Below are 144,179 nucleotides of genomic sequence, written 5' to 3' on the forward strand. Positions count from 1 at the left end.
CCAAGCAGCGGTCGAGGTGGAAACAACGGTGCAGCAATAACTCCGGGAGAAGCAGCTGCACCGGCAGTGACGCACAGCAGAAGCAGCAGAGGGCGAATCACCGAAGCACCGCAATACTGCAGCCTAGGTGTGAGCAGTGGCGCCGGGAGCGTAGGAACCAGCAGTGCTGCGAGAGCAACGGCGTGAGCGCAGTGCGAGTCACACTGACAGTCGCCTTTGTACGGAAGTATTTACATGAACAACTTCCGAAGAACTGGAGAAACCACTAGAAAAGTGTGTCACCATCACACCTTCATGAGTAAAGCTGCTCATTATGCTTGTTAAGCCCCTGAGGAGGCTTTACAAACAGCTGAGAAAGAAGAGAAGTGGAAGACAAGGGAGAAAGGGAAAGATACACGCAACTGAAAGCAGAGTTCCAGAGAAGGGCAAGGAGAGAAAAGAAAGCCTTTTTAAGTGAACAACACCAAGAAATAGAAGAAAATAATATCATGGGAAAGACTAGAGATCTCTTCAAGAAAGTCAGAGCTATCAAGGGAATGTTTCATGAAAAGATGACCATGATAAAGGACAAAAATGGCAAGGACCTAACAGAAGCAGAAGAGGTTAAGAAGAGGTGGTAAGAATACACAAAAGAACTGTACAAAAAGAAGTCCTAATGACCTGGATAGCCGCAATGGTGTGGTCACTCATCTAGAGCCAGACGTCCTGGAGTGTGAAGTCAAGTGGGCCTTAGGAAACATCACTATGAACAAAGCTAGTGGAGGTAATGGAATTCCAGTTGAGCTATTTCATATCCTAAAAGAAGATGCTGTTAAAGTGCTGCACTCAATGTGCCAGCAAATTTGGAAAAATCAGCAGTGGCCACAGGATTGGAAAAAGTCAATTTTCATTCCAATCCCATAGAAAGGAAATGACAAAGAATGTTCAAACTACCACACAATTGCGCTCATTTCACATGCTAGCAGAGTAATGCTCAAAATCCTTCAAGCTAGGCTTCAGCAGTACGTGAACTGAGAATTTCCAGCTGTACAAGCTGGATTTAGAAAATGCAGAGGAACCAGGAATCAAATGGCCAACATTTGTTGGATCATAGAGAAAGCAAGGCAATTTCAGAAAACATCTACTTCTGCTTCATTGACTACACTAAAGCCTTTTACTGTGTGGATCACAACAAACTGTGGAAAATTCTTAAAGAGATGGGAATATTCAGACCACCTTATCTGTCTCCTGAGAAACCTGTATGTGAGTTAAGAAGCAACAGTTAGAACGAGACATACAATAACAGACTAGTTCCAAACTGGGAAAGGAGTATGACAAGGCTACATATTGTCATCTTGTTTATTAACTTATATACAGAGTACATCGTGAGAAATCCCTGGCTGGATGACTCACAAACTGGAATTAAGATTGCTGGGAGAAATATCAACAACCTCAGATAAGCAGATGATACCACTCTAATGACAGAAAGTGAAGAGGAACTAAAGAGCCTCTTGATGGGGGTGAAAGAGGAAAGTGAAAATGCTGGCTTAAAGCTCAACATTCAAAGAACTAGGATTGTGGTAACTGGTCCCATCACTTTATGGCAAATAGATGGGGAAAAAGCAGAAACAGTGATATATTTTATTTTCTTGGGCTCCAAAGTCACTTTGGACAGTGACTGCAGCCAGGAAATTACAAGACTCTTGTTCCTTGGAAGGAAAGCTATGACAATCTTGACAGTGTATTGTCTGGATGCCAACAAAGGTCCGTAGAGTCAAAGCTAAGGTTTTCCCAGTAGTCATGTACAGATGTGAGAGTTGGACAATAAAGAATGTTGAGCAGAAAATAATTGATGCTTTTAATCTGTGGTGCTGAAGAAGACTCTTAAGATTCCCCCAGACCTCAAGATCAAGCCAGTCAATCCTAAAGGAAATCAACCTTGAATATTCATTGTAAAGACTGATGCTGAAATTCCAATACTTTGGCCACCTAATGCCAAGAGTCGACTCATTGGGAAAAACCCTGATGCTGGGAAAGTTTGAGGGTAGATGGGAAAGGGGTGACAGAGGATGAGATGGTTGGATGGCATCACCAACTCAATGGACATGAATTTGAGCAAACTCCGGGAGATAGTGAAGGACAGGGGAACCTGGCTTGCTGCAGTCCATGGGGTCACAAAGAGTCGGACACGACTGAGTGACTTAACAATAACAGCCACACAATCTTCCGTTTAAATAGACCAAAGGGAAAAAAATGCTTATTATCTTTTCTATAAGTTTAGAAGAGCTTTTGATAAAATTAAAATTCCATTCTTGACTTAAAATTCCTAATGAAATAAGACTGTGCAAGAGTGTAAAACTTTTTTCCACTTACAAGCTTAAGACCTTTCTGAGACTGGATGAGAGTTATGTTCTAGGACAAAATTCCCTCCCCTCTGCTGGATGTTGCAGGTGTGGATGTGGTGAGGTGCTCAGACTTGAAGCGCTTTAGAAATGTATAACAAACCTCACTGGGCTTCATAAATGCAAGAAAGGTGAGTTTCCAAGGTAGTGATACAAAAACAGTCATAATTATGATGCGGGGGGAAGAAAAGGTAACTCAAAATGAAATTGGGAGAAAAATTGGCAAATTTGTGCATACAGATAGAAGGAAAACATAAATCGGGGATGATTCTTAAAAATGAAGAAGGGACAATACCTGTATTAAAGATGTCTTGAGACTTCCCTGGCAGTACATTGGTTAAGAGTCTGGGCTTTCAATGCAGGAGGCATGGGTTCAATCCCTGGTGGGGGAACTTAGATCCCACATGTTTCATGGCATGGCAAAAGAGTAAAAACCAAACAAACAAACATGAAAGATGCCTAGTCAGTGGACAACAACTAGGAAACATTAATAGCACCGACTTTGTATATGTTCTAGCCTGCTGTGTGTCAGAAGAGGGCCAGGAATGTTCCCAAAGTTGAAAAACCACAAATAATTTCATGGGTTCAGCACTCTTTCAAATCAGTACAACACTGAGTTAAAAATAGGGAAAACACTCACTTCGTTAGCTAGAAAGAAGTTCACAGCAATACTCATTGAGATTTTCAAGGCAAATAAACCTACTTATTTAGAAAAACGAAGCCCAGAGAGAGTCATCAATACGCTTTTTTTTTTTTTTTTTTTTTTGAAGCTTTAAAATGAAATCACACTCCTGTTTGGTGGAATTACCTTTGGGAAACGGAACTTTAATCCTTGCCCAGTCATTGTTTTTTTTTTTTAATAAATAAATGGTCTTCAAATTTTTCAAGTTCAAGGGGCTCCACAGAAGTGGCTTGAGGGAGGAAAACACGTCTTGTCCACTCCTAAGGCTCCATCTTGGGCTGTTTCCTGCCAGGCGCCCTGGCACACGACCAAGATACAAAGGTTCTCAACAGGCTGGACATTAAATGGCCCACTCTTAGCAGCTCCAGCTACAGAGCTCGCTGTAGTTTTACAAGTATTCTCAAAATCCCCCATCTCTGTTTGGTCTTCTCAACAGCCTTCAGAGGTGTTTTACGAAGGGATAGCCTTGATTCCAAGTGAAGAAATGTTGGCGAAAGTCATGAAGTGAGGTCCCAGACACAGTGGGTCAATGGTTTCGACGCAGCAGCGGAACATAGGGTCTTCTGAATTTCTCCTGCTAATATCCCACTGGCAATAAGCCAACACACTGCATCTGCACCCAGAGGCTCGACAGAGCCGTTCAGAATGAGCGAGGGAGACCTGGAATCACTCTCCTGGCTATGCAAGGAGGTCTTTTTACTTGTGAAACAAAGAGCTTGTGTCACGACTCAAACATCTCATCCTTAAGACTGGTGAGCCAATGAGTCTGATGCCATATTAAGAGTAGGTTCTAGCAGTAGAATGAAAAATCTTAGGTCCCTTCATTAAAGTTTTAAATACATCTCCTTGTCGTCCAGGCAGGTGAGTAATCAGGCGAGATCCCAAGACACAAGGCTGATCACTGCAATAACTAAACCCGGTTAATATGTACATGTTTATTTCAATGAATGGAACCCTTAGGGGGTTTGTACTCTTGTTCACACTTGGCTGATGAAGAACAGAGGTGGAACCTGAAGTTCAGAGACAGAACATAGGGTATCCAAGGCATTAAGGGGCAGAGAAGATGGGCTGGCAAAGCCTACTTCGAAGGGTTAAATGTGGTTGAAAATCCTTTCAAAGGGAGACAGCAAAGCCTGTTGCATTTTGCTCTTATCCTCACGTCTTGGGGGAGAGGGCACACTGAGGATGAGGGGGGTTGAGTGACTTGCCCAAGACGACTCGCCGACCAGGAGTGAGACCCCGCTGAGTGGCTGTGTCTCTGGGGTCCCTCTCAGTCTCTTAAGGAAGAAGGGGGGTCTATGGGGAGAAGTCATTGTTGGGGTTAAGAACAAACCTCTTGCCTGAAGATCTCAGAGAGAAAGTGACTGCTGGAGAACTCCTCAGGAGAAGGTTGATTTTTATATCATCTTGAAAGGAGACCTCATCAAACAGGTGTGTCCACCTGGGATGTGGGATGAGGAAGGCCATGTGCATGGAGTAGGGGTACCTGTCCATCACCAGTCTCTGGACCCCGGGATTCCACCTACCTGAGGTCTCTCCTGCCAGCAGGATGACCCCCAGGGACCAGGCAGGGCAGTGGCCACAGACGCCAGGTCCCCATCAAGCATGGGTCTGATCAGCGGCTCCCAATACCACCCTGTCCTTCCTGAACCTAGCACTTGCTTACTCTTTCCTTGCAGCCCTTCTTATTTTGATTAATTTCAAAGGAAAAAAAGAAAAGTATCCTAAAATAAGCTGAAAAGAAGGTAGGTGGGTACAGGTTGTTCAAGAACAGAAAGTGAAAATGAAAGTCGCTCAGTCGTGTCCGTGACACTTTGCGACCCTTTGGACTAGACAGTCCATGGGATTCTCCAGGCAAGAATACTGGAGTGCACACACAAAATTCACACACACACACGGCAAACAAAACACCAAAATAAAACAACAGAAGACCTCAAAACACAGACCTCGGCGGAACCTGGATAAATGAAGCGCTGCACCGCCACCTCCTGGCTGTCCCTTGGCACTGCATGCTGGTGGGCTTGGAAATCAGTGACTCAAACCCCAGTTCTAGCAGCTGTGAGCTCCACGCTCTCTGCCACATTTTCTTTCCCCTTACAAATTTCTGTCGTCCTCGGTGGTTCACACTCTTCAGATTTATCTTGTGTTTCCCTCCATCCAGTCTAGACCCTGCACCAGGTAAGTCCCGCGAGTATGTATATGCGTGCACACATTTCACTTTCTGCAAACACTTTGTGAAGTTAATTAATAGCCCAGAAATGAGCACATCGAGGAGACGCCCTGGGACCACGTCCTTGCTTCTCTCTCCTCTTTCTGCTTCCACGTCTCTGGCAAGAACTAGCCACTCTTCTCCAGGCCTCTGGGGTTGGGGACAGCCAAGTCTGATCTTCAGCTTCTACCTTAAAAAGTTCATCACAGACAATTTTTCTAAAAAATTGTAGCAATGTTCCACAGAGGAGTCTCCTGAAAGCGTTTGATCCTTGTTATTCCACTTCATAACCAGAAAGGGCCTCAATGTCCCAGTGCAGGAAGCTCCCTAGGACCAGACTCCCCTGCAAATTTGGGTCTCATCCCTTCCATCTTCTCTATTTTCCATGGGTTGGTCCTTCTATCCCATCTCCCCAGCCCTCTCTCTGCTTCTCAAGTGGGGATATCCAAGTCTATCTGGCCATGTGAGCATTACTATGGCATGGGACTTCCTTGAGATTCTCAATGGCCTGCCATGGGTTCCTGCGCACTGCACGTATTTTTTAAGTGGACAGGAGGATGTGGAATGTCTTACTGATACAAGATGCTGGCCACGCTCTGCAGCCCTGGAGAGGCCCTTGGCCTTGCATAGATGCTTGGAAAGTCTACTGCGCTATATCCTCACAGGGGCTCCTGTGGTCAGTCCCTCTGCCTCCCTCCCACTCACCCCTGCACTCAGAGCCAGGGAATAAGTGACCAACAAGTAAAGACAAGTTCCTGCCACTCTCCCTAAATGCTCACACTGTTTGGAATCCAGTCTGAGAGCATGGACCACACACCTTCTAATCCAACTGGCCCTACTTGCTCTTTACAAACTCTGCAAACCAGAATAAAATACACTCATTCTAAGGCAGCTCTGCAAACCAGAATAAATACACTCATTTTAAGGCATGGTCGTGTAAGCAAACAAAATGTTCATACTCAGGGCTGGGGCTATGATTTGAGAATCAGTTCAGTTCAGTTCAGTTGCTCAGTTATGTCCAACTCTTTGAGACCCCATGGACTGCAGCATGCCAGGCCTCCCTGTCCATCACCAACTCCCAGAGTTTACTCAGACTCATGTCCACTGAGTCGGATTTGAGAATAGATCTGGGAATTGGAGACATAAAGCTTTCTCTTGAAAAATCTCCACCCATATCTGTTTCTAAATCTTTCAAAAGCTGTGCAAGAGCAAAACTCTAGGCAATAGTCATTAATATATATGTTGCTTTCTTCAAAAGGATTGCTTCTTTGCCTCACCCAACTTAATCATGAGGAGAAGTCTTTCTGTTAGGAGAAAGATGTGGTCAGTGTGTTTAATTTTAGCTTTTCTAATGGGTATGTGATCATATTCCCTTGTGGGTTTAGTTTGCAATTTCCTGATGACTAGAGATGCTGAACACATTTTCATGAGATTGTTAACTAACTAATCACATATTTTCTTTGGTGACATGGCTATAGAAGTCTGTGTCCAAATTTTAAAACTGAGTTTTAAAACTGAAAACTGAGTCTTTCATTATTTTCCCCTTTCATTATTGATTTAAAGGAGTTCTTTCTACAGTTTGGATTTAAGTTCTTTGTTAGATACTATATCATGATTATTTTCTCCCAACATGTGGCTTGTCTTTTCATTTTCTTCATAGCTTCCTCACTTGAGCTTTAATTGTGATAAAATCAATCTATCCATCTTATTCTCTTACAATAAAATTTTTGCATCCTCTCAAAAAAAGAAAATGTATTTGCTTACCCCAAAGCGACTAAGATATGTGCCTCTGTTTTCTTCCAATAACTGTAATGTTAAATCTGATAAACCTCACGTCATTTTTGTGCAGGTTGTAGGGTAGGTACTGAGGCTCAGGGCTTCCATGTGGAGTCGGTCGGGAAACTCACCATCAAATTGCCTGGGCACTCTTAGTAAAAGCCAGTGTATTAACCTAGTTAGGGCTTCCCTGGTGGCTCAGTGGTGAAGAATCCACCTGCAATGCAGGAGACGCAGGTTTGATCCCTGGGTCAGGAAGATCCCTCGGAGGAGGAAATGGCAACCCACTCCAGTATTCTCGTCTGGAGAATTCCATGGACAGAGTTGCCTGGCGGGTTACAGTCCATAGAGGTACCAAAGAGTTTTATGTGACTTAGCAACTAAACAACCGCAACAGTCTGGAGGCTCTCTATTGCATTCTTCTGATCTTTTTGTCCAAAGATGAATAAATTTATTCTGTAAAGGGCCAGCCAGGGAATATTTTAGGTTTTGCTGGCCACATGGTCTCGATTGCAAAGACTCACGTCCCTCCATGTGGTGTGGAGTATGGCTGTGTTCTGAAATTTCCGTAATGGACACAGAAAGGTGAATTTCATGTTGTTTCTGTGTGTCACAATATACCATTCTTCTTTTGATTTTGTCAAACTTTTGAAAATGTGAAAGTCTCTCTTGTAACTGTACAACAGCAGGCGGCAGGCTGTTTTTGGCTCACAGCTGTGGTTTGTCAGCCCATTTTGGTCCGGCCTTATTCCCAAACCACAGGGTCTTGATTACTGTAGTTTTATAAGAAATTTTGAAATCATGATGTGAGTAGTCCAACTTTGCTTTTTCTTTTTCAAGATTGTTTTGGCTATTCTAGGTTCTTTGCATTCCAGTATAAATTTTTGAACCAACTTTCAATTTCTATATAAAACATCTGATGGGACTTTGAGAACACACTGAATCTATGGAGCAATCTGGGGAGAATTGACATCATAGCGCTGCTGAGTTCCCTAATTCACAAACACTGCACATCCCCCTCTCATTCAAGTCTCCTTCCACTTCTCTTACCAATGAGTTAAGGTTTTCAGAGTCAAGTTCTTATATAGATTTTGAGAAATATATTTCTAAGTATTTTGTATTTTTGCTGCTGTTAAAATGGATTTCTAAATTAATGTCTCAAGTGTTTTCTGTGAGCTTAATGAAATACAATAAAAACCCAGGTTTGTGTTCTCAAGTCCCCTATGAGTATTCACTCCAGATAGAAATGCCCTTCCTAAACTACAAAGCTGATCAGGCCTCTCTCCTGCTTACAACTTAACCATAGAATAAACGTCAAACATTTTCAGCTTTTCTATCTGCTTAGCACTTGAACTACAAATAATTCCAACTGAATTTTTTTCATTGTTATGTTTTTTAATATTATTAGTATATTGGGTATCCGTGGTGACTCAGCTGGTAAAGAATCTGCCTGCAATGCCGAGACCTCGGTTCGATCCTTGGGTTGGGGAGATTCCCCTGGAGAAGGGAACTGCAACCCACTCCGGTATTCTGGCCTGGAAAATTCCATGGACTGTATAGTGTATAGGATGGCAGACAGTCGGACACGACTGAGGCAACTTTCACTTTCCTTAGTATATATTTTTGCCAGCCCCGAAAGAAGAATTTCTAGACAAAGGAGGGGATTTGTACACACACAGGGACTTACCAGAAACTATCCCATCCCTATCATGACCTCTTTGATAGGTGGCGGGATCAGAAACGCCATATCTGAGCTGATTTGGGATTGAGGAGGCTGTTGACAGGGCTTCACCATGATCAGTCCTTCGGCCAGAGGACAGGGTTCACCTCCAGGTTAGCAGAGATCCAGACCAAGAAAGTGGGTGTGCGCCTCTCCTCCCTCCTCCGGTCCATCTCACGGCACACCATGCAGGCTGACATCATGGTGAGTAAGATTTCGTCTTTCTTTGTTTATCTCACTCTTTGCCTGAGTTGTCTGTAATCAACTTGTTTGAACTTGAGATCATAATGTCCTTCCTACCACAGAGGCAATGCCTTTCGTGGCCTTTCTTCCTTGAAAATGAAAGCCCCTTGCTGATGTCCTTTTTCGTTGAGTTTCCCATGTCATCAACTAAGAACACATCTGTGGCTGATTACACAGGGGCTGCCCCCTGATCCCCCTCTGCAATGTGATTTTACAGCCACTGACATCAGGAAGCAGAAAGTATTTCCCTACTTCTTAACTCTGGAACATTTTTGAGATTTGCCCTGGCAAAAAAGAAAAAGAAAAAAAAAAATACCAAAAATATGTAGCAGAATTAAGGTGAAACTCTTTCAAGCCTAGACCTCCAGACACCCTGCCTGTTTCTTCTCTTTGTTCAACCTCTGTTCAGGTCGGCCTGAGGGCAAGACTTGCCGAACTTGCCAGAAATGGGAAGATGGCATGAGGCACAGCCAAGCTGGTCGTCGACCAGCAGAACCTTGTACCAGAGTGACCCAAGCCAATCATGGTGCTTGACTGAGCTCTGGGGAGACAGGCAGAAGAGCCTCCTGCATGACCACTAGACTCATGACAAAGATGAATGTTCCTTGTTTTAAACCTCTGGATTCAGGAATGATTATCAATAGCAAACAGATACAGTATCTCTTTTTTATGTTACACAGTCAAATGGAGAAAAAGCCTATTGTTTAATATGTATTTGATAGGCTGTTCTCATTGTTCAGCCACTCAGTCTTGTCTTTCTCTTTGTGACCCCATGGGCTGCAGCACACCAGGCTTCCCTGTCCTACACCATCTCCTGGAGCTTGCTCAGACTCATGTCCATTGAGTCTGTGATGGCATCCAACCATCTCATCCTCTGCCATCCCCTTTTCCTTTTGCCTTCAATCTTCCCCAGCATCAGTATAATGCCTGTCAAATGCTCAAAAGCCTCTTGATGAAAGTGAAAGAGGAGAGTGAAAAAGTTGGCTTAAAGCTCAACATTTAGAAAACGAAGATCATGGCATCTGGTCCCATCACTTCATGGGAAATAGATGGGGAAACAATGGAAACAGTGTCAGACTTTATCTTTGGGGGCTCCAAAATCACTGCAGATGGTGACTGCAGCCATGAAATTAAAAGACGCTTACTCCTTGGAAGGAAAGCTATGATCAACCTAGATAGCATACTCAAAAGCAGAGACATTATTTTGCCGACTAAGGTCCGTCTAGTCAAGGCTATGGTTTTTCCTGTGGTCATGTATGGATGTGAGAGTTGGACTGTGAAAAAGGCTGAGCACCGAAGAATTGATGCTTTTGAACTGTGGTGTTGGAGAAGACTCTTGAGAGTCCCTTGGACTGCAAGGAGATCCAACCAGTCCATTCTGAAGGAGATTAGCCCTGGGTTTCTTTGGAAGGAATGATGCTAAAGCTGAAACTCCAGTACTTTGGCCACCTCATGCGAAGAGTTGACTCATTTGAAAAGACTCTGATGCTGGGAGGGATTGGGGGCAGGAGGAGAAGGGGACGACGGAGGATGAGATGGCTGGATGGCATCACTGACTCGATGGATGTAAATCTGAGTGAACTCCGGGAGTTGGTGATGGACAGGGAGGCCTGGCGTGCTGCGATTCATGGGGTCGCAAAGTGTCAGACACGACTGAGCGACTGAACTGAACTGAACTGAATGCACAAAGTGGGAACTCCCCCATATCAACCTTTGAAACTCTATAAACGGTTCTCATTCTGGGGTTGGGTAATGTATGAAGAGCTATAACAGCCTTACCAGAAATAAGTGTGAGATACAAGTCTAGGCTCAGCATTTGGCCTAAATCATGAACTCCAAAGTGCTCAGTTTTATCTGACTCTTTGGGACCCCGGACTGTAGCCCACCAGGCTCCTCTGTCCATGGCATTCTCCAGCCAAGAATACTGGAGTGGGTTGCCATTTCCTCCTCCAGGGGATCTTCCTGACCCAGGGATCAAACCCAGGTCTCCTGCACTGCAGGCAGATTCTTTACCATCTGAGCCACCAGGGAAATCATAGGTGGCACTAGTGGTAAAGAATCCTCTTGCCAATGCAGGAAACATGAGACCCGGGTATGACCCCTGGGTTGAGAAGATCCCCTGGAGGAGGATATGGCAACCCACTCTAGTATTCTTGCCCGGAGAATCCCATGGACAGAGGAACCTGACGGGCTACAGTCCATGGGGTCAAAAAATGTCAGACACGACTGAAGTGACTTAGCACACACATGAACTCCAGAGAGCAGGCTCACAAAATCCACAGCAGAACACTCACACCTAAACTCCCTTCTGCAGCTGACTGAGTGGTCATGGATTCCCATCTTGGCCCACGGAAATGGGTGCAGATTCATACAGGAGATAAGCAGCTTGGAGAGAAAACTTTGGCTGAGGTTATTACTTTGCTCATCTGGGGAGGAAAAGCCATCATAAACCTTACCATGGAACTTGGCTCCTGCATTTTCCCTCAGAATATGATTAATTACTCTCTAAACAATAAAAGCCTTCCAGGAACAATAGAAGGCAGCTACTACAGAATAGTCATAAATATTCAACTAAAGCCTGGTGGGAATGTTATACTCCCACCAGGGCTCTGTGCTGACATTGGAAGTCAGACCCCCAACTCAGAGACATTAAACTGTGCAGAAAAATATTTACATAAGTGAACCTGGTATGACTTGTCAGAGTACCACGCTCTGCTTTTGCATGGACATTGGGAATTAATTTGGACCTGATGATGAAACTGAGGTCTGAAATGCTGGCAGCCTCTTTATTTCTGTGACCAGCTCACATGGATGTCAAGGGTGAATAGAACAGGGCTACTCAGGCTACTATGTTAGTAGAGCCCGGGTCAACAAAATATTGTTTTATTTGTCTTTGGGCTCTTTGTTTTGCAGCCACTCTTTTAAAAATCACTTGGTGCCCACATACTAGACATTAGGAAAACAAAGTGTAAACTCAGGCCCTGAGTTCTCCCCTGGAAACTACATCCCAGAAAGGAATCTTCATTCAGGCCAAATAGGCCATTGCAATGCATCTTAAGTGCCATCTTGATGAAATATAAGGGACGGGGACATGGAGGGGCTCCAGGTGCTGGTCAGGGGTGTGGGAATGGGCTGGTAGCTGGATTGACAGAAAGCCTTTATATAGCATGGGGCATCTGAGTACGGTCACCAGAGGAGGTCAACAGTTCTTCCAGGTGAGAAGACAGAGCAGGAGATTCCTGGCGTAGCCGGTGTGGCTTGGGAAACAGTGAAGGACAGTGAGGTTGTGGTTAGAGAACGAGAGCTGGAAAAATCAGAGCTAAATCTGTAGCACTCACTTGGAGTCCCAGAAAAACGCTGTGAGCTTTCTCCCTCTGTCTCACTGTTGGTTTATTCTGGCTGAAGTTTCTGCACAGGGAAAGGCTCTAGAGGGTCTTGGAGTATTTGTCTGGCCAAATCCTTTGTAATTTGTGGGGAACAAATGAGTCATCCAGCATCCTTGGTTACCATGGACTTTGAGAATGACTGAAAGTCCTATAAAGAAAGCTGAGCACTGAAGAATTGATGCTTTTGAACTGAGGTGTTGGAGAAGACACTTGAGAGTCCCTTGGACTGCAAGGAGATCCAACCAGTCCATCCTAAAGGAAATCAGTCCTGAATATTCATTGGAAGGACTGATGTTGAAGCAGAAACTCCAATACTTTGGCCACCTGATGCGAAGAACAGACTCATTTGAAAAGACCCTGATGCTGGGAAAGATTGACGGCAGGAGGAGAAGGGGACAACAGAGGATGAGATTTTTGGATGGCATCCCTGACTCAATGGACATGAGTTTGAGTTAACTCCAGAAATTGGTGATGGACAAGGAAGCTTGGCATGCTGCAGTCCATGGGGTTGCAAAAACTCAGACACGACTTAGCGACTGAACTGAAGGACCTACAGACCCTGCATCCACTGGGGACACCACCAAGCTTCCTTTGTGAAGCTCTTTCAGGGACAGACCTGTCTCTGGGAAAGCAGAATGGAGACTGCATGGACTGAATGGTCACTGGTGACTTCAGCAAGAGATGTTTGGATGGAGCAGTGGGTGTTGGAAAAAAGCAGAAAAAAAAATCAGGGACATTACTTTGCTGACAAAGGTCCATCTAGTCAAAGCTATGGTTTTTCCAGTAATCATGTATGGATATGAGAGTTGGACCATAAAGAAAGCTGAGTGCCAAAGAATTGATGCTTTTCAGCTGTGGTGTTGGAGAAGACTCTTGAGAGTCCCTTGGACATCAAGGAGATCAAACCAGTCAATCCTAAAGGAAATCAACCCTGAATATTCATTGGAAGGACTGATGCTGAAGCTGAAGCTTCAATACTTTGGCCATCTAATGTGAAGAGCCGACTCCTTGGAAAAGACCCTGATGCTGGGAAAGATTGAAGGCAGGAGGAGAAGAGGATAATAGAAGATGAGATGGTTGGATGACATCACTGATTCAATGGACATGAGTTTGAGCAAGCTCTGGGAGATGGTAATGGACAGGGAAGCCTGGCGTGCTGCGGTCTATGGGGTTGCAAAGAGTTGGATAGGACTAAGTGACTGAACAACAAGTGGGTGCAGAAGCTGGTGAGTGTGGTGTGAAAGCAGATGAGAGGATTGGAAACCCAGCTCTGTCAGATATGAAGCGCTTCAGGTGCCAAGCTTTAGGTCCTTGCATCTGTGAGAGTGTGGTCATAGATGAGATCTGATCATTGCTTCTCAAGTTTCTGTTTACATGGAAGAAAGACCCTAGGGTCGTATTCACGCTCACACCCTGTATAATTCAACACCTGGAACTTGCTTCTAACCAAGGCAAAGACGTCACTCCTATGATTAATCTACACACTCACACACAGTCACACACATACACGTATTTATACACATATGCTGCTGTTTAGTCACCCAGTCATGTCCCAGTCTTCGCAACCCCATGGACTGTAGTCCATTAGGCTCCTCTGTCCATGGGATTTCCCAGGCAAGAATGCTGGGTGGATTGCCATTCCCTTCTCCAGGGGATCTTCCCAACTCAGAGATGGAACCTGCATCTCCTGCATTGCAGGTGGATTATTTACCCGCCTAAAGAGTCACCTAGAAATTGCCCTGAAATCCAGATCCTAACTCAGTAGATCTGAGGTGAGGCCTGAGATTTTGTTTCTAGCAGTTCTCAAGCACCTTTCATGCCTCTGGTCTAAAAAACCACCTTTTCAGTGTAAAGGAGATAGACACCTAGTGAGATTCCTTCCAACTCCAGGAATATACCAGCTGGAGGGAATCACATGGGCATCAAAGAAAAGAAGTTATCACCGTTTGCAAATATCTAAACTGACTTTTGCAATTTCACTAAACATTGAAAAAGTATGTTAAACAAGTTTAAAGGCATATGGAATTATTTCACAGAAGTCATTTTCAAGAAATTCTTAAGGCCCTACAGGAGAAATGAAAAGACTAATGAAATAAATGTTGGAAAGAGAAGATTACAGAAAAGTGCTAGCTCTAACTAGATATTCCATACACAATGGTGTGCCTGGGTCCTTATGCAGGATGTAACCTGTTTCAGCAGAAGTCTGCTTCTGTGGCTCTGATCACCGTGGGGATGGGAGGAGGCTCTTCTCTTCCTGTCTGTGCTGACCCTCCCTGTCCCCCCACAATCCCATCTCTTCCAGGAGTTTGCTCAAGCAGAAAGCTGCTCCTCTCTGCTCTCACTGAGCTTCGGGGTAGGTGTAACCTTCACATCTCTGCACCCCGTGGCTGCAATCCCTGAGGAGAGAAACCTGCTCGTGTGCTCTGGTCTGTGTGCAGAATTCAGGTGCTGAGGAGAGAGAGAGATCTGCTAAGAAGATGCTGCAGGCTGGGAGTGTCTCCCCCGGCCACCCCCCACCCTAGGGATTCCCCCCATGAGGTTGGAGGAGTCAAGAAAGGCAAGTTCTTCTGTCTCTGCCTAAAGCTACACCAGAGAATCCACACTCCTGGGAGATAATAATGTCTTAGAATTTTAAAAGCATAAATAAGGAGCAGTGTGGGAGGGCTGGGGTCAAAATCTAACTCTTAAGAAATTAAAAATCCAAAAAAAAAAGTAGAAAGGATAGTATAATGAACACCCATGCACTTTTCAGCTATATTAAAAATAAAAATAAAACCTGAATGCTATAGAGCTCAGTTATATATCTAGTGTGTGAAATAAACATTACAGGTGGGGCTGAGGCATCTCCAAAGGGTGTCCCCTTCCTTCCCTCGCCCTGCCCCACACTTTCCTAGAAAGTAACTGACTTTCTTTCTAACACTTTTACCACATATATTATAACAGAATATGCAGTGTGATTTATGGTAATATATTTGCAGTATGTTACAATACACAATATATACATAATACTTTCGTTTAGAGTGGATCAAGAAAGGAAAGATACGAAAACGGTGTGATGGGCAACACATGAGTCCAGCAGGCAGACCCGTCCCCCACCGGCTGCCATGTCCTACGGGATGGCCACTTCTCCCAAAGCCCCTTTCTCACTGCACTGTGGGGATCACAGTCCTGGCAGACTTGGGAGCACTCGAATCAACACCTGCATGGAGAGAGCAAACTGCCTGGCCTATTCATCACCCAAGGGGCCTGATTCCTAACACATCTAGAATGAGACTTCCGCCTCTAGACGGTCTGTCCATCTCCAGTTCAAATTCAATGGCCGATTTCTTAACTGAGTGACCCAAGCAACTGACACTCCTCCAATAAACACACACACACACAGAGGGCAATTTATTCCTCCATTTGACAAGCTCCTAACAGTCTCTACTATGTCAGACTTGATGCAAACAAGAAAAAAACCTGTATTTACAATATTAATGTCCTAAATCCCTGCATAAAAGTAACAATTGAGTCTACTTTTCTGAAACTTTAAAAACTGATTTCTTTTGTATAAAAATTTTGAATAAATAAATGCTGAAAAAAGCAAGATAAAAATTCCTGGATAAAACAATTGAGTCTACTTTTCTGAAACTTCCCAAACTGATTTCTTTTGTATGAAAATCTTAAATTAAAGACATATTTTAAAAAGCAAGATAAAAAAGTCCTGTGAAGGATTTTAACCCTCCCTTTCAAATGAAGAAAAGGATGCCCTGGTAAGACACAGGCCTAAGAATTCACCCACCGGAGACCGGAGCCCAGGGTGCCCTACGGGCCGCGGCCACACTCCTGGCCATGATGCTCAGCCTCCCACTGGACGTCGGCCTCACCCCTAAACACGCAGCTGCGTAATGCCAGAAAGGGAGGAGTGGGTTGTGAAAGCTCCAGTAATGAGCGGGAATGGCCATTTTTAAATGACAGAGCATTTGACGCTGTCTGGGGTCTGGCCACATCAACAGCTATGCTCTCCCCCAGGACCCGGGCACAGCAACCTTCCACACACACACACACACACACAAGCCTGCGGTCAGTACCCACACCTGCCCACTCCCCGTAATTTGAGTCCCCTAAGAGTCTGTGATGTGCGCGAGTGCAGGCACAGAGAAGAGTATTCTTTGTGGGGAGAACAAGTCCATGCACCAGTGTGCACACACACAGACACACACACACACACCATGTACACACACACACAGAGAGATATATTTTGCTTAAAAGCAGTTGCTCCTCAGCAGAGTGTCCTCTGGGGCGATTCCCAACTTCCAGGTCAGCTTGAAGACCTGGGGTCCAGCTGGAGTGGGGCAGGGCTGTTTTGGGGTTGGGGAAGCTCGGCAACCCCCTGCCTTTGACTCTTGTCTGCCTTCTCGGGTTGGCCTCCACTTGGGCAGGGTCATCCCACCCATGGACCATGCTCCCTGTCACGGGCTGAGCAGTTGCCCCAAAACATGCTGGAATCCCCACCCCTAGTGCCCGTGACTGTGATCTGATCTGGAAATAGGGCCTTTGAAGATGGTCAGCTTGAGGTCACCCTGGACTTGGGGAGGGGGCTAATCCAATGGCTGGGGTCTTCACAGAAGCAAATGTGGACACAGAGATGGAGAGGCACACAGGGGAAAGAGCATGAGAAGATGAAACCAGGGGGTGGCCCGCACAAGCCCGGGGCTGCCCGAGATGCTGGCAAAGCCCAGCTGGGAGGGAGGCTGGCACGGGTCCACGCTCGGGGTTCTCAGGAGCCACCCTGCTTCCTGTGGACCATGGGCCCCTGGCCTCTAGAAGCAAGGGAGAAGACATTCCCGTTGTTTCAGCCCTGTTTGTGGGGCTCTGTCATGGTAGCCCTAGAAAGCTGACGCATCCCCCCATACACACACAGCTTTAGTATGAAGCCCTGGAGCTTTGCAGGCTGTGCCTCCCGAGCGGGGACCCCTGAGTGGCCATCCAGCCCCAGCGCGCCCATCAGTGTCCTTACACTTGCTGGACTGGGCCACTCCCTCATTTCTGCTTGGCCGATGCTTCCTCATCTGCTAGACCCAGTGCACACACCTCACCCTTCCCACAGCCCTCCCTGACCACCCATCCTGGCTGCAGTACCACGGGGCAGCCACCAGGGCCCTGACCACACCTTGCCCCGATCTCTGACCCACAGATCGGCCTCCCTCCAGATGAGGAGCCCCCGTGAACAGGGACACCGTGTCTTCAATGCCAGCAACGGGTCACCCGCTCACAGAATACTCCTTCCTGCACCCGCATCTCCAGAGTCTAAGGATGGCTAATATTTACTTTTTAATTACTTATTTTTGGTCATGCTGGGTCTTCGTTGCCGTGTGGGCTTTTATCTGGCAGCGGCAAGTAGGGAACACTGACTTGCTGCGGTGGAAGGGCTGCTCATCGTGGTGCCTTCTCTTGTTGTGGAACATGGGCTCCAGGGCACCTGGGTTCATCCGTTGTCTCTCCTCGGCTGAGTTCGGGCTCTGTAGTGGTGTCCCAGATGCTCCGCGACACATGGATCTACTCGGACCAGGGGTCGAACCCACATCTCCTGCATTGGCGGCGGATTCTTTATCACTGAGCCAACCAGGGAAGCCGAGATGGGTTTTAAACTGTAGCCACAGGACAGGTAACTAATTGCCTTTTCCTAGCCTTTCATTTTATGTTAATAAGTGAAGTATATATATTCTTCCAGGAAACTTAGATGAAGCAAATGAAAATCAAGGTGGAATACTCAAGAGTTGCTAATTTTTTCTCCTATGAAACACAGCACCCACGTTTACTCTTTTTTTTCTAGCAATGACAGGATGATCACTGATTCTTACGACACTCCCATAAACTTTGGTAGTTTTCTAAGTACTTGTCTCCATGGATGGAGGCCGAGAACTGAGGCTGAGGGGCTTTCTGATGTCATTTTCCTGGAGAAGGCACAAGTGTGGGGCTTACTTACCCAGCACCCCACATGATTTTGGCTTCGAGAGAGTTGAGGACCTTCTCAAGAGAGAAAACCTTGGCATATACAGATGTGCCTGAAGGGTATCACGCTAAGTGAAATGAGTCATAGACATTGAGACCCAAAGACTGTGTGATTTCACTTACTCGTGGAATCTACAAAACAAAAGCAATGGGCAAAGGAGACAAAGCAGAAATAGACTCATAGTTACAGACAACAATTGTGGTTGCCAGAGGGAGGGGGCTGGGGGGTAGATAAAACATGTGAAGGAGATGAAGAGGCACACACTTCCAGCTGTAAGGCAAGTTCTGGGATGTAATGTAACGTAGAGAATATAGTCAGTAAGACTGAAACACCTTTATACAGTCACAGGTACCATGTGACAAATGGTTGCTGGTGTTACTGTTGGTGATCATTTCATAATGTATAAAAATACTGAACCACAATGCAGTACACCCATAATATTATCCTACTGCATGTTAATTATAACTGAATTTTTTTTAAAGCTGTGTTCCCAGTGGCATAAGGACCCCCTCCCGTCCACCTCCAATCCTCACAATATTTTCAATCTTCAAGCCGGCAGTCAACTAAGAGTGTAAGAAAGATGGAGCCAGACAGGATTTACAAAAGTAACCTGTATTCCAGCCAAAATATCTTTAAAAAGAAATCCCTTCTAAAGGGGTGGGGGACAAACTACATAAGACACAATACACTTAAAATATGTATTGAAATTACAAATCAAACTTGTCTACACGATTCCGAAGTACAAAACACGACATTAAAAGGCGTTCAAACAGCTCTTTTATACATCACAGTGTGAGTGGCACAAAATGTACTGACATTTTGAAAACACAAACCAAACTTGTTTTGGTTTTTTTTGTTGTTTGTTTGTTTTTACCACCACTTGTCAAATACATAATGTATACATGTGCATGACCCATTCATGCATGTTTTTACACAAGAGTAGAATACACCCACGGCAAAAAGAGCGCGAGATGAGAGAAAGGTCGGGTACCTACCCCTCCCTGAAGGCTGCTGGAATCTCGGAAGACAGGATTGTGCAAACTAAAGAGGGGTGAGCATGGGCTTGGTGCCCCCAAACAGCAGGCTCTCCGGGTCGGGACGCATCAGTCATTCTGCTTTCATGCACCCCCTTCTTTCCAGCTGGCATTTTTGACAACACCAGTCACAACTCTTCATTTTGTTTACTTTCATAAGGGCTTGGGTTAATGATAAGGAATAAACAAGCTTTGGTATTTTTGAGAGACCTTCAGGAAGCTTTATACATGCAAAATGTTTTCCCTTGATGATTTCACTGTGATTTATATATACATAGACAGGTATTTATTAATCAATGAGAAGGTGAGAAATAGACCAAAAAAAAAACCCAAAAAACAAAAAAACCCACCCTGGTTCTTTCCAGAACTCTCATTTTTAAAGACAACCAAGGGAAAACACTCTCTTCTAATTTGCAAAACAACTTGTAACTTTTGGAACACAGGTGAGAAAGATAAAATCATCTTGGAGTAATTTCTGCATATCTGATAAGCCCCTTTCCCTGGGTCCTATGTGCTAATCAGGAATTGGTCTGGTTCTTAAACTGGTTTTAAGAAACAGTATGTTGTAAAGAGAATCTGTTCCCCTTTAAAAAGATGCCAGAGGGAGCAGACGTCGTTTCTTAGCTCCTCCCGGGGGTGGAGGAAACACTGATGGGCCAGCATTCGGGCCTTAAAAGGTTCTCTTTATGCTCAGGTCCTGGGTTGGTCTCTGCTGAGTGACCATCTACAACGATGCCGCTGAAGGCGCTGAAGGCGCTGGTCCCCGGTGATGATGGTGAAGCTGGGCTGGCCAGGCTACAGGACGCAGGGTGGGGCCTTGCTCAGAGCCCAGGCATGGCCAGTGAAACCTCACTGCGCCGTCCGTTCCCAAAGGACTCAGATCACCACACCCTCCGTCGCCCCCACCTGGCCAGGGGCACTCAGCCACGGTCCATCTCCATGTTCTTCTTCCCCACCCCACCCCCTCCAGAATTAAAGGCCTCTAAATGAATCAACGGATGTGTGCTTGCAGAGGGCCAGTGTGAACACCACCTGTCAAAGGTCATCTTCAATTAAAGCCACATCCACACTGTCAAACACCCAGGCTTTCCTGGGAGTGACGGCAAGGTCAGAACCCACAACGCGGGCCATCTTCCCACGTCCCGTGTACACCTGACGTCAGGCCCGGGCCATCCTGCGTCCCCACGAACAACAGGGACGGCATTCCTCGCTCAAAGGAGGGGAGTCGGATGGTGATGCTGCACATCTCCGAAAGGATCTCAAGGCGACCCTGCCAGTGTCTTTCTAGGGAACGGACAGCTTTATTTTTTCTTTTCCTAAATCACACCGAGCACTCTCAGGCAGGCTTGATGTAAAAACTCAGAACAAGCAGGTGTGACTCAGACCCCGGGTGACCCCAGAATCCCGGTGTGTCCTACCTGGGTCGCACCATGTGTGGCGAAGTGTCAGGGCTAAAGGCACAGGGCTGGCAGGGGCTCTGCGTGTGCAGGGTCTACCCATGGACTCCCCCAGGAGAGCAGGCGGCCCAGCCTGCTCGGAACAAAAGGACCTGAGCTCTGGCCCAGGGAAGGCAGTGTTTCCAACAGCTCTGGTCCCCACCTTGAAGGAAGGGGCACTACTGCCTGGACCCCTGGGCGCGACGGGCAGCAGCAAGTACAGACAGGATGATCTGGGATGGGAAGCTCTGCCCCGTGGACCACTGGACACAGGCCGCGAGCCTGCTGTCTTCCATGAGGACTTTAAAGGGCATTCGCAAATCGTAGTAAGCTCTCAAGCCTGGGCCACCCAGCTCATCTTCAGGCCCCAGGGCGCTGTCACTCTCTCCAGAAAAGCCATTTCCCACCCCCCGGCCTGACCCTGATGGCAGCACCTCCAGCTACAGAAACTCAGTGCCCAGGCTTCATCCAGGCAGATGGCCCTGGGCATGTTTTTATTGTTAGTGAGTTTTCAAACTGCAATTATATGGAGGCTGTTCTGCACATAATTTTGACACAGACTGGCTCCCTAAAATGGCTTCAGTTTTAAAAAGAAAATAAATCCTAGAGGGAAAGAGTGATCCTATTTCTCCTAAGCTGATTAAATGTTAAGAAATAAAAGTCATTTCTCTACGAGAAGGTAGTCGAGGACCTGAGATGGATACACAAACGCAGAAGTCAAGGATACAAACCACCACGCTGTACAAATGTGCCTGACATAAGCAAACAGCAGAGACAAAAGACTTCATTTTCATCTTACTCTTTCGTGGAATGCTTAATAAGTTTTAAAGCGTTCCACCGTGATAAATCCACAACAATCGCCCACTGTGTTTAGCAGTCCTAAGCTGGATGAAATCAGTGTGCTCCTTAAAAGCCACAGTAAAGTCAACGGTTTGTAAAGCGCACATAACCCAAAGTTAACTTGTGGAGCCCGGTATGTATTATTGATCCGGGCATCCGCCTGCCCTGGTCACGGTCACACGCAGCTGTAAAAGTCCAAGTGGGAACGCCGCCTCAATCAGAGCAACTAAGTGAAGCGGAAGATTTTTTTCAGCAGGGGCAAAAGGGTAAGCAGCGGGACTCGGAACTGTGTAAGAGAGATGATTTCTCCAGAATAACTCAGTCATTTCAAAAACTGAACATCCAGAAGCTTGTCCCCCCAGCCCCCTGCCAGGAAGCTCGTCCCCCAGAATTCAGGGTCACTATTTGATTGGTTTTGTCTGCTTGAGGGCACTGACGCTGCAGCCAAACCACAGGGATTCTCGACAAAACTATTACCAAGTAAAACATTTGGTTTCTGAAGACATGAAAAAATATTTGCTGATCCTTGGGTGAACAGAGAGGAGCCCTGTGAGCCGACCTGAATCACCAGAGAGAGGAAAACAAAAGGCGAATCTAGGGTGGAGATGTTCCTTTAAATGCATCAGTATGTTTAAAGAAACGCAACTGTTTAAAGATACAGGAAACGCGCTGATAACAGTACACAGCGTACAGCAATCCAAAAAGTCTCCACGAGCGTCAAGAAAAGACAAAAAGAGCACGCAAGGCTTCCTAAATCTCCTGCAAAGTGGCCGAGCCAGAAAGGCCATTTAACCATAAATTCTTAAAACTGCACATCTCAAGAGAAGGCATACAATGGTTTCGATGCACCGTGTTGATTTTTCACTACTCGGTTGGGGGTGGGGTGGGGGGGGGAAACGCCTTCTAAAAAGGATTTTACTAAATGTCATTAGTAATAAAAAGAGTTGTCATAAACAGAGTGCTTTTCTCAAGTCAGAACACTCGGATTCTGTCTGAAGTGGAGCACAATCCTCAAAGGACTTCTCTCAGCCACGAGGAGGCGCCAGCTCGAAGCCAGGGAGGAGACGGACTGCACTCTGCATGAGGAAGTCCCCTCGGCAACATGGAGGGTCCCGGTCCAGCGGGACAGGGAGAACGTCGCCGGGGTGGGGGGCGCTCTGCACAGCACCTCCCTCGGCGAGTCTGCAGAGACCCACCCTGTGCGACACGCCCCACCCACGCCGGCCTTGCCTCCCATGCCGGGGGTGACTGCACCTGGGGCCTCGGCCGACGACCTGACATCAGTCCCTGGAATCACGGCGTCCTGGCGTGACACTGTGAAGCTCAATGGGGCACATAAGGCAAGAGAGATGTTTAGTGAGAGGGGGACAGCAGGGTGGGGTGCGGGAACCACGCTTCCCGCAGGCGGGGGTCCTGCTCCAGCATCGCGCCGCTCTCTAGGTGGGCAGAGGGTCGTCGTCACCTTTACTGCACTTGCACTTGCAGCAAAGCACAAACGGAGTGGCCAGGAGCAGGAAAGGGGAGGCCACCAGGAGCAGGAGCCCGAAGCCAGCGAAGATGCCCACGACCTGCAAGGCGGAGACAGGAGCAGAGGGTGAGGGGGCTGGCCCGCAGGCTCCACAGGTATGAGCCACACAACCACCCACTCAGCCACCATCCACCCACCAAGCCCTCCATCCACCCGCCTCTATCCACCCATCCACCCATATCCATTCGTCTATCCGCCCATCCATCCACCTGCCTCTATCCACCCATATCCATTTATCTATCCATCCATCCATCCACCCACCTCTATCCACCCATCCACCTCTATCCACCTATATCCATTCGTCTATCCGTCCATCCATCCACCCGCCTCTATCCACCCATATCCATTCATCTATCCGTCCATCCATCCACCCATCCATCCATACATGCATACATTCACCCATACCCACCCATCTATCCATCATCCACCCACGTATATCCACCATCTATCCAGCCATCCATCCTCCTGCCTCTATCCACCCATCCACATATATCCACCCATATCCATTCGTCTATCCATCCATCCATCCACCCACCTCGATCCACCCTTCCACCTATATCCACCCATATCCATTCATCTATCCGTCCATCCATCCACCCATCCATCCATACATGCATACATTCACCCATACCCACCCATCTATCCATCATCCACCCACGTATATCCACCATCTATCCAGCCATTCATCCTCCTGCCTCTATCCACCCATCCACCTATATCCACCCATATCCATTCATCTATCTGTCCATCCATCCACCCACCTCTATCCATCCATCCACCTATATCCATCCATCTATCTGTCCTTCCATCCACCCATCCATCCATACATGCATACATTCACCTATACCCACCCATCTATCCATCATCCACCCACGTATATCCACCATCTATCCAGCCATCCATCCTTCTGCCTCTATCCACCCATCCACCTATATCCATTCACCTATCCGTCCATCCATCCACCCATCCATCCATACATGCATACATTCACCTATACCCACCCATCTATCCATCATCCACCCACGTATATCCACCATCTATCCAGCCATCCATCCTTCTGCCTCTATCCACCCATCCACCTATATCCATTCATCTATCCGTCCATCCATCCACCCATCCATCCATACATGCATACATTCACCTATACCCACCCATCTATCCATCATCCACCCACGTATATCCACCATCTATCCAGCCAGCCATCCATGCACCCACTCATCCGTCCATCCAACCATCCATCCATTATACACACAACATCCATCCATCTTTCCATACGTCCATCATCTCTCCTTCCACTTGTCCATCCATCTATCCATCTGTCTACAACCTGTATCATCCATCCATTCATCCATCAACCCATTTATTCACCCACTCATCATCCACCCACCATCCATCTATCCATCATTCACTCACCCATCCATCCATCTGCCCATAGTTCTTTCCCTTCACTTCCTTCCTTTCATTCTCCCTCTCTTTCCCCCCTTTCTTCTTCCTTTCCCTTTCCCTCCTTTCATCAAAGTAACCAAACATCCATTCAATTACAGATTCAATTAGCCATCAAGCATCCTCTGAGCCCAACACTGTATTAGATGCTGAAAACACAGAGGCACATAAGACCTTGGCTCTCGGCTACCACCCAGTCTGGTAGAAAGACAGCATGATTACAAGCTGATAATAATACAGTTTACAAAAACTGCTATCAGGTTCCAGGTGTAAAGGAAACCCACAGCCAGACACATACATGAGCCATGGGCAGAAGAGTGTGCAACGGGAAACGGCTGAGATCATAAGGCTTACGAGGAGACAGGTGGTAAACAGGAATGACTGGGAGAAGGCACGCCATGTGGGAGAGCAGAAAGGCATACCCCGGTGCATTAGGGAGTGACCAGAAATGATATGGCATGAGCTTGAGCAAACTCCAGGAGATAGTGAAGGACAGGGGAGCCTGGCACGCGGCAGTCCATGGGGTCACCAAGAGTCAAACATGACTGAGTGACTGAACAATAAGACCTGTGTTATTCCTGGAGTTTAAAGTCTAACATGTACTGTTACAAATGTTGATTTGGTTTAAAACATGCGTTTACCCCTAGGGATGAGTACATATCAAAGGAAATAAGCCTCAAGTGTACACAGGCTGTCATTCAAATCAGGGAGGGAAGCTGGACAAAGAAGCTGGGAGGTTGCCCTTTACCTGGCTCCCTCCATCAGCTGCTACAGCGGGAATCTGAACTGAAGGTGGAGTTCATCTGCCACCTAGTGTTCAGAGCGGTAAATACGCAAACCCAGGGGCTCGTGGTTCCAATTCTGACTCAGTGTGTTCACCTCTCTGGGCTTCGTGCTAAGTCACTTCAGTCATGTCGGACTCTTTGCGACCCCATGGACTGGAGCCCGCGAGACTCCCCTGTCCATGGAGATTCTCCAGGCAAGAATACTGGAGTGGGCTGCCATTTCCTTCTTCCGGGGGATCTTCCCTAGCCAGGAATTGAACCCGTGTCTCTTATGTCTCCGGCCTTGGCAGGCAGGTTCTATACCACTAGCGCCACCTAGGAAGCAGTTTCTCAATGATAAAATAAACAAATGAAGTAAAACATCTCTGAGGGTTAGTATTAGCTCTGAAATATGATAATATGCTACAGTGCTACAGCATCACAGCAGGGTGAGCAAAAGCGTCCCTTGACTTCTGATTTTACCTGAAAACTATCACAGGCACATGCACACACCTGCACACACACGTGCACGCACACACACACACACATCACATGGTGTTTATAAATTAGACTGTGCTCATGATAACGGTCCATGCTTTCTGAAGAGCTAAGTCCATTTGTCTGAATTTAACGTCAGTAGTACAATTGTGAGGTCTGTATTCAGATCACACTCTGATAAAATCACGCACATGGCTATTTCAGAATACGTAAAACCCACAGGAAGGCATTGCTGATCTGCAGGGCACTTTGAACCACCTCGGCCACTGGGAACACACTCTCATTCTCCAGGGAGCCAGGGACGCTTGCATCAAAAACAGACCAAAACCCTTGACCAGATGCTCACATTCTTGGTCAATAAGACACCCCCGCTTTCACTCTGTCTACCTTGCCTCTTTCTCGGTGTGCTGTCGAACCAGCTAGGTTACCCAGTCATCCCCAATTGGTGACAGTGAAACAAAGCAGGACCCTGAAGGTCCTCGCCCCAGCCCTACATCCTCTGTCTGCCTTTTGTTTGTGGAAATATGTTAGCCAAAGAACACGTTTGATCAGAGAAGTGAGACTACGCAGAAACAAAGGGAAACAATCAAAGGAGACCAAACAACAATTTAAGGCATTAAGCAAAGTCAAAGACCTTCAGTTCCTCCTCAAGGGCTAGAGATAATATTCGGAGCCGTGTCCTGTGAGCTGTCTTGTAGATACTGACCCCCCCACCTGGTGGAGGAGTTATTACATGATGACTGGACTGCAGTCATGACCTGAGCTGCCACAGTTCTGACAACTGTCCTCAAGGAGATGGGAACCAACCAACCTTGGAACTAAAGATTAACTGTACTTAGAACAATCAAGATGACGCTGGTCAGACCACCGATGACCAACGTGAAGGTGACAGAGAGAGCTGACTGTGCTGTTTCTGCTCCCTCCTTCTGTGTATAAAAGCTCGTGTCCCCTGATTGCTGAGGGTGGGGGGAAAGCCAGCTTTTGGACAGGTGTCCACCCTTCGCCCTCCCACCCCACCCTATTGCCAACTTCCAAAATAAAGCAAACTTTCTTTCCAACCAACCTGGCCTCTTTATTGGCTTTTGAGTGGCGAACAGCCAGGACCCACTTCCATTATAAAAGGAGGAAACAGGTATAGTCAGAAGGAAGTCAGCCAACAGAAAAGAATCGGACAGGAAGCAAATATCTCACAACAAAAATCATCACTTAGCATTTTATAAACATGTCAGACAGAAATGATATACCGTGGGGACAGAGGATAAAGAGGGAATCACATGAAACAAGGACCCTTCACCCCGGGCAAACCCTGATTTAAAGGAGTGGTTAACCACTCAGACTGTTTCTCAAGGCACCCACTCATCAGGGCAGAGCCTGATCTGTGTGACCATCACCAGCCCCCAAGCAGAGCCCAGAGTCTCTGCCTTCACAAATGTCCAATGTGTGAGTATGGGACAAACTGGCCCAGTGGAGTCCAGGAGGTTCTGAGTCCTCTCCCCTAGAGAGAGTTCTTCAACACAGCTCCAGGGCTTGGTAGCGGTAAGCCAAGTCAAAGCGAGGGTAGAACGACTGGAACACATTATGTTCATTGAAACTGGGCACTGAACGTGGCCTGAGTGTCGGCTGCACCATGGCCCGGATGCTTGGAGGTCAGGTCAGAGAGGTTGTGTCTGAGGATACAGGGGGCTGCTCCCACGCCTCTCCCCAGCTCTCCATGCAATGGCATCACCCTGGCAGCTTGAAACGGCTCTCCCAGGAGAGCTGACACCGCAGAAGAGACCAAAACTACAATGTAGCCTGCCCCCCGCCCCCGCCCCACGGCCCGCTGATAATTCTCAGAACACTGGCCGCGCGTGTGTGTGTTTCAAGGCAGGGGGTGGATGAGTTTAGAGGGCTTTTACACTGAAGGTGCCTCTGCTCAATTTCACCAGCCCTGAGAGGAGCCTGAGATCAGGGGCGTGCCCCTCATCCACGTGGCTCCAGGGGTTGCTCAGAGCTGGCGCTGAGCATTTGCCCCTAGAAGGTGCTGACCGATGAGGGCAAGAGGAGCTGGTGGGAGGTGTCCACAGGCTTCTTCCTCAACAATGATGGAGGCTGGGAAGCCCTGTCCATGTTTCTGCATTTCTTCAGGGCCTGTTCTCCAAGTGCCTGTTATCAGCTCCGCTCACAACCCCGGAAACACGAGACTCATTCCTGAGAATTAACAGGCATGAGGGCTGAGGTGTGACCACACAGCCCAGCCTTGTAATCAGACAGGGTGACAATCTCCACCGGCACTCAGGCACTCCTGGGAAGCTCGCTGTGGCTCCAGCCATTGGGAGAGACGGGAAGGAGAGAAAACAGCTCCTTGTTTGGAAACAGGGTCTTTACGGAGATTGCTGTTGTTCAGTCTGACTCTTTGTGACCCTGAACTGCAGCACACTAGGCTTTCCTGTCCATCACTAACTCCTGGAGCTTGCTCAAACTCATGTCTGTAGAGTCAGTGATGCCATCCAACCATCTCATCCTCTGTCATCCCCTTCTCCTCCTGCCTGCAATCTTTCCCAGCATCAGGGTCTTTTAAAATGAGTCAGCTCTTCACTTCAGGTGGCCAAAGTATTGGGGCTTCAGCATCAGTCCTTCCAATGAATATTCAGGGTTGATTTCCTTTAGGATTGACTGGCTGGATCTCCTTTCTGTCCAAGAGTCTCTAAAGTGATTTTGGAGCCCAAGAAAATAAAATCTATCACTGTTTCCACTTTCTCCCCATCTATTTGCCATGAAGGGAGGGTACCGGATGCCATGATCTTAGTTTTTTGACTGTTGAATTTTAAGCCAGCTTTTTCACTCCCCTCTTCCACTTGCATCAAGAGGCTCTTCAGTTCTTTACAGAGGGAATCAGGTTAAGATGACATTCCCAGGATGGACCCTAATCCATTACAACTGGTGTCTTCACCAAGAGGGACGTCTGGACACAGAGACAAGGTGAAGTGCCAGAGGGACACACCTGGGATCGCAGGGCCCCACCTGGAGCTGGAAGAGGCAGGGGGACCCTCCTACAGGTTCCAAGGGAGAGAGGCCCTGCCCACACCTCGACTTCAGCCTCCTAGCCTCTAGAACTGCGCAAGCGTCTGTTTCTGTTGTTCGGTGTCTTATTCCAGTGTAGAGAGGGCGGGGGAGCCCTGGCGCTGGCCGTGCTGGCCCGGAAGGCAAAATGCAGCTCAAATCCACTCTCACACCGAGGTCAACAGACTGGCCCTCGGGCCGGATGGAGTTCACAGTCCATTGTGCTTTGTTTTGTTCTTACAACTTTATGGAGCTATAACTTACATACCTCACAACTCAGCCACTTAATGCCCAATTTATGGGTTTTAGTGCACTCAGAACTGCCCAGCTTGCATCCCAGTCAATGCCACCCCCTGCTTTTTAAAAGCGATTTCCTGGAATGCAGCCATGGGCCTTTATTGACACACTGTCTGCAGCACCGGCCTCTCTACCAGGCGGAGAGGACAGGTGCAAAGCCGGACTATCTACCATCGGCCGGCCAAAGACCCGTTGGCCCTGCCAGGGGGTCTGCAGTGGAGATCACGGGAGAAGCACAGTTACAGGCAGCCCGTCTCTGTTTCTAGGAAACCGCCTGAGACTCGGTTCCTGCGACTCCCAGATGGCCTGCCTCGGGGCTGTGCTGAGACGTGCCGGGAACAAGGCTGGAGCCCACTGAAGCTCTTCCCTACCCCAGGAGCTGGCCTGCACTGACGCCTGCCTGCTCGTCCCCTCAGGGGCTTCCCTCCATGCCCGCAGCCTACCTGAACATCATACCGTGGCCTGCAATGCCCATGGGGTCCACCCTGATCATCTCTGACCATTGCTACCTCCTCCTGCTCTGTCCGCACGGACCTCCATGCCACACTTCTGCCCTTCAGCCCAATTCTATCCCCTCTGCCTAGACTGTCCCCCTGTATGAACTGTCCCTCCTCTGGCTGGACAGTTCCCTCTGCCCTGTCCCACCTACTCCCACCAACAGCTCCCCATCCCTCAGTCCTTGGCCATAGGCACCACCTCCAAGAAGCCTTCTGGGCCGCACCATCTAAAGACCCCTCCCAATCGCCCCTTCCCTACATCTGAATTCACACCATATGCTGCTCCTGGCTCACTGTCCCTACAGAAGATGTGCGGCCATAAGGGAAAGCTCCATTGATCTCCTTCACTAGAGTTTCCAACTCTTAGAACAGTGCCAGGCACACAGGAGGAAGTAAACATCTGCTGAAAGTATGAGTAACCCCACCGACCAGCTGCACAGACATCACGGTGCGGGGACCTTTCCATCCCTTCCTTCTCACCCTTCCCTGTGACTAACGCGCTCACCCGGGGCCTCTATGGGAAGCTCTACAATAAGAGCCAGAAAGGACGGACCATGCACAGTAGGTCACGAGCAAGGCCAGGAGTAGGCACAAGCAATCGGATGGCTGATGTTGAAGAGCCACCGCGTGCTAAGACATGGGGCGTATTCATGTTAGGTAAGGAATCTGCCTGCAATGCAGGAGACCTGGGTTCGATTCCTTGGTCAGCAACATCCCCTAGAGAAGGAAATGGCAACCCACTCCGGTATTCCTGCCTGGAGAATCCTATGAACAGAGGAGCCTGGAAGGCTATAGTCCATGGGATCGCAAGAGGTGGACATGACTTAGCGACTAAACCACCACCACCACCATTCATGTTAGAAAGGCCTAACAAAAGCATAATCTCGGTCCAGGAAAAACTCTGGCAGCTACCGCATTTACTAGCTGTTTTTCTATATGGGAGATCTTTCTCCAGCTGGCAAGTCTTCTGGAAATGACACACACAGGTCCTGTTTCTCTCTCTCTCTCTCTCTCTCTCTCTCTCTCTCTCTCTCTCTGTGTGTGTGTGTCTGTCCCCGAGATCAAAACCCCAGGCATGCCGCCTCCTACCTGTGTCCGATGCCAGATGACAGACGCCCTGGAGTGGCCCAGCTTGTTCCTGCAGGGCCCTTTATCATAATGGATCAGGAGGAAGTCATCCTGCAGAGGGAGAGAAAGAACAGAGGTGGATGGGATGGCACGTTCCACTCAGCGCATCCTGCCTGCTCCTGAAGTTTGCAGCAGGCTGTCATAGTCCTTCTCTTTCCTAATGTTTAGAACTAGAGTTCCTATCTCAAGTATCTGATTGAGAGGAAAGAAAACTGACTAACTGATTCTGGCTGGCCATTCCAGACTCCTCTCTGCTGAGTACTCCAGAGTCTGAGTTCAAGTGCGGTGAGAATTCTCTACAGGAAAGAAGCTGCTTATCTTTTTAAATTAATACAAAGACTAATTAATACAATAATGAATACAAAAAATTACTTAATACAAAAATGAATACAAAAAACTAATTAATACAAAAATACAAAAAATAATTAATACAAAGATTACACGTTTTCAATAAATGGTAAAGAACATTTTGTTTATACCTGTGCATTCCCCAGAATAAAAATATAGAATTATTAAAACAAAGAACTAATTAATACAAAAACTAATACAAAAAACTAATTAATACAAAAATTACTACAAAGCTACACCTTTTCAATAAATGGTGAAGACCGTGTTGTCTATACCTGTGCATTCCCCAGAATAAAAATGTAGAATTATTAAAGAAAGTTATTCCAAATAATGAAGGAGGAAATGGCAACCCACTCCAGTATTCTTGCCTGGAGAATCCCAGGGACAGAGTAGCCTGGTGGGCTGCGGTCTATGGGGTTGCACAGAGTCGGACATGACTGAAGTGACTTAGCAGCAGCAGCAGCATTCCAAATAAACCTTATTTTGAAATGAAAAAAGAAAAGAAAAGAAAAGAAAAAAACCACTGGAAACAAAGGAACACAGACAACAGCATAGGAAGCGAGTTCACGGGAAAGGGCTGCGGTCAACCCAGCATCCTGGGCCCCCTCCCTCCTCCAGGACCGAAGGCTCACAGGCCACGAGAGGGAGCCCTGCTCCCACTTCGGCCCCCGTCCAAGCCTGGCTCCGGCTTCAGGAATCCGCGCTGATGCAGGGCTTCTGAAGAAGTAGGTCAGAGGCTGGCCGCTCCGGGAGCCGTTAGCAGCCCTGGGGCTGAGCTTTCTTCCCCGGAGTCCCTGCCTTCCCGGCTTCCTGCCACCCTGTCAGAATTACTCCCAGATGAGATGACTTCCGGTGTGTGTACGGTCCATCCTCGGCCTCTAGCACCAGCCTTCTTGCCCGGAAAGTGCTTCTTCTCTGCTCAGACCAGAAAACGTTCTCACGGCTCAGGAGCTGGCTGGAGACCAGTCTTCCGTCCACAGTTCACCCGACTGTCTAGAACTGAGAGGCGACTCCCTTCCGATTTGGCGGAAACCTCCTGCCCACCCACCGCACCCACCCCCACCACACCCCCACCACACCTCCACCTCCACCTCCAATCACCTGGGAGTCTTCACCTGACCAGCAGGGGCTCCTGGAGTCGGGCCCCTGAAGCAATGTCAGCCTCGTTAACTACATCGCCAAGCGAGCAGGAACCGAGGTGCAGGAGGGCATCTTCTGTACAAACCGGTCTGCTCCATTAACAGGAGCACCAGCAAGGAGCACAGAAGGAAGGCCCATGCTGCTTCCTCATGTAACCGAGAGCGTGAGCAGAGCCTCTTTCTGAGAGAAGAGCAATAAGCCCGGTCCAGCGTGTCTGAGACAGGAGGCCATTCCAAGAGGAGCTGGGCAGAGCTGGTCACAGTGGTGTCCCTTAGCATCCCCGTGGGTGACACTGCCCGGGAGCCCTCCTCTGGTCCTGGGAACCGTCGGCCTCCAGTCTGATGACCTCACAGGTCAGCCTCCTGGAGCCTGAATGGGTCCTGGAGCAGCAGGAAATTCTGGTTTTGGGGGGGTGGTAGTGAGATGCCTTCCCGGGAGGTGGGCGGCCCAGCCTGCCACCTCCCACCTCACCCCCCGGTCCCAGCCCCTCAGCTGTCCAGGAGAACATAGGCAGAGATGAACACACAGCTCGGCCGGCTGGGGATGTCTTCTCAAAGCCGTTTCTGATGACTTGTGTCCACTGGGCACTCTCTCTTCCTTGAACTCTTCATTCTCTTTTCTTTCACTCACATACCATGGAGGTTAACTTTTCATCCGGGGTCTCATTTTGCCAGGCTGCTCTTCATAACGTCTTGCTCCGGAGGCTCTCGGATATTCTCTAGATTTGTCTTATGAAACACAAGGCGAACTGTGCTGTCTCGCCCAGCTGTGAAGTCTGCAGGGATCTCCTCTGGCAAAGCTGCACAAACCCTGTTGCTTGTTACAGTCACTGGAAGCCTTTGGGGACTGCAGCTCCTGACTCGGGGTCCAGACGCCCCGCGTGACCTTCATCAACCTGCCGTGGACCAGTGCTTGGGGGCCATGAGCCCCTGTGATGGAGGTCAACCTCTATCTCGGCCCAGAGACCCCGGTCACGGCCCCCACCTCGGCCAGGCCCAGGCCATGTACAGCTCACGTTCTTCCTCACCACATCCTGTTCTCTGGAGGCAGCCCGCCTCCCACACTCTGCCCTCTGCCTGGTAGGTGAACTCTCCATCAGCTATGCCCACACCCTTGACGCCCCTGGACCCAGGGACCAGCCCCCCACCCCTGGAGGGGCTGCCGGAGACCCTACACGCACCGGCTTGTGGCACCGCCCACAGGGACCTAGTGCTACTGGGGGCTTCTCGATTGGGGGGTCACCAGCTCCTCGGGGTCACAGACTCTGCCAGCCTCAATTTGGCAGTCCCCCCCACCCCCTTCATGCAGAGCAGAGCTGTTGACACTCACGGCACGTTTCCTGAACAAAACGAAAGCTTTCCCCCTGACAAAAGCGCTGGAAGATGCTTTCACAATGTGACAGTGATTTCATTGTGACCTTAAGTTCCTGAACGAAGGCCTGGGGAATAACCACCGCAGGGCCTGCCAGGAACCCAGGTGGACGGTGAGCGTGAACATTTCCTTCACATTGTTCAGAGGAACCACATCAAGCTCCTGGGTGGATGCAGAAACAATGGAGCTGGCCACAGAGCTCAGGCAGCCAGATGCTCAGAGATGGATGAATGAACTCTGAGCAGCCCCACCACAGAAGGCCTGAGACTTCCTGTCCCACTCTGAGTTGGGTCTGCCTGACGGAGGCTAGTCTAACCCACGTGGTGGGGTTTGGAGTCTGAAAGACCCGAGAATGGATGCTGGGTCTGTTCCTCACTCCTTTGGGGCTTTGGGAAAAGATCCCTAACCTTCGTGGGCTTCTTAAAAACAGGAAATAATCATTCTACCTGTCATGCCAGAATCTGATGCCTGATGATCTAAGGGGGAGCTGATGCAATAATCATAAAATGCACGATAAATGTAATGCCCTTGAATCATCCCCAAACCATCCACCCTCCCACCACAGTGCACGGAAAAACTATCTTCTACGAAACTGGTCCCTAGAGCCAAAAAGGTTGGGGATGGCTGGATGAAGTAACAGGTATGCAGAGCAAAGCACAGAGGCTGCATATGACCATCACTTCATACACAGTAACTATTCACTCACCCCAAAAGAAAGAGAGTGAGTGGGCCCCCCCGCCCCCGACTGTAAGCAGTGACTGTGGGGCCAGCGGTGCAGCAGATGAGCGGGTGTGGTCCAGGGCCTCCCCTGTGAGGACTGGGGGCCGGGCCCAGCTGGGTGGGTGGTTGAGGACCAAGATGGAAGGCAGCGCCAGAAGATGAGGGGTAACTCCGTGAGGCACAGGGGTGCTCAGGAGCTGGTTCAGGGAAGGAAAACTCCCCAGGAGAGATGGGAGACCTACCAGCTCCGCCTCCGCTCCGGACATGCTGTTGCTTCCAGACCTGGTTCACACACTTTCATGGCTACAGTAGTCACGGCTACTGTCCTTGACTGACCTTCCCAGAGCAGATTCCCTGTCCTTCAGGGTCTGCTTTCTGTGGCCACAGGGTCACTAGGCAGCAAATGCTCATCTACAGAGAAAAACAGGACGCTCCTGGCCCCAAGGATGCCGGCTTTCAAGGAGGAAATTGCTGCCTTGGTCCCTGGGAGCCTGGAAACAATGGGGTCTCTTGCTGGCAGGAAGTGTGCTTTAGAACTGAGTCAGACGGACACACGGAGGGACAGACAGGGTGTCTCTCCAGAGACCAGAGCAGACAGCGAACAGCCTTGGGCTCAAAGAAGACAGGTCAATGGGATGTCAAGGTCGCAGGAGAGGTCACAGCAAAGCTATGGTCTCTCTGCAGGTCAGGCTCTGTGTCTGTCCACATCTAATACTTCCCCCCAGAATCCACTGGGAGGTTTGATAACGTGTAGTCAAAACTGGTGTTTCACTTCCTTTCCCTTTTAGGAAAAGTTGACAAGGAATGGGAAATAGCAGGATAGACAGTAGATAATATAATATAAATTAATGATCAGTTTTCAAAAAAAAATACAGTGAAGTGTAAAATTATATATCATATATTTATATAATAGAGAGACTATGTATGATATATAGAATTATATAATATAGAAGACTATGTGCTAAGTCACTTCAGTCGTGTCTGACTCTTTGCAACGCTGCTGATTGTAGCCTGCCTGGCTCCTTTGTCCATAAGATTCTCCAGGCCAGAATACTGGAGTCGGTTGCCATGTCTTCCTCCAGAGGACCTTCCCGATATACAGAGAGACTATGTCTAGACTGGAAAGTGTTAGTCGCTAAGTGATGTCTGGCTCTTTGCAGCCCCATGGACTGTAAGCCTTTCAGGCTCCTCTGTCCATGGAATTCTCCAGGGAAGAACACTGGAGTGTGTATCCATTTCCTTCTCCAGGGGATCTTCCTGACCCAGGGATCGAACCCAGTTCTGCATTGCAGGCAGATTCCACACCACTGAGCCATTAGGGAAGCCCCATATACGTATACATATACATACATATATGTATACATATACATATACATACATATATGTATACATATACATATACATACATATATGTATACATATACATATACATACATATATACATATATATATACATATACATATACATATAGACTTTGAAGACCATAAGGACTTGGTAATGCTTCAGATATCATTTTAAATATCCCCTTCCCATTGCACAAAGTCAGTGAACAAACCTATTATTGGTTTTAAGTTAAAGAAAATTAACCTTCCCAAGTGATTTATTAAACTTGCTTAGGAAAGGAAAAGGAAACCTCCAGGACAGAAAGACGGCAATATACTCTCCAGATTTGTTCCGTTACACAATGATCTCCTATACATTTAGTGATTTTAAGTTAACAAAGGGACAACAGGCTTTTCGAAAGAAAAAACCAGAAAGAAGCAATCTGTCTAATATTTTTATAGGTGGCCTTTGAATTACAGACCTGTTAGCTTATTCAAGCGTCCATCTCAAACAGATATTAATTTTCTTCTTGACAGTCTCTAGACCTGTGCATCTTGGGACAGGCAAACTTTCAAAGTTCTGCCACTTTGCACACTGTTAAGAATTCTTTCTCCTTCAACTGTGCGGCCTGAGTTGACCCTTCTCTGCAAGGATGTAAAAAGCTGAATCACCTGCAATAACCTCTCAATAGGAGACTCACCCAGACATGGTGCTCTGACTGCAGATGGTCAAGATGAGAAGGAGCAGTTGTCAGACAAGTGAGCTCCCATTAAGGTAAACATGGGGCCGTTCTGGCCTCCTTTTATTCTAATTAAATCTTAATACTATTATGGGGTGGGCTGGATCCATCCAGGACACACCTTTGCTGTAAAGGACTGCTGCTGTAAGTCGCGTCAGACATGTCCAACTCTGTGTGACCCCATAGAGGGCACAGCCCAACAGGCTCCTCTGTCCCTGGGATTCTCCAGGCAAGAATATTGGAGTGGGTTGCCATTTCCTTCTCCAATGCATGAAAGTTAAAAGTGAAAGTGAAGTCGCTCAGTCGTGTCCGACTCTTAGTGACCCCATGGACTGTAGCCTACCAGGCTCCTCCATCCATGGGATTCTCCAGGCAAGAGTACTGGAGTGGGGTGCCATTGCCTTCTCTGGCTGTAAAGGACAGATAAATATAAAGCCATCCCTTTATGATATATGATTCAATAGGCTTTGACTGTCACCAGCTACAATTATTTTAATAGATGATTAGTTCTATTTGATCATGGGTGGCTCAGATGGTAAAGGATCTGCCTGCAGTGCAGGAGCCCCGGGTTCGATCCCTGGGTCAGGAAGATCCCCTGGAGAAGGCAATGGAAACCCACTCCAGTATTCTGGCGTGGAGAATCCCATTCTCCAGAAGCCATAGTCCATGCGGTCACAAAGAGTCGGACATGACTAAGCCACTAACACTGTAGGAACAGATGTACAAACAAACTCTTATAAAATTGGAGTCATAATGTCATCATGTTGGCAAGATGCCCTCTCCTGATACAGATGAGAAAGTGAACAGGAAGCTGGAAAAAAGTATGGTCTGCCTTAGGCCTGGGAGCTCCAGAAAAGGCAGGGACTTGAGATGCAGCAAGCCTAGCACACCTGGCAGGATCTCCCTGTGAAACAGACACCGCAAGGTACATCTGGGAGAAGGTGGCCACATGAGGCCAGACGGCAGAGGGTCCTGTGTTCCTCGGCCCTGCAGGCGACACAACTGTCACTGAAGCAACTGCTCTGTCCCTGGCATCCACGGCCCTCTCATCCTTGCTCTTCCAGGAATGGTCCCTGCAATGGACTGCTTGTGTTTCCCCCTACCCAAAACTCCTATGGGGAAGCCCTAATGCCCAGTGTGATGGGATTTGGAAGCGGGGCCTTTGGGAGGTAACCAGGTTCAGATGAGGTCACGAGGCTGCAGCCCCCACGATGGAATTCGTATCCTTGGAGGAACAGGAAAGGGTCCAGAGGGTCCTCTCTCTGCAAGGTGAGGCCGCGGCAAGAAGGCGGCCACCTGCACACCAGGAAGACGGTCCCAAACCCAAGCCCGCCGGCACTCAGACATCCAGCCCCCACATCCAAGAGATCAGCAGCCAGTTTCAGCTCCCTGGTGGCGGGGATGATTCTGGTTCAAGCCTGAGGTAAGACAGCCCCACAGTCAGAAACCTAAGATGCTGAGATCTACCCACTCCTTGAAAACCGAGGCTGAAGCCCGCCCTGCGCTCTCGGAGCTCCTGCACCAATTCCCGTCTTCTGACACCACTGCATCTCAGGAACTCGTATTTTCACAGGCACAGAGTAAGCACCTGACGGCGTGACTTCCATGGCCCAGGAGCGCCCCCTGGCGGCACGACTTCCGTGGCCCAGGAGCGCCCCCTGACGGCGTGACTTCCATGGCCCAGCAGCGCCCCTTTAGTTGCTGTGCAGCGGCTGGGCCACACCTCCTGCTCAGCCTGCCCCGTGAAGCGCCCCACCACCCAACTGGTACTCACATCCAGGGACTCGAGGCAGTACCAGCAGAAGGCATGTTTGCAGTTCTTACACATCATCTGGGCACAGCCTTCGTCCCGCTCGATGTAGACCTTGCACTTGGGGCAGCGTTTGATGGGCGCGTCGTCCTCGTCCAGCTTGAAAGCAGAGCTGAAGCAGGAGAGACCCTGTCAGGCTGTGCTCGGAGGCTGCGGGGTGACCTGCCAGCAGGGGCCACCCCAGAATCACGAGCTCAACTAGCTAGGGGCTGAGGTTGGGTGTGCTCAGTCGTGTCCGACCCTCTAAGACCTCAGGGACTGTCAACCACCAGGCCCCTCTGTCCACGGGATTTCCCAAACAAGAATACTGCAGTGGGCTGTTATGAGGTCACTTGCTATTAAGTGAAATAAGTCAAAACCAAAGAATCTCAAACTCTGGAAAATAATCACCAAAAAAAAAAAAAAAAAGAGAGAGAGAGAAAAAACTGAATCAGCAACTATGGGGGAAAAAATGAGCAATGTCAGCACAGATCTAAATTTAGATGTGTACAGACAAACCAAAGAAACAGGGCAGAGGCTTAGAAGGGAGGTCTAATTTTATGTCCTTATTCATATATTCATATACTTTCCAAAAGGTTAATAATACATAGTATGCTCTTTGTTATTATCAAGGAAAAAAAATGTTTAAAACACACACATGCTAATCATTTACTTAGATCTACTTGGTGTCTGTACAAAATCGTTTTCCTGAAAGGTCTGGGCAGGCCACAGAGGTGAGCATGGACGGACTGAAGCCTGAGTTCAAGTGTAGCTCTTCTGCACACAGGCAGGGTGGCAACCTCTCTGAGCCCCAGCTTCTGGCTGGTGTGAGTTTGGCAGACGGGATTATGCATGAAGGGCACTGGGCAGGGCAAGCCTGTGTGAAGTGCCCAGTAAGTGGCAGCGAGGGTTCTATGCTGCTCACAAAATGACAACCTAGGTATGCTTCTAGGTTTAACTGTAGAAGGATACCCAGCCCATGCTGTTAAATTTTATGTCAGCTGAAAATGCAGAGTCATCTGAAGAAGTGGTTCAGATTCACTGATTATGGGGTGAATTTGCTATATTGTTATGAACTCATGGCATTTACCAAGGGGAATGTGATTCTCCACAGAACTGAGCAGATTGTGCAGAACCTAAAGCATTTATGAGTAGAGATTCACTGAAATTGAGAGCAAATTCTGGCATTTTGAATGCATTCTGAGTGTCATAGTCACTGTAAGGGTTAAATACATCATCACTTTACACGGTTATCTGAGGACCAGTGAGCTTCCAAACAATTACCCAGCTTTCCCTGGTGGCGTAGCAGTAAAGCATCCGCCTGCAACACAGGAGACCACCTGCAATGCAGGAGACGCAGGTTTGATCCCTAGATCGGGAAGATCCCCTGAAAAAGGAAATGGCAACCCACTCTGGGTTTCTTGCCTGGTAAACCCCATGGACAGAGGAGCCTGGCAGAATACAGTCACGGGGTCACAAGAGTCAGACACAGTGACTAAACCACCACCAACAACAAACGATTATACCCTTGGGGTCTTCCTAAGCTTGAGACTCTTGCACTGCGAGGCGTGCACCAGTTTAACAGGTTCTGTTTCATTCATTAGTACAAGGTGACCAGGTAAGACACGCTGGAAGGTACCTGGTCTCCCCGGGAAGGAAGGTGATGGGCATGGTCTCCGGGCAACCCTGGCCGGGGTGCCAGCTGGCTTTGCAGGCAGAGCAGAACTCCGTGTCACAGGCTTTGCACTGGACCAGCTGGGGGGTGTGCAGCCCCATCTCCTGGAGCTGGCACACCGCCTGGCATGTAGACGCTGGGCACCAAGTCCGACAGGGGTCCAGGAGCACCTCTGACACAAAGAGAAAAAATGGGCGAATCAGAGTCTGCAGGACCAGGGAACTGGCGAGGCTTAGGACAGATGGACAAGTCAGCACACAGCTTCTCGTATTTAAGGGAGAAAAGAAAATCAAGGTCAGACATAACATGAACTTTAGGATCTGGGACCCACCTGGGGGCCCCTCGGCCCCTCCTCCCTCCAGCCACTCCCCACTCCCCAGCCCACTCACATGGGGGAAGAGCAAACCCCCAAGTACCCCCAGAGTCCTCAAGGCTCCAGAGCCCCATCCTGGGAACCCCACGGTCCAGCCAGTGCCTCCTGCCCCCACCTGCCTGCCCTGAGACATGGTGTTGCCACAGCAACCCATCTGAAGTCTCACAGCCTTGGACGGGATATGCTGTGGGCACCCCAAAATGTTGGGTAAGGATGGAAGGATAAGATGAATAGGAGATGGCTGGCTCTTCTCATCAAAGGGCCCATCCGCCTACAACGGTTTCCATCCCAAATTCACATCAAAGCCCTGAGCTAAGGACTGTGTGAAATTCATTCTTCGACAGCCAGTTTTCCCTCTGAAGTGGAGCCTGATTTAATGAAATTAGTGAGAAAGCTGATTTTGAAAAACAAGACCCTGTGACACTCACATGCCTTCACATCTGTGTCCACATCTCACATTTCTTTAAATAAAGGGTCCTGAGCTGCCCACACCACCACAGTGAGCCTGATGATGGGTCCCCTGGGCCCTCTGTCCAGTGTGACTGGACTCTCAGTGCTGGGCGGCGGGAGGGAGCACCCAACCGGAACCCACACGGATGCTGATGCCAGGCCAAAAGGCGAGGAGGCCAAAGAATTACAGGGTGTTTGCAAAGGCCTCCAAGTCGGCCACTGATTTGCAAGCTGTTCCCAGGGTCACTCTTGAGAAGGAACGGACTGTATTTCGCTGTGAACCTAAAAGCAATGAAGGGCTCTTCTCGGCCATGTGACTGGCCAGTGCCAGAGTGGGCCAGTTCACCCACATCAGAGATGGAATGTGTAGACATTGGGACCCCCAGCAGGCTGCGGCTGTCATGGGCTGCAGGTGGGCTGGGCTGCCCCTCAACAGGCGTGTGTTTGCCACGTTCCCTGAACTGGAAGCCAGATTCAGCCCTCAAGTTCCTGTCGGGTACCAACAGACTGAAAAACACCTTATCATCTAATTCTGACGGTGAGTATTTCAGTCTTTAAAGGCCACGAGGTCTCCATCCAGCTACTCAGCTCTACTTAGGAAGTACAAAAGCAGCTGTGTTGATCTATAAAGGAGTGTTTCAATAAAACTTTATTTACAATGCCAAGCCAGGGGCCAGGCAGATTTGGTTCACCAGCCATGGTTGGCTGACTCCTACCCTATTTTAAAAAGGTGAATTAATCAATAGCACCTAGGGGCTTCCCAGGTGGCTTAGTGGGTAAAGAATCTGCCTGCAATGCAGGAGATACAGGCAGATGCAAGTTTGATCCCTGAGTCAGGAAGAGCTCCCAGAGAAGGGCATGGCAGCCCACTCCAATGTTCTTGACTGAAGAATCCCATGGATAGAGGAGCCTGATGGAGTATGGTCCCTAGGGTCGCAAAGAGTTGGATACGACTAAAGCAACTGAACACAATCAATAGTACAAAAACTATCAAACCAGTAGGTCCAGCAGAAGGTTTAGAAGACTTGCTGATACAAAGGAACTCTGGCATCCAGGAAAATGTGGTACTTTCTCATCGATGTTCATGTTAATAAGGTAAAATCCTCCTGAGGCCTCAGTGGTGAGTGAATGTGTAAAACGAAGCCTTGTCATGAGCTGAGAGTGTTTGCTTTTGTAAGACTGTTCCTGGCTGCCAGATCCGAGGAGGTGGTTTTGTGGGGTAAATGCACGCGTGTGGGGACAGCGGTCTGCGGGTTCCTGGGCTGAGAGGGCAGGAGAAAGAAGGATGGAGGGATGAACGGTGCCCTGGGGCACAGGGGGTAGGGGGAAGTAAATGCTAAAGGCTGCTCCCCCAGAGCGCTGTGCCTTTTATCTGGCGGCCCTCCCCTGCCCCTATCTGGATTTCTCTACCACCAGTTCTGGCTCTGGGCTGGGTGAACCCGGACCTGCCTCACCTACATCACAGGGCCCCCACAGGCACGGCCCCCGCAAGGACGGCATTGCAGGATGTGGGTGTTCAGTCTGCAAAGATGGCAGGATGCGTGCAGATAAGCTACATCCTCCGCTGGGTCGGCTTCCTGGCTGACTTGACAGAGGGTTCAATGCGGGTCCACCTGAGCCCCTAAAGGGACTGCCCAGTTCAGGTCCTTCCAGTCTCCATGGTGCCCCCTTCCTGCTCTCAGCAGCCTGTGCCAAGAGGAGGCAACCAGCTTTTCCAAGGTCTCTTCCTGCCTGTCACTGTTGGGCAGCATCTCTCGGTCACTCCTCTCAGCGCCACACATGTAGCCCTGATTATAGGATGCGGTGCGCAGCAGAGGAGACCTAGTTAGTGTTTCCATGGTAACTACTTGCATCGTGTGACTTGTGTCCTCTTGGAGCTGTGAGAGGACACTGCCCATCCCCACGGGAGAGACTCCCTGCGGCAGGCGGAGGGCAAACACCCTGCCCCACTGAGCTGCTAGCTCAGAGCCCCCCTCTCTCAGTGCTGCTGGCACCCCCCACCCCAAAAGCACAGCCCAGCTCTGCTCTCGGACGTCTATTAAAATTCTACAAGATCCCTCTGCTGCTGGAGTCTGCCCGCTGGGTGTGCAAGATGGGACACAACCAATAGGAAGATCCACACTGGCCACCAGCACAGCTTTTCTTTCCAGGATGTGTTTATGCATACATATCGATGTCTGTCTGCCTATCTACCTATTTATCCATCACATCTATATATTTATATATACTATATATACAATATATATACTATCACATCGATATACTATACATTAGATACATTATAGCCAATATGTTATAAATATTATACACATTGTATCTAGTATGTATACATGCACATATTTGTACCTAATATATTTTCAAACAAAGCAAGAAGTATATTTTCTGGCACAAGATGAAGAAACAAATCTTAGCTCCCCTCTCCCCAAGACAGATACATCAATAAAAATAAAGTAAGTCCCTAACAGTCATACTCATCAAAAAGCCCAAGACTCTTGTAAAAGGTGTTCTTTCTTAAACACGCTGTGCAGGGCAGTGGGTCCTCCGTTCCTTCTCATGCTGCTCCAGCTCCCACTGACCCGGAAATGTAAGCAAACAGTGCACCATGGCCCGGCCAGTGTCCAAAAAGGAACTCGTGTGTAACGCCATGGGGCATGACCTTCCCGGGGAGCCTGTAGCTCCCAGCTTTGGAGATCTTACAGCTGGCAGACAGAGTGTACACAACAGACCTCCTCCCAGAACCTCCCTCTCAGCGTCCTGCTCCCCAAGGACCCTGGCTGGAAGAGTGGGGACACTCAGGTTAAAATAAGGCTCTGACATGAGACGTACAAATGGAGGGAGTATTGGAACCGTGACCATAGCACTTTTTAGTAACTAAACATTGTCGGAAGATGATATAGACTGTCACTTCTCCACCAGTCACCATCCTCATTTGAAGGTGACTTCAAAGGGCTTCCCCGGTGGCTCAGAGGTTAAAGCGTCTGCCTGGAATGTGGGAAACCCGAGTTTGATCCCTGGGTCGGGAAGATCCCCTGGAGAAGGAAATGGCAACCCACTCCAGTACTCTTGCCTGGAGAATCCCATGGAGGGAGGAGCCTGGTAGGCTACAGTCCATAGGATCCCAAAGAGTTGGACATGACTGAGCGACTTCACTTTCACTTTTCGAAGGGAGAGAGCAAATTGAAAACTGCTTCACTGATCCTATCTAGAATTTGCTCAGTTCAGTTCAATTTAGTCACTCAGTCCAGTCCAACTCTTTGTGACCTCATGGACTGTGGCATGCCAGGCCTCCCTGTCCATCACTAACTCCCAGAGTTTACTCAAACTCATGTCCGATGAGTTGCTGATGCCATCCAACCATCTCATCCTCTGTCATCCCCTTCTCCTGCCTTCAATCTTTTCCAGTATCAGGCTCTTTTCAAATGAGTCAGTTCTTTGCATCAGGTGGACAAAGTATTGCAGTTTCAGCTTCAGCATCAGTCCTTCCAATGAATATTCAGGATTGATCTCCTTTAAAATGGACTGGTTGGACCTCCTTGCAGTCCAAGGGACTCTCAAGAATCTTCTCCAACACCACAGTTCAAAAGCATCAATTCTTCTGCCCTTAGCTTTCTCTATAGTCCAACTCTCACATCCATACATGACTACTGGAAAAACCATAGCTTTGACTAAAAGGACCTTTGTTGGCAAAGTGATATCTCTGCTTTTTAATATGCTGTATAGTTTGGTCATAACTTTTCTTCCAAGGATCAAGCATCTTTTAATTTCATGGCTGCAGTCACCATCTGCAGTGATTTGGGGGCCCCCCAAAATAAAGTCTCTCACTGTTTCCCCATCTACTTCCCCTGAAGTGATGGGACCAGATGCCATGATTGTAGTTTTCTGAATATTGAGTTTTAAGCTGACTTTTTCACTCTCTTCTTTCACTTTCATCAAAAGGCTCTTTAGTTCTTCTTTGCTTTCTACCATAACTGTGGTGTCATCTTCATATCTGAGGTTATTGATATTTCTCCCAGCAATCCTGATTCCAGTTTGTGCTTCATCCAGTCCAGCATTTCACATGATGGACTCTGCATATAAGTTAAATAAGCACGGTGACAATATGCAGCCTCGATGTACTCCTTTTCCTATTTGGAACCAGTTTGTTGTTCCATGTCCAGTTCTAACTGTTGCTTCCTGAGCTGCATACAGATTTCTCAAGAGGTAGGTCAGGTGGTCTGGTATTTCCATATCTTTCAGAATTTTCCACAGTTTGTTGTGATCCACACAGTCAAAGGCTCTGGCATAGTCAATAAAGCAGAAATAGATGCTTTTCTGGAACTCTCTCACTTTTTCGATGACCCAACGGATGTTGGCAATTTGATCTCTGCATCTTTTGCCTTTTCTAAATCCAGCATGAACATCTGGAATTTCATGGTTCACACAGTGCTGAAGCCTAGCTTGTATATTTATGAGCATTACGTTGCTAGTGTGTGAGATGAGTGCAATTGTGCGGTAGTTTGAGCATTCCTTGGCATTGCCTTTCTTTGGGATTGGAACAGAAAGTGATCTTTTCCAGTCCTGTGGCCACTGCTGAGTTTTCCAAATTTGCTGGCATATTGAGTGCAGCACTTTCACAGCAGCATCTTTTAGGATCTGAAATAGCTCAATAGACCACTAGCTTTGTTCATAGTGATGCTTTCTAAGGCCCACTTGACTTCGCATTCCAAGATGTCTGGCTCTAGGTGAGTGATCACACCATCATGATTATCTGGGTCATGAAGATCTTTTTTGTATAGTTCTGTGTATTCTTGCCACCTCTTCTTAATATCTTCTGCTTCTGTTAGGTCCATACCATTTCTGTCCTTTATTGTGCCCATCTTTGTATGAAATTTTCCCTTGCTATCTCTAATTTTCTTGAAGAGATCTCTAGTCTTTCCCATTCTATTACTTTCCTCTATTTCTTTGCGTTGATCACTGAGGAAGGCTTTCTTATCTCTCCTTGCTATTCTTTGGAACTCTGCATTCAAATGGGTATCTCTTTCCTTTTCTCCTATGTCTTTCGCTTCTCTTCTTTTCACGACTATTTGTAAGGCCTCCTCAGACAACCATTTTGCCTTTTTGCATTTCTTTTTCTTGGGGATGGTCTTGATCACAGCCTCCTGTACAATGTCACAAGCCTCCGTCCATAGATCTTCAGGCACTCTATCAGAGCTAATCCCCTGAATCTATTTCTCACTTCCACTGTATAATCATAAGGGATTTGATTTAGGTCATACCTGAATGGTCTAGCAGTTTTCCCTACTTTCTTCAATTTAAGTTGAATTTGGCAATAAGGAGTTCATGATCTGAGCCACAGTTAGCTCCCGGTCTTGTTTTTGCTGACTGTATAGAGCTTCTCCATCTTTGGCTGCACAAGTATAATCAGTCTGATTTCAGTGTCGACCATCTGGTGATGTCCATGTGTAGAGTCTTCTCTTGTGTTGTTGGAAAAGGGTGTTTGCTGTGACCAGTCCATTTGCTCAGTGACTGGCTATAATTAATAGCCATGTTTCAGGTCTAACATTTTCATATTCCATTCAGACAGCTCTCTGGTCCTATTAAGTCTGAGTCCTTTTTTTATTTTTTTGGTGCTTTGAACACAACGCTAGCAAAATATTCTAAAGTGATCGTTTTGAGAGATATTTTTTTAACCTAAGTTAAGTTGGGTTCATTACTATGCAAAAGAAAAAAAAAAAATCTTCTTTGACTAAGCCAAAGTACAGAAGAAATAACAACAGTTAAAATTATTAGGTAGGAACATTTACCCAGCTGCATTTTAAAATTCAATGTCATAGAAAGTTCATTTTCTTCTAACCCAAATAACTGCCAGTTTCTGTCAAGATTCCCTCTGGAAAATGTTTTCAGAAGAGGCTCACAGCCTCAGAAATCAAAATTAATCAAATTTATAGCTCTACATACCAACTTTTGTGTCATATGGCCATATATTTAAGCTATAAACTGCCCCAAACCAAAGAATATATGGCATTTCAATAAATAAGCTCTTGAAAACAAGTTTCAACGTTATCAGAACTCCTGTATGATATTTTTAGGTTGGCCACACATTACGTTTTTTTTTCTTTTTGCCTTGAAAAGTGAGTCTCAAGAGGAAATGCAGCTATCTTTAGCATTTCTTAAAAAAAAAAAAGGAGAAAAAAACTTTCCACATTCAGCTAAACAAGCGTCTCTGGACACACTGCTCTGGTCTATTCCGCATTCCATTCCCATCCTGACAGTGTTTTCCTGTAAACATGAAGCCCGGGGGTGTGCTCATCTCTCATGAACGCCCGATTCAGGAGATCACTAAGAACCCATCCAGGAAGAGTGGGGAGCAGACAGCAGTTGCTCAATAACCCATCCGGAAATTACAGAATCCAGATACAGCATCTCCACGATAAAGTCTTACATACAGAACATTGTCTACAGATGTCTGTTATTCTGCTTCTTTTCAGACGAGCCCAAGATCCAGAAGAGATATGAAAACAAGATCAAACAAAATCCACAGAATAATACCATCTTATGAATCCGGCATGGGGCTTCCCTGGTGGCTCAGACAAGTAAAGAATCTGCCTGCAATGTGGAAGATCTGGGTTCAATGCCTAGGCCGGGAAGATCCCCTGGAGAAGGGAATGGCGACCCACTCCAGTGTTCTTGCCTGGAGAATCCCATGGACAGAGGAGCCTGGAGGGCTACAGTCCATGGGGTCGTAAAGAGTCGGACATAACTGAGCGACTAACACACACACACACGGACATGGCGCATTTCAGACAGCAATGACAAAGATCCACCAGGCAATCAATGTGTCTTAACACTGAAGCAGCCTGGCTGCAGCCAGGAGGAGAGGGTGGGACCCTGCAGGGGCGAGGCGGGGGGGACCTGATCCATGCCTTTCCACCCACCAGAGACGGAAACCAGGGCACATTAGTTAGCCTCTGCGGGTGTCAGCTAACAGGCAACTCTGTTGGACAGCTGTAAGGCTTAGTGAGACAAGACCCCAGCACCTACTGGCCCCATCGGCGTGCAGTAGACAGTGTGGGCAACAGACCTGTGGTCAGGGTGGTGACCATCACCATTCCACCCTGTCTGACCTCGGGACTTCCTTCCAAGGATTCCTATCTTTTAAATTCTGTGACGGCCAAAGAATTACTCCTCAGACTGTTAGGCCTTAACCTGGCTGGAGAATAACACTCCATGAGGGTTTCTTTAAACCACCCCCATAATCCCAGATCCCTAGAAGCAAGCTGTTCCATGGATCTTTCCTGCTACCAACTAGAGCCCCCCCAATAGAGGCCATTCAACTGTGAGCTCTGCAGAAAACTCAAATGACAGCCAAGCTTCAGAAGGCTAATTTACATCAATGTTTTCACGTGTACTGCATCCAATGATGCAGAGTGGCACCCCCCCGAAGCACTCCCCCCAGTTTATACACTGGATTCAGTCACAGGAGTTGTAAGCGTCTGCGACACCGAGGCACCTACCTCTTTCGAACTGTAGCTTTTTGTATCTTTGCATAATTTCAGCCGCCACCATGCACTCAATCTAAGGGAAGAAACAGAAGAAAAAGGAGTCTAACCATTTGAGGGCTAGCACACAATGCCAGGTCATCCTGGACAGAGCCTGGGACCCCCGACTCACTGGGGAGCCCCCGCACGTGCACCCCGATTTCCCCAGCCATACGTGCCTCGTTCTCCTGCAGGTGGCCCTGTTTGGGGCAGGCAGCATCTGGACAGCTAATCGCAGTTTCTAATCCTTCTTTGATCAAGAGCTCCACATACTGTTTCAGGCACTGAAAAAACAAAACACAGAAGTATCTGTAAACATCTTCCTTAAGGCTGAAGGAGCAGTGATGCATTTAAAAAAAAAAAAGAAAGAAAAATCAAGCACATTGTTCCAGTATAGTTTTTTTGTATTTTTGCCCTGTAGTCCATGGCAACGACCAAATTAGAGGTTATATTCACTCGACAAATATTTGTGGGGTACCTCTGCTGCACCAGGGCTGAGGATGCGGTTGGGTCCCTGTGCCCGACCTCGGCAAACACCACGCCAGTATGCTCGGTGGGAGGAGCGGGGAGGCAAGGGAGGCTGGGGACCCATACTCCTCAAACACACACCAGACATCAGGGTTCTGCTCAGTCCCCTGTATGCCACTGTTTCACGTGACACTTAGAATGTTATCTAAGGAAAGATATGACCACGCCGTCAATCGGGTGTGAAAACTGAGACTCAAACAAGGAACTGCCAGCTTCCCCAGACAGCAAGGGCAGAGCCCAGACTCCAGCACAGCCTCACCTGCCTCTTGGCTGCCCCTGCGCCCCCACCGAGAACCCAGGTCGAGCTGCCCACCCTCCTTCAGTGACCTCTCACGCAACGGGCAATGACTGGCTGCCACTCCCCACCCCTCGACTTGGCCATCTGGCTGAACATCTGAAGTAAGTCAGAAAAGTAAGTAGGAGACACAACCCAGAGTTCATGCCAAAGTGAAGCGGCCTTTCCCAGGCCACTCCTGCATTACTGTCTGCTGGTCTTGAAAATCCAATGCTCCCTGAAAAGCACTTTTTAAACAAAAAGTAGAAGAAAAGCGATGGTCTTCTCTAGGCAAGGTCACTGCCCGATGTGACTGAGACAGACATTAAAGCACTTACATCAGATGACATCAGAACTCAAAGAGGATAAGAAACCAGACCTCTCAGTGATGGGAACACAAAGTGAAATGTCTCAGCAGCATCTCCAAGTCCACTTCCTGTCATAGCCCAGGCTGCAGAGCTGCAGAGACACCTGGAACCCGGGTCCCTCCAGGCAGAGCTGAGGATCGGTCTCACGATGGGCTCGGGCCACAGCTCTCTGGACAAGAGACCAGAGATGCCCATCCTGCTGGGCTTCTGAGACGGTAAGAAAGAAAGTGTGGAAAGTCACCTGGCATGATTCCTGATACACAGACCAGCTAAGTAAGAGTGGTGGCTGTTATCTGATGCATGTGTATCTTGGTAATTGGTGTCTTACAGTCATAGGTGTAAAATATCACAACCTTAGCAGCAAGATCATTCTTTTACTTTTTTATAATTAAGTCTGTCTAAATCGAGTCTCTGGGGGACACTAGAATGCCATAAAGTGATAAAAGCTGAAAACTCTCACAATATTGTGCAAAGAAGTACAATGTGCAGAGAAGGCGATGGCATCCCACTCCGGTACTCTTGCCTGAAAAATCCCATGGACAGAGGTGCCTGGTGGGCTGCAGTCCATGAGGTTGCTAGAGTCGGACACGACTGAGCGACTTCCCTTTCACTTTTCCCTTTCATGCAGTGGAGAAGGAAATGGCAACCCACTCCAGTGTTCTTGCCTGGAGAATCCCAGGGACGGGGGAGCCTGGTGGGCTGCCGTCTACGGGGTCACACAGAGTCGGACACGACTGAAGCGACTTAGCAGTAGCAGCAAAGCGAGTCTCTGGGGGACACTAGAATGCCATAAAGTGATAAAACTCTCACAATATTGTGCAGAGAAGTACACAGTGAGAGGAAGCTGACAAAATGCAACAGTTAAAGCAGGTGTGATAGGTACACTCAGGGGACATTTCTGTGCAAGGACATCGCTGTGCAAGGACTTGCATGTATCAACAAGCAGTGCGTCACACCTGCGGAGGGCTGCCTGGTGGGTGAACATTCTATGCCACCAGCAGGCTCTGCACAATCTGCAAAATAACTGTTTCTGGAAGCATCTATTTGCATACTATATAAAAGGGATGGCGACTTCCCTGGCAGCTCAGTAGAGAAGAACCCAACGACCTATGGAGGAGACACCAGTCCGATTCCTGATCCGGGAAGACCCCACACGCCACGGAGCAGCTAAGCCAGCAAGCCACACTCCTGAGCTTGTGCTCTAGAGGCCAAAGCCCACGCGCCCTATGGCCGTGCTCCACGACAACAGAAGTGACCACAACAAGAAGCTGGGACACCACAACTAGAGAAAAGCTTGCGCAGCAACAAAGACTCAGCACAGCTAAAAATCAATTAATTAGTTAAGTTGAAAAAAATACACAAAGACTAGCAGAGCATGAAAGCCCCTTTAAAGGAGAGAGCAATGAGGATCTGTATCTGACCAAGCATCCATGGAAAACAAGACCAGTCTTCTTCCAGATAGAAACCGGGCCATGACTCACAAGCTGTGTTTTTCAATCTAATAGCAAAAAGATGTCTTGAAATGAGCACCCGAAAATGCCACAGAAACCTCAGTGAAAATAAATATACAGAACAGAGGCAGACACTGATGTATTCCCAACTATTGTATTAATTACAGCTCTTCTTAACCGAAGGCCTCAAGACTCCAAGTTAATCACCACCTGTGTTAGCCAACTAAACAAACAAGACTCTTAGGAGGTGTTAATCGCTCCCCTTAGACAGAGGAGAGAACAAAGCTCAGGGAAGTCAGAAACAGGACAAAGTTGGGGTCTGTAAGTGGAGGAGCTTGGCTCAAAGCCATGTGTGCCTGACTCCGAAGGGGTGGTGGTTTTGTTTTTTAAATTCTGGCCTCCTTCCTCCCCAGTTAAGAATTCTTCCATAAGCAATCATTTCTTATTTATTTTCTGTTACCTCATGTAAGTTTTCTAATGAGTACAAAGAATCGTATGCATTTCAGACCCGCAAAGTCTGAGTCACCCCAGAGTGTGTCTCTATGTGTCCCTGATGCTTGGATGCTGGGACCCTCCAGGACATCAAGACCCCCAGTTTAGTTGAGTCGCTCAGTCATGTCGAACTCTGCAACCCCATGAACTGCAGCATGCCAGGCTTCCCGTCCATCAAGAACTCCAAGCCTCCTGGCAAAGACGCACCATACTGAGGTTTCAGGGTGTGTTGGGGGTCACCCACCCTGGGGAGGGGGGTCAGGAAGGTAGCAGAGATGGAAAGCTGGCCAGAGGGACAAGGCCTCTCAGGAAAGGGCCGTCCACTGCACAAAGCACAGGAGGGTCCAGGAGCGGTGAGGCAGAGTATGGAGAGCTGCAGAAAGTTCCAGACTGTTCATTCTCCACTTTCTCAGCCAACCCTTTGAAACCCGGGTCCAAAGATGCAGAGCGGGGGCTACCGATCTGCTGGGACCCCCGTTGCTTCGGAATCCTTCGCAAACAGAAGGGGCCGCAGAGAGACGGCTGCCTGGTGCGAAGTCTGCAACAAGCCTGAACTTGGTCCGCTTTCTCCCTGGGAGGCCTGTCGGCTACTGATGATGCTAACAGCAGGGAGAAACCCCCAGAAGCAGTGCTCAAAGGTGCCTGAGTGGCTTCTGCTTATCAGGGATCCGTGTTTACAAATGGCCCACACAGGCAGATCTGAACGGCAGCCGTGGGACTCCCGTGGACCGGGTTCAGGCAAGACCCTGGGACCACTGCCCTGGTGGGAATGCCAGTGAACCGTCGTGCCAGATGTGAGCCTGCACCCCTCTGAGGCCCCTGGCCCCCATAGTGTGGAAGGAAACAAACCCCGAGGACAAAAAAGGATGCTTCAGCGGCTAGGTGCCTGCACGTGTACCACGAGTTCTGCCCAGCCCCCACAGCCTCACTCAGGGAGGGTCTGCTTACCCCCTCCTCTGCTAGGAGGCAGGCTCTTTGAAACCCAGGCTGTTTATCCTCCCAGGCCCTGGGCCTGATGGAGTGCTGCTGAAAAGCAGGGCCTTAACAACTCGGCAGGAGAGACAGAGGCCGACAGTGAGGGGAGTGAGTGGTCCGCACACAGACCAAGCCAACACCTGCACAGATGTGAACACGGACACGCATCCCTGCAGAGGAGGGGAGACCTGGGGTACGGACCTCAGGTCACTGTCAGAGAGCTAGCTGGACGGGCACCCTGGGCCCCTTGGCGGGCGAGGAGGGCAGACACTTCCTACAGGGCTGTCCTCAGGCGGCTGGAGCCACCACCCAGCACGGCGGGCAAGACGAGGATGCTTCATGCAAACCCCTCGTCCAACTGCTGCCAGGGGCTGGAAACTGGAGCAGACCACCCAGCAAGCCCCGCTGTGTATGTTCTGGCAGCAACGCCACTCCAGGCTGCAGGGATTGACTTCACCTAAACCAGGGACTCCAAGAGATGAAGGCTGCTTTTGTATTAACAAAATTTTTAGAGGGAAAAAAAAATCACATTTACTTTCTACTGCAAAAAAAAAAAAAAAAAAAAAACCAAAAACCTCTCATCTACGTGTACTCTCGGTCCAGTGGTCTTGCCAAACCACCAGCAAGCTGTCTCCTGGACTCACCTCCTCTGAGTTCTCTGACCCCTTGGGTGCTGAAGCCCAGGTAGGCCCCACAGTTGGGTGGCACTGGGTAATGTCAATGCTCAGCCCGCCGTATGTCCCCTGGGCCTTTCCCTCAGGGTCCTTCAGGGTTTCTAAGAGTCAAAACCCAGTCAACCACTGGACCAGGAAAATGGCTTTCCATGTAGGCAGTGTCCATGGTGGAAGGACACACAGAGAAGGTCTCAGTAATACCAGTTCCTGCCACTCTGACCCTGTAAGCCTGCACCCACCAGCCTCTCTCTGTCCACATGGACGTCTTCCCACTAAAACCCTGCCAGTCTACCAGTCCAGACTGGGGTGCCCATCCTTTCCATGGGCCCCCCAACCTGCAGCCTGGTGTCCATGCACAGCTGACCCCACAGGCAGCTGGGGCAGACGTGACCCCTTCTGAGGCCCTGTCACCCCACAATGCCCCCACCCTTGTGGGAGAGCGTGTGACCACAGGTGCAGAGAAAGACACAGGCTGAGCCCGTCTGATGGGCAATGCTCTCCTTCAAGAGCAAGGAGTCGACAGTTCTTAGCTGCGAGTCTGTCACTTGCTGGGATTTTCCAGGTCAATTAAACCAGCAGGCACTGAGCACCCGCTTCTCCAGAGGGTGGAATGGGGAGCTGTGATGGTGGCCGTCCCCGCCTCACCACAACAAGCGCAAAGAGGCAGACCGGCCGGCCCGAGGTGTGGATGCTGCTCACTCAATATCGCCACCCAGAGAGGAAGTTGTCCATCCCAGGGCTGGGTCCGCCCTCGGCACAGAAGCTCCAGGAGACGGTGCACAGGTGTGACAGCACGTGGAGTCGAGAAACAGGGCAGGTGGTCCGGGGGGACTACGAAGCCTGGGGGCGGGGGAGACGCGAAAGCGCCCCAGAGCTGAGCCGAGTGGCAGGTGTCCTCTATGGAGGCCGTGGGCTCCAGGGTGCCCAGAGTCGATCCATATCACCAAAAGATGTATAAGAACCTGGTCTCCAAGTGTGAAGATGAACCTGACGGGGCAGGATGACCAGTCCCAATCAGGGCACCGGGACGGCCCTGGCCGTGGGTAGGGAACCGGACCCAGCCTCCGCCCAGCCTGCAGCTACACGAGGATCTGAAAAGCCAGCCATCAAATGTGGACCTGCCTTGGGAAGCCCTGCCGGTGCGGTCACACGCCTGCTGATAAAAACGCAGGAGGATGCCCTTTGTTCTGGAAAGAACTGCCCTGTTCTGAGAACTGGGCCATGGCCACAAGGACCCAGAGGACGGGTGATGCCTGACCCCGGGGGCCGGTCTCAGGGTGACACTGGGAGGTGACCAGGAGGCAATAGTGGGGATGTTCTATGGATGACTCAGGCCAGCTCTGATGACCCGGGAGCACTCTGGGACCGAGCCAGGCCTTCCCCTTGCTCCCCCAGCCTCACAGAAGAACATGAAGCTGAAGCTACTCCTTCTGCTCATCCGCAGAGACCAAAGCCCGTTCAACGCTGCCCGTCCCCAGTGTGCTGGCCCGAGAGGTGGAGATCCTAGAGGGTAGGCGCCATCCGCCCCTCTGCCTCCGCAAGGAGGGTACTCTCCTCAGGCTTCTGACAAAGCTGCAGGAGAAGCCCTACATGCAGGACATGGTCTGTCTGCTCCAGAGTCGTGCAGGATCAAGAATGAGCATGTTATCCGACTACATCTTCATCATGAAGACCTCCCGGGGGAAGGGAAGACAGGAGGGGTTGTGAGGAAGTGAAGCTGCTCGGTCGGGTCCGACTCTTTGAGATCCTTTGGACTGTAGCCCACCAGGCTCCTCTGCCCATGAAATTTCCCAGGCAAGAGTATTGGAGTGGGTTGCCATTTCCTCCTCCAGGAGATCTTCCTGACCCAGGGATCAAACCCAGATCTCCCACATGGCAGACAGATGCTTTGCCATCTGAGCCACAAGTAGGAGGGGTTAACATACAATAATTCAGGGAGCTGTAAGTTAAATCGACAGTCATCCCTCCTGTGGATTTCTGGGGCTTCCTCTCTGTTCTAGGGTACCCAGAGTGTCCCAGGGTAGGTACAGAGAGGGACCCGGGCACATGGTGCTCAGCAAATCCACCAAACCGTGATGGTCATCTGAGTGCATCTTTTAGGACAGATGTTCCCCGGGACGCATGGCTGGGGAAAGCTGCTCTTTTGGATTCCTGCAGTTCTAACCCCGAACTCAGAAATGAGCTGAAGGGGTTAAGGGCCTGTAGACAGCCTGCCACGGAGCAGCTCCTCCACACATGTGCCCTGAGCCTCGGGGAGAACTCTGTTCATCTCCATTACACGGGTGAGGCCCACAAGGACGGCGGAGTCGGAAACAGCCTGCATTTTAGGGCGCTGATGCCCGAGCGCAGCTCCAGGCTTTCTCTGGGCCCTCTTCCTCCTTGAGGTCAATCTTCTTCTAACCCAAAGCCTGTAATTTTCTGATCATTTTTTTTATCTTAAGAGAGCCTTCTCTTCATTCTTCTCTTCTCAGGTCTGTCCCCAAGAAAAAGACATAGGCACTTCTGCTGGTGGGGGCCCTGGGGCCTCCACGAGGGGATGGGGCCTTCACCCGCCCCCCAGGCTGTGGGCACACAGGTGTTTCCTGTGCTTCAAGCCACACGGAGCTGCAAACCCAAGCAGGCCTGGTTTCAACATCTTAATTTCTAATAAACGGTTGTGAAAAAAAAAATCACAACCATCCCCTGTTTCTTAGTGCTCCCAGCAAGCCCTCTGTGAGAAAACAGTGCTCTTTTCCTCTGTTCACAAGCTCTGACTTAAATTAAGTGTCTGATCTGAATTAGAGGTGCTATCCGGTAGAAATAGGAAACTAAAACGACAAGGACAACAAATGAAAGGCGGGGTGAAACCACGGCCGGGTGAACGAGCGACCTTACAGAGGAGAGCTGTGGTCTCGGGAGGCCCTCCCTGCGATGGCATACTGGGGGCGACAGGGAGGGGCTGGGAGCTTGCTCCCAGGCACAGCTGCACAGGGAAGCCAGCCAGTTAGCTGAGGCTGGAAAACTTCCCTTCAGGCAAGAAAAGAGGCGATTTTGCATAAAGGGGATTCTTTAATCCAGCCAGACAGGGCTGGACCATTCCAGTTCACCCTTCAGAAATGACAACGCTCTGTGTTCTTCTTGGGCTGGAGGTCTGTCTGTCCATCCATCTCCCCCCGGGCCCTCTGCCTCCCATCCTTCCCCAGCTCAGAAAATGCCCCAAAACAGCTTCCTGTGCTCCAGGTTGAATTTCCTTTCCTGGGGCGTCAGTGAGGCAACATTGCTTGGCCACCAAGCACGTATCTGAGGCCAACTCTCTGCGGTTCAATTCATCTATCAGGATGATTAGATAGCATCATCGACTCAATGGACATGAATCTGAGCAAACTCTGGGAGATGCTAAAAGGACAGAAGAGCCTGGCATGCTGAGGTCTGTGAGGTTGCAGAGAGTGGGACACGACTGGGCGCCTGAACAACAGCAGTCACGGGTCCTGCTGTAAACCAGGTATTTGGGGGCAGAATTGTGCCCTCAAGAAGCCAGGGTCTAGCATAAAAGGAAGTTGGACACACAGACTTAAATGACTGCAACCTCCATCTCCTTATCCGTCAAATGTAGATGATGCTACCAAATGAGCCTACATTTCAAGAGATCTTGATCTTGACCTTGATCTTGTCTTTCAAGATCAAGAGACAAACAGAGCAAGGGGCAGGAAGGGAGAAGCCTTTGGGGAGGCGGCTGTGAGGGGACAGAAACTAACCAGGACATCTGAGCAACACACAGGCAGGCCGTCTGGAGAGTTTACTTGTAACAGTAACTTTTTTAGTTGTTCACAGTTTAAAGAAAAATATTTTTTCTGGACTTTTTTAAATTTTGGAATTTCTTGAATGGGAAAAAAATAAAATGCAGTGAGACAAACTGAAAATAAATCCTACACCCGCACTTTCCTTTTCTGATGACTAAAATGCTGGGTCTGAGTGAGGCCTGATGGGAACAGAAGGCCTGCAGCCCTTAAGTCCCGTACAGCCTTTGGCTCAAAATGATGCTGGCGGCATCTTCAGGAGATCCAGGTGTGATTTCAACGCTCTCACGGGAGGGGAGTTTGGGGGAGAATGGATGCACGCGCATGTATGGATGGGCTGCTTTGCGGTGCACTGAAACTTCACAGAGGCTCCCCTGATGGCTCAGCGGGGAAAGAATCCACCGACAATGCAGGAGACATGGATTCGATCTCTGGGTCAGGAAGATACCCTGGAGAAGAAAACGGCAACCCACTCCAGGGTTCCTGTCTGAAAAATCCCATGCACAGAGGGGCTACTGTCCAGAGTCGCAAAGAGTCAGACACGAGTGAGTGACTAAGCATATTGACATGTCTAACTATCACAACATTGTTAAGACTATACATCAATATAAAACCAATTAAAAAAAAACATCCTCTTCAGTTTAGCGATAAGGCAGTGCCAGGGGACACACAGAGCCAACTCTGCTGTGGGCACAGTCGCCAGGATGGCACCCCGACCATCTCAGGCACACCATTGTTAGTTAAATTGGACGCAAGCTACGGTGAAGGTTTCTTTTCCAGAAAGAAGCGCGCACACCACGGCAGGGTTTCTCAGCTGCGTTCCCAGCTCCCAGGCCTCTGTGTAACTGGCCACTTCTGCACCACGGGCCCCTGCAAAGGAACCTGCCTGGGGAGCCCGATGGACTCAGAAGAGAACCCTTCCAATAAAACTGCGTAATGGTGAGTGACCCTGCATGCTGTCTCTAAAACAAAAGCAGAAGGCTTATCCCAAAATCCTTTTAAGCCGGCGTTCCCGGAGAGACCAACCAGGGTGCAGAAGACGCACTGGCACTGGGCGATGGTCGTCATCTGCTCCACGGGGTACTCCCCCAAGCACAGCTTGCAGGACACCAGTGGGTCCAGGGCCAAGTCCCAGGACGGCCGGCACGCGCGCGCGGCGCTCATGGCAGAGCAGTCTGAAACGAGAGAAGCACAGGCCGTCAGATCCGCGTGGCCTCCACGGAACCCGGGCAGGGCCACTCCTGGCTGAACCTGGGGCCCCGGGGCTGGCCGAGTGACCGCTGAGGGGCCAGTGTTTCATAGGCCTCATCGGGTCCTCCGAGAAGTTTTAGCCAGAGGCCCCTGACCTGGTCTGTGGGTGATGCTCCTCTCCTGTATTGATGGTAATATGCCTTTCCCATATCGATGGTAATATACCTTCCCCTATTGATAGTAATATTCCTTCCCCATATTGATGGTAATATTCCTTTTCCGTATTGATGGTAATATTCCTTTCCCGTATTGATGGTAATATTCCTTCCCCGTATTGATGGTAATATTCCTTTTCCGTATTGATGGTAATATACCTTCCCCGTATTGATAGTAATAATCCTTCCCTGTACTGATGGTAATATTCCTTTCCTGTATTGATGGTAATATACCTTCCCCGTATTGATAGTAATATTCCTTTGATGGTAGTATTCCTTTCCTGTATTAATGGTAATATACCTTCCCCTACTGATAGTAATATTCCTTCCCTGTATTGATAGTAATATTCCTTTCCCGTATTGATGGTAATATTCCTTTCCCGTATTGATGGTAATATACCTTCCCCGTATTGATAGTAATATTCCTTCCCCGTATTGATGGTAATATACCTTCCCCGTATTGATGGTAATATACCTTCCCCGTATTGATGGTAATATACCTTCCCCGTATTGATGGTAATATACCTTCCCCGTATTGATGGTAATATTCCTTCCCCGTATTGATGGTAATATTCCTTCCCCGTATTGATGGTAATATTCCTTTCCCGTATTGATGGTAATATACCTTCCCCATATTGATGGTAATATTCCTTCCCTGTATTGATGGTAGTATTCCTTTCTCGTACTGATAGTTAATATTCCTTTCCCATATTGATAGCAATATTTCTTCCCCGTATTGATGGGTAACGAGGGATCCACCCACCCCCATCCTTCCTTCCATCCCTCCGATGGGTCTTGAAGAAGACACAACCCCACCAATCAAGCACCCAGCCCAGGAGGGCAGGACCTCAGCAAGTCAGAGAGAGAAGCTTTTGTTGATCAGGTCAAGCTGTTGACCTGATCAGGTCAAAATAGCTGTTGATCAGGTCACGCTGTTTTCTGCTGTAGGAACACCACAGGGAAGCCAGTGTGTGAAGCTCTGGCCTCAGTGCTCTGTGTCCTCCAGGTGGAATGGTCTTCCCACACCATCTCTGTCCTCACTGCCCAGGTGTCAACTGACCTTCCAGAAACATGCACCACTGCCTCCTAAGAAAATCCTGGAAGATTGTCTAAACTGTGAGCTTCAGGGAGGCGGGACCTTGGGCAGGCTTGTTCACTTCTGTGGGTCAAGTGCATCCCGCAGTGTCTTGGGTGAAGTGGACATTACACAGAGCCATGGACGAACAGCCCTCACCTCCCCAGCCTCCCCGACATTCCCCGGCCATGTCTCCCCTGGTCTGTGCTCCCCTGACAGTATGCGTCTTCCTATTACTATGTTCACACACTGATCTCCACTGTCTGTGGCTCGAGGGGGCAGAGAAACGGTCAGCCTCCAGCTCTCAGCTCAGCTCTGACCCACGTGGCCTCTGTAACTGTCTGCTGATGGATCCGATGCTTGCATCCAGGGACGTGGCTTCTCCCATCCTGCCCCTGGCACTGGATTTAAGCCTTAAAGACATTTATTTTGCACCTGCGTTGGTAAGTATGTGCTTTATTCTACCAGCACCCCTTGCTCCCCAAATTCAGAACTGAGAAAGATTCATATAAAATTTCACATAAAATTCCTGGCCATCTGAACTCTGACCACTTGCTATCCTAATCTCAGGACCTAAATTGATTTAGACAGTGGGCATCCTTTCCTACGGAACCTCACTGCCTGAAGTGAGGAATGAAAAGGTTTGGAGAGCAAGCTATATCTGCAATGCCCCCAGTCTGTGAGGTCATGAAAAGAGGGTTTGTCTCATTCAACTCAACACATACAGCAGAAGACTGTTTACATTGTGTGCGTGCTAAGTTGCATCAGTCATGTCTGACTCTTTGCAACCCCATAGACTGTAGCCCACCAAGCTCCTCTGTTCATGGGATTCTCCAGGCAAGAATACTGGAGTGGGCTGTCATTTCCCTTCTGCAGAGGATCTTCCTGATCCAGGGATCGAACCCGCATCTTTTGTGTCTCCTGCATTGGCAGCTGAGTTCTTTACCACTAGGGCCACCTGGGAAGCCCAGAAGACTGTGTACATAGTGACAAAGATACAACACATCAAGGGGAAGAAAAGAAGACAGAACAGCACCAACCCATGACCAGAATGTACACAAGACGGCTCTCAGATCTTAGAAAGTCTCAAAGATACATGAGAGAGTTCTCCACCTTGGGGTATTCAGTTTCAACTCAAGAACATTCTCTGCCAAATAAAAAGCTAACTGATAACACAAGGGAGAGTTTAGGATTACGTGTGAAATCAGTGCTCAGGAACTTCGGAAAAACTAGCAACCAGCCTGGGTTAGAATTCTCAGAAGAGGAGAACTTTGTAGGGGAGAGGTTTGAGTTTTAAGGGGAAGTTGCATTTCCTATAGTTGTGAAAAGGGGGTGGATATCAAAATAGGAGAGAGAAGCGTCTGAGCATCTTTCACCAGACAACAGAGATGACCCCACAGGGACTCTATGCTTCCAGGGCCAACAGAACACCCATAGCTATAGGGTGCTGGGTTACCTGACCTCAGTCTGCCCATCTGTGTGATGGCGCCATAATCTCCATCTCCCAGGGCTGGTGCAGCATTAGGAGAGACCGTATGAAAGGCCTGGCACACCTGGCAAGGCTCAGTAAACCCCCTCTGCCTTTCCCTGTGATGCCTCATGTAGTCACAGCTCATCCGCCTGTGAGAAACACTGATGACACCGGTCCTTCCTACAGTCGGGGCCTGGGTGTGGCCACCACCCGTGTGAGTCATTCTCAAGGTCACGGTGTATGCACGTGTGTGTATATTCAGTCGCTCAGCCACGTCTGACTTTTGCAATCCGATAAACTGGGCCCGCCAGACTCCTCTGTCCATGGGAGTTTCAAGGGAGGAATACTGGAGTGGGTTGCCATTTACCCCTCCATGAGACTGACAGCTTATGGTGAACGAGGTCAGATTTGTGATCTCCGAAGAAGAAGATTTAGATTCAGGACCAGGGACCAGGCTTGATCACTCAAGGGCTTTTATGTAGCAGAGTTTTATTAAAGTGAAAGATGACAGAGAAAGCTTCTGACAGAGACATCAGAAGGGGGACAGAGAGAGCCCCACTAGCTAGTCTTTTCAAGGCCTTATATACTTTTACCAGACCCATTCCCACAACATGCATCTTAAAATAACCAGATTAGAACTAATAGTAGAAAGATCTCACCAGACTCACTCCACAACCTACATCTTAACAGGACTACAACTAACAATAGAAAGGTCTTACTAGACCCACTCCCATAATATACATTTTAAGACAACAGGATTAGTCAGAAGGTTCTTGTTAAGCAGAAACATGTCCTTGAGCAAGATACATTGTTATATTGACTAAGGCAAAGCAATGTAGGAAAAGAAAAACACACATACACACACATTTGTAGTTTTCTCCTCCTCTGGAGCTTCAGATAGCTTTCTCCTCCTTGGGGACCCTGGACTTCTTATCAACCTGCCTAGGAATTGACTCTCTCCGGATCCTCCTGACCCAGGGACCAAATCCACGTCTCTTGCATCTCCTGCATTGGCAGCTGGATTCTTTACCACTGCGCCACGTGGTAAGTACAAGGGTTATGATACTTCTCTTAAAAAAAAAAATCCTCTTCTTGTGTTTTGACAGTCATAGTTCACTGGGTATCACTAAGCAAATATTTAGTTAGGATGAAGCACTGTGGGTTCCAGGCAGGGCACCGGTGGAGTGAAGGCACTGGGACTCAGGGGAAGAGACCATAGGATGATCGTGGAAACTCAGAGGAGATAAGACACAAGGACACAAGACCCAGGGTGTGAGTGACGCCAGGCTGACGGAGCAGCAGAGGGGACCCTGACCTGTGGGAGCTGAGACAGCAAGGAGAATTACCGAATTCCAGCTGGAATGGGCTTTGGCGGGGAGGACAGAAATCAGAATCCAGAGCAGTGGCCTCTTCCCAGGTCAGTTAATATCCGAGAGCAACTTAGTCTGAAGTGTAACTTCCACTGTTAGCAGAGAACTCTGAGGTGGTCTGTGGCTAAGAATCTGCCTGCCAATCCAGGGGACATGGGTTTGGTCCCTGATCAGGGAAGATCCCACATGCCAAGGAGCCTAAGCCCGTGTACCACAGCTACTGAGCCGGTGCTCTAGAGCCCGGGAGCTGCAACTGCTGAGTCCACGTGCCATACAGCCCCTGCTGCGCAACAGGAGAAGCCACCGCAACTCCAGAGCAGTGCCCGTCCCGGGTAACGAGAGGAAATCCGCATGCAGCTGTGAAGACCCAGTGCAGCCAAATATAAGTAAATAAAATTGTAGAAGAAAACATCAAAAAGAAGAAGAAGAGAACTCTGATACAAATTCAAGTAGCTTTCAGAATGGTTGGAGTCTTCCAGATAATTAAAACAGACATGATAATTTGAACTTAAGTCAAAGGGGCCAGAGCAACTTAGTTGATTTGAAGGGTCATTCAGCAATCTGGAGGGTGCAGAGGGTACCAGAGCCAAGACTCCCCCACTCCCTGAGTCTATTTTCTTTGGTAACATTTCCCTGCACCTTGAATCTACGATTATTATTATTTTAAATGTCCACTGTTGTGCCAAGATGTTTTTGTTTATATTTCCCAGTACCTTCTTCTGTTTTAATCCTTAATGTCTCCTAAAGCTCACAGGACGGAGCACCAACTATATTTTGATTAAGTTGTTGTTCAGTAGCTCAGTCACTCAGTCGTGTCGATTCTTTGTGACCGTATGGACTGCAGCATGCCAGGCCTCCCTGTCCTTCACCATCTCCCGAGGCTTGCTCAGTGTCCATTGAATCAGTGATGCCATCAAACCATCTCATCCTCTGTTGTCCCCTTCTCCTCCTGTCTTCAATCTTTCTCAGCATCAGGGTCTTTTCTATGAGTCAGCTATTCGCATCAGGTGGCCAAAGTATTGGAGCTTCAGCTTCAGCATCAGTCCTTCCAATGAATATTCAGGATTACTTTCCTTTAGGATTGATGGGTTTGATCATCTTGCTGCCCAAGGGACTCTCAAGAGTCTTCTCCAACACCACAGTTCAAAGGCATCAATTATTTGGTGTAAGAATGTTAGCTAGGCCCTAACAGGGATCACCTAACTTTATTAGAAGCACTGAGAAATCACTTAAGACTGGAAGTGTCCCCATGGAGGCAGAGATTGCTCAATTGGCTTTTCTGTCCTGGAGAGCTGCAGACAGGCCGCAGTGGACACTGTCCCCAAGGTCTGGGGCCCAGATTCTGCAGAGATGTCACCTGCCAAGCATCGGATGACATGGTATGTCACCCTGAGACCTGGGTTCAAATTCCTGTCCTGACACTTGGTCATGTGATTTTGGAGAAATTACTCAACCTCCATGAACTTTAACTAAGTTGTTTTTTTTTTTTTTTTTTTCTCTCCGTTAAACCTATACATCATCACCTCCCATGTACAGTTGTGAAGAGTGAGTGAGAAATAATATATTTAAAATTCCTGGGACATAGTGCCTGCTTGGTAAGCAGAGGTCATCGTGCTAGACTGAAGAGCCTCAACATTAACCGATGAGAATGAGAGTGAGGAGAGAAGCTGAACCAAAAAATAAGATCGGCTCAGGGTCAGGAAGTTCACGCTGATGGGCCCAGATTACTTTGGAAGAAGGAAACCAACCCAAACCTCAGAAGCCTCCAGTTGCGCAGGCTGCGGTAAGGCTGGACATCACCCCAGCTGGCAGAAATCGGGAGCTTTACCCTTGTACACTGTCTTGAAGCCCACAGCCCCACCCCACACACTGCCTCTCACCCTGGGCCGCAGGTCATCCCTGGCTAGTCCCTTCCTAGACGCCTCATTCTCCTGCAGCTTGGTGCCTTTCCTGTTTACAGTCTGGCCAAAGACATGACTCTCAGTCCAGCGCAGAGGCCTTGACCTCTTGCTTCCTTTCTTCCTGGACCACGGTTTCCACTTCACCTGAGACAGTGCGGCCTTCCGCTGCCCTGGGCACAGGTCAGCCGCGGTCCCTCACCTCCGTGTCTTCCAATTTAGCCTTGGAGCAGGTCAGACATGATTTCCTGGCACCTGGTCAGTATTCTTTCCTCCAGAGTAGACGCTCTCTGAGGTGAGCTTATCATCACGATTAAGAGGGAACAACAATTGGGCATATTTTACCAAAAAAAAAAAAAAAAGAAGAAGAAGTTACATTGTCTAAGCCCATCAAGACCTTCCCGACACACAGGATGGGCTGAATATGACCTTGCAAACATTGAGCAGCTGCAAACTTGAAATAGGAGTTGGCAAAGAAACTCACAATGCACAATGCAAGAAAAAAACAGTCTTTGTTTTCCTAATGCGAATGTCGAGACGAATGAAACAACAAACTATTTTAAGAACATCTGGTCGATTATAAGTATTATTCAATCTAAGCAACTCAAAATGTTTATAAGGCAAGTCACTCATTAAGCACCGTGGGGTTATGCAAAGAGGGTGCATGGTGAAGAGAGGTCTACAAGGATGAGAAACAGCCAGGAGGGAAAAGAACAGTCATAAAGGTATGGTGTGGTTATTTGACCAGAACCATCCTAGCCCTGGGGCATTCCAGGTGACTCAGTGGTTAAGAATCTGCCTGCCAATGCAGGAGATGAAAGAGACTGGGGTTCGATCCCTGGGTTGGGAAGATCCCCTGGAGGAGCAAATGGCAACCCACTGCAGTATTCTTGCCTGGAGAATCCCATGGACAGAGGAGCCTGGGAGGCTACAGTCCAAGGGGTCCCAAAGAGTCTGACATGACTGAGCGACTAACACACATCCCAGCCTCGGGCTTTGGGGCTATGGATCCTGCACGTCCCTCTTTACCCTCAGTCACCCCTTCAAAGCACAGCAGTGAAAGGGAAACCAAACCAGGTGGCCAGCCAGTCACACCCACCCTTTACTCTCAGGACCCCCTCCAACAAGCCCTGCTGCCCTAAAGCCAACTGAGGTGTGTCCATGTTCTTCCCCGGCAGAGGGAGCAGGAGAAGACATAGCAACCTGAGTCTTCCAGGGAGTTCCCATCGCAGTATATCTGAGAAGCACTGGTCTGTGATTCCACTGGATTGCATTGCCCCAGGCACCTCCCAGCCAGAAGTCCATGGCGGTAGAAGCTCAACACACGATCAACTCTGAAAACCGTGGCACTGGGCAATCTGTGTCTGCCAGGCACTAGGTTAGACTCTGTACGGATCTTCCTTTATTCTTGGCCATCACTCTCTCTGGGGGAGCAAGAGAGGATCAGGGGGAGGCAGCCCCCTCTGCCAGCCCCAAAGATGATATGTCAGCGCGCAGGTGTAACACATGTGCCTCTGGTGGAGGCCGGAAGTCAGCACTGGTGGGGGCTGTGTGCTGGGGGAGGATGGGGAGCGAGAGGGCTATGCAGGAACTCTGTATCTTTATCTCGATTTTGCTGTGAACCTAAAACTCTTCTGTATGGTAAGTCCCTAGAGCTTTGCATCAGTTTTATAAATCTAAAAAGTCATATCTGTTCATCTAAATCTAAAAACCGAATCTGTTCATCTGAGCTGCCCTAAAATAAAACATTTATTTTAAAATTTTGTTTTTATTTAAACCCAAATAAGCCTATTAAAGGGTTTCCCTGGTGGTACAGTTGGTAAAGAATCTGCCTGCCAATGCCAGAGATGAGAGAGATGTAGGTTCGATCCCTGGTTTAGGAAGATCATCCCCTGGGGGAGGAAATGGCAACCCAGTCCAGTAAAATTCTTGCCTGGGAAATCCATGCACAGAAGAGACTGGAGGGCTACAGTCCATGGGGTTGCAAGAGTCAGACACGACAGCCCTGTTATTAATAAAATGCAGAGTCAACTGGGAATATTTTAAGAGTCTAAAATTTTAATCTGTTTTAAGATTGTATTTTCCCCAAGCAGCAATATTTTTGTTTTTAACTTTTTTTTTTTTTTTTTATTGGAATACAGTTGATCTACAATGTTGTGTAGGTTTTGGGTCTGCAGCAAAGTGATTCATATATATGTATATATATTCTTTTTTCAAATTCTTTTCCTTTACAGGTTATTATAAGATATTGAGTCTAGTAACCTGTGCTATGCAGTAGCTCCTTGCTGGTTATCTATTATGACATGTGTGTGTATGTTAATCCCAAACTCCTAACTTATCCTTCTCCACCCTCTTTCCTCTTTGGTAACCATAGTTTGTTTTCTGTCTGTGAGCCTATTTCTGTTTTCTAAATAAATTCATTTGTATCTTTTTTCTTTTAAGATTCTACCTCAAACAGTACTATTAATTGTGATACTAAAAATCAGAGGCCATGGGATTAACTTTAAGTGGGCAGATTAGTGTGTATATTTTTAACCATCCAACCCCATGTGGGTCTTGAGGTGCTAATGAACGCAGTAACACTCCAAGAAGCTGTACTACAGGCTGTCTCCACTGGACAACAAAAAAAAAATCATGTCTTGTTTTGTCCACACATCATCAACAACATAAGCACAACCACACAAGCACAACCACACAGCATCAAGGTTAAAAAGAAAATAAAAACAACTTTTAAATCATTTTACTGTCACAGGCTCCCCAGTATTCAGACAAAAGACAAGGGGCCCACGGAGCAGGGAGCGTGCTGGCCTGTCCAAGTGCACTCAGCACAGAACGAGGTCTTAGATTCATTGAAGAAACAGCTGCAGACTGTCCTGCGCAGGGAAGGGTGTCCAGGCTGCATGCTGCTGAGGGGATACTCCGTGGTCCACGGGTCCCACACTGCACTCAGGGTAAGGACACTTGCCTTCATCTACCCTGGGATCTTCTGTCTAGCTCCCTCCTGCCTCTGAGAGATTCTGACCATTTTACGAGCGCTATGAATTCACCTCTGTTAACAGTGGCTCAGAAGCTTCTTTGTGCTAAAGCGTGGATGGCTGAAGGGAGCCAGTCATTCCCCGGGAAGCAGAGCCCCTCCCACTTCATTTGCGGCCCCGACCCTGTCCTGAAGACTCCCCCGGCAGGGCTACTCCCTTGCCAGGCTGCTCCATCACCCATGTCCCTGCAAGACCCTGTGTTTGAGGAAGGTAAGGTTGGAGAAGACTCTTGAGAGTCCCTGGGACTGCAAGGAGATCCAACCAGTCCATCCTAAAGGAAATCAATCCTGAATATTCATTGGAAGAACTGATGCTGAAGCTGAAACTCCAATATTTTGGCCACCTGATGCGAAGAGCTGACTCACTGGAAAAGACCCTGATGCTGGGAAAGATTGAAGGCAGAAGAAGGGGACGACAGAGGATGAGATGGTTGGATGGCCTCACTGACGCGATGGAGATAAGTTTGAGTTGGTGATGGACAGGGAAGCCTGGTGTGCTGCAGTACATGGGGTCGCAAAGAGTCGGACAGGACTGAGCGACTGAACTGAACTATGTTTTTAAAATATCTGTATTACTTACAATTAGTCAATAAAAGTGACAAAAGTGGGTTTAAAAAGCCAACCCAGGAATGGGAGCTCTGTCCCTTTCAAAGGTCCCTGCATAGGTGATGGGGAGAGGAGTCCCTTCGTGGAGCATCTATTACTGGGCACCAAAGTTCACGGCGTGGGGTGGGGTCGGGCAGGGGAAGGGTAGAGGCTTGGGGGTGAGTGGAAGGGGGACTTGAAGGAGTTGCTTCCTTCCACAGAGCAGCCTGCCCCTCCTCCAGCCCCATCTCAGGGCCCTGAGTCTGCACTTCCCCTGCCAGAAAAAGTCTGGGCTGGTCCGAAGCCAACAGACCGCACCTTCCTGCCGCCTCCAGGGCTGACAGAGAGGGAGCCCCTCACGGGCACGACAGAAATCCGGCTGAAGAAGGCCTCAGGGACATTTCCAACACCGGCCAGGCTCGGGCCTGGACACCCTCCCTCCAGACCTGCGGACTTGCTGCCAGGAGCTGTATCTCTTTCACCGGAGGCTCCTCTTCAGAAATAAGTGGCCAGGAGCGCACTCTTTCCCTTCTAAGTCGGACAAACACTCTGCAGGAGAGCTCAAAGGGTCCCCGTGGCTTCCTGCTCACAGTCTGCTTCCCGCAGACACCCTGCCCTTCTGACCTCCGTCCCGGAACGGGGTGCAGCGGGACACCCAAAGAAACAATCACTCCCACTGTGGATGGCACACTCCGGCCAGCAGCAAGCAACCCTTTCAAAGCCAGACACAAAGTCACCATGTTTCAAGGCTGATGGGGGTCAGCATCCTTTTAGGGATGACTTCCTTACTCCCTGCTGCTTAGGGGCCTGCTCAGAGGTTGAGTGGCCATCCCACCCCATCCCACCCCACCCAGAACCTTCTACGTGGTCACATACCACCCCGAGTGCACCATCACCACATTTTGCCAGGGACACAGTGACCCCTGGTCTCCACTCCTGTTTTTCAGACAAGGACACACAGACAAGAGCAACAGCACATGTCAATACACGTATGATAGAGCATGACCAGCATGGGCCAGCCCCTGCTCTCATCCATCCCGATCACCCTCTGCCAATCAAAGGGCAGTCTTCAGGGCACAGGCGTGTCACCTGTGTCCTCCGGCCCCTTTAGTCAGTCCTGGGTGATGGCAGGTGGTCGGGGAGCAGCTCTGGCCAGTTCAGATGGAGCAGGATAGGCTCAGGGCTGTTTCCTTGCAGGCAACCAAGCGGAGTTCTTGTTGCTATGACAACGAGCCTGGGAAAGTCCTGGGTGTGGAGCTTGTCAATCCTTTGGGTTAACAGAGCAGGACATCACGGAGTAGGGACTGTGTGGGGGCATGGACACAGGCCTCTGTGAAGATTCTAGAAGCCAGGGTTCTGGTGTCAGCACCGCTGCCCACTGGACCCCCTCCACACATCGCCCCTGCCCTCCCAGGACCTGTTCTGGACCTTCCCGGGCCAGCAATCCTCATCTGAGCTCTGGCTGGGACCTGGCCCCAGGATTCCCGAAGCTTTCAGTCCTCCCTTCTCCACCCTCCCAGGAAGGTGTCACCCAGCTCTCAGTGAGAAGCCTGGTTTCCCTGTCTACAGCAGCAGAGAGGGGCTTCAGGGCAGTGAGGATACATCTCAGAGAGCGAGCTAGAGGATAAAATAATCTCTTGAAGGATCAGCCCAGAAGCCACAGATCCACCTGGGAGCTCAGGCATGCCTGCGGCTGGGAGCCCTGTCTGTCCATGAAACCATCTAAACACTCTCCGCCCTCCCTTTCTAAGAACTCCCCGAAATTCCATCTCCAGTCCTTCCCACGGCCACGCCTATGTTTACACTCGAATCCCTTCACCTACTCAGGAGCAGCAGTGAGCCAGCTGGCATTAGGTTTCCCTAAGGATCTAAACACAGCTCTAGACTCCGGATTACAAGAGTCAGAGGCACTACCCACACAGCACGTCGGAAAACAACCAGAGCCTTTTCTCTGGGCAAGCACCTGCCTTTGAGGATCTCATCATGAAGGGGAAAGGATCCAATAAAGGTGGTGCTAGTGGTGAAGAACCCACCTGTCAGTGCAGGAGACATAAGAGACATGGGTTCGATCCCTGGGTCGGGAAGATCCCCTGAAGGAGGGCATGGCCACCCACTCTAGTATTCCTGCCTGAAGAATCCCATGGACCGAGGAAGCTGGCGGGCTACACTCCATGGGGTTGCAAAGAGTTGGACACAACTGAAGCGACTTAGCACAGCATGCACGCAAAAGGTATAAAATGACAGGGAATCAGTTTAAAGGCAAGTGGATTCGCCCTTTTATCAATACTGAGTTGCAGATGGTTTTAGCTTCCCTGACATACTTTAGTCAGATAATTAAGCAAAATCTGGGACTTCCAAATACATAGAGCAGATTTCTTACTGCACCACTCCAAGATCTAAGTTTCTTCTAACAGGTTTATTTGCTTTTTAAGGTCTTTGCTTTTTAAGACCAGATGAGAGAAGGGAGTATTTCCAAAAACACAGAAGTGGATACAATAAACTCCACACAGGTGTTAAGAGTTGATGACGGTGAGGACAAATATCTGCCAGGTTCTCTGAAGACAAAACCAGGATGATTGGTGATATGCCAGCGAGGACTCCTGGGTGAGGCTCAGAAACAGGAAACCCCTGCCAGTATCATCCAGGAGAGAGGGTTCAAGGTCAGGACCAAGGCCAGGGCCTGACAACCACATCCTGGAAATGTCGCTTCAAACATGCGTATCCACAAGCAGCCCTCCAAAACCTCCTGAGATTTGAAGGCAGGAAGAGACAGGGAACTAGAGGTTTGGGCCCTGTCTCTGCCTTCACACATGACAGCAACATATAATGGCCAGAGGATGGGCGCTGCCTGGACAAGTCAGCTCTGAGTGCCCCGTCCTTGGTGCTCCAGCTCATGGACACCCACGGGCTTCTAAGGATTTCTTCTAGAAAGACGGTAGCAGGTGCAAATGAGGGGGCCCAGCAACACACCCTCAGCGTCCAGGAGACTTCTCGTGGGAAAGTAAACAGGAAGCTTTAAATTCCGCTTCTCCTGTTAGCAGCATGCCAAGGAAGTAGCTCACACAAGGACCAGACACACAAGTGCAATCAGCTCATGGTCTGAGCCTCTGTGTCCTTAGATCTGGAAGAAGTGACCTCTGACATCTAGCAGCACAGACAGGGGCGAGACACACACCTCCCATGGGAAGAGCTAGAGTGGTCCTCATTGCAGGGGACACTGTAACACCTTAATGACAAGTATCCTCCCTAGGCTGTCTCACACTCTCACTTATACCTTTGGGTATACTCAGGGTTCACTCTTAATCACCAGTAAATTATAACCCGCTGCGCCCCGAGACAGGCAGAATCCACGGGCTCAGCTATACTCTCAGTGTAATAATTGAGTAATGTAAAACTGATGTTTCAACCTAAGAATGTTGACAGTGTCATTTTTTGCACCCAAAAGCATCTTTTTTCATCACTGGGAGCTATTAAAGGTCTGGGAACTCTTAAAGGACCCCTGTGTTTTGAAAACAAGAACTTGTAACAAACCTAAAGAATCCCATGTCAATTCATCTGTAGGACAATTCTGACACTAATATCACAAATCTTTGTTTCCCAGAACCCATGACCTATATAGATCAATACATCGCTCACCATCTTTCAGTCATCTGATCACCTACATAAAACTGCCTGCATCCTATCCCCGCTGGTCCCCTGCCCCTCCTGATGTTACCCCAGGAATTGTCTACAAGCACTTCTTCATTTATTCATCATTTCCTTCCCCCTAGAACATAAGTTGCATGAGAACAGTGGGTACTATCAAGCTAGAGTTTAAAATACCTACCCAAAGAAATACATGGCTGCATTTTGTTCTTTCCTTTACTGCCAACTTAACTACGTAGGAAAAAAAAAAACAAAACAAAAATACTAGCTTCAGTGGGGCATTATCCATTTCATTGGGGTGAAGAGGACAGATCTATTTTCTGATAAAACAAGGCTGACTAGCATCTCCAGATAACCTTGCGATTAGCTGTGATGTTTCTGAATACCTGTTCAAAACCGCTTTCTATTGTGTAGCTGCTGCTGCTGCTGCTAAGTCACTTCAGTCGTGTCCGACTCTGTGCGACCCCATAGACGGCAGCCCACTAGGCTCCCCTGTCCCTGGGATTCTCCAGGCAAGAATATTGGAGTGGGTTGCCATTTCCTTCTCCAATGCATGAAAGTGAAACGTGAAAGTGAAGTCGCTCAGTCGTGCCTGACTCTTAGCGACCCCATGGACTGCAGCCTACCAGGCTCCTCTGTCCAGGGGATTTTCCAGGCAAGAGTACTGGAGTGGGTTGCCATTGCCTTCTCCGATTGTGTAGCTGGTAACCAACATATCAGAGACAGGAAGTCAGCTCAATTATCTTCACGTAACAGATGAAGAGAAGAGGCTCAAGAAGGGTAAGACCATTTGTTCAAAGTCTCAAATGGTAAATCCAGGCTTCACATCCAGTCTCCTGACTTCCCAAGCCATGTTCTCTTCCTGCACCAACATCCACACTGCCCTCGGGTCCACCAAAGGCTCTCACACACCCATGGCTTGTTGATGGGCTGGTGGGGGCTCCCAAGAGCCTGTAGAAACCCCTCTGCCTCTGTCTGCTGCACAGAAATGCCAAATGCCAGGGGCTTCCCCGGTGGTCCAGTGGTTAAGAGTCTACCTGCCAATGTAGGGGACACAGGTTCGCTCCCCGGTTCAGGAAGATCCCATGTGCTGTGGGCAACTAAGCCTGTGCTTCGCAACTACTGAAGCCCACAGTCTAGAGCCCTGCGGTCCGCAACAAGAGAAGCCTCCACAATGAGAAAGAAGCCCGCGCACCACAACAAAGTGTGTGTCCACTCACCACAACTGGAGAGTTTGTGTGCGCAGCAATGAAGACAAGTGCAGCCAAAAATGAATAAACAAAACAAAAATAAAGTGTTTTTTAAAAAGCCAGTTGCTAACCTGGCTCTTCCACCTTCTTATGACAAAAGAGGCCAGCCATCCTCTGGGGGCAGGAGGGAAGCCACTGACGTTTTAACCTAAGAATGTTAAAAATGTCATATTTTTTATCTAAAAACATGTTTTCATCAACGAGAGCCCTCTGGTTACAAGATGAGGTGTCTGGCCCCCACGAGGGGAAGGATAGTCTATTGAGTTGGCCGAGACACCGAAATCAATCCAGAGCTCAACTCCCTTGATGAGACAATGAGTCACAATCTCACAACCTTCTCTGTCCTCCCCGGGCTCAGTGCCGTGGCACTGTACTTTCTAATAATTGGGAAAAAAAAAAAAAATCTATCATCCTCCTGGTCTCTGTGAGGAAGGCTGGGTCGTCGGTGTGTCCTTGGACTTGGACAAGACTGAAAACTCGGGGTCCAGAGGGTCCAGGGGTGTGGCCAAGATTAGGAGGTCAGGAAGGGTCATGCTCCATCCCACCCAGCCCTGAGCCCCTCCTCACTCCCCCACGTCAAGCTGCCTTCTCAGCCCTCGCCCACCAGTCTAGAGCTCACATTCCAGCAGGGACTCAGAGCACACCACGACTGCTCTAGTCTCACTTTTCTGACTCTGGCTATAAGGAGACCCCAAGCACCGATGGGCTTACTTGATGAAGAGAGAGAAACCCAAGTCACAACAGAGAGATGGGATCAAGGCAATGCCACAAACCCTGTCTCGTCCCCTTGTGCCAACAGTTTGCCCATCCCCTCTCTCCATCCCATAGAGAGGCACCACTGGGGGCTCTGTTAGATAGAAAAGCCACAAAACTTACTCAATATTAGTTCTGACATGGCAACAAAGATCCCCCGCAGGTGCAGACACAGGAGTTTTCATTTAGAGAAGATGCACGCAGAGAGAAGGCCCCGGACCAACAGGGCCAGGGCTCCGCCTGCAGACCTAGCTCACTGTCTACTGAACACGCAGCTTTGTTGGAAGCCCACCCGTGAGGGAATAGGAGGTAATCGATAAACTGACGCAACCTCCCCTGCAGGGAAACAGAGATGCAAACTTCCAATTATTCCCAAGAAAACACCAGCTTCCAAGGTGGGGAGCATTCCTGCTGGGAATACCCATAACAGAGCAAGTCTAAACAGTGTATTTATTTCCAGCCCTGGGTGGAAGCTTGAGTTGGACTCCCAGGACCGGCTCCTGGTGTCCCTGTGCGTGGAGCCTTCCTTCACGGAGAACGGATGTGGAGGAGTCTGTTTCAGGGAAGGACCAAGTTGTTGACATGATAATGGGTCTAAAGGGACTACGTTCTCTCAAGGATGTAAAGCTCTGGCCACTTGAGAATCGTTAGTATAGAATTACAGCACCAACAATAACAAGACCCACCAGGTCCAGCCAATGTTTTCCTCCTTCTTAGGTTATCACAGGACTCCAGGGCCTGGCATTCAGGGCCATCTGCCAGCTTCCTGACAATCCAAGAATGAACAGGTCCAGGTGCCCCCGGGCCGTGGAAGACCACTGACACCCTCACCCGCAGGCGCCCAGGTCTCCTTTCCAGATCTGCTCGCCACTTATCCAGAGATGCTGAGGGATGAGGGGCTGGGGTGGGGGGCGCTGTTTCTCTGGGCTGCGCAGCAACCTTGTGTCTGCAAGATGCTGCTTCATCGGGTCTCGCTCTCCTGCTTATAAACTTCTGATCACCCCCCCAGCGGTACAGGAGACATACGAGACCCTCAAGCCCACGTGCACACACATGCTTCCATCTTCTCTTCCTGCCAGCGCCCATCAGTGTCTGCAGCGTAATTTGCTTATCTCGTTTATTCTGTCGCCCTGTCGGGAAGACACATTCCTCAAGGAAACTGATTTTCACTGGCTTTGCTCTCTCTCAGATCCCACAGCCCTGGCATAGAGGAGGTGCTCCATAAAACTGGGTAGGCACAATCTATCTAATGAACTCATACCTGGGAGAAAGCCAGGGAGGAGGGGGCCTGGTGGGGGGTGACATGTGGGAAGGATCACTGCTCTACCAGAGATGTCACCAGGACAGAAAGGATGCTATGTCCACGTTGTATCACCACCTGGTATTACAGGCTGTATGTGAAAAGGAAATACTTACTTAGTGGATGTCTCAGTAACTACTAAATTAGCAATTAGGTGTGATTTTCTCTTCTGGGAAATAAAATTTCTCATTTTGGCCCAACTCAATGTATGTGAAAACTGTCCAAAGAACCAATTCCAGTCACCTGTGCTTCGGTGTGAATTCATGTAGAAATGTGCCAGCTTTCTCTTTCTTCCTGGGGACCAGGACACTGGCTGTAGCCAGCTCTGCGACCCTGACACATCTGCTAAGCTCTCTGCAGCTTGAGTTACTTACATGGAAAATGATAACGGTGGATTTTCCACCTATGAAATCAGCTGCATTGTTTTTAACTATAATAATCTGATCACAGTCATGGTTGTTGTTGAGTTGCTCATTCGTGTCTGACTCTTTTGAGACCTCACGGACTGTAGCCCCCAAGGCTCCTCTGTCCATGGGATTTCCCAAGTTGGGAGTACTGGAGTGGGTTGCCATTTCCTCCAGAGGATCTTCCCAACCCGGGGATCGAACCCATGTCTCTTACATTGGCAGGTGTATTCTTTACCACTGAGCCACCTGGGAAGCCCAAACTCAGCAGTCGTGGAGCCAACAGGAAAACACACATGACTAACGGTAACACACAATGATAGTATGCTATTGAGAGGCAGCAGGCAATATTTATCAAGGACCTTAAAAACATTCAACTCCTCTGATCAAGTAATCCCATTTCTGGGAATCCATCCATAAAGCATGAAAAAAACTATGGGCATGAAAATATCTGTCACAGCATTTCCCATAATAGATAAAAGGCTTTCAGACCATACATGTAATTTTTAAAAAGAAATATCAAACCAGTAAAAGCAGAAGAGTGGAAAACCATGAGTCACAGGAGGATATTCTACAGTCTTAACCAATGCCTTAGTGCAATTTTGGTGAGTGGAAAAGGAGTATAAAAATCATAAGCTATGTTAGCCTCTAGAGACAAAGAAAGGATACACACTCACACACGTGGAGTCATTGCCTCCTTACAATGAGGAGACATTCTGCTCTTCCTGAAACGGTCCCACCAGGCTCCTCTGTCCATGTGATTCTCCAGGCAAGAACACTGTAGCGGGCTGCCATTTCCTTCTCCAGGGGATCTTCCTGACTCAAGGATCAAACCCCTTATCTCCTGCGTCTCGTGCACTGGCTGACTGATTCTTTACCACTGAGCCACCGAAGCGAAGATGAAGTGAAGTGTGAAGTGTTAGTCACTCAGTCATGTCTGACATTTTGTGACCCCATGGACCATAGCCCGCCAGGTTTCTCTGTCCATGGGATTCTCCAGGCAAGAATACTGGAGTGGGTTGCCATGCACGCCCTCCTCCAGGGGATCTTCCAGACACAGGGATCGATCCCACATCTCCTGAGGTTCCTGCATTGCAGGTGGATTCTTTACCAATGAGACTCTGAGGAAACCCTTACGACCCCACGGTCTGCAGCCCTCCAGGCTCCTCTGTCCGTGGGATTCTCCAGGCAAGCATACTGGAGTGGGCTGCCATTTCCTCCTCCAGGGGATCTTCCTGACCCAGGGATCTAATCCGTTTCTGCTGGCTTGTCAGGTAGATTCTTAAGTGTTGAGCCGCCCAGAAAGTCATACATATAATTATATGACCTCAAAAACTTCTACAAACCCAAGGCAAGTCAAAATAAATAGTTTCAGGGAACAGTTGCAAAACTTATCCCAAACAGTTAATCTCCTTTATACAGAGTTTTAGAAACAGAGAGATGAAAGAACAGTAATAGAAAATGATCAAAGAACAAGAGACAGTTCACAGGGAAGAAAGACAAGTATCCCCCAGAGGGACACAGTCCTAAAACATGCAAATTCACAACATAAAATGCCATTTCTCGATTTTCTACCCAGCAAACATTCAAACGTTTTGCAAAACACTCATCCACGAGGCTGTAGGTCAATAACTGCTCTCCTGACCCACTGGAGTTCAAAATGATACAACACATCAAAAGGTACTCTGTTTTGTTTTGTTTTTAAAATTTACCAACACTTTATCTATATTTGCCCATTGATCCAGAAATCCTACTTCTAGGGCACGCGACCAGAGTATGAAGTTTGTCGCTGTGGTGTTGTTTGAAATACCAAAAGATGGAAAAGAATCCAAATAGGAGACAGGTTAAATAAACCAAGGAAAACAACCCTGGAATGCAGTACTAGGTGATGGCAGAAAGGAGGAGAAACATCCTACAAGTTAAAAAGGGAAGATCTGCATGATGTAGTAAATTAAAAACGTGAAGTATAGAACATGTATATTATATGCTGAATTTTGTGTATATTTGCACTTATTTATATTTGCAAAAGAAACACTAGATGTACAGGTGTAGCCACCATGGAGAACAGTATAAAGGTCCCTTAAAAAAATTAAAATAGAGCTACCATATCCCACTCCTGGGTATATACAGAGAAAAATTTATAATTTGAAAAGATACAAGCACCCCAGTGTTCTCCACAGCACTCTTCAAAATTAACCAAGACATGGAAGCAACTTAAATGTCCATCAGCAGATGACTGGATAAAGACAATGCCTTATAAGTATACAATGGAATATTGCTCAGCCATAAAAAAGGAAGCAATGCCATTTGCAGCAGCATGGATAGACCTAAATTCTGTCATAATAAGTGAAGTTAAGCCAGGTTAAGAGGGACAGCTCTTTCAAGATATCGATTATATGTGCAATCTAAGAAAAAATTATACAAATGAACTTACTTACAAAACATATAGACTCACAGACATAGAAAACGAACTTATGGTTATCAAAGGGGAAAAAGGGAAAACTACGAGTTTGGGATTAACACATATACACTATGCTATGCTATGCTATGCTAAGTCACTTCAGTCGTGTCCCACTCTGTGCGACCCCATGGACGGGAGCCCAGCAGGCTCCCCCCATCCCTGGGATTCTCCAGGCAAGAACACTGGAGTGGGTTGCCATTCCCTTCCCCAATGCATGAAAGTGAAAAGTGAAAGGGAAGTCGCTCAGTCATGTCCGACCCTCAGCGACCCCATGGACTGCAGCCTACCAGGCTCCTCCGTCCATGGGATTTTCCAGGCAAGAGTACTGGAGTGGGGTGCCATTGCCTTCTCCGCACATATACACTACTATATATAAAATATTAATAGATAATCAACAAGGAACTGTTGTACAGCGCTCGGAACTATACTCAATTTCTTATAATAACCTATAATGGGAAAAGAATCTGATAAAGAATGTGTGTGTGTGTGTGTGTGTATGTGTGTGTATGTGTAACTGAATCACTTTGCTATACACCTGAAACTAATATAACATTGTAACTCAACTATACTTCAATTAAAAAAAAAAAAAAAAAAAGAACACCTTAGGAATACCCAAATCCTAACTAAAACAGTTACCGAACAGGTTGGACTGGGCGGGGGTGGAGAGACTGAAAAGGCCCAGCTGGCAAACAGGACTCAATTACTACCTTTAAATAAAACTGACTGTGAACTACATGGATAAGCTTACAGAGACTTTAATAAAACAGACTGTACTATCATAGTCATTTAGCATAAACAGAGGATCTCTTGCTCGGTGTTAATTCAATCAAGGGATAAAGCCTGTTCGTTCTACACATTGCCTAGGGATGTCAAGGTCAGGGGATGCATTTTAAAATTATGTAAGAGAAAAGTTTCAAACGGTTTTAAGAGTGTTTTTCTTCTCTGAGCTAGCTCAGAGTTCCCAAAATGTCAGTGTATATCTGCTCTACTCCAAATTTAAAATCTGCCACTTATTGTCAACATTCTCTGATCCTCTGCCTGTCAGAGCTAAGGTTTTAGACAGAGACCTGTCAGCTCACAGAGGAACAGGACTTTCACAGTGTTCACAGTGTCAGCCTCTGGGGAAGGGTCTTATTTTTCTCACAAAGAAAACAAAGCAACATCAATTCAAACAAAGATTGTGCGTGTGCCTGTTCAGTTGTGTTGGACTCTTTGGGACTGTAGCCCACCAGGCTCCTCTGTCCGTGGGATTTCCCAAGCAAGAATCCTGGAGTGGGTTGCCATTTCCTCCTCCAGGGGATCTCCCAGACCCAGGGATCAAATGTGTGTCTCCTGCATTGGCAGGTAGATTCTTTACCATTGTGTCACCTAGGAAGTCCCAAACAAAGATTAAGAAATCCCAATAACAGCTAACATCGACTGAGAACTTCCAAGGTGTACATATTCATGAGCCACTTAATCATACAACAGCTCCAAGAAACACTGCCCCTCCCTTGCGGGAGAGCTGGGGGTCCAGGAGGCTGAGTGATGGAGGCAGGGGTGGACTCAATCCTGCTAACTATAAGGGTCCACTTCCTTATTTTCTGAACAGAACTGGACTGGGTGTAGCTCAGGTTGTCCTGAAGCAGCAATAACCTCAGCGGCATGAAGGCCCACATTCCAACCGCCGTTCTTGCTTCTTACAAACCCTGTGTGTTCAGTTAAGACACTCCTGGTGAACAGGGGTGAGTGAACTGCGCCAGGCCATCCCACAGAGTGTCAATGAGATGGAGCTGATAAATGAGCAGACTCCAGGCTGCCCTCAACACACAAGCATGACAGTGGCCTGGAAGCTGCGGGATCCAGGGTTCCCACACAGCTAAGTCCTACCTCCTCCCTTCCACTAGCGAATGACATGCTACAAAAGCCCAGCGAAGACATAGACCAGATGCCGGAAGATGCTCCCCCCAGGGGATCAGACAGTTCCTGCTCTGAGTTTTGTTTCAAGGGTCTCCACAGCAAAGGCTAGCCTCTACCGCCACATCCCCCAATCAGACAGAAGCAGCTCCTCACCCATGGGCAGGCCGGGCATCAGGGAGACCAAGGGTCACATCCTGGCCCTGGTGCAGGCACCTATGGGAGCATCCTGTCCCCACCTCCCCCGTTTCTGACCCCCGGCCTTCTCTAAACATGGTTGAAGACTGTAACAAAGCTGTCACTGTTTTACCTTGCTTTTTTCATTTTTACAATGTTGTGTTGGTTTCTGTCATACCACTCTAATCAGCCATAATTATGCCTATAACCCCTCCCTCTTTCATTAACATACCATTTTTTATCATTTTATTTATTTACTTACTTTTGGCTGTGCTTGGTCCCGTACACCTGTGATGAGCTAAGGAAGTGCAGCCCGAAGACCCGGCAGTCTGTGGTTGAACAGCTGGCGGCACTTCTGAGAAAAGATCCCAAGTCTCTTTATCCAAGGGGCCCAAGGCACCATGGGGACCTCGTATGCCAGACAGCAGCCTTTCCTGGAAAGCAGACAGTGTCTAGGACCCGAGGCCATCAGGTTTGAATCCCAGTTCAGCCCCCCAACCACGGGACGGTGGCAAATCAATGAAGCTGAACATCACTTCACAGTTCCCAGGGCACGATCTTAGGCTACATAATATGCATATTGCTTCACTCAGTACTTCCACCAACCGTGAAGTACACGCACTCTTCTTCCCATTTTACAGAAAAGGAAACTGAGGCACTGAAGCTCCACAACCGGTTCAATCTTAAGTGTCAGAGCCTAGGTATCCTGGCTCCAGAATTCCACTCTTCCAACCTATAAACTCTAGGGTCCTATAAGCACTGCCAGCAATGGTGTCTGCGGCCACTGGCTATTCAGCATACACTGCTTTATGTTGATGCATGGCAGAAACCAACACAATATTGTAAAGCAGCTATCCTCCAATTAAAAATAAGTAGATTTAATAGTAAGTATAGCCCTCAACTCCAATACTTTGGCCACCTCATGCGAAGAGTTGACTCATTGGAAAAGACCCTGATGCTGGGAGGGATTGGGGGCAGAAGGAGAAAGGGATGACAGAGGATGAGATGGCTGGATGGCATCACGGACTCGAAGGAAATGAGTCTGGGTAAACTCCGGGAGTCGGTGATGGACAGGGAGGCCTGGCATGCTGCGATTCATAGGGTCACAAAGAGTCGGACACGACTGAGTGACTGAACTGAACTGAACTGAACTGATAACCCTCAAAAAAAAAAAAAAAAGATGCTGTTATTATGATTGTTCTCTCTGGACTGGTTCAGGAGGCACATCACTCTAGCCAAGGGCTGTTGGAGAACCGACCCCACCATCTCTTTTCTGCCCTATCATCTGCTCTGCCAGCCACAAGCATCTACGAGAGGTCTTCTTCTGGGAGTCTGGGCCTGGACACAGCCCAGGGATGAGTCCCCTTCAGCCAGGGGAGATGTGGACAGCACCCCCACAGAGGGTCGGACATGCCCAGAGACACAGCTGGCTGCCTTTTCAACCAAGGGCACAGCAACATAATAAGATGGTGGGTAAGCTAGAAAGGCCAGCAAGTGGCAGGAGGGAGCACAGAGCAGGAAAGAGTTGCCAAGGAGCTTGATCCCAGGTTCCCGTCCCAAAAAAGAGCAATCAGCCCACAGAAGAAACCACCTAGGGCTGTGTCCGCTCAGCCCGACTCACTCGGAACTTGTCTAAAGGGAAAAATCAGCTACACATATAGGAGCTTGTCTAAAAGGGAAAAATCAGCTACACACATAGGAAGACGTGCAGCTGAAGGTGGTGAGGGGTGGGGTGAATGCCAGAAGTTACGTAACATCACTTCTGTAGGCTGGGGGAAAGCTGTCTCCCAGAGTTTGACAAGTGAACAAAGAGACATGGCAGCATTGAGGACTGCCACCCAGTCTCGCTGCGGAGCTGACGTGCCCACGAGCAAGCTCAGCCCAAACCCGGCCTTGGGATGAAGAGGAGGGGGAGGCGGGGTGGAGGAGGCAGACCAGTAACTTTAGCATCCTCTCAGCGATGTGCCATGCTGGGCCTTCCAGGAGAGTGGGCGGGTTCAGCGGCTCCAGCCTGATTTGCGGTTATTGCATAAGGCTGTGGGCTGGGGGTGGGAGCTATTCCTCCCCAGGGGCCCGGACACAAAGAAATGAGACTCCTCCTCCAGGGCCCAGGGCTCATGAACCAGGCTGCAGTCTCTCTTGGGCACAAACAAGTAAAAACAGACCAGAAAGAAAACTGCATTAAGTTCAAAAGAAGCAAATGAGGAATCTAGAAACATACTTTCTGTACTTTATATATATATATATATATTTTTTTAATTAAAGTAGTGGGTAATGAATCTGCCTGCAATGCAGGAGATGCAAGAGACACAGGTTCAATCCCTGGGTGGGGAAGATCCCCTGAAGGAGGAAATGACAACCCACTCCAATATTCTTGCGTGAAAAGTTCCATGGAAAGAGGAGCCTGGCAGGCTACAGTCCATGGGGTGACAAAGAGTCAGACACGGTTGAAGGGACTAAGCACACACATATGCATAGTTGATTTACAGTGTTGTGCCAATCTCTGCTGTATTCAGCAATGTGACTCAGTTATACATTTATCCACACACACACACATATATATATATTCTTTGCTTAAATTCTTTTCTATTATGGTTTATCACAGGCTACTGTGTATAGCTCCCTGTGCTATATAGTAAGACCTCCTTGTTTATGCATTCTAAATGTCATAGCTTGCATCACTTACACGTGGAATCTAAAATATGACATAAACGAAACTGTATACAAAACAGAAATACACTCACAGACATAGACAACAGACTTGTGGTTGCCAGAGGGGAGGGGAGAAGGAGAGGGACTGCGAGTTTGGGGTTGGGTGAATGCGAACCATTCTGAACTTTCTTAACCTACAGAGAACATGCTAGGCCTCATGCAAAAGCAAAGCTGCAGTTCAGTAGAGCAGAGTCCATACTGTAAACACAGTAAAAGAACAAGCCGAGCTTTGGGAATCCCAGTGTCCAAGCCCTTTTCAGGGACAAGTGACCTCCAAGGCCACAGAGTGGCAGAATCTAATCAGAAGACCAGACTCACTCCTAATCCCCAGGTCAGCGTAGGTGCCAGGACAGAGACTGGAGGGCTGTCGCCGCTTACAGTGAGCTCTCCGCACGGCTGCAGTGAGGAGTTGAAGGCTTGGGGTCTGCCAGAGAAGGGTCAGGGAAACACTCAGTAACCCTGACGCTGTACCTTGTCTTAGCCAGAGCTACCCAAGATCTCTGTCTGTTTCCCAGTCTTCAGCATCACATCTCAGAGGTGGTTTAATTTTGCAACATTCACCATCTTCCTGGCATTTATATGGAACGAGATAAGAATTACCATGTGTACCAGATGCCAGTCAGTGGGACCTGCTTTCCGGCCACCCCCACCACCCACCCTTCCCAGGCTCACAGAACCAAATAAATGAGGCCAACTGGGGAAACCAGAAAACTGGAGGAATATTCAGACCAGTTTACAAACTGAAATCGGGGAGTTGAAAGAACACTGCACAGCCCTCCCAGGGGCCCCCGGATACTCCTGGGTCACCGTGAACCTCAAATGAGCTGCAGCTTCTGTGGCCAGGACGACGGACAAGGATGGTGGGAAATCCAGTGGCACCAGCAACAAAGTCGAATGAGGTGCGAATCAGCGATCCTTTGTCTAGGCCTGCCAGATACTTCACAAAGTGTGTGTCACGTCATGCGGGAAGAAAGATAAGAAACGCGGCAAAGACAAAAATGTTCAGGAGTGCACACAGAATTCATGGCCTCAAGGCTTCTGCTTCTCATTCTGGTTTTTTGTTTTTCATAAATGTTGCTGTGCAATAGGTTTTTTTGCAGGCCATGCTTTAGGGGCAATACATTTGGCTCAAAAATTCAAACAGGGACAAGATCTTGGGAGGAAGACAGGGAGCACAGGGCCACTTAAGAAGTCACTGCAGCCTGACAAAACTCAGCCCCTGAGGTTACATGGAGAAGGTCACATCACCTGTCCCCGGAACCTGCAGGCTGAGAACATAGGCTGGGACCAGATGACCTTGGGTCACACCCACCTGCAGCCCCTGCTCTCCGGGGACCATGACCAAGCTACTCAATCCACCCAGCCTCAGTTTTCCCATCTTCAGAAGGAGGATAATGAGATTTGCATTAGTTAGCTAAGTCTGCCTTAACACTGCACCACAGACTGCAGCTTGAAAAGTGTTAGGCGGCTCAGTCGTGTCTGATTCTGTGTGACCCCATCGACTGTAGCCCACCAGGCACCTCTGTCCATGGAATTTCCCAGGCAAGAATACTGGAGGAAGTTGCCATTCCCTTCTCCAGGGGACTTTCCCAACCCAGGGATTGAACCTGCATCTCCTGCCTTGCAGGCACGTTCTTTACCACTAAGCCACCTGAGAAGCCCCACAAAAGCAATTTTTTGTGTCACAGTCTGGGGGCTGGAAGTCAAGGATGAGGTGGTGCCAGGCTGGTTCCTCTGCAGCCTCCGTCCTCAGCTTGTGATAGTTGCCTTCTCCCTGTGTCTCTTCCCTTTTGAGGTGTTTCTCTATCTCCATTTCCCCTTTGGATGAGGAAATTCATGATACTGGGTTAAGGTCCACCATAAGGACCTCCTTTCAACCTGATTCCATCTGTAAAGACTCAAATCCAAACAGGTGCAATTCTGATGTTTTGGCTCTGGGGACATACTTCAGCCCCCACAATACTTATGTCAGAGCTTTGCTATTGTTGTTAAAGGTCTGGCAACTCTTAAAGAACCCTCACATTTAGAAAACAAGAGCTTGTAACAAGCCTAAAGAATCACGTCAATTCATCAGTATGACGATTGCTGTTGTTGTTGTTCAGTTGCTAAGAGTTGTGTCCAACTCTTTGCAATCCCATGGACTGCGGCACACTAGGCTCCCCTGTCTTTCACTATCTCCTGGAGCTTGCTCAAACTCATGTCCATCGAGTTGGTGATGCCATCCAACCATCTCATCCTCTGTCATCCCCTTCTCCTCCTGTCCTTAATCTTTCTCAGAATCAGGGAAAGTAGCCAAAGTACTGGAGCTTCAGCTTCAGCATCAGTTCTTTCAATGAATATTCAGGATTGGTTTCTCTTAAGATTGACTGGTTTGATCTCGTTGCAGTCCAAGGGACTCTCAAAAGAGCTTTCTCCAACACCACAGTTCAAAAGCATTAGTTCTTTGGGGCTCAGCTTTCTTTATAGTCAAGTCTCACATCTGTACTTGACTACTGGAAGAACCACAGCTTTGACTACACGGACCTTTGTCAGCAAAGTGATGTCTCTGCTTTTTCATACACTGTCAAGGTTTGTCATGGCTTGATTCTGCTGAGGGGCCTGAACTTAGCCAGGGTTCTACATAGAATGATTGTCATTGTCATCATCATGCCCAGAGCTCCATCCCTGGTGACAGGCTGTCACCACGGCCATGTCCACCTCCTGGACCAGACGCAGGAGGCAGATGACCCCGTCTGTCCGACAGGGTGAGTCATGCTCTGCCAGCCTCACACTTTCTCTGCTGGGGACAGGCTGGCTTGGAAGGGCCAGGCTCAGAGACACAGCGTGGCCACCATCACCCCTTCTGATGCTGGAAGGAGGAAGACTTGTGGAGGCCTTGCCTACGGCCCCCCAAGTTCAAAGTACCTCCTTGCTCTTAAAGAAGTGCGAATTAATTTTTCTAGACATTACAGCTCAGTTGACTTGTAATGAACAAACGTGCAAGGAATTCTAGATGTTATTTTGCATGGTGGGAGAGAATGACCTTTTTTGTCAAGTATGTTTGTTTCTGGTGATGAGAGCATGCTAAACTGGAGAACTTGAGACGGGTCTTCAAGGCCAGGAGGCCCCCGTTCCAGCCGCTGCCATAGGACACGTTTGAATTACTGGCTGGGCTGGTGTGTTCCCAGAATAAACCACTGTGTGCCCAAGCGAGAAGGGAATAGCAACTGGCGCAGCAGGTCCTGCCAGCCAGGAGCAAGTCTTAATTCCAACCTGGCTTCCTTCAGTGCCCCGAAAGTTCCCCCACACTCCTCCTTCAACCAAAATAAAATGAAAATGCACTCTGCCAACATATTTCAACTTGTGAATCATCCTGGAGGATTTTGTGATCCTGTATTTTCTCCTGCAAATAAGGAAAGCGGGAGGGCCCCAGAGTGTCTCTGTGCCAGCCTTCAGGACAGTGGCCCAGAGAGCGGAAGGGACCACACAAAGCACACCCTGGGGGTTGGCAGGGCAATGCTGCTGGCCGACTGCAAGTCCAGCGCATCTGCCCCGCCTGCTGTCTGTCTGTGCACCACCCCGTCCCAGGCTGTAACATCCTGTCTTCATACAGAAGTTCCCTTTGATCCCTGTCACAGCTGCAATACCCGGGGAACAGCAGGGCGCTGCGGGAGGGGTCACAATTTAACAGCAATTAGCAGGGGCTTGCCCTGGTGGCTGAGTGGTAAAGAACCCACCTGCCAATGCACGAGACACAGGTTCCACTGCTGGTGCGGGAAGATCCCACATGCCTCGGAGCAGCTAAGTCACAACTGCGGTGCTAAGAACCTGTGCTCTAGAGCCTGGGAGCCACAACTACTGAGCCCCCACATGCCTAGAGTTTGGGCTTTGCAGCAAGAGAAGTCACCGCAATGAGAAGCCCAGGCACCGCAACCACAGTAGCCCACCCACCTCCTGCTCACCACAACTAGAAAAAAGCCCACAGGCAGCAACAAAGTTCCAGCATAGCCAAAAACAAATAAACACATTGGAAAAAAATTAAAAAAGAAAAGTAACAACAAATCCCACAGAACTCAGACTCTTTTCAAGAGAAATCGTTTCTCGGACCCCACATGACTGTCTGCAGACATGACCCGACTCTGCAAAGCATCAGGGTTCCCCTGAAATGCTCACAGGAGGTCCACCAACACACAGGCCAAAGTCAAATAGGTTAGAGCTTTGAGTTTAAAAGTACATCCCTGGCTTTTAATCCGTCTGATTCTACCAGCTCGCAGGGAAACCGCCTCTGGGAGCATTTTAGCTTGGCCTCCCTGAGAGGCAGTCTATTGGGGTAGTGATCCCGGGGACACAGTTGTAAAGGAGCAGAGGGAGGCGGGAAGCGAGGGATTAATCACCGAGCAGCTGCCACTGGGGTTCATGGGAGCCCTGTCCCTCGGGGAAAGTGGGGGGGGGGCTGCTGTCACACCCGCTTAGTGTCCCCCCACCCTGGAGGCAGGTGCTGGGACAGCTGCCCCCCTTAGGTCACTCGCTGGTCAGGGAGGCTCCCACCCAGAAGAAGAGAGGGCTCATTTCTACACCTGCAGGCTCCTCCGAGGAAGGTCTCAGGTGGGGAGAAGCAGGCACCCGTGGGTGGGCACTTCAGATGGGGGCAGGCACAGACCATAGGAGGCACCACTCCCCGGGGGTATCTGTCTCACCCCCTCGTTGTGACAGCCCAGCTCTGCACTTCAGGAAGATTTCCCGGGGCAGATGACAAATGGCTGTGTCTTCCTGGACAGGAGGAATTCCATGTTTCATATAACATTTTCAAAGCTTGATTTGGGATGAGCTGTCAGGTAAATGAAACTCTAAATGGAGGCGGAACAACCTAAATGCACAGAGATGGGCTGGAATTTATTAGACCATGGGTATGAACTGATGAAAGCTGATGGCAAAATGAAGGAGTAGAGGGTGGACAGGACAGTCGCTGAGAGAAGATGCTACGGGAATGGTGGAAGGGTGGGGGGCAGGGGCGGAGGCAGACAGTGTCCTCCTACTGCCCCCTAGAAGGTCCTGAGGAAACTCATGATGCAGTAACAGAAGTTAAGAAACCAGGGTTGATTTGAGAACATGAGTCTATGCAGGGCAGAAGCATGGACATTTCAAGGACAGAAGAACTTCCAAGTGGACACAAACCCCGGGAGAGGCAACTGAGGTCTATCAATAGGGAACTGGGGAGCTCACATACACCTCTTGGCATCCACGGTCCAAGGACCCCCTGCCATGCTGCAAGCTGCTGGGCGGCCTCACCACTCACTTCCCAACTATCCTGTTCACAGAACAAGCTCCTCAGTTGTTATTCTACAAGACAACCTTGAGGTTCTTCAGACCACCCCAAAATAGCCTCCGATCACTCACCCTTTCAGACCAATATTGACTGTACCTCCCAAATGCAAGGGAAGAGGCCTGTTATGGGAAAGGAATTTAGCTACTATTAGCCTCTCTCTGAAAAAAATCTTTTCATAATAGACTCTTTGGGATATTTTGGGAATTCGGGATTTCTCCAGTGGCAATTTACCCTTCTCCCAAAACAAACCTCAAAGCACAGCCCTTCCAGGCTCTGGGAAGACGGGGCGGGGCGAGGAGGAGGGATGTTGACTGGAGACCTTGCAATCTGACCACTGTGCTTGCTGGCTGGATCCTGTACCCCGGGGCAAGGAGAGAAAACACACACTGTTGAGAAGATGCCCCTGAGATTAAAATATTCCAGAATGCTTCTGGCCAATTTGTCTCCATGAGACTCACACCGTCAGTTATAATAAGTCCCCTCTTTTCTTACTATACATGAAATAAAAACAAGGTAAACTCATGGCCACGTGAGACTAGGCACAGCAAGTGCTTGGTGACAGAGACTCTCCTAATTCTGATCTTGGAGTTTGGGTTTGGGGGAAATTTTCTATTTTCTTCCCTTTTCTTTTTTTTCCTTTTTAAAGTTAACATTAAAGTTTCAATTCTCTTAAAGCTAAAATGCAAATCCTATTTAAAAACTGGAAATGTAATAAATGAAAACTCTAATAAACATATACCTGGTAGTTCAAATATTCTCTTCTACAATTACAGAATTACTTGCACAAAAAGAAAAAGGCTATGTCTATTTCACCGTTGATCTGGAAAGCACAAGGGAAAGGCTTCATACAGGAAACTCTAATGATAGAATTCTAACGTATTTTCCAAGAAGCAGGGCCACTGGCCTGTCAGCCCTGCACATCCAAGGAAGTCAAGCATATGGATCAGCCACCTGTGCTTACATCTCACATCCTTGTCCAAGACTTTGGGAGAGTCTCTCTCTTACAAGACGCTGGACCTCAAAACTTTATCAAGGCCCTAAATGTACAGAAAATGGAAGTCCCTCAGTCGTGTCTGACTCTTTGTGACCCCATGGACTGCAGCCCACCAGGCTCCACCGTCCATGGGATTCTCCAGGCAAGAATATTGGAGTGGGTTGCCATTTGCTTCTCCAGGGGATCTTCCCGACCCAGGGATTGAACCCAGGTCTCCTGCATTGGAGGCAGATTCTTTACCTGCTGAGCTGTGATGTACAGACCTTTCTATAATCTAGAGAAACCTAGCTTCCCCATGGAAGGGGGCCTGGTGCTGCCCACCTGTGGACCCCAGGGCTCCTGTCCCCCTTGGCAGTCACGGTGCGGGGGGCGGGGGGAGGTGGGGAGGGCCAGCAGGGAACCTGCAGACCCCTGAGAGCCTCCGCCTCCCCAAGAGGGTCAGAAACCTGTCTCGTGTCACTGCCTCAGACAACCGTCTCCAACAACCACGGACACACCCCATTCCCCCAACGGCCCCATCACAACCCATCTGTCGGCAGAGTAGGTGCGCTTCTTGTATTAATAACATCCTCACGGCAGCCTCATCAGCCAAGGTGGAGGAACCGTCCCCGACCTGAGCCCACGTGTCTACATGCAACTCTAAAGGAGTGCCTTGCAGAAACACGCACGCAGGACTCCTTCCTATACAGAAATACAGCTTTTCTACCTAATCTCTCCTCGCTGCCTCCTTGATCTCAAACTGTGAGCCTGGCTCCAACGAAGGAGAATTCAGACCAGAACTAATATGTTCTTTGTCCCAGTTTTTGTTTGTGGTGGCGGTGTTCTTCCTTTTCACCTCCGCTCCTCTCTCAGAGGTTCTTCTTTAACATTATTCCTTTTTTGCTGGGCCACTTCACTGATTCTTCTACTGTATTACTTGAGCTGGTGGGCCAGTCGGTGAACCAGGACAGTTCTAGACTAGACCAACCACGTGTTAGCACAGCTACCCGAGAGATCCTGCTCCAGGGACAAGCCCCCTCATTGGATGTGAACTGTGTACCCCACACCCTCATCCAGGTGAGGACCAGGGCCTGGATCAAATGCATCCCAGTGACCCCACTTCTTCACTCAGGGACTAGAACTTATTGTGGTATGAGGGCATGAGCCAAAAACCCTGAGTCTCACCCTAGATGGGTCAAGAACCAGTTGGAAGACTTTTACCCATCAAAAGAAGGGAAGGAAGGAAGGGAGGGAGGGGAGGAGGGGGAAAAGAAGGGAAAATGGAAGAAAGAAGAGAAGGGGAGGAAGAAAAGGAAGGACGAGAGGGAGTTGTTGAAACCACATGGTTTATCTGGTCCTCTTCTAATATTTGGAGAAGGCAATGGCAACCCACTCCAGTGTTCTTCCCTGGAGAATCCCAGGGACGGGGGAGCCTGGCGGGCTGCCGTCTATGGGGTCGCACAGAGTTGGACACGACTCAAGCGACTTAGCTGCAGCAGCAACAGCTTCTAATGTTCTTTCATTCTGTCATTTTCTCTTCGGACATGGGGTTCAGGCAGTTGACATCTAAGTGGACATCACATGCTTAACTCTACAGATTCTGAGAAGGAAAGGACGCAAAACAAAAGGCTTAACTTAGGAGAACAAGGCGCTGAGGAGCCGTGTAACATGGGAGGAGGAAGGTGGGGTGTGGAGGGTGCTGAGCTCAGTCAACGCCTCCGGCAACAGGACAAAACCAAAGGGGCGATGCATCTGATCAGAATGTGCTGCATGCTAACTCGGGAGAAATTCTTTCTTCTGTAAAATGCATGGACATATTTCGACCCAAAGACCCCTTGCTTGGCCAGTGAAGGTGAAAAATACACTTATGCAATTAGTCAGGCTCGCCTTGTCAGATATTTAGAGTCTGTGTCATCGGAGAACTGTAGTGCCCTTTGACCCCGCTTCTCCAAACATCAGGGACGTTCTGTGGAAGGGACGGCTCAGGAGAAACATCCTTGCAGACCTCAAACACAGAAAGCTTAGTTCCTGTTGTTCATTGCTGTTCAGTCACTCAGCCGACTCTTGGCGACCCCACGGACTGCAGCACACCAGGCTCATCTGTCCTTCACTATCTCCTGGAATTTGCTCAAACTCATGCCATCCAACCATCTCATCCTCTGTTGTCCCCTTCTCCTCCTGCCTTCAATCTTTCCCAGCATCAGGGTCTTTTCCAGTGAGTCAGCTCTTCGCATCAGGTGGCCAAAGTATTGGAACTTCAGCTTCAGCATCAGTCCTTCCAATGAATATTCAGGACTGATTTCCTTTAGGACTGACTGATTTGATCACTTTGCAGTCTAAGGGACTCTCGAGAGTCTTCTCCAGCACCACAACACAAAAGCATCAATTCAACCTTCTTTATGGTCCTGCATCTCCCCAATCAACCTGCTGCTCTCAAACTTGCTGCCTGATTCCAGACCACATGTACCTGTTCCCCCATCCTCTGCGACTCTGTGTTGGAGACGGCCTCTTTATTCATCCATCTATCAAAATCACCATTATGATCAGGAGGTCTCCCAAGGCCAAGACCAACCAAAGACCCCCAAAGGTCCAGCATTGGCCTCATAATGGCACAGACCAAGATGAGCGCAGAGGGCCAACCAGGCTGTGTGAGAGGGTCTGTGCCAGGCCCGGGGGGGGTTCACCCTCTGGAGGTTTGCAATGAAGGTGATCAATGCAGACATATGCACAAATAACTACACAGCACAGAAAGGAAAAGACGTGAGGTTTTACGGGCTGCCCAGTAAGTGTTCAGAGTTTTATCTGTTTACATGGATTTAGCCATGACTGCAGTCCAATGGGATATTTTTATCCTAACCTTACAGATGAGGAAACCGATCGTTAGTGGGTTAAAGAGTTCTCACAAAATCTTATGCGTATTTGGTGACCGATGGGAGATTTCCAAATGCCAACCAGATGCCAGAGTTAATGCCGTCCACTACTCGCAGTTCCCAGAAGAAACCCAAATTTCCTGGTGAACTCATCAATCATGCTTCACAACAGAGGAGCTGTTTGTGTGGCTCTGAGAAACCGGTGGGATGCTAGGCAGTGAGGTGAGGTGCTAGGCAGAGGGACCAAGGAGTGATGGGAGGTCACAAACCAGGTGCTGGAAAGGAAAGCCCGACCTCACTAGGTTGTGAGAAGGAGCCACCTCACCTGGAAGACCACCCTAGTTGGAACTCCCATTTCTTAGTGACATGTGTCTTTTGAAACAAAGTATGAACCAGCTTCTTATCACGCACACCTCATCTCTCCAAATGTGCTGACGTCTCCGTGAAGGCTGGATCTCTGCCTAACATCTTCGGATCCCCAGAAGCTCTATTCACAGAGCCGCCAGTGTGGTTGACGCTTACCGCAGCGTGGTAAGTGCTCAGCAGCGTGTAACGTCGGCACTTACGTGAACAGATAGCGTCCTGAGACCCACAGTGTACTTTTACAGGAATTCAGCCACAAAAATAAAATATCCCCACCCCTTAGAAATACTTTGGGTTTTTTTTCCTGGTCTGATCTGTGCTGCCCATTATCATTTGAACATCTGAGTACAATGACAGAAATAAAACGTAATCTAAATATATATCAAATACCTATGAAGCAACCAACCTCTCTGTAACACAATAAGAGGCAGTAAGAAACCCACGGACTGTTTTAACATCAGACATAAAGAGAGAAATGCATTTATTACTTTTTTTTCCAATTACGAAAGAATAGCTGAACATTTTAAAGAGAAAAATACAAGAAAAGGCATAAAGAAGACAAGTGGTACATCTACAAACAAAGGAAAAAATGAAAGGGGACAAGTTTATTCCAAACATCTAGGCAGGCTCTTTTAAAGCTCTCTCCAAAAGCCCTCCTCCCCACCACACACATGCATACACACGCATGCACGTGCACACACACCCCCCAAAGTGGCATTATACTGACCAATGGCTTCACACAATCCTATTACTGTCAAGTTCAAAAGCAAAGGCAGACAGTACTTTCCTCTGTTTTTCCCCTCACGCTGAAGGAAGTAAACAAACCACTTGTGAGTATGAACACAGCAGAGATCCCGACACCCTGCCTGCAGCTCCTCGTCCGTCCAGGCCAAGGACACAGACACACAGTGGGTGATCAGCAGGCATGACTGCCAACCCCTCTGCCTCTTACAGACGAGGAGGCGGACGGTAGGGGAGATGAAAAACACCCAGCAGAGAGCACGCCTGTGGCACCTCTGATTTCAGGAGTTCTCTCCCTGCACGCGACAGGTCTGAGCTATGAACACTTTGTCTTCATATCCAAGACTGGGTTAAATGTCTGGTTATGGTCTGGTCACCCCTCTCCATCACGCACGCCTGGCCACTCCCCTCGAGGAGCGGTCACCACAGAATGCAGGGATCTGGGTGGACTCGCCCCCACGCGACCCACTAACAACACAGAAGCAAAGGCTCCCTCTTCCCACTCTGTCTTCCGAGCATTGGAGCAGACTCTCGCTAGACTAAGCTTCAAAAAATAAGAACACCGGCCAGCGTTTATCTGGAAACCTCAGAGGCTTTGGCTCTGCTATAAAGACTCTATTCCAAAGACACAAACGTCACCATCTACGCTGAACATCTTCCCAAGCCCATCCCAGGGGAGAAACAGAAAAAAAAAAAAATTTTTTTTAAATTAAATTAAAAGGTTTCAATGAGCAAGAAACCAAAACAACACACAGTTAACTTTTCCTCCTCCTATGTTTCCACATAGTTTTCCAAAGGCCTTCACCGTCATAAAGCATCCTCTCAAGTAGGAGAGGCAGTCTGTATGTTTCCAAAGAAAAACTAATTATTAGAATCACTGAATGTGAGGGCCGGGGCCAGGGGTGCCGTGAGAAGCCAAGAGAGGAAGTGGCTGAGAACAGAAACCTGTGTCTCGGCACCTGCAGGAAGGTGAGATCAAGTCCTATTTGGTGCCACACACGTCTCAGGGGACCCACGGGCTTGGGGCTCCATGGGCTGTTGCGGCTGCAATACTGCCTGCATCTGAGTGTTCAAAGAAACCCAGGCCTCATAATTAACCATCAGACTGTGCAGAGATTCCATGCTTACCAGCTCTCAACTCTTCCCCTCACCTTTCCCGACTCCTGGCAACCCCAGCCCTCTCATGAGGAGAGCATGTTGGGAATACCTCAGGGTGTCCTAAGATGTAGACTTATTCCGGGGATGTGGACTTTGAGGATCCCCCAGGTTCCAGCCTGGGGTACCTGTGCTGTATAAATGGCCAACCTGGCCCCAGGCTATGACTCCAACGCGACAGCACCTTTTACAGGGATAGGGTGGGGAGGAAGAGGTGTGTAGTCTAGGAAGTCTGTAGTCTGTGTGTAGGAAGAGGTGATAAGTCTCTGGGGACTCCCACATCCCTGCTCTAAGGGGAGGAGACAGCGATCAGAGGAGAAGCCAGCCCGGCCCCATGGGGACTGGGAGCCCTGCTCTGGCTCATCTAAAGTAGAATTTAGGAGGACTTCCCTGGTGGTCCAGTGATTAAGCCTTCGCCTTCCATTGCAGGGGTTGCAGGTTCGATCCCCACTCGGGGAGCTAACATTGCACAAGCCTCATGGCCAAAAAAAAAAAAAAAAAAAAGCACATAAACAACAGAAGCAGTATCTTAACAAATTCAGTGAAGAGTTTTTAAATGGCCCACATCAAAAAATATACATAGATTAAAAAATAAACTTTAGTAGAATTTAGGGAGGCTGCACACTGGATAAAGTAGAATTCTTAGTTTAGTGTTCAAGGGCCTCTGAGATGCCCCCCGGCCCCGCCCCAGACCTTGATCTTTGCACAACTCACCCCAGTGTCACCCTGAACCCTGGACACTCAACCCACGTCATGACCCCGTCCTCCCCTCCACTTCTCTTGTAAAGGTTTTGGGAGACATGTGGCAGTTTCTACATAGTGTTTTCATCCTTTAGGTCTTATAATATTTGCCTTCCCCCAAGTACAGGCTTGAGATGTGTATGCTGAATTGAACTGGCCTCAAGAGAATAGGCACAGGTGTACAAAAATATACAGAAATAAAAGACAAAGTGCCCAGACAGCAGAATGAGTGGAGTGGTGTGGGCGAGGCAAAGAGGGCAGCCGTGGAGCCGGGCAAAGCCCGCCACTGCGGTGGGGTCAGCACTGGAGGCCTGGAGCACAGCCTGGAGCGTGGCCTGACCTCCCTGGGTCTCTGTTTCATCAGGATCAGGGTGATAAGGCCGATCTCGTGAGGTTTCCGCAAGGGGGGAACCAGGCTCTTTGTGCACAAGCCCATCGGGGCCTGGACAGAGGAAACCTGCAAACGACCACTGCCTGGAGTGGGTGCTTCATGACACGGTCAACACCGAACTGAGGGCAACCCGGCTTTGAAGTGATTCTTAGAGAAAATAAAACAAAATCCTAAGCTCCCTGATGTTTAATATAAATGCACCACATCCTAACTGCAAGTGTTTTTAAGAACTGGTCAGGGGGAGGGGGTGGCCACGTGCTGCACTGTCCCCAGTGCTGACCAAGTGAGTCCTCCTCGGCCCCCACAGCGGCCGCAGTCCAGAAGGACAAAGGTGAAGCCACAGCCCCCGGACAGCCCGCCCCTGCCACCTCTGCTGCCTGAGCCGAGCTTGGTAAGAGGCGTGGGGGTGCTGAGTGCTCACAGTGAAGCCGAGCGCCAGCATCAGGGCAGGGAGACAGCACCCTGGCCTTCCTCCTCACTCTGCCAGACAGCCATCTGTGCCTGGACAGCCAGCCAGGCCCCTCAAACCCGACTGTCTGTGTGTCTGTGCATCTGTGCACCTGTAAACCTGTGTGTCTGTGCATCCATGTGTCTGTGCATCTGTGTGTCTGTCCACCTGTGTGTCTGTCCACCTGTGTGTCTGTGTGTCTGTCCACATGTGTGTCTGTGTGTCTGTCCACCTATGTATCTGTGTGTTTGTGCGTCTGTCCATCTGTGTACCTGTGCGTCTGTGTGTCTGTCCACCTGTGTGTCTGTGCGTCTGTCCATCTGTGTATCTGTGCATTTGTGTGTCTGTCCACCTGTGTGTCTGTGCATCTGTCCATCTGTGTATCTGTGCATTTCTGTGTCTGTCCACCTGTGTGTGTGTGCGTCTGTCCACCTACGTATCTGTGTGTTTGTGCATCTGTGTGTCTGTGCGTTTGTGTATCTGTGTGTCTGTTTACCTGTGTGTCTGTGCATCTATCTGTGTATCTGTGCATTTGTGTGTCTGTCTATCTGTCCATCTGTGTATGTGCATTTGTGTGTCTGTCCACCTGGGTGTCTGTGCGTCTACCTGTGTATCTGTGCATTTGTGTTTCTGTCCATCTGTCCATCTGTATATCTGTACGTTTGTACATCTGTGGGTCTGCCTGCCTGTGTGTCTGTCCACCTGGGTGTCAATGCGTCTGTCCACCTATGTATCTGTGTGTCTGTCCGTCTGTGTATCTGTGCATTTGTGTGTCTGTCCACCTGTGTGTCTGTGCATCTGTGTCTGTCCACTGTGTGTGTGTGTGTCTGTCCACCTACGTATCAGTGCGTTTGTACATCTGTGTGTCTGCCTGCCTGTGTGTCTGTCCACCTGTGTGTCTCTGCATCTGTGAGGCAGGTGGACTGGCCTAGAACAAAGAAGGGCCTCCCCAGGAAGGAGGAAAGGGTCTGCATGGGGGCGGTTGGCAGGGAAGGGATTGTGTGCTCTCCACCCCAGCACAGATCACACACGACAGCTGATTCAGAGGAAAGTCTCACTGCCAGAACAAAAGCATGTGGCCTGTACTCCCTGCCAAGGGCCCGCAGGTGTGAGACCCTCAGACTTAAACCCCAGCTGTGGACAGGCTTTAGGCCTGAGAACATCACCTTCCCGATGACCAAAAGCAAAGACCAAAAGGCCCCGTTTTCCTTTGATTCCCACGTTGTCAGGCACTACCACAGGGAACCCAGGGTCACGAACACCTGTGCCCGCATGCGGGCCAAGCCCCTGCCACCCTCTGCCGAGACTCAGGAACATCGATCGGCCAGCCTGGGACCTTCTGGGAAGTCCACTGTGGTCACACGGATGATCCCAGAAGAGCGGACGTGGAAGCCTTGGCCTGGCCCTGAAAGCCACATCACAGGCCTGGGAACTCACCACTGACTGAGGAGAGGCCGCCACGCCATCAGCTGAAGGTGTGGGTCTCGGCCCGCCTGTGCAACACCCAAAGGGGCTGGGGGCTCCCTCAGCACCTCCGACAGATCCCCCGGCCACCTTCTCAAGGTCTGTGCTGAGCAGTCTGCAGGGAACTCAGGACCTTCCTTCTCAGCAGGCTGCTCTACCTGAGACAGGACTTTCTATTTTTTCTTTTTCTTTCTCCCTATTTCCTCCCACTGAGTGATGGAAGGAGAGCAAGCAGGGCTTGTCCATTTGTGTCCGTCTGTCTGTGTGCACTGTGTTCGTCACAGCAGCGAGTAAGCTGGCTTGGCTTCAACTTTCCATCCTGTCTTTTGTGCTTTCTGGGCCTTTCCCGGCTCCATGGGAGCAGCCATCCAGGGCAGGGGGCCTGCACAGGGCGGAGCTGACGGGACCAGCTGCGCGTCCCGGGAACCAGGGCCCAAGAGCCGCGCTGCAGCCAGGCCACGGACTGCGGACTGGCCCTCCGTAGGCATCCATCACGGGCACCGCGTCCACCACGGGTGCTGTGGCCCCTGCAGCCCCACCAGTGTGTCGGTGCCTAGCAGGCACATCCAAGATTACGTGGCCTCAGTCCAGGAGAAAAGCTGAGAAGCCAGAGTGGGCAACTCAAAACAGACAAGTCAGGGCTGGATGCTGAGAAGGCAGGGGGTGCCAGATCCCCAGGGTCCTCCAGGGGGACACACGCGGTGGTGACACCTGGGGTGACACACAGTGCCTACAAGGTGATACACAGGGCCACACCCAGGTGGCCTACAGGGTGACATCCAGGGTGCCGACGGGGTGACACATGGGGAGCCTACAGGGTAACACACAGGGCAACACGGCTCAAACAGTGGCAAGGGTGGGAGAAGGCACTCTGCTTTCAAGGGAAGCGTTTGCAGAATCAGCTCTCTGAGCACCCCTCTAAGTGTTCTCTGGGATCTATGGAGGCCCAGAACTGAAAAAGGTTCAAAAAGCCTAAGCATTAAGAGGAGTTACACTGCTGCTCGATCCCATAAACACGCTGAGAGCCAGCGCCGTGCAGAGCCGCCTGGGAGCGCGCAGAGACCCCTACCCCCGGGAACTGGGGGACCCTCCCAGCAGAGGTCACAGTGATTTCCGTACATCAGACTCTGGGAGCTCAGGACCAAGGCCAAGCTGGACATCGGGTCGAGACGGGTCCCTCTGAAGGATCCCACGGCCAGCTCCCTCCCAACCATCACATCCTCTAAACACCCACAGAGGATACACACACGTCAGGGAATTCAAAAGGGAATTTTTGTAAATGCAGCTCCTTCATTGACTGACTAAGGGCACGGCCCTCCAGGGGATGTCAGAGTCCAGGAGATCCACAGCCCTCCCTGCCAAGCTCACTGTCGACTCAGCTGGGTAAACCCCAGTAATCACGGGGAGGAGGGATGCGGTCTCTGAAGGGGGCAGTGTGGGGATGGGGAGGGGGCATCTCCATGGACCTGGATCTTAGGAACAGCTTCCTGCAGACACCTGACCAAGGGGAGGGAACAACCACGGAGAACTCACTCCTCGGACACGAGTCAGGCGTGCAGGGGGTACCTCAGAGTGCACCAGGCTGAAGGGAGGCCGGAAGCTGGTCTTGCAGGTTCAGATAAAGACTCAGAATTTGGTCCTTGAAGCTCCAGTGATGGAGCTTTGATCAGAGCATGTTTATCACTTTAGAACAATCACTCTGTTGCAGAGATCCAGTTAGGTTAGAGAAACCAGTGGGAGCTTTGTTAAGATAGCTAGGGAACCAGTGAGAACGTTGCTGAAGACCACTAACGATTTGGAAGTGGCCTCCCTGTTTTCCATAGTGTATGTCCGCAGCGAAAGGCTATCTATCGGGTGTGAGGGCATGGACCCTAAACCAGCAAGTCTTCCAGAACGTGGTGCTAAGGCTGTGCAGTGAGCCCATATGCCATCAGATTAAAACATAGCATCTTTGAATACATACCAGTAGTGAAACAGAAAGAACACTTCTCTCAATTTCAGGAGACCTAGACTTAAGACTTGATTGCACCTTAAATTCACAAGCTCTTAGACACTTCCACAACCCCTTGGAAGCCTCAGCACCATCATCTCTAATTTGAGGTAAAGAGCAAATGCCCTGCTTCTCGAGGGGTGGTCATGGAGATGGCATAAAGGAAACAGGAAAGCATCAGGGGTGTCCATACAGGAGCACGAAGACAGGGAGCTGACGGCCCCTTCTGCTCTCGGCACCTCTGACTCTCTAGTTCAGCCACTTCACAACTATTTCAGGTACACCCATATGCCAGACACCAAAGTTACCAAAGCAATTAAGGAAAGCGCCATCCTCAAAGAGTGTATAAGGAAATAAACGGCCAAGACTGGGCATCTTGTCCTAAGAAAACATAAACAAGAAAGGAGTTTGCCAATCCACAGCCAATATGCAACCCTCTATGAATCAGACCCCCTTACCATATAATCTGGGCTATTTTGGAACAGCCTTAAGAAGGTTCAGAGGGACCACCTCACTGTCAAGGTCTTAGAGTACTCGTGGCCATGGGATATTTTTATAGCCTCTCTTGGAGTCAAGAGCAGTGCAGATTTTGTACTCATTCTGAATTTAACTAGTATTTAAGTGTGCTGATTATAGCTGCAAATACACTTTTTATTCCAGTTTGTGGTTGGAGAGGTGGCCAGGGAAGAAGCCTTGGAAATTTACAGCACAGAAATAGCATGTGGTCTGTCTGCTTGAAGGAACCAATCCTTCCATGAGCATCAGTGAGAAGGCCAGCAAAGGGCCTGAAGCAAAGACAAGACAATAAACGAGGCTTTTTGTCACCACATCCGGGCTTTTTGTCACCACATCCCTGTTACCAGGGGCTTCCCAGGTGGCGCTAGTGGTAAAGAAGCCGCCTGCCGAAGCAGGAGACCTAAGAGATGTAGGTTCAATCCCTGGGTCGGGAAGATCCCCTAGAGGAGGAACTGGCAACCCACTCCAGTATTCTTGCCTGGAAAATCCCATGGACAGAGGAGCCTGGTGAGCTACAGTCAATGGGGTCTCAAAGAGTCAGACACAACTGAAGTGACTTAGTACACAGCACACCCTCTTACTATAGTCTGGGAGAGAGCCCCGAAGAAGCAGGCAGCAGCCCCACGGCTGGGGTGTAAGAAGATCCAGGACACAGCATGTCTAGCTGGTGAACTGGGGTCACCCAAGCAACACATCTAGACATGATCTGAATACGAAGAAAATGATGAAAGTGGAAATGTGGAAATCGCTTTCTAACTGGTGCTGCCTGAAGGAGCTTGTGGAGATGAACTCCTGGTGGCAGAAGGGCCTAGAAAAGACTGCAAAACTTGAACTCGGGTCCAGCTGCCAGCATCCTGGGGACCCTCTGAGGTCACCAGATTCTCCTCTGCCAAACTAGGGGCTCAAAGGAAGGGCCTTTAACCTTAGGGTTCCTGCATATCCCCTGTTTTCTCCCAGGGCTCAAGAATGGGGAGATTTTAGCTGGTATGGGCCACAAGTGCCCCAAGTTTATTCCAGTCTGAGCCTATTTATTTTTAAGACATCAGGCTTCCAGAAGACTTCTTTGAAGAACTGGTAACTCAACTACCTCCCCAGTGTAAGTCTGGAAATCCGTGTGATGTTCGCAACACGACTTCCTTTAAGCAGAACACTCTGCAGTTCCACATCGAGACTCATGGGTGCTGCCTGGCAGGGATGTGTGCAGGAGAAGAGGGCATGGAGATCTTGCCCCATAGGGTCTGGCATGGCACCGGCCACCTAATACACGCTTTTGACAATGAAACCCTCAAATGTCCCAGAATTTTAAGTCATTGAGAAAAACTTGGGACAGACAGGTTTCTTTTCAAACAAATACACTCCTGCCTGGCCTTTTTTTTTTTTTTTTTTTTGAGAGAAGATGGTGTGAGTTTCCTTATAAATACATTAGAAAGTAAGGGCAAAATAAAATTATAGGATAAGAAAATCTAGAACATCATGTTGATAACTAATGTTAATGCTGTTATGTCTTTCTCTATAATGGATGAAGGAAGCCCCTGTGTTACACACAGATTAAATCTGGACCAGTCATCTAATCCAAACTGACCAACAAATATTTCTTTACACTAACACTTGTTGCTCCCATTTCACTGCCCATCGATGCAGCAGTCAGTTGGTAAAGAATCCGCCTGCAATGCAGGAGACCCTGGTTCAATTACTGGGAGGGAAAGATCCCCTGGAGAAGGAAATGGCAAACCACCCCAGTGTTCTTGCCTAGGAAATCGCATGGACAGAGGAGCTGATAGCTACAGAGAAATTTGTCATCTTAAATGCATTCACTTAAAAAGAAATCTGAAAATCACTGAGCTGTCTCTAGCCTAAGAAGTTAAAAAGTAACTGCAGAATAAACACACAGTAAGTAGAAGGAAAGATCTATTAACAGATAAAAACAAAAATAAAATACAGAATTAAAGATATTCATGGAGTCAAAAGTATTTTTCTTTGAAAATAATAATAAAACATACAGTGTCTGGCAGGTTGGTCAAGAAAAAAATGAAAGATATAGCCCAATTAACATTTTCATAATGAAAAAAAGATAGCAGGGATTTCAAGCAAAATGAATAATTTTATGCTAATTTTAACCTGAAAAACAGGTAACTATGAATATACTCCTAGAAAAATATAATTTAAGAAAACTGAAAGAAGTCCAGTTTAAAAAGAAACAGGAGTTCAGATCACTTTAAACAGCTTGAAAAAATTAGATAAAAATTTGGCAACAAGGAAACCACGAGTTCTTGTTTTTAGCTGAGTACTACCAAAATTTCACCAGCAGATTAATTCAAATCATACACAAATTCTTGCAAGAAATAGGGGAAATAAAGGAAAACTAGGAAATAAAAACCGCTCTCTAAATCAGACAAAAGCAGTTAAGGAAAGGAAAAATATAGGCCAAAGTTACTCATGAGTAAAGAAACAAAAATTAAAAAAAAAAAAAAAAGCAAATAGAATCCAGATGTGCACCAGGCACGTATTTAGGGGGGAAAGTAAAGTCAAACAAGCTAGATTTATTGTAGGCATAGAAGAGAGTTTACCATTGAAATAAGTCATATATGTCAGATAACATAGTGAGAAGAAAACGGTGGAAATCATACCTTCATCCTAATAGATACAGAGCAGTCTTTGATAAAACTCAACCTACACTTATGATTAAAGCAGAAAACAAAACTCTGCAAAACAGAACCATAAGGGAACCTCCTTAACCTAATAAAGGGTATTTGGAAAAAAGTGATAGCAGACATCAGTCTTAATCAAATAAGAACATTTCTTATAAAGATGAGGAACAATGAAGGGCTATCTTTTATTGCTTCAGTTCACTATTATATTAGAGTTCTAACTCAAACAAAGAAGACAGGAATAAGAAAACGCCAGAAATGAAAAGAAATAAACCATATTTCAATTATTCACAAATGACTTTACTTCTAGGAGGATCTACAGACAAAAATATTAGAATTACTAAAAGTATAATTAAGTGTCTGGATGCAAGATATGTATAAATATCAATTAGACTTTTATCCTTTGCAAAAACGACATCTCCTAAGGCATCCCAAAACTAAAGTGGCTGGAAACAAACATGTCACACGTACCTAGGAGTATTCAGAAAATGAGTAAGACCTATTCACAAAAGTATACAACTTTCCCCAATATGGATAGAACACAAATATATGGATAGTGATACAATGTTCATGGACAGGAGAACTCAACATAAGAAATAAAGTCAGTTCTTTCTCAACTGACCTATAGATTGAAAGCAATCCTAGCAAATCCCCCACTGGTTTTGTTGTTGTCTTTGTCATTGTTATTCCCATTTCATAAATTAACTCTAAAATTTCTATAGAATGGCAAAAGTCCAAGGACAGCCAAATATCACCCCATAAGAGGAAAAAGGTAAAAGAACCAAATATGAAGGTGTCGCAGAGAATAACAATAATTAAGAGCAGGCAACACTGATACAGAAGTGGGCAAACTAAGCAAGACACAGATAAAAAAGTCACAGAAACAAACCCATGTACCTGGGGAAACAAGACATTACAGGCTGTGTGTCCCAGATACATGGGAAAAACGGATTATTCAATAAACGGAACTAGGAGAATTACTATTCATTATGGATAAAACCAACACTGGATTCCTAAATCACACACAAAAATTAACCCCAAGTAATTTTAAAATAGGTAAAAGAAGATAAGGGAGTAACTTTTAACCTTGGGGCACGGAAGAAAATCTTAAGGGAAAGGCTCTAACCGTAAATGGGCAAAGTTGTCTATATAAAATACACTAAAATCAAGAAAAGCACCTTGTGAAAACATACAGCACAAAAGAGGAGGTGATCTTTTTTAACACATGAAACCACCACTGTGAGTCTCCTGAATATGTAAAGAATGCTTTCAAGTCGATGAAAAAACATAACCCAGTGAGAACCGACATCAAGGAGATGAGCAGTCTTCTTACAGTAAGTGAAACAGATGATAACTAAATATGTGAAAGAAGCTCAAAACTGCTGGTACATTAAGTTCACTCTACTATTAATCTGTCAAAAATTAAGAAGGCCGATGACACCAAGTGTTGGGATAAGACAAGAGTGAATCTTAAAGGACACTTTTATTCACTACTGATAACAAGGTGCATTGCTATAACCACTGTGTAAATGCACAGGGCGTTTTCTTGTAAAGTTGGTCATAAATTAGCCTTTCTTTCATCCCAAACTCTCCTCCCTGGTATATAACCAAAAGAAAAAGAAATGGCATATGTGCAGCAGAGATATGTGCAAGAATATAAATAGCAGGGTATTTTGTGACAGCCGAAGACTGAAAATAACTCAAACACCCACTGACAGGAGGAAGCATGCATGTTAACCTTATCAGATATTATGTAAGTGAGATGAGTAAATATAGCGGCACAGAACAAGGCTGTTAAATCCTAGAAACAAAACACTGAACATCATGACACAACTTTTAACGAGTAGTATTATATATATTTTTAGGGATACAGACTACCAAAAACAGCAAGGAAAGATGAAAGGATAGTGCAGGGAAGGGCAGACAGATGGATGAAAATGTCCACATCGGGCTCACAGTGTTGGTGATAATTTTGTTTGAGGCAGGTTCATTAATTATACTTCATAACTCACATATATAAAGTGTTCTACATATCAGATCCCACCTATCAGATGTTTTTTAAAAGATATGATTAGAATGGTATTGTCGAATCTGGTTCAGATTTAAAATGGGTATCTCTCCAGTGAAATGGTATCTCACCATCTTTAGATGGTGAAACTAAAAAACAAACAAAAAATTATTAGTGTTATTTTCCTGGGGAGGACAAAGAGATGAAGGATTTACACGTGTATTTAATAATTTTTCTGTATTTTAATAATTTTTCTATATTCATGTGACGTGAAAGTTAAAGTTGCTCAGTTGTGTCTGACTCTGCGACCCCATGGATTTTAGTCCACGGAATTCTCCAGGTCAGAATGCTGGAGTGGGTAGCCTTTTCCTTCTCCAGGGGATCTTCCCAACCCAGGGACTGAACCCAGGTCTCCCGCACTGCAAGCAGATTCTTTACCAGCTGAGCCACAAAGGAAGCCCATTTCATGCATTATTAAAAATATTAAGTATTATTATTATTAATATTAAGTAATATTAAGTAAAAATATTAAGTATTAAAAATATTAAGTAACCAGCTTAAAGTGGTAAACTTCAGAAACTCAGAGGCTGAGAGCAACAAGAGCTTCTCAGTGGATTCCAATGGACCACTGTTGATTTACTGTCAACAAATTTAAAGAAAACAGGGATGTCTGGGCTGAGCTGGTGGCCAGATCTCTGAATGGATGTCTTAGACCATGTCCACATGCCACTCCAACCCAAAGCTTCCAATCCATCTCCATGGCCAGGGAGACAGCTCTGGGTTCAAGAAGTCAAGAAGTTCAAGGAATCAAGAAGTCAGATTCAACTTCAATATCAGGTCTTAAGGTCTATGGATTTCATGATCTTTTTTAATTATACAGGACCTTTAAGTCCTGTCCTATAAAAGAACAGGGTCATGTACTTATAATTTCTTCTTTATTCTAATGGAAACTTTTCAATTCTCTTTAACAGAAAAGAAAAGAAAAAAAAAAGGACTATGAAATGCTTTCCCTTGGCTAGGCCCCTCTTCAAAGATTGTGAAATATGATTTTTTTCCCCCCAGCTTGGAATAATTTATACATGAAACATCCTGCTTCTTGTTAGTCCTCACATTCAGTTCACTCACTCACACAGTATGCTCTTTATTCTGATGTTTCAAAACCCCACAGTGCATCTGATTTTCTTTCTAGGGGGTGCTGGTGGTAAGATTACACTCTGATGTCCACTTCAGCTTGCACCACAATGTTGAACTTGAACTGGGCAGAGAGGATCTAGAACAAAATTACAAAGTACCTTGCAAAGTATCTGGTAGGGCCGACACTTCCTAACACATCTAGGGATGGCTGCCCCAGAGCCCGCTGGCCTCATGTCAGCCTCATCTCTCCCCACACTAATCCTGCCCACTAATGGATTTAAAGTGATGGTCCTGAACTCTGCAAATAATTCATCAAGTTCAATATATATGGCCCTTCCCTCAGCTGGGTAGTGATATCTTTAGATTTCCATAAAGCACAGGCCAACCATTCTTTGTTAAAGAGGCTCTTTTAAAACTCCAACACCCAGAGAGGACACCATCCCACTGCCACCAACTTCTTGCTTGTAGATGTCTCGCAAACCTAAATAATGTCCATTTTTAACCAAGCTCTTTTCCAAGACTTCCTATTCCTCCCATCCAAAACCTTCTTTCCAGGCAGAAAGTTCAAGTGAGATGTGGAAGCTGGGTGTGCTGGGTTAGCTGGGCTCCACCATTTCCCAGCTGCATCATCCTGAAGTCGCTTTTGGTCTTAGTTTTCTCAGCTGGACCGCGGGAACAACAGCAGCTATCATCACGGGAGTTACGTAAGCGATCAGTGCACAGTGCACGTGGAGGTTCAAGTATAAACTCCAAGGCCTACACCAATGACAGCTGTGAGCAGACATCCTTTGCTATTTCATCTCTCCCTAGGCACGTGGACAGTGGCTTCAGAAGCCCGAGAATAAATCAAGGTTTTGGCTTCTTTCTGCTGTGCTGGAAGGCATCCCTCAGTCCCATCCTCCAAATTCCTACTGCCCTCCCTAGTAACCGGACCATCCCTCCCCTGAGCACAGAAGGCACATGACCATGGAACGCTTGGCCCTCCTCACAGCTGTGCGCAGGGTGCTTCCTGTCATCTTGTTTGCATCTTCTGTGCTCCCAAGGTCTGCCCTCTCCACACCCCCCCTTAGGTCCCAGAGGAGGCTGCAGGTGGTCATTCCATTTGCATTTGGTTTCTGATCAGTAACGAATAGCTGAATGTTGTTTATACATCATGAGAATCGTGCCCACCCTTCTGGCACAGCTGGGACTTCCGGGTAGGTAGGGAGGCTCTGCTGTCATTCCCATTTTAACAAAGAAGAAATCCAGGCTCTGAGATGCCAGTGACTTTCCCCAGCTCCAATTTCCTGGTGGCTCGGATGGTAAAGCATCTGCCTGCAATGCAGGAGACCCGGGTTCAATCCCTGGGTCGGGAGGATCCCCTGGCAACCCAATCCAGTACTCTTGCCTGGAAAATTCCATGGATGGAGAAGCCTGGTGGGCTACAGTCTATGGGATCACAAAGAGTAGGACAGGATTGAGCGATTTCACCTTCTCTTTCCCCAGCTCCTGGGCAGGAAGGGGTGAAGCTGGGCCTGGACCTGCCTTCTGACTCCCTGTGTCCACCTCTTCCCACCACAACACAGAGCTTTGAATCTACTCTATGTGCCCCAAAGGAGAGATTTTCTGGTTTTCGTAGGGAAGAACTGAGCTACAGCCAACAATAACTTTTTACAAGTACACAGGACTTTAGCACATTCCTCAGTTGTCATAAAATTATAGAAGAATTTTAAATAGTTGCAGAAGATACAACTTCTGGCATACTGAAAACACTGTCTTTTTAAAATAAAGTAGCAACAGTTGAAAGAAGTGTAATTTCTAGTGTATCACTTATTCTTTTAAATATCCATGAATAGCTAAAGCAATCCTGAGAAAGAAGAATGAAGCTGAACACGTCCTGATTTCAAACTATATGAGGAAGCTACAATAATCAAAACAGTATAGTATTGGCATAAAACAGACACACAATTCAATAGAACATAGTAAAAATCCTAAAAGTTTCTGCATGGCAGAGAAATCATCAACAAAATGAAAAGGCAACTTGTAGTATGGGAAAAAAAATATTTGTAACCCCCCTATCTGATAAGGGGTTAACATTCAAAATATAGAAAGAACTCATATCACTCAATAGTAAAAGTACAAATAATCCAATTTTGAAACAGGCAAAGAACTTAAACAGATATTTTTCCAAAGAAGAAGTACAAATGGCCGACAGGTAAATTAAGATATATGCTCAATAGCACTACGTATCATGGAAAGGCAAATCAAACCACAAGATGTCACCTCACACCTGTTAGCACGTCTGTTATCAAAGAGACAAGAGATAAATGCTGACAAGGGGGTAGAGAAGAGGGTACCGTTGGACACTGATGATGGAAAGTGTAAACTGGAGCAGGCCCTGTGGAAAACAGTATGGAGGGTCCTCAGATTATTAAAAATATAGCAACATGATCCAGCAGTCCCATTTCTGGGTATACATCTGAAGGAAACAAAATCATTAACTCAAAGAGATAACTAAAGTCTCACATTCAGTGTAGTTCTACCCTCCAGAGGCAAGATGTTAGAAACAACCTCAGTGTCTGTTGACAGAAGAATGGATAAATATACATATATGTGGCATATATATGGTATAAATACAATGGATTATTATTCAGCCTTAAAAAGAGAGGAAGTCCTGACATTTGCAACATGGATGAACTGGTGGCATTATGCAGGTGAAATAAACCAGACCACATGGTATCACTTATATTAAAATCTAAAAAAAAAAAAAGGAAAACTCATAGAAACAGAGAGAAGAAAGGTGGCTGTCAAGTGCAGGGCGGGTGGGGGAAATAGGGAGCGGTTGGTAAAAGTGTGAAAACTTTCAGTTATAAGATGAATAAGATCTAAGGGTCTAACATATAAATGGTGACTATACAGGCCTCTGGTTTAAACCAACACATTCAGAAAAAAATTTCAGAAAAAATATATTCACTTCAATGCACCTCTCCTCAGAAAATACCTTAACACATCATTTTATCATAACCGTGTTTCAATTATATGTTTGTCCATATTATTTGCATATTTATCTCCTTCCAATAGTTTAACAGATGAGAACAGTTTTCACTGTTAAGCCAATGAACCGATAAGAATTCCTTTCTATCAGGAAGATTTTACCTTATTTTAAATTCAGATAAGTGTGTTTATACATAGTTGATACATAGAATAAATTATGGAATTCGCTCATAAAATTAGCCACTAAAATAAGTAAATTCAGGACTAAAATGAGATTGAGGTAAGTCAATTATGTTATGCAGTTTTCAATAAATGATAATGACCAGATACTAAAGATTTCCTCACTGACATTAATCAAGCATGTTAACTGTAGCAGAAACCATAAAGTATCATAAAGGATGGTATTTCTTTGGTAAAAGGGCTTGCATGTGTTTGTGAAGCTCTGTTGTTAAGCTTTGGGTAATTAAAAAAAGAAAAAAAAAAGTACTGTACGCAGGAAGAAATGGCAACCCACTCCACTATCCTTGCCTGGAAAATCCCATGGACCAGGGAGCCTGGCAGGCTGCTGTCCACGGGGTCACAAAGAGCTGGACACAACTGAACGACTGTGCACACACTCACTGTGCATTTTTTGAATTGAGGAGGGGAAAAAAATTCCATTATTCCCTGTTTTCCATCTTTTCTTTGCAACAGTGGCCAATGAATCTGTCCAAATTACTTTAAAAAAATTCTATCACTATGCTAACAGCAGAGAAGGCAATGGCAACCCACTTCAATATTCTTGCCTAGAAAATCCCATGGACAGAGGAGCCTGGTAGGCTGCAGTCCATGGGGTCGCTAAGAGTCGGACACAACTGAACGACTTCACTTTCAATTTTCACTTTCATGTTTTGGAGAAGGAAACGGCAACCCACTCCAGTGTTCTTGCCTGGAGAATCCCAGGGACAGAGGAGCCTGTGGGCAGGCTGTCTATGGGGTCGCAGAGAGTCGAACACGACTGAAGTGACGTAGCAGGATGCTAACAAATCCTGATGGTTCCAGACCAGCCACAGCAGGGGGTCTAATCCACCCGTGCAGGGTCCAGCCCGAGGGGCCCTAATTACTGCCTTCCGCCCTCTGTCCTTCCCTTCTCTCCACTCAAGACACATCCCTTCAGCCATGAAGGGACCTAGTACTCAGCACCTCTTTCTCACAGTCTCAGTTCTGCTCCATCCTGCACTAAAGTTTTGGGAACTGGCATCCCACACCTGCTGTCTAACCTGCATCAAAGGAAAACGTCAGAGCAGAAAACCCACCCACGGCTCCTCCTCCATCCCTCTGGGACCTTGCACACAATAGATGCTCATCAGCTGTCTGCTGCCCGGATGTCCAGAGAAACTCACTGCATCCTGGCACTGAGGTCCTCGCTGCCGCTGGGCCCTGGGACATGCAGACAGTGAGGATGCTTAGCAGACTTACGAGCAAATGCTGAGTTGACAGCACAGCCTCGACAACAGCACGTGTAGCTCTCAAAACAAAGAGAACAAGAACAATGACAGCAAAAGCCCAAGAAACTGCAATGGAGACAAACGTCGAAAATGTGACACCGTTACCATTTCTTTTACCGAGACCCACAGCCACGGGATCTCAGAGGAGCTTCTTTACATGTTTCTATTTCTAAAAATACTGCTGGCCTAACCGCCTCAGCCACTCTGAAACCATGAGAACTAAAGCCGGGTATCGATATTTTTGATTCTAGTTAGTGTTTTAGCGACCTTTGCCTTAAAGCTTCACCAGCCAAGACTGAGCCCCGTGTCCCAGCTGCAGCTCTCGGAATGCCGGCCATTCCCAAGGCTGCGTTAAGGCCAAGGCTCAGCTAAACTTTCTTTACAGAAGATTTCTTTTCTTATCGATGACATTCTCCGATTGGGGGTGGGGAGAGGGGGATAGGAAAAGGAAAAAAACTCTTGTTTCAGATTTAGCTACTTCAATCACAGAAGCGAGACCTGGGGGTGGTTTATATCCTCTGAAGGCTGTTTCTCTTTATAAGTCCTAAACATTTAAAACAGCTTTGCCTGTGCTGGAATGTCATTTTCTGGTATTTGGGCTTCTTCCACACGAATCTTTTTGTGACTATGAAGCCATTTCAGTTCTTGGAACTTGCTGGAGACTGATTCCCAAACATAGCGTTCTGGGAGGTGGGAGTGGGCCGATGCAGGGAGAAAGCACAAGTCCACTCTGCTTCACAATGCGTTCTTTCCCAGGGTGCGTTCACGTTCCCCTCATACCTGGGGAGACTGTGTCTGAACCAGTCAGGGTACTGCAGAGAAAGCTGCAATAACCCTAAACCATTGTAGCTGAGGTCAGAATGCACACACACACTCACAACACACACTCACACACACACTCATTCAGTACCCAAGGCCTGTGAAGAAGTGGGGGGCTGTGCTTGAAATGTCTCTCATCACACTTCCTGTTTCTTTGCAGTGCTTATGAGTCAGCTGGAGACCTCCCTCAGCCTCAGGAAAAAAAATGTGTCAGTGAGAAATTAGCAACAGATTCCCAGGATTACTGGAGAAACGCTGGTAATGTCAGTACGTGGTACACGGTCAGGGATTCAACAGGGATTTTCAAGCGGGCCCTTTGAGAGTGCAGGCGACAAGGCTGGCCTAATGGTTAGGACTCCACACTCTCACTGAGGCTTCAATCCCTGGTCGGGGAACAAACATGTTGCTTGCCAAAAAAATTAAAAAATAAAGCGCAGGAGGTGAAAAGGCAAGGCAAGCTGATGAGGACTTGAGGCTGTCGGGGAGGGAATGTTGGAATTTAGCTTCCCTAAACTGCCCCAACAACACAAGAGATGAATATACACATGGACGTCACCAGATTGCCAAATTCAGATTGATTATATTCTTTGCAGCCGAAGATGGAGAAGTTCTATACAGTCAGCAAAAACAAGACTGGGAGTTGACTGTGGTTCAGATCATGAACTCCTTACTGCAAAATTTAGACTTAAAATGAGGAAAGTAGGGAAAACCAATAGATCAATCATGAGTGTGAGTGAAAAGTCGCTCAGTCGTGTCTGACTCTCTGCGACCCCATGGACTACACAGTCCATGGAATTCTCCAGGTCAGAAGAGTAGAGTAGATAGCCTTTCCCTTCTTCAGGGGATCTTCCCAACCCAGGGATCAAACCCAGGTCTCCCACATTGCAGGTGGATTTGTTTATCAGCTGAGCCACAAGGGAAGCCCATGATATGACCTAAATCAAATCCCTTATGATTATACAGTGGAAGTGACAAATAGGTTCAAGGAATTAGATTTGATAGACAGAGTGCCTGAAGAACTAGGGACACAGGTACATAACATTGTACAGGAAGTGGTGATCAAAACCATCCCCATGAAAAAGAGATACAAAAATGCAAAGCGGTTGTCTGAGGAGACCTCAAAAATAGCTGAGAAAAGAAGAGAAGCAAAAGGCAAAGGAGAAAAGGAAAGCTGTATCCATCTCCATGCAGAGTTCCAAAGAATAGCAAGGAGAGATAAGGAAACTTTTGTAAGTGATCGATGCAAAGAAACAGGAAAACAATAAAAAGGGAAAGACTCTTGAGATCTCTTCAAGAAAATCAGATATCAAAGGAACATTTCATGCAAAGATGGGCACAACAAAAGACAGAAACAGTATGGACCTAACAGAAGCAGAAGATATTAAGAAGAGGTGGCAAGAATACACAGAAGAACTGTACAAAAAAGATCTTCATGACCCAGATAATCACAATGGTGTGATCACTCACCTAGAGCCAGACATCCTGGATGAGAAATCAAGTGGGCCTTAGGAAACATCACTATGAACAAAACTAGTGGAGGTGATGGAATTCCAACTGAGCTATTTCAAATCCTAAAAGAAGATGCTGTGAAAGTGCTGCATTCATTGAATGTCAGCAAATTTGGAAAACTCAGCAGTGGCCACAGGACTGGAAAAGGTCAGTTTTCTTTCCAATCCCAAAGAAAAGCAATGCCAAAGAATGCTCAAACTACTGCACAATTGCACTCATCTCACGTGCTAGCAAAGTAATGCTCAAAATTTTCCCAGACAGGCTTCAGCAGTACATGAACCGAGAATTTCTAGATGTTCAAGCTGGATTTAGAAAAGGCAGAGGAACCAGAGATCAAATTGCCAACACCTGTTGGGTTATGGAAAAACCAAGAGAGTTCCAGAAAATCATCTACTTCTGCTTTATTGACTATGTTAAAGGCTTTGACTGTGTGGATTACAACAAACTGGAAAAATCTTAAAGAGATGGGAATACCAGGTATTCCTGAGAAATCTGTATGCAGGTCAAGAAGCAACAGCTAGAACTGGACATGGAACAACGGACTAGTTCCAAATTGGGAAAGAAGTACATCAAGGCTGGATATTGTCACCCTGCTCATTTAACATATACATAGAGTACATCATGGGAAATGCTGGGCTGGATAAAGTACAAGCTGGAATCAAGATTGCTGGGAGAAATATCAATAACCTTAGATATGCAAATGACACCACCCTTATGGCAGAATTAGAGGGCCTCTTGATGAAAGTGAAAGAGGAGAGTGAAAAAGCTGGCTTAAAACTCAACATTCAAAAAACGAAGATCATGACATGCAGTGCCATCACTTCATGGCAAATAGATGGAAAAAGAATGGAAACAGTGAGAGACTTTATTTTCTTGGTCTCCAAAATCACTTTAGATGGTGACTGCAGCCATGAAATTAAAAGACACTTGCTCTCTGGAAGAAAAGTTATGGCCAACCTAGACAGCATATTAAAAAGCAGAGACATTACTTTGCTGACAAAGGTTTGTCTAGTCAAAGCTATGGTTTTCCTAGTAGTCGTATATGGACGTGAGAGTTGGACCGTAAAGAAAGCTAAGCGCTGGAGAATTGATGTTTTTGAACTGTGGTGTTGGAAAAGACTCTTGAGAGTCCCTTGGACTGCAAAGAGATCCAACCAGTCCATCCTAAAGGAAATCAGTCCTGAATGTTCATTGGAAGGACTAATGCTGAAACTGAAGCTCCAATACTTTGGCTACCTGATGCGAAGAACTGGCTCATTGGAAAAGACCTTGATGCTGAGAAAGACTGAGGGTGGGAGAAGGGGACGACAGAGGATGAGATGGTTGGACGGCATCACTGACTTGATGGACAAGAGTTTGAGCAACTCAGGGAGTTGGTGATGGACAGGGAAGCCTGGCGTATTGCCGTCCATGAGGTCGCAGAATCTGACACAATTGAGCAACCGAATGGAACTCAAAGTGCCCCATATCCCCAGGTCCAGGCACACTGACAGCCCACTGCTCCTGTCTTCCCAGCCAAGCCCTCCAGTGTCCCGGTACAGACAGCACTGGTCCTTCCCCTGCCCCTCCAGACCACCCATCACCCAGCCTGACCTCTTCCTCACGACCTACGTGCTCTCTCAAGGAGGTTACATGGTAACCTCCCAGTGACCTGGGTCATCTCTCTCCTGCAGACACTGTTGTTCAGGCAGTCCTTTCATTTTGCCCCTCTGCTCAGCCAAACAATATTCTTTTTTCTAAATTTTTATTGGACTATCGTTAATTTACAGTGTTGTATTAGTTTCAGGTGCACAGTAAAATGAATCAGTTGTGTATATATATCTCTCCATTCTTTTTCAGAGTCTTTCCCCATATAGCTTATTAGAGAACACTGAGTAGAGTTCCCTTTGCTGTACTGTAGGCCTTTGTCCATTATCTGTTTTATATATACTAGTGCGTATGAACCTAAAAATCATACTAAGTGAAGTGAGTCACACAAAGACAAATAACACATGATATCACTTATATGTGGGATCTAATTTTAAAATGATACAAATGAACCTTTTTACAAAAGAGAAACAGACTCACAGATCTTGATATTTCAAGTCTTGAGCTACTGTGTGCTTAGTTGCTCAGTCGTGTCTGACTCTTTGCAACCCCATGGACTGTAGCCTGCCAGGCTTCTCTGTCCATGGGATTCTCCAGGCAAGAAGACTGGAGTCAGCTGCCATAAGCTCCTCCAGGGGATCTTCCCAAACCAGGGATCGAACCCACGTCTTCCTCACTGCAGGAGGATTCTTTACCGTCTGAGCCACAAGGGAAGCTCAAGAATACCAGAGCGGGTAGCCTATCCCTTCTCCAGAGGATCTTCCCAACCCAGGAATCAAACCGGGGTCTCCTGCATTGCAGGTAGATTCTTTACCAACTCAGCTACCAGGGAAGCTACTGTGCATGCTTTCAAGTCCCCAGCTGAACTGTCTAGATAAACACACAATCACACAGATGGGGGTCTTTCCATCTGTGGCCATGAGCTCCAGGTGGATTCATACCAGGGGATCATGCCGCATCTTCCTCTCCCTGGAGGTCTCCTCACTCTTTCTCTTTTCCCCCAAACTAACAAGACCTCTTGCACCATGGAAGTTTCAACTGAAGACTTCACTTCCAATTTCACAAAGAAAATAGAAGCAATCACAAGAAAATGCCTCTTCTGAGCGCCACACGTGTCTGTCATGTAGTCCATTCCCACCAGTAACTATCTGTGTTCCTCTCTAAACAACCCCACCTGTACACAAACACACCTCCTTCACCTACTCAAGACACAGTCCCAGCAACCCTCTGTCCTGTATTAACATTTTTTCCTCTCTACTAGACCATCGCCACGGATGTATAAATAAAGCTAATACATCTTAACTAAAAACAATTCTCTCAGCCTGACTTGCCCCACCAGATACCACCCCATATTCTGCTCCCCTTGGCAGCAAACCTCCTCCAAACTGTTGCAACAATCTCTGTCTCAGATTCTTCCCTCGATCTTTCCCTTCAAGCCCACTCTCCTTGGCCTTGCTTGCCATAGCCACCAGACCCACATGACATTTTGCGGTTTTTACTGCAGCCATCAATGGCCCACATGGCACTGGTTCAAGAGTCGGTTCTCCATCTCCACCTCACTTGGCCCGTCCACACACTGGGCACAGCTCATCATTCCCTCCTTCTGAAATGATTGCATGTGGCTTTCAAAAAGACTCACCCCTGGACTTCGCCCTATCTGCCTGGGGGTTGCTTCTTGGTGCTCCGAAAGCTGGAAAATCCCAGGACCAATCTTGAAAACTCTTCTATCCCCAGGATCTCATCTGACCTTATTCCTTTAACAACCACCGACCAAAGACCTCCATTTTATCTCCAGCTCAGACCACTGTCTTCAACTACCAGATGTGGATATACCTGTCACTCAGCCTCTCCATTTGGGGGTCTTATAATCTCAAACGCAATCTGTTCAAAATCGAACCCCTTGTGGCATCACAGCCTTGCCACCACCCTGGTGGAGTTTCCCATCTCAGTTGGTGACAACTCTCCAGTTATGCAAGCGAAAATTTTTGCTATCATGATGGACTTTCCCTTCTTTTCAAGCCTTACATCCATTCTGCCAAGACACCTTAAGGGCTCTTTCTCCAAAATATATCCAGAATGTGACTACTTCCTGCTTCTCACGGCTACCAATGGAGCAGGCCACTGAATTATCACTTGCTGGAATTACTACAATGGATTTCTCTAATGACCTCTAAGTGGTCTCCTGGTCTTCCCCCATCCTTTATCAGTGCCAGAATGAGCCGATTAAAACAGATCCTGTCCCTTCTCTGCTTAAACCCGTGCACTGATTTTCAAACCTAAAATTCCTCTAACGGTCCACGATGCTAAAGCATGGTCAGTTCTCCACTGTCTCCTGACCACCCCACTCACAGCTCTAGGCTGGCTCCCCACCAGCCCCCCTGCCTCAGTGTTCCTGGACTCTGGGCCTTCATACACACGTCTTCTTCTAACTCCAATTCTCTTGTCCCAGACGCTAACTGGCTAATTCCCAGTTCAGTTCAGTTCAGTTGCTCAGTCATGTCTGACTCTTTGTGACCCCATGGACTACGCCATGCCAAGTCTCCCTGTCCATCACCAATTTCCCGAGTTTACTCAAACTCATGCCCATTGAGCCATCCAACCATCTCATCCTCTGTCATCTCCTTCTCCTCTCACCTTCAATCTTTCCCAGCATCAGGGTCTTTTCAAATGAGTCAGTTCTTCGCATCAGGTGGCCAAAGTATTGGAGCTTCAGCTTCAGCATCAGTCCTTCCAATGAACATTCAGAACTGATCTCCTGTAGGATGGACTGGTTGGATCTCCTTGCAGTCCAAGGGACTCTCAAGAGTCTTTTCCAACACCACAGTTCAAAAGGATCAATTCTTTGGTGCTCAGCTTTCTTGATGTCCAACTCTCACATCCATACATGACTACTGGAAAAACCATAGCCTTGACTAGACGGACCTTTGTTGGCAAAATCCCATAGTTCCTTAAATCCCTGTTCAAATGTCAGCTGTTTAACAAGGCCTCCCAGAGCACTCCATTTAAAATTCCACCCCTCTAGAGCTGGTAGCTTTTTATTTTCTCCACAACACTTATGCCTGGGAATGAGACATAAAATTTGCTCCCTCACACAGTGGAGCAGACACGGTCGGTCTCTCGGTGCCTGTCCCCACCCTCGCCTTCCACTCATATCCTGCCATCCTGGATTTTCCAAGAAAGCAGAAGTGTCGGAGCAGCACCAGGCACAACGCGAGTGGCTCAGTCCATCTCTTCTAGGCAAATCCATGAATCATGGAAACCCTGGAGACACCACGTTGATCTTCTAAACCTGTTTCCCAGTCTACAAAACCAGACTGGCAATATCAACCTCATGAGGTTGTTAAAAGCAGTAAACGAGGACTTGGGTGGAAATCTTCGTTAAATATTAATTACTATAATCACTAACATAATATGCTAAGGACCATCCTCAAAATTCATTAAGGGGAAGCAAACTGGGCAACAGCTTACATGGTATGGTTTAAGGTTAGAAAAACTCATTTGGGGTCTTTCCCAACAACTGCCTGAGATTTCACCTTAAAGACATAAATGAAGGTTTTCAAGCTTTCCTTTTCCAAATTCAAAGTTACCTCTGAAACGTCCTGATAGGAGGAGAGGAACGGTCTTCCGGCCAAATTCCAGGGTCCCCAGAGGCTCAGCTGGCTCGCCCTTTCATGGCAGGATGCCCTCCTGGAGAAGGGGGAGGAGGCCTCTGGCACTGGGGTCCCTGTAGACCTGGGGGAAGGGGAGAACACCAGACTCCGCCGAATGCCGACCACCTGGGGACAGGAGAAGGGTGCAGGAGCTTAGTGAGCAGGTCTGGGCGGGGGCGGCAAACATCAGCATGCCCACTCAGCACCCTCCCGGCATCAGCCTTTCCAGTCTCCAACCCAAGAGGGAAAGCCTGTGAAATAACCACTAAAGTCTAGGCAGATTAATCTATGAAAGTATTACAGTTCACTGGAAGAGGGGCTGAGGCTTACGGGGTAAGTAACCAAACTCCACCAGGAGGCTAACAGATACATTTACCAACACAGACAATTTTCAGATGACAAAGTGTCCCTGGTCTTCCTTTCCGCCCCCACCTTTCCCAATCACAGCCATACAGGTTTGCCCCAACTGGACTCCTACAGGGAGAAGTTTAGGTCCATAGAATAGCATCATAACGCAAGATTACACGAACTGCAGTTCCCAGTGAAACTCCTAAGGAGATAACTGAAAAATGAATCAAGAATGGACTACAGAATTAAAAAGGCAGATTAGAAACTAACACTAAAGGAGGCAAAACAGAGGAATAAAGAAACACAGATGACACAGATCCATAGGGAAAAACAGCAAAACAGCAGGCATAAATTCTGTCTCATCAGTAATTACACTAAATAGTCTAAACACTCCAATCAAATGGCAGAAATGGGTGCAATGGATACAGAACATACGCTGTCGAAGGAGACCCATTTCAGAACAGCATCAAAGAGTAAAACACTTATAAATTCCACAAGCTATACAATATTTATATGTTGAAAATTACCAAAACATCATTACAAGAAATGAAAAACTAAGTAAATAGACATCCTGTGCTCAAGGATTAAAGACAATATCGTTAAGACAGCAATACTTCCCAAATTGATCTTCAGGTTCAATGCAATCTCTGTTAAAATCTCAGCTTTCTTTTTTACAAAAATTGACAAGTTGTTCCTAAAATTCATATTGAAATCCAAGACACATAAAGACAAAACAACCTTAAAAAGGAAAAGCAATGTTGGAGAATTCACATTTACTGATGTCAAAAATTTAAAAAAAAGAAAAGCTACCATAATCAAGATAGTGCAATAGTTGTATAAGGACACATAGAAAAGGAAAATGGCTTAGAATTGACATTCAGAAATATACCCACATAATTATGTTTAACTGATTTTTGACAAAAGTGCCATGACAATCCAGAGAATAAATGATAGCTTCTCAAAAAATAGTACTGACATTCAAAAAATGAGTCTCTACACAGACCTCATACCTTCCACAAAAATTAACTCAAAATGGATCATAGACCTAAATGTAAGAACAGAAAATTACAAAACTCCTGGAAGAAATCATAGCAGTAAATCTTTGTAATCTTTACACGCTAGTTTCTTAGATATATCTCCAAAAGTACACACAACAAAAGAAAAAGAGGTAAGTTGGAACGCAATCAAAATTTTAAAATTTTGTGTACTACTGACAACCATCAATAAAGTAAAATCAACCCACAGAAGGGGAGAAAATATACACAAATTCATCTATCTGATACAGACGTTATACATATCTGATAAAGATGTTGTATCCAAATTATATAATGAACACATTCAAATCAACAATAAAAAGAGAAATAACCCAAATAAATAAAGGGCAAAAGATGTAAATAGACATTTCTCCAAAAAAAGTTATCCAAATGGCCAACAAGCACATTTAAAAACCGCTCAACATGATTATTCAGCTTAGGAAAGGCAAATCAAATGAGATATCACATCATATCCACTAGGATGACTAGAATCAACGACAGAAGACAACAAGTGTAGGCGCAAATGTGGAGAATTCTGAACCCTTACATTACACGTTGCTACTGGGAAAGTAGTGGTACAGCTACTTTGAGAAATTGGCAGTTCCTCAAAGTGTGAAACACAGAGTCACATATAACCCAGCAATTTCACACCTAGGTATGCACCCAAGAGGATGGAAAACAAACATCTGCACAAACACCTGTATGTGAATGTTCGCAGCAGCATCACTCAAAAGTCACTAAGTGGAAACCAGCCAAATGTCCATCCACTGGGGAATGTGGTTTGCCCACACATGGAGTTGTGCTACGATAAGGAGGAACTATGAGCACATCCCAGGTGGCTCAGCGGTAAAGAATCTGCCTACAATGCGGGAGAGCTGGGTTCGATCTCTGGGTCCGGAAGGTCTCCTAGAGAAGGAAATGGTAACCCACTCCAGTGTTCTTGCCTGGGAAATCCCACAGATGGAGGAGCCTGGCAGACTACAGTCCACAGGGTTGCAAAGAGTTAGACACGAGTTAGCAACTAAACACACATGAATGCATCACGCTAAGTAAAAAGAAAAGAAAGTCAAGCAAAAAGGCTACAAAATGCAAGAAAATGTATATATGAAATGTCCAGAACGGGCAAATCCAGAGAGACAGAAAGTAGACTGATGGTATCCAGGGGGGCTGGGGCACGCAAGAGTAAGCAGGGACGGCTGCTGGACTGGGGTTTGGGAGGGAACTGAAACTTCTAGCACTGGAATGGGCGTGACACTTGTACAGCTCTGGGAGTATCCTGAAAATCCCTGAATTGTACACTTCAAAATGGTGAATTTTATACTACATGAATTACATCTCCAGGAAACCTCGGTTTAAAAAGAGTAGTAGTGGGCTACAGTCCAAGGGGTCACAAGAGTCAGACACAACTTAGTGACTAAACCGCCAGCAGACCTGAGATACATCCCAATGGACAGACCCACATCTTCTTGGGAGCCAGCCCTCCCTCCCTGCGCTTTTCCTAAGATAACAAGTTTGGTCCACGTGAGGCTGGAGCAAGTGAGTTCTCCCCCAACGCTCCAGACCAGCTCCCGAAGTCTATAGCCTTCGACATGGAGGCTGAGAGTTCTGAGTGACCCTTGCCCCTGCCCTGGTCCCTGCACAGAGCAAGCCCCTTCCCCTGCAGGAAGCTCCTCCTACACCCCAAAGCATCAAGGTACCAACTCCAGAAAACATGTCCTGTGTTTTGCACCTCCTTTCTCTGCCTTTTAGTTCAGATCAGTTCAGTCGCTCAGTCGTGTCTGACTCTTTGCGACCCCATGAATCTGAACCCTTCAAACGAAAGGGACTACAAAACAGTCTGCTCTACTACCAGTTTCGGCCATTTTTCCCATGTACAAAGAGCCAGTAAATAAAATTATAATCTTCAGCAAGAAAGAACGGCTCGGGCTAAGCTGGTACAGAGACAACAGGCAACCAAGGAGGAGGTTTATGAAGAGAGGCTGCATGCAGGGCTGTCTGCCCAGAGGCTGTGCTGGGGGCCTGGGTGTTTTCAGGCTGCCAGCAGGTTGAAGGGACACCTGCCAACTTTCCAGAGCCCCGCTCAGGGGGCAGCTTTGTGCTGGCATCATCTGGCCCCCACAAACAGGCGTGAGCACCCCGGGGTTTCCCATTTCCTGTGGTAGCTCCTCTTCCACACGGGTCACGGAAGTGGCGGCCGCCTCCAGCCTCAGCTCAGTCACCCAGGTATGAACCACGGGCCTCCGCAGAGCTCAGCTTACAAAGCTGCACAGGTTGTGATGGGTTCCCACAAGCCCTGTGAGTTTTCGTGTGCTATGCTGTATGTACAGAAAGAAAAATGAAAGTGAAGACGCTCAGTCACGTCCAACTCTTTGCAACCCCATGGACTGTAGCCTCCCAGGCTCCTCCATCCATCCATGGGATTTTCCAGGTAAGAGTACTGGAGTAAGTTGCCATTTCCTTCTCCAGGGGTATCTTCCCAACCCAGGGATTGAACCCAGGTCTCCCACATTGTAGGCAGACGATTTTACTGTCTGAGCCAGGGAAGAACGAGGAATATATGCACTAAGTTGTTAGTAAAAACATGTCTAGTAAATATTCATCAGCTATTAACCTTGTTTTGCAGCAGTCCTACCTCGTGCTGAGATGATGGGTAGGAATGATCCAAAAAAATGCTGATAAGATCCTGATCTCAAGGAGATCAGACTCAGTAGGAACCCTGATGCCCCCGTGTGACTCTCTGGACTCATTAAACATAAAATGCACTACTGTTTGTCACTGGAAGCAAAGACGACAAACTACAGCCTAAGATGAGGCTTCTTGTTTCCTCAGTCTGAGCTCCTCTGGAATCTCAATGCCATTCCAATATAAATTTAATCAATTCACTCCTTTATAGGAACAAAGATGCTACATCAAACAACGAAGGTCTCAACCTGAGGAAGTCAACCTGGCACAGAGATATGCATTGAAGAAATTATTTCACCAACTGTATCATACGTGCATGCGTGTGAGCTCAGTCCCTTAGTCGTGTCTGACTCTTTGCGACCCCATGGACTGGAGCCCTCCAGGCTTCTCTGTGCATGGGATTCTCCAGGCAAGAATACTAGAGTGGGTTGCCATGCCCTCCTCCAGGGGATCTTCCTGACTCAGGGAATCGAACCCACATCTCCCGCATCACAGGCAGATTCTTTACCCACTGAACCACGTGGGAAGTCCCAACTGTGTGTACATCAATATATAAATGAGTCCTAGTACTGAGTTATATAGACTTCCCTGGTGACTCAGACTGTAAAGAATCTGCCTGCAATGCAAGAGATCCCAGTTCAACCGCTGGGTCAGGAAGATCTCCTGGAGAAGGGAACGTATTCTTGCCTAGAGAATTCCATGGACAGACCACAGGGTTGCAAAGAGTCAGACACGACTGAGCGACTTTCCCTCACTCAGTGAATTATTATAAGATTATTCCCTGTTATATTAACTCACCAAACAAAAGACAGTTGGAATCACTAAAATATAAGAAAAAAACTGGTGGTAAGGATATCCACTCAAAACCTTCAGAACTTTGTAATACATACACACACAAACACATCACACATAGATGTGCACAATATTTATATATGGGCTTTCCAGGTGGCTCAGTGGCAAAGAATCCACCTGCCAGTGCAGGACGTGTGGGTGGGGCTGATCCCTCAGTCAGGAAGATGCCCTGGAGAAGGAAATAGCAACCCAGTCCAGTATTCTTGCCTGGGAAATCCCATAGAGAGAGGAGCCTAGCAAGCTACCGTCCATGGGGTCACAAAGAGTCAGACAGTACCTAGCGACTAAACAGCAATATATATGTATCTATGTATGTGTGTAGATACATACATACACACACACACATACACAAATATATACTCAGACACATACTGCAGAACTGGGCACCCTGCTAAAGGAGCACTGTGGTCAGAACCAGAGCAGCAGGGGCCAGACGGAGCACCTGCCCAGCCCCACACTGCACCTCAAGGGCAAACGCACAGCAGCAGGAAACTGGACTTAGCCGAAGCTGGGTTTTACCAGGTGACTACGAAAGCGGGAGAAAGGGCCACGCTTTAGAAAGAAGAGGACTGACAACATAAGGGTGGCGGAGAACACTGGAAAGGGAGTGGGGCTGAGGATCCCGGGAGGATGGGGCATCTCTGAAGCCCAGGAGCAGAAGGACTAGGACTAGCTGCAGCGAAGGACGACAGTGATCAGAGGGGGTGCTGGACGTCAGGGTCAGAATGATCAGGCACCACTCCGGGAATGCGCAGGCGACGGAAGGCCTCGCAGCATTCCTTGAGAGACAAAGACTGCAAAATCCATCAACAGGAACAAGCTGAATAAGATGATGTCCTCCACACAAGAGAAGAAGGAGCTGGACCTGAAGATCCTGGTATGAAGAGATGTCAGAGACATAATGAAGGGGGAAACAGACAGAACAGGCTCCGTCCTGAAAGCAGGACTCCATCTTGGGCCGGACTGTGGACTTTGAGCTATATGCCCAGTATCTATGGAAACAAAAAACCCACTGGAAAACCAGGCCCCCGGAAGGAAGAGCCCCAGGGCTCACACCTAGACTCTCTGCCGCCTAAAAGAATACCCTAATTATCTGTGTAACAGAATAGAATAACACATTTTATTATGCTTATTGGGGTATGACCACAGGCCTATTGATAACTGTCCACTTACCTACCTAGGCTTAAGGCATATGAATCACAGGTTAACTTTGATTGTATCTTGCTTTTCCTTTGTTCAGACTAGTTTCAGGGAATTTGGGGAGGTGGGTTTGGGCATGTATACTTAGGGTATATAAGGTTTTCACAAAAACTGGTCAGGGTCCTTGGCTAAGAGGAGACTCTGCCTTGGGCCCGCTGGTGTGATAAACTGCACTCCACTATCCGCATTGGCCTTCTGAGTGAGTTTCCCGGAACGCGTGGCTAACAACAATAAGAACAAGGAGAAACGCATAATACAAAACAACATATATAATAATCCCATTCACAGGCATAGTTTAAGTTACACACACACAAAATTTTTCTAGAACGTAGAAAAAAACCTGTTAATAATCACTTTTATACTATAGGGAATTTTACCCTTCATTTTATTCCTAATTTTTTTTTTTTTTTTTTGCCTTCTGCATTTGTAACTCAAGTTTTTAGAACCACAGATTTTTTTTACTTTTTATGTAGTCTATTAACCATGAGATGCTACACATGAATGCTATACATTCTTTGGCCTCTCCAAGGATCTTATTTTGCAAACTCTGAATTAAAATCCCACAAAAAGGCCCATTGCTCTGCATTCCAGGCTCCCTGAAGCAAATCCTTAGAGAGCAACAGGCTACCCGAATTGGGCACAGGGATTAGTTAGTGGGTGGTCTTCCTTCTTCCTGTCTCTCTGTCTCCCTAATGAATGGGCTTTAAGACTCAACTAGACATCAGTGCAGAACCCAGCTCACAGAGAGAAAGCCTCCAACTTACCTACAGTTCCACACACCTAAGTACACACAAGAGATTCAAAAACAATTCCTCTACCTTTTCCCAGTGTTTCAATTTCCAAATCAAGAATTGTCTTTGAGCTGCTGCTGGGCTTGCAAGTTCCTAATTCAAAAATCTGTGAGGCTACACGAAGCTCAGCTTCTGCAGTCCCAGCAAGCGGAGGCTTTCCTATGTGTGATGTGTTTGACTGTGATATGAATAGAGGTCTTGTCCTGCGTCTATAAAGCGAGCTCTGTCTCCGGACATTGTATACTAATAGTCTTGCACACTGAGAGACAGAGGGCCCCACAGTCAGCCCTCTAGAGCTGTCCTGCACTTACTTCTTATTTCACATTGATCTTCTTCAGAAAATAAAACTCATTCTTCAGCAATGGAGATATTTGTCAAATTATAGCTATGGAACAGATTTATGGGCTCATTAACTATCAATTAATTAAATGAGCTTTCTTTTCAATTCTCTTGTTGTGATAAAAGGCACTGGGCTGATACCATCATCTTTCCTGATTCTAAGAAATGACTCATAAAAATGAAGCTAATCCTTAGGCTTAAACCTGCGCACAAAGAACAGATTGCTTTCCCCAATCTGATACCGAATTAGGCACAAATTAAGCGGCTTGTTATAGTAGAGGCATTACAACAGCAAAGAACAGTTAATTTGGATTGTGACATGAGACGTGTACCTTTTAAGAACTTAGAAAATAATTCCTTTGACTATGTAGCTCTGAAAAGGAGAAAGGTAGATTTTTCACGTGCCGATAGGGAAAAGCTCCGATTTAAGTGGAAGAAAAGCTGCATGCAGCATCCACCATGTAAAGAGGGAGATCGGGGGCTGCTGTCGAAGTGCTGGCTCAGAAGACTAAGGGCCTGGGGCAGAAGGAAGAATCGCTTTGCATGCTAAAATGTTTTGCACTGTCCAACTGTTGAATGGCTAATGTACTCTGTGTAACTTTTACTAAGGTGAAATTCACATAACATAAATTCAACCATTTTAAAGTTAACAATTCAGTGTGTTCCATGCATCACAGTGGGGTGGCTCAGATGGTAAAGAATGCCTGCAACGCAAGAGAATTGGGTTCAGTCCCTGGGTCAGGAAGATCCCCTGGAGGAGGGCATGGCTACCCACTCCAGTATTCCACCCTGGAGAATTCCACAGACAGAGGAGCCTGGGTTACAGTCCGTGAGGTTGCTAAGAGTCAGACAGGACTAAACACGAACACACACAATGCTGCACAAGCAGAACCTCAGTCAAGCTGCAAGACATCCTCATCACCCCAAAACAGAACCAATTAAAGCAGTTAATCTCCTCTCTCACTCCACCCAGTCCCTGGTAACCAGAAATTAGCTGTCCCTACAGTTTTACTATTCCAGACACTTTACACAAATGGAATATACAATATGTGACCTCTTGTGTCTGGGTTCTTGTGCACTTCAATTTAAAAGCCAAAATTTAAATAAAATATTTCCTGGAAAAATTCTATTCAAGTCATTCATTATATTTTTCAAAAATATATAAATGCCTAATGTCTGTAAATCCATGATAGCATGTCCCATAAATGACAGAATGATGAAATTAGACAAGAAAAGATTACCCAGATAATTATATCCTGCTTCAAAGGGCAAAAAGTTATGAGGCTAATGAAGAAAAGTTTGAACACCCACCCTATGCAAAATATTCTGCAAAATACCATGAATAATTCAGAAGAAAGAGATGGTTAGATTTACAGCTGGAAGGGAACAGAAATTTCCTTTACTTATGGGCTTCCCTGGTGGCTCAGACAGTAAAGAATCTGCGTGCAATGCGGGAGACCTGGGTTTGATCCCAGGGTGGGGAAGATCCCCTAGAGGCAGGCATGGCAACCCACTCCAGTATTTTTGCCTGGAGAATTCCTGGGACAGAGGAGCCTGGCAGGCTACAGTCCAGGGGGTCGCGAAGAGTTGGACACGACTGAGTGACTAAGCACACAGGTTATAAAGTCAAGGTCCAGACCAACAAAATTCCCCAGGCTCATGCCGCAGTTGAGTGCCCTGGTCTCCACTGGTGTCCTCTACATTAGCACGGCTGACACTCTCAGGAGGTTTGTTATTGAATGAACGAGAGTGAGGCAGAACAGCACCCGTGGGCAGAAAACTGTGAGGGTGGAGATCTGAGGTCTCATCGCTGACACAGAACAAGCTGTTACTCCCATTCTTGCATAAAGGTCTGAACAAACCCACAATCTGCTATTTTGTGGACTCATCAGAAAACTGAGAGTACAGGGCAAAGGGGGCAAATTTCCCCCCTGAAATCTGGAGAGGTCAGCAAGTCAGAGCCAAGATATGCTCAAGGGAAGGAGACGCCGCCAGGGTCAGGACAGACAGGATCGCCCACGTGTTCATTTTCATAAACTGCTGGATTGAGGATGCGCTAGCCTGAGTGAGAAAGGAAACTCCCAGGGACCACCATCTTAGGGGGCCCCACACTTTGGTGGGTCTGACCTCCAGGAAGTCCACCACGCTGTCACAGCGAGGAGCCAAGAAAATTCATTCCGGGCTCTGGCTAGGAGAGGGGAAGAAAAACCAACTGAGATACGCCCAGGACTGTCTACATAACAAAGGCCCGGTCTTCAGGCCTCAGTGAACCTGAGGAGCCGGAATGATCCCACTACAGTCCGGCTCACCCAAGAAGGAGCAGGATACCCAAGGGACTCTTGTGAAGAACTCAGATCAAGTACCCTGCCTGCGAAGTCAGGTATGGGACTTTACCTGGTGCTCTCTGGTGGGCTAGTTAAGAATCCACCTTGCAATGCAGGAGACACGAGTTCGAACCCTGGTTGGGGAACTAAAATCCCACATGCTAGGGACCAACTAGGCCCACCTAGTGGGAACAGTGTGTGTACGCTCAGTCATGTCCGACTCTTTGCAACCCCCATGGACTGCAGCCCACAAGGCTCCACTGTCCGTGGAATTTTCCAGGCAAGAATACTCGAGTGGGTTGCCATTTCCTCCTCCAGGGCATCCTCCTGACCCAGGGATCAAACCCATGTCTCCTGTGTCTCCTGCGCTGGCGGGTAGATCCTTCACCACCGAGCCACCTGGGAAACCCCAGCTAAGCCCGCCAACCTCAACTATTGGGCTCACATTACAACTAGAGTCTGCACCCCACAGTGCAGCGACCAGCGAAGATCCCACAGGCCTCAACTAAGTCCTGATGCAGCCAAATAAATTAGAAAACAGTTTTTTAAAAGACTGAGGTTTAATGTTCAGCATACACAATGTTCCCCTGCCCCTCAGCTAACAGCCCCGCTAATAAGGCGCGTGTGTGTGTCTGTGTGTGTGTGTGTCTGTGTGTGTGTCTGTGTGTGTGTGTGTGTGTGTGTCTGGTGAAGAGAGCCGCGGGAAACAGACACTCTCTAACGAAGAGTTCTCAGGAAACCCCAAAGGCATCAGGGAAGACAAAAAAGGTCACGAGAGACTCTGAGGCCTCTGGCACCTACAGCTACCACACACATTAAACACAGCTCAGCTCCTATGACGTTAACACAAAACCTCACCCTCCAGGCCTTTTACCTCAGTTCCTACTAACAAACACATCATTCTCCGCTATCAACAAAAAACCCACAAAGCATACTGCCGGCAAGGGAAATTGCAATCTGAAGAGACAGAGCAAGCCCAAACTCAGACATGACACAGATATTGGAATTATCACACGGGATTAAAATAGCTATGGTTAATACATTAAGGGCTCTTTGTGGGAACGCAGACAAAATATAAGAGCCAGTGGGATATGTCAAGGGACAAAAATGCACAGCCCAGAAGTTGAGAATTACATTTGATTTGGCAGATTTTCTGAGGACTTAAGCCCAGAAGACAGCTTCTCAGATAGCTGTGAGGGACTGCTCCGAAGAGTTAAGGGAGGAGCCAGAATATACAGAAGTTTAGCAAAAAAAAACCAAAAACAGGTCAGTTCAGCTCAGTAACAGATTCAGTTCAGTTCAGTCGCTTAGTCGTGTCTGACTCTGTGACACCATGAACCGCAGCACACCAGGCCTCCCTATCCATCACCAACACCCAGAGTTCACACAAACTCATGTCCATTGACTTGGTGATGCTATCCAACCATCTCCTCCTCTGTCGTCCCCTTTTCCTCCTGCCTTCAATCTTTCCCAACATCAGGGTCTTTTCAAATGAGTCAGCTCTTCGCATCAGGTGGCCAAAATATTGGAGCTTCAGCTTCAACATCAGTCCTTCCAATGAACGTTCAGGACTGATTTCCTTTAGGATGGACTGGTTGGATCTCCTTGCAATCCAAGGGACTCTCAAGAGTCTTCTCCAACACCACAGTTCAAAAGCATCAATTCTTTGGCTCTCAGCTTTCTTTATAGTTCAACTCTTACATCCATACATGACTACCGGAAAAACCATAGCCTTGACTAGAAGGACCTTTGTGGACAAAGTAATGTCTCTGCTTTTTAATATGCCCTCTAGGCTGGTCATAACTTTCCTTCCAAGGGGAAAGTGTCTTTTAATTTCATGGCTGCAATCACCATCTGCAGTGATTTTTGGAGCCCCCCAAAAATAAAGTCTGCCACTGTTTCCACTGTTTCCCCATCTATTTGCCATGAAGTGATGGGACCAGATGCCCTGATCTTAGTTTTCTGAATGTTGAGTTTTAAACCAGATTACAGTTAATTAAAACAAACAAACAAACAAACAAACATCACATGTTAATTAATTTAGCGGAAGATGAAATGCAAGAGCCTGGGCTCGTTGAAATCACTCTTTTGATGAGCACCTGGCTATCTGGGGCCAGGGTCCTACTTTCTCCATCCTAAATTCCCTCAGGGTGTGCAGTTGGGGTCAGCTTCTGTAGATGCTGGCTTGATGGCCATAACATCCTTCATTTACTGGCAGGTGATATTTCCCATCCACTTATATATAAGCAGAAAGATGCATTTTTTTTTTAAAGAACCAAAGGAAATGCTAGAAAACAAAAACATTGTAAAGAATGAAAAATGTCTAAGTCAGGCTCATCAACAGAATGAGCACAGCCAAGACAAAAGTCAGTAAGTGTGAAGAGAGGTCAATAGAAAGTTGCCAAAGTAAAATGCAAACAGAAAAAATAATAATAATTAAAAAAAAAACAAAACAGAACAACCAAGAATGGTAGGAAAATTTCAGAAAGTATGGCCTATGCATAATTAGAATGTCAGAAAAAGAAAAAAGAAAACAGAGGAGGAAAATATTTGAAGCAAGAATGGCTGAGAATTTTCCATAATCAATTACAGACACCAAACCACAGGTTCAGTAAGCTCAAGGCACATCAAACAGGATAAATAGCAAAATATGCACTCCTTAGCACATCATATTCAATTGCAGAAATCAAAGACTGAATTAAAATCATGAAAGAAAGCTGAAATGAAGGAGAAAAAAACACTTTACCTGTAGAGGAGCAGGAATAAGAAATCAGATCTGACTTCTGAAAAAGAGAAGTCTCTCCACATGCAAAAAGTGGAGTGAAACATTTAAAATGTTGAAAGAAAACCATCACCACACTAAAATTCTACTTCCAAGAAAAATATCCCTCAAAAGTGAAGGAAAAATAAATATTGGGTTGGCCAAAAGGTTCGTTCAGGCTGGTAGGCTACAGTCCACAGGGTTGCAAAGAGTCAGACATGACTGAGCAACTTCACTTTCTCCAATGCATGAAAGTGAAGAGTGAAAGTGAAGTCACTCAGTCGTGTCTGACTCTTAGCAACCCCATGGACTGCAGCCTATCAGGTTCCTCCATCCATGGGATTTTCCAGGCAAGAGTACTGAAGTGGGGTGCCATTGCCTTCTCCATATATATATATATATATACTATATATATATACATATATATATATACACACATATATATATAGCCCAAACTCTATGCAACCACAGAAAGATATTAAAAAGAAGTTTAACTGATATGCTAATAGAGGAGATAAAATAGAATGACACAAAATACTCAAAACCAGAGAAGTCAGAAAAATGGGGGAGAAAAAAAAATCAAAGAACAGATGTCATGAATAGAAAACAATTTCAAATATGTTGGATACTAATCCAACTATATCAGTAGTCACTTTAAATGTGAAAAGTCTAACTGCACCAGTTAAAAGTCAGAGATTTTCAGGGTGGATAAAAAAGTAAGATTAATGATATGTTGTTTAAAGAAACCAATTTTAAATAAAAAGACTCAGGTTAAAAATAAAGGAAAGGAAAGACCCATATGTCAATGCTAAAGAAAAGAAAGCTGGAGCAACTATGTTAATTTCAAACAAAGCCGACTTCAGACCAAGGCAAACCATCAGGGGAAAGGGACACTGTGTAAGATACAGGAGTCAATTCTCCAAGAAGACATAAGAGAACTAAATACATATGCATGAGCAGCATAGTGTCAACACATAGAAGCAAAAATTAACAGACCTGCAAGGAGAAACGGTGGCTGAGATGGTAAAGAATCTGCCTGCAATATGGGAGACCTAGGTTCAATCCTGGTTTGGAAAGATCCGCTGCAGGAGGGCATGGCAACCACTCTAGTATTCTTGCCTGGAGAATTCCATGGACAGAAGAGTCTGGTGGGCTATAGCCCATGGGGTTGCAAAGAGTGGGACACGATTGAGTGACTAAGCACACAAGCACTATTATAGTTAGAGAATTTCCACCCTTTAAAGTAATGGACATGGAGAAGACAATGGCACCCCACTCCAATACTCTTGCTATGGAAAATCCCATGGACGGAGGAGCCTCGTAGCCTGCAGTCCATGGGGTCGCACAGAGTCGGACACAACTGAAGCGACTTAGCAGCAGCAGCAGCAGCAGTAATGGACAAGATTCAACAAGAAGAAATACAGGTAAGTACATGGCTGACCTCAATAGCACTAAGCAATCAACTTGATCTATTTCACACACAGAATAGTCCATCCAAAAGCAGCAGAATACACATTCTTCTAGTTCACATGGAACATTCAAGGCTATAAAACAGTTTATCAAATTAAAAAAAGCAGCAAAAATCATACCAAGTATGCTTTACATTACGATGGGATGAAACTGGAAAATTCCCAACGATCTGGAGATAAGCAGCACACTTCTAAACAACACGCTGGTCAAAGAAGTCTCAAGAGAAACTGAAAAGTATTTTGAACTGAATGAAAATGAAAACATAACTTATCAAGATGAGCAGACTGGAGCAAATACATTGCATACATTCCAAAAGAAGAAAGATCTGAAATCAATAACCAAAACTTGTGTTTAGAAAATGAAAGAGGGTAACTTAGGCCGAAAACAAGCAGAGGAAAAGACACTGTAAAAACTAGAGCAAAAATTAATGAAATCATAAACAGAAAAGCAACAGAATCAAGAGCTGATTCTCTGAAAGATCAATGAATTTGATAAATATTTAGTTAGGCTAATATGGTATTGGTTAAGATGGATACATGAAACACAAGGGTTGTGAACTTTGGACATAAAAATGCATGAATGACTAACCTCAGTCCACAGCTATAGTCTCTACTATATCTATTAGCAATGCAGTACTTTCGGGCATTTTCACCAAAAAATTAAAGCAAAACAACAATCAAAAGAGAAAACTTTTGTAAAGGAAGAAATATGGCACTATTTCATTTAGGCTGTGCCAAACAGAAAGAACCTCCGTCCATAGTTCATCAGGCATCTATCTATCAGATCTAGTCCCTTAAATCTATTTCTCACTTCCACTGTATAATCATAAGGGATTTGATTTAGGTCATACCTGGATGGTCTAGTGATTTTCCCTACTTTCTTCAATTTAAGTTTGAATTTGGCAATAAGGAGTTCATGATCTGAGCCACAGTCAGCTCCTGGTCTTGTTTTTGTTGACTGTATAGAGCTTCTCCATCTTTGGCTTCAAAGAATATAATCAATCTGATTTCAGTGTTGACCATCTGGTGATGTCCATGTGTAGAGTTTTCTCTTGTATTGTTGGAAGAGGGTGTTAGCTATGACCAGTGCAGTTTCTTGGCAAAACTCTATTAGTTTTTGCCCTCCTTCATTCTGTATTCCAAGGCCAATTTTGCCTGTTACTCCAGGTGTTTCTTGACTTCCTACTTTTGCATTCCAGTCCCCTATCATGAAAAGGACATCTTTTTTGGGTGTTAGTTCTAAAAGGTCTTGTAGGTCTTCATAGAACCTTTCAACTTCAGCTTCCTCAGCATTACTGGTTGGGGCATAGACTTGGATTACCTTGATATTGAATGGTTTGCCTCGGAAACGGACAGAGATCATTCTGTCGTTTTTGAGACTGCATCCAAGTACTGCATTTCGGACTGTTTTGTTGACCATGATGGCTACTCCATTTCTTCTAAGGGATTCCTGCCCGCAGTAGTAGAAATAATGGTCATCTGAGTTAAATTCACCCATTCCAGTCCATTTTAGTTCACTGATTCCTAGAAAGTCGATGTTCACTCTTGCCATCTCCTGTTTGACCACTTCCAATTTGCCTTGATTCATGGACCTGACATTCCAGGTTCCTATGCAATATTACTCTTTACAGCATCAGACCTTGCTTCTATCACCAGTTACATCCACAACTGGGTATTGTTTTTGCTTTAGCTCCATCCCTTCATGCTTTCTGGAGTTATTTCTCCATTGATCTCCAGTAGCATATTGGGCACCTACTGACCTGGGGAGTTCCTCTTTCATAATCCCATCATTTTGACTTTTCATGGAGGTTCATGACATTGTACAGGAGACAGGGATCAAGACCACCCCCATGGAAAAGAAATGCAAAAAAGCAAAATGGCTGTCTGAGGAGGTCTTACAAATAGCTGTGAAAAGAAGAGAAGTGAAAAGCAAAGAAGAAAAGGAAAGATATAAGCATCTGAATGCAGAGTTCCAAAGAATAGCAAGGAGAGATAAGAAAGCCTTCCTCAGCGATCAATGCAAAGAAATAGAGGAAAACAACAGAATGGGAAAGACTAGAGATCTCTTCAAGAAAATTAGAGATACCAAGGGAACATTTCATGCAAAGACGGACTTGATAAAGGACAGAAATGGCATGGACCTAACAGAAGCAGAAGATATTAAGAAGAGGTGGCAAGAATACACAGAAGAACTATACAAAAAAGATCTTCACGACAAGATAATCATGATGGTGTGATCACTCACCTAGAGCCAGACATCCTGGAATGTGAAGTCAAGTGGGTCTTAGAAAACATCACTACGAACAAAGCTAGTGGAGGTGATGAAACTCCAGTTGAGCTATTTCAAATCCTGAAAGATGCTGCTGTGAAAGTGCTACACTCAATATGCCAGCAAATTTGGAAAACTCAGCAGTGGCCACAGGACTGGAAAAGGTCAGTTTTCATTCCAATCCCAAAGAAAGGCAATGCCAAAGAATGTTCAAACGACCGCACAATTGCACTCATCTCACATGCTAGTAAAGTAATGCTCAAAATTCTCCAAGCCAGGCTTCAGCAATATGTGAACTATGAACTTCCAGATGGTTTTAGAAAAGGCAGAGGAACCAGAGATCAAATTGCCAACATCCACTGGATCATGGAAAAAGCAAGAGAGTTCCAGAAAAACATCTATTTCTGCTTTATTGACTATGCCAAAGCCTTTGACTGTGTGGATCACAAGAAACTGTGGAAAATCCTGAGAGAGATGGGAATACCAGACCACCTAACCTGCCTCTTGAGAAACCTATATGCAGGTCAGGAAGCAACAGTTAGAACTGGACATGGAACAACAGACTGGTTCCAAATAGGAAAAGGAGTACGTCAAGGCTGTATATTGTCACCCTGCTTATTTAACTTATATGCAGAGTACATCATGAGAAATGCTGGGCTGGAAGAAGCATAAGCTGGAATCAAGATGGCTGGCAGAAATATCAATAACCTCAGATATGCAGATAACACCACCCTTTTGGCAGAAAGTGAAGAAGAACTAAAAAGCCTCTTGATGAAAGTGAAAGTGGAGAGTGAAAAATTTGGCTTAAAGCTCAACATTCAGAAAATGAAGATCATGGCATCCGGTCCCATTACTTCATGGGAAATAGATGGGGAAACAGTGTCAGACTTTATTTTTGGAGGCTCCAAAATCACTGCAGATGGTGATTGCAGCCATGAAATTAAAAGACGCTTACTCCTTGGAAGAAAAGTTATGACCAACCTAGACAGCATATTCAAAAGCAGAGACATTACTTTGCCGACTAAGGTCCATCTAGTCAAGGCTGTGGCTTTTCCAGTGGTCATGTATGGCTATGAGAGTTGGACTGTGAAGAAAGCTGAGCGCCTAAGAATTGATGCTTCTGAACAGTGGTGTTGGAGAAGATTCTTGAGAGTCCCTTGGACTGCAAGGAGATCCAACCAGTCCATTCTGAAGGAGATCAGCCCTGGGATTTCTTTGGAGGGAATGGTGCTGAAGCTGAAACTCCAGTACTTTGGCCACCTCATGCAAAGAGTTGACTCATTGGAAAAGACTCTGATGCTGGGAGGGATTGGGGGCAGGAGGAGAAGGGGATGACAGAGGATGAGATAGCTGGATGGCATCACTGATTCAATGGATGTGAGTCTGAGTGAACTCCGGGAGTTGGTGATGGACAGGGAGGCCTGGCGTGCTGCGATTCATGTGGTTGCAAAGAGTCGGACATGAGTGAGCTACTGAAGTGAACTGAACTGAAACAGAAAGAGCAGAAAAGCTAAAGAAAATAACAAGCTTAATGGGTCTAATACTTTCCATTTTTGTGGACCAGATGGCAATATTTTATTCAACCAGGAGGAGCTTTCAAGATGGGATACGAGTGCATTAGGCAGTGTCTGTCCGAGTTCCCAGATGCCTCACCACTGCCTCGCATCTTACATCTGACTGCCTCCCTCGGAACTCGGAAGGGTTATTTGTGCATCTGCCTTCTGACGGATGTTGAATGTTTTCCTGCAGAGCTTCTCACTGGCAATGTATGCAATCCTCAGAGAAGCCTGTAAAAGAAGCAGCCCTAGTACTGGCCTCAGTTTTCGTGAATAAACTGGGACCATTTACAGAGAGGCTAAGGGTCTTTCCAGAAGTTTCCAATGGGACGTGAAGTCTGGAGAAGGATTCCAAGCCACTGTCCTTGTGGTCCTGCTCTGCTCAGCAGCGACAACAGCCACAGATGCCTGGACTTCATGCGGCCAGTGTCACGGTCCTGACTTGGACCGTCACTGCCCAGAGGCACGCACATGAGCTAAAAGAAGCCTTAAAGAGTCCCCTTTCAGGGAAAATGTCAGTGTTTACATTGCTTTATCTCTTTAACTGACTGGACTGGTGTCTACTAATGCGCCCTCATTTCTCTTTAAGCCCCGGCAGCAAAATGTCCACTTGACATACAAGGTTATTTGCTGAAATATATTTGCTGCATATGAAACAATAAAATGCTGGGGCAGGGTGTGCAGAATTTAAGGCTTCCCTGGTAGCTCAGCTGGTAAAGAATCCACCTGCAATGCAGGAGACCCCGACTCGATTTCTGGGTCGGGAAGACCCTCTGAAGAAGGCAACGGCTACCCACTCCAGTATTCTGGCCTGGAGAATTCCATGGACAGAGGAGCCTGGCAGGCTACAGTCCATGGGGTCGAAAAGAGTCTGCACATTGTAACTTGGGCAGAATTTACAAGTAAGACCACTTTTAAACTGAAATAATTCCACTATAAAATTAAATTAGGACCACAATTTTAAAAATCAAAAATAGGAAAAAGTCACAATCAATAGGAGCCTGGACTCCCACCTTCAGTATATTTTCCATACCTCTACACATATTGTATATACAATTCAGGTTCACAACTGTTTTCACTTAGTGATATATTACAAGCATTTTCCTATGCCCACCATCTCCAAAAATCTTATCAAATTAGAGCAGGATATTTGCTTGTCCAAATTTAGATGTTCTCCATTTGGGGCTATTATTTAAAATGAACAAACGAATGAAGAGCATTTGGGCCTACGGCATTTCTTTTTCTCCACATTTAGTATCGTTTTCCCAAGCAAAGTTCTCCAAAGTATGACCGTTTGAAGTAATTATGCAGCTGCAAACAAAAGTCACGCCTTTATCCTTCAGTCATCCCTTCCCCCAGCCTAGACCTAGAAATTCCTTCCCTCTGCTGAGGCAACACAATTTATATTTCAAAGCTTCCTGCTCTGCAGAAGGGCCCACTTCATCGTATTAGCAAACGTTCCCTGTAGCTAGTTTACCTTTGAATTGTTTTCCAATTTAAAAAAATTTTAACCCAGAAATATCCTTTATCTTAACCACCAAGATACATAGTTGCTGTCATACAATGTTAGGTGCTAGAGAAGACTCTTGAGAGACCCTTGGACTGCAAGGAGATCAAACCTGTCAATCCTAAAGGAAATCAACCCTGAATATTCATTGGAAGGACTCATGCTGAAGCTGAAGCTCCAGTACTTTGGCCACCTGATGCGAAGAACTGACTCACTGGAAAAGAGCCTGATGCTGGCAAAGGTTAAAGGCAAAAGGAGAAGGAGACAACAGAGGATGAGAGGGTTAGATAGCACCGCTGACTCAAGGACATGAACTTGAGCAAACGCCAGGAGATACTGAAGGACAGAGGAGTCTGGTGTGTTACAGTCTATGGGGTTACAAGAATCAGGCACGACTTAGTGACTGAACAACAGCAAAACGGTAGTTACATTGTCTAGACTTCCCCGGTGGCTCGGTGGCAAAGAGTCTGCCTGTAAATGCAGGAGACACAAGAGATGCCCATTCAATCCCTGAGTCGGGAAGGACCCCTGGAGAAGGAAGCGGCAACCCACTCCAGTATTCTTGACAGGGAAATGCCATGGACAGAGGATCCTGGCAGGCTATAGTCCAGAGGGTCACAAAAGAGGTGGACACGATTTAGCAGCTAAACAACAGCAAGATCGGTGTCTAAGCAAGCAGTGTGGTGCAGATTAAGCACATAGGGTCCACGGAAGGAAAACTCCACAAACAATTTAAGCTAAAATCATACAAACTGCATTTTCAGCTTCTGAATGATTATTTTTATTAGCAGCTCATCTAAGGGTTTTTGTCATGTGGAGTCAGTTTATAAATGTCAGTGGTTTTAAAAACTACCATATGGGCAGTGTTTCAGAAAAAAAGAAAATGTAAATCTTCAAGCAGGATCTTAATGTCCTGTATTTATCTATGTTTTCAATATACTGAGATGAGTTAAAAGTTTAGTACAGTGAAGCAGAGTGTACCAGGCCCTGGGCTGGAAATTCAAAACGGAGTGACAGGCCAGGGTTACCAAGCCAGGAGAGTGACAGGCAAGTGTGGAAGTCTGCGTCTCATTTCTGGTGCCAGGCAGAGGTGGGAAAGCAAGAAGAGTGGAGGGCAGTGCTTAACTTGGGGAGGTTTCATTCCCAGAGGCCTCAGAGAATCAAGCCAAACACTAAAAAGCACGCTCATTTCAGGGTAAACACAATTTTCTACATAACTGTGTCTTAACTTTCAGTTGACTAAATGACGGTTATATCTTGTCAACATAACACAACACAGGTGTTACCATCAATTCTCTTTGGCGAAGGCTTTTGGTTTTTGTCTTGATTTTTTTTTTAATACTTTGAAGCTAATGCTTATTTCCAGGATTTTTAAAATATTCAATATTGCAAAGTTCGCAGGCCTGCTGTGCCTGGGAGTATAAGCTGACTCAACTCCATGTCACCATGAATGCCAGAGCAGATCAGGAACGTGATGGGGTCTGAAGGAGCCATGCAGTGCTCCCAGGAACAGGCAGGAAGAGGAGCAGGGGGATGAGCCAGGAGGCTCTCAGGAGCAGGCACAGTGCCAAGGCGGGGGAGCGGAGACAAGCCTGGGATGCAGAGGAAAGCAGGTGATGCGGGGGTAGGGGAGCCTGCAGTGCCTTGGACCACCACTGCTGCCCAGCGACAGCACCCAGCCAAGGACAGCAGGCCAGAGAAGGGACAGGTGGGTGAAAAGACACGTCTCAAAGACGCAGGAGCAAAGAGCAGGTGGCTCTGAAGCAGGGATGCAAACAGGGCCGGCACCGCTGCCAGGAATGAGGGCAGCAGCTTTAAGAGGTCAGCTGGAGCTGGCCACCTGGGTGAGCGGCTGATCAGCTGCAGGCAACACCCTCCCGCATCCCTGGGCAAGATGTGTGGCCCTGGGCCGGGAGCTGGGAGCAGGATTCACCACGATGGCACGGGTATGGGAGAGGATTCTCTCAATCAGCCTCCACTGGGCATTCAGGGGTGGGTGCGGCTGGACTGGACCCTGGACAGTGGGCGGCCAGAGCTGTGGTTCAAAGGCCAGCAGTGTGGATGCTGTGAGACATGTGGGACGTGGGAGGGAAAATCAGGAGGGCTCGTGACAATTAACCTGAGGCCAAAGTTCAAAGTCAATGGGCATGAGTTTGAGCAAACTCCGGGAGATAGTGCAGGACAGGGAAGCCTGGCGTGCTGCAGTCCGTGGGGTCACAAAGAGTAGGACATGACCTAGAGACTGGACCACAAAAAGGTCAGGGTCAAGGCAGATTTCAAGGACTAAGGATTTTGGTAAAGAAAAATGTTAAGTTCCTCTAAGGCATGCCCCTCATTTTACACATTAGACATAAAAGTCCACAGACTCTTGCATCTGTGTTGGGACTGAATGGAGCCAGCAGAATGGTTGAATCTGAGTAACACAGGCTGCTGAGAAGACGATGGGCCCCACTGGACAGGAATGTCAAGCATCTGGGACTAAACTCAAGAGAGAACAGTCCCGGTGACAATGAACTCTGCACAAGTCAGGCCTGGACCCGCTGCTGGCTGGCCCACCAAGGCTGGCTGCATCAAGTCCCCAGGCGGCCAGCCTCAAGAACAGGCAGGGCTGGCCACAGGGTCTGTGAACCACGAAAGAAAAGCACCTCCCCAAATCCCTTCTTTAGATCATCAGTCTACAAAACTTAAAGAGAGCCACTTCTGTAATTTTAAATGTCCTGGTGAAGTGAAGTGAAGTGAAGTCACTTAGTCGTGTCTGACTCTTTGAGACCCCGTGGACTGTAGCCCACCAGGCTCCTCTGACCATGGGTTTCTCCAGGCAAAAATACTGGAGTGGGTTGCCATTTCCTTCTCCAGGGGATCTTCCCGATCCAGGGATTGAACCCGGGTCTCCCACATTGCCGGCAGACGCTTTAACCTCTGAGCCACATTTAAAAAAAAAAAGGAAAAGGAAGCAAAGGAAATTCATTTTAGTAATGTATTTAACTCAATGTAGCCAACTAAAATCATTTCAACGTGTGATCAACTTCAACGTTATTAATGAGATACCCTGCATTCTGTTTTTCACACTAGATTTTGGAAACCAGACACTTTCCACACTTGGGGCACAGTTCACATGGGACTGGCTGCAGAGCAAGGGCTCAACAGCCGTGCCCTCTGCCCACTCTGCCCTCTACCCAGCCCCCCTTTGGTTTGCTCCTACTGCACCAGCAAGAGAGCCTGCCCCCCAGGGAGAAGGCTTATCTGCAAGGCCCCGGGACACAGCCCAAGGCCTCCCACCAGCACTCCGCAGTGGGCAAGGTCCTTCTGGATAAAGTCTGGGCCAGCTGCATGTGGCTGGAGAGGGGAAGAAAACAAGGTCACTAGCAAGGAAGCATGGCTGCAGGCCCAAGGAAAGGAATCCTAGGAGCGATTAAAGTATTAACAGATAAGACCGTTCCCAGCCACTCTGCTGAAGGAAGGACACGTTCATTTCAGGACAAACACTCCTGCTTGCACATTCCATAGCACAGGACCCAGAGAAGGAAGGGGGCTGGATAAATATTTACTGAGCATATTAAAAAGCATGCCGCTTAAGCTGGAGCTACTTCACAGAGGAGAAATGGAGAGTGAGCGATGTCGCTGGATGGAAATTCCTAGCTGTCCCAACTGGTTGTTTTCACTAGACTGAAATTGACATTTCTTGTTATTGTTCAGTCACTAAGCCGTGTTCCACTCTTTGCGACCCCATGGACTGCAGCACGGCAGGCTTCCCTGTCCTTCACCATCTCCTGGAGTTTGTTCAAATTCATGTCCACTGAGTCAGAGATGCCATCCAACCATCTCATCCTTTGTCACCCCCTTCTCCTCCTGCCCTCGATCTTTCCTAGCATCAGGGTCTTTTCCAATGAGTTGGCTCTTGGCATCAAGTGGCCAAAGTACTGGAGCATCAGCTTTAGCATCAGTCCTTCCAGTGAATATTCAGGACTGATTTCCTTTAGGATGGACTGGTTGGATCCCCTTGCTGTTCTTCTCCAACACCACAGTTCAAAAGCGTCAATTCTTTAGCACTCAGCCATCTTTATGGTCCAATTCTCACATCTGTACATGACTACTGGAAAAACCATAGCTTTGACTATACAGACCTTTGTCGGTAAAGTGATGTCTCTGCCTTTTAATACCCTGTCTAGGTTTATCATAGCTTTTTTCTTCCAAGGAGCAAGCATATTCTAATTTCATGGCTGCAGTCTCTGTCCACAGTGATTTTGGAGCCCAAGAAGATAAAAATCTGTCATTGTTTCCACCTTCCCCCCATCTATTTGCCATGAAGTGATAGAACCAGATACCATGACCTTAGTTTTTTGAATGTTCAGTTTTAAAGCAGCCTTTTCACTCTCCTCTTTTACCCTCACCAAGAAGCTCTTTAGTTCCTCTTCACTTTCTGCCATTGGAGTAGTATCATCTGCCTATCTGAGGTTGTTGATATTCCTTCTAGCAATCTTGATCCCAGCCTGTGAGGTCATCCAGCCTGTTATTTCACATGACGTAGTCTACATATAAGTTACTGAAATTTACAAAAGTACAAAAGTGTAAGAGATTGATACCTGTCTTGCTAATCACTGATCTTGTTTGTCAACTTAAGTGTTAGTTGCTCGGTCGTGTCTGACTCTTTGGGACCCCAGGGACTCTAGCCGACCAGACTCCTCTGTTCATGGAATTCTCCAGGCAAGAATACTGCCATTTAAGAAGCCATTCCCTTCTCCAAGGGATCTTCCCAACCCAGGGATCGAACCTGGATCTCCTGCATTACAGACAGATTCTTTATCATCTGAGCCACTAGGGAAGCTCTCACAATCTAAGAGTTGATAGTCATGTTTTATTCAGTGTGAATTATTAGGACTTTAAGCCAGAGAGATAGCATCTCAAGTGACCCTGAGAGAACCGCTCTGAGCAGGCAAGGGGAGGAGCCAGGTTACACAGAAATTTTGCAACAAAGGGCAGGTAGTCGAAACATCAAAAGATTATTGTTCATTAAAGAAAACCACACGTCACAAGTTAAGGAATTCAGTGTTTTTCTAATGCGGGACACACAGGTTCAATCCCTGGTTTGGGAAGATGCCCTGAAGGAAGAAATGGCAACCCACTCCAGTATTCTTACCTGAGAAATCCCATGGACAGAGATGCCTGGTAGCCTGCAGTTCATGGGGTCACAAACAGTCGGACACGGCTGAGCACGCAGACACACAGGGCACTTGTGCACGTCTGGGAAGATGCAAGAGTCTGGGCTCACCGCAATCATTCCTTTCATTTGCCTCTCAGCTACTGGGGCCAGCATCTTGTGTTTTCCCATCCTGGTTCCCCTGGGGAGCTCCCTGTGTTGAGTGGCTACGGTCTGATGGCTGTTAGATTGCATGTATTCTTCTCCTTCCTGAGTACCCTTAGGGCTCACCAGCTCACACTGGAGGGCCGCAATCGCTGATGACTGTGGCATCCTTGTTTACTGATAAGGCAAGAAATATTCCATTTCTCACGTTCTAGAAAAGCCTCATCAGCCCCCTAACCTGCCCTCTCCCCATGCCCTCACCTTCAGTCTACTCCTTAATCTGCCTTTGAACCCCCAGGACCAAAAAGGTTTTGCCGAATGAATGAATGAAATGAACACAAAGAATGAATGGATGGATGAGATTGTTTCTGGACCTGAATGTCTCTGAAGGGAACAGATGCCTACTAAGTTCACCAAACATTCACTGCGCACCTGCTGTGTAGCAGGTACCACGTGCCAGGAGTTAGAGGGAATCAGAAATGAACAGGACAGGCCCACGCTTTTCTGGCCCCTCAGTTCAGTTCAGTCGCTCAGTCGTGTCCGACTCTTTGCGACCCCATGGGCTGCAGCACGCCAGGCTTCCCTGCCCATCACCAACTTTCCAGAGCTTGCTTAAATTCATGTCCATCGAGTCAGTGGTGCCATCTGGCCCTCACCACACCCAAAACCAGAAATACCCACGGAGGGTCGGGTGTGCTGGCACCACACTGGAGAGACACCAAGAACATTGAAACCCCATGCACCATAGGCTGGATGTCACTCCATTTGGATTCCTGTCTTTCAAAGAAGATCAGGTGAGAGCAGCAAAGACGATTATTAGATAGCAGTCCAGCCACTCAACATGCCAGGAGCTCGGTCCTGTCCTGTCCCACCTGCCTGAGACCACCCTCCCTGCTCCTGTGACCTCTTGCTTCCTCGGCTTCTCTCACTCCCACCAGGAGCCACCGAGCCCAGAGCAACGAGACAGGAACAGAGACAGCCACACACTTTCAGAGAAGGTGGCTTCCACGATTAAAACACAGACACATGGATCCGACACCAACTGCCCCTCTCCGGCGACCTGAACATGGATGAGAGTGCAGCCTCGGAGCTATCTGGCACCAGAGCCTGGCACAGAATGGGGCTGCCTCAAGAAGACCCTAGTCCTCGGGGCAGCTGACCCAAGGCCAGCAACTGGCCCCTTCTGGGGCTTGTCACCAAACACCGGGAGCACCCTGTTGCTGGCCAAACACACAGTAACGTACAAGGACATATACTCCGTGGTACTGGGAGATGCATGCTATGGGCTGAACCGGGTCTCCAAAACACACACTGGACTCCGAGGCCCTGGCATCTGGGAGCGTGACCTTACCTGGGTCTCAGAGGATGAGCAGCAGTGGGGGGGTGGGGTCTCACCCCCAACATGACTGGTGATGAAACATTTTTGCCTATCTTAGCCCATCCGGACTTCCTTAATAAACAAAATCCCACAGATGGAGTGGCTTGTAAACACAGACACCCATCTCTCACAGATGAGGAGCCTGGGCTTCCAAGATCAAGGTGCCAGTGGATTCAGTGTCTGGTGACAGCCACTTTCCAGCCCAAGACAGTTGTTCTGTCGCCGTGTCCTCCCACGGAGAAGGGGCTAGAGAGCTCCCTGGGGTCTATTTTATAAGGCCACTAACCCTGTTCGTGACTACTGGAAAACAGCTTTGACTATACCCACCCTTGTCAGCAAAGCGATGTCTCTGCTTTTTAATAAGCTGTCTAGGTTGGTCATAGCTTTCCTTCCAAGGAGCAAGCGTCTTTTAATTTCGTGGCTGCAGTCACTGTCCACAGTGATTTTCGAGACAAAGGAAATAAAATCTCTCACTGCCTCCTGCTTCCAGTGTTCTCCCTTCTATTTACTACGAAGTGATGGGTGCTAATAAGTTCCAGTCCTGTGCCATCTGATAGGAAGAGCTGACCCACTGGAAAAGATTCTGATGCTGGGAAAGATAGAGGGCAGAGGGACAATGGGATAGCAGAGGATGAGATGGTTAAACAGCATCACCAACTCGATGGACATGAGTTTGAGCAAGCTCCAGGAGATAGTGGAGGGCAGAGGAGCCTGGCGTGCTGCAGTCCACAGGGTCGCAAAGAGTCAGACGTGACTTTGCGACTGAACAACAACCCTATTCATGAAGTCCCCGCCCTCATCACCTCCCAAAGTCCCCACCTCCCAGCAACATCCCACTGGAGATTACGTTTCAATACACGAATTTGGGGGCACACAAACCCTGGGTCTATAGCATCACTCCCTGCTTGGGGACAAGAGAGAAGTGAGGAAGGAAGCAGTGAGTGAGACTGAGATGTTAGAGGGAAAATAAACTTGGAAACAGAGGTAATTTCTTAGGGTCCCAGGAGCTGATGGAATAAAGATCCTATTTTTCTTCCTTCTAATACATCTGGCCCACCCAATACTCTGCCTTCCACAACCAGCCTGTCTCAGTTCTCAAGGCCCCCAGCTAAGGCTCCATGGAGACATAAAGAAGAAAGAAGAGCCTGAGCTCCCAGGAGGGACAGCCAGCTCTGTCTGGTCCGCAGCAGCCCTGGGACCGCCTCACCCTGCCAAGCGATTAGGAAGAAATACACAGTTCCCGCCAACAAATTTAAATTATCCCAAGGTGCCCAG

At 47.4% G+C, this 144,179-nt stretch overlaps 1 protein-coding gene across 1 annotated transcript; it reads right to left on the reverse strand.

Moving 5' to 3' along the window:
- Window positions 1-22,891: 22,891 nt before the first annotated feature.
- RNF144A (ring finger protein 144A) lies at window positions 22,892-117,084 on the reverse strand. The gene is made up of 8 exons (XM_052649220.1): window positions 117,030-117,084; window positions 57,910-58,058; window positions 48,525-48,629; window positions 48,322-48,382; window positions 39,970-40,177; window positions 38,316-38,463; window positions 30,861-30,950; window positions 22,892-23,270 (listed from the first exon to the last, which is right to left on the reverse strand). Exons 2-8 carry the CDS (start codon window positions 58,045-58,047, stop codon window positions 23,139-23,141), a joined length of 882 nt encoding a protein of 293 aa, XP_052505180.1. The 5' UTR covers window positions 58,048-58,058; window positions 117,030-117,084; the 3' UTR covers window positions 22,892-23,138.
- Between the last annotated feature and the right edge of the window lie 27,095 nt (window positions 117,085-144,179).

This window comes from Budorcas taxicolor, chromosome 11 (assembly GCF_023091745.1).
Source record: "Budorcas taxicolor isolate Tak-1 chromosome 11, Takin1.1, whole genome shotgun sequence".
Classification (NCBI taxonomy): Eukaryota; Metazoa; Chordata; class Mammalia; order Artiodactyla; family Bovidae; genus Budorcas; species Budorcas taxicolor.

Excerpts from the sequence above, each read along its gene's own strand:
- RNF144A (XM_052649220.1), bottom strand. The coding sequence starts at position 58,047 with ATGAGCGCCGCGCGCGCGTGCCGGCCGTCCTGGGACTTGGCCCTGGAC. Across the intron at positions 40,178-48,321 it reads AAAGCTACAGTTCGAAAGAG|AGGTGCTCCTGGACCCCTGT; the intron begins GTAGGTGCCTCG and ends TCTTTGTGTCAG. Across the intron at positions 30,951-38,315 it reads ACTGCCTCGAGTCCCTGGAT|GATGACTTCCTCCTGATCCA; the intron begins GTGAGTACCAGT and ends CTCCCTCTGCAG.